The sequence below is a fragment of the Sminthopsis crassicaudata genome, chromosome 2 (genome assembly GCF_048593235.1).
Source record: "Sminthopsis crassicaudata isolate SCR6 chromosome 2, ASM4859323v1, whole genome shotgun sequence".
In the NCBI taxonomy this organism is placed as follows: domain Eukaryota; kingdom Metazoa; phylum Chordata; class Mammalia; order Dasyuromorphia; family Dasyuridae; genus Sminthopsis; species Sminthopsis crassicaudata.
This window is the reverse complement of record NC_133618.1, coordinates 57,143,855-57,277,832: the sequence shown is the minus strand read 5'-3', so window position 1 is coordinate 57,277,832 and position 133,978 is coordinate 57,143,855. Positions and strand designations below refer to the sequence as shown.

The 133,978-nt window shown below is 41.4% G+C and overlaps 3 protein-coding genes across 3 annotated transcripts in view; 1 reads left to right on the top strand and 2 right to left on the bottom strand.

The window, feature by feature from the left end:
- NECAB2 (N-terminal EF-hand calcium binding protein 2) overlaps positions 1-17,668 on the top strand; it is a 43,419-nt gene extending 25,751 nt beyond the window's left edge. The window contains exons 8-13 of the mRNA XM_074286356.1: positions 1-39; positions 8,403-8,459; positions 9,047-9,159; positions 10,397-10,474; positions 15,984-16,075; positions 16,774-17,668. The exon at positions 1-39 is cut by the window's left edge and continues 41 nt beyond it. Of these exons, the coding sequence (XP_074142457.1) occupies positions 1-39; positions 8,403-8,459; positions 9,047-9,159; positions 10,397-10,474; positions 15,984-16,075; positions 16,774-16,802 (408 nt within the window). The 3' untranslated portion in view covers positions 16,803-17,668. The remainder of the gene's footprint in view (positions 40-8,402; positions 8,460-9,046; positions 9,160-10,396; positions 10,475-15,983; positions 16,076-16,773) is intronic.
- A 6,140-nt stretch (positions 17,669-23,808) lies between these two features.
- Positions 23,809-52,530, bottom strand: SLC38A8 (solute carrier family 38 member 8). Its single transcript, XM_074286355.1, has 10 exons — positions 52,131-52,530; positions 45,833-46,031; positions 43,176-43,335; positions 42,388-42,489; positions 39,165-39,222; positions 31,771-31,885; positions 30,639-30,786; positions 29,081-29,286; positions 27,228-27,279; positions 23,809-24,572 (listed from the first exon to the last, which is right to left on the bottom strand). The coding sequence occupies exons 1-10, from the start codon at positions 52,317-52,319 to the stop codon at positions 24,479-24,481; spliced, it is 1,323 nt and encodes a 440-aa protein (XP_074142456.1). The 5' UTR covers positions 52,320-52,530; the 3' UTR covers positions 23,809-24,478.
- Positions 52,531-67,051: 14,521 nt separating this feature from the next.
- On the bottom strand, positions 67,052-129,382 carry MBTPS1 (membrane bound transcription factor peptidase, site 1). The gene is made up of 22 exons (XM_074286354.1): positions 129,263-129,382; positions 113,718-114,152; positions 112,141-112,398; positions 108,117-108,320; positions 104,905-105,015; positions 104,414-104,523; positions 103,626-103,770; positions 99,229-99,371; positions 96,560-96,711; positions 96,017-96,178; positions 94,774-94,918; positions 91,749-91,937; positions 91,095-91,267; positions 88,162-88,277; positions 86,227-86,383; positions 85,341-85,465; positions 81,302-81,379; positions 77,866-78,006; positions 75,777-75,908; positions 75,160-75,286; positions 68,707-68,837; positions 67,052-67,950 (listed from the first exon to the last, which is right to left on the bottom strand). The coding sequence occupies exons 2-22, from the start codon at positions 113,878-113,880 to the stop codon at positions 67,754-67,756; spliced, it is 3,159 nt and encodes a 1,052-aa protein (XP_074142455.1). The 5' UTR covers positions 113,881-114,152; positions 129,263-129,382; the 3' UTR covers positions 67,052-67,753.
- Positions 129,383-133,978: the final 4,596 nt, after the last annotated feature.

The following is a 133,978-nucleotide window of genomic DNA, read 5'->3' as shown; positions in this document are numbered from 1 at the left end:
AGCCGCTTAGCGGAGCTCATAGAGAGACTGGAGAACAAGGTAAAGAACGGCTGGGCGGGGCCCTGCCTTGGTTTGTAACCCTGCCTCAGGGCCCCGGGGTGAGGCTCCTCAGCCCCACAGAGGCCCCGAGCCCCCCCCACACACACTTACGTCACGGCATCTAGAGATTTGGGGACCAGCTTTCTGGGGTTTATTTTGCCATCGCCCCCCCCCACCAGGAACTAGGGCTCAGCTAGGGTGCACTTTAACCTCGGGCGGTTGGAGACTTGATGTTTCCCAGTTTCAAACTAGGAGAACCGTTAACTGATGGATGTGGGAGACCCTTTTCTACTAAAAAACCAAAGACAAAAACAAAAAAACACAAAGTTTGGTAACGAAATCCTCCCCTGACTTGAGCTGCCCTTATCCCAGAGCTTACCCTGGGTTACCTCCTCCCCCCTCTCTCTGAACATTTGTTCCAGGATGAGGGAGGGGGGGTTGGGCCAGATGCTCTCCGGGACCGCTCCACCGCCCAGTCCCTACATCCCAGCTGGGCGCGAGGAGGGAGATGCGGCTCCTCCGTCAGGGAATGTCGGTCTTCGGAGGAGGGGAAATCCATGTATAAGCAAGACTAGGAAGAGGCAGAATGGATGTCCCCTCTGCAGGTCCCAGACTTACTCGGAGCATCCCTGCTCCAAAAATCTTCCGCTTCCTCATCCTGTCTGGGAGGGTCGGGCACACCACGGTCTCGCTGGCTGTAGCTGCAGGGAGCCGGGCTGTTCCCGTGTCTGGCTCCTATTTCAACAGGAGAGAGGGAGAGAGAAAGTTGGGAGAAGGGAATGAAGGGAGAAGAGAGTGATGGGGAGAGGGAGGGGGAGGGAGAGGGAGAAGGAGGGAGGAAGGGGGAGGGAGAGGAAGAAGGAGGGAGGAAAGGGGAGAGATGGAGAGGAAGAGGGAAAGAGAGAGGAACAGAGAAAGAATGAGAAAGAGAGAATGAGAGGGAAGAAAGAAAAGAGAGAGACAGAATGAGAAAGAGAGAGAGAGAAGGAAGGAGGAAAGGAGAAAGAAAGAGACAGAGACTGATACAGAGACAGAGAGAAAGAATGAGAAAAAGAGAATGAGATAGAAAGAGGGAAGCAAGAAAGAAGAGAGAGAATGAAAGAATGAGAGACAGAGAGAAGGAAGGAGGAAAGGAGAGAGAGAGGAGAGTGTTTCAGCTGCCTTGTAAATGTCATCAATGCCGTCCTCCTGTGGGGCCCTAGCCAGACCAGAGGGATTGGGGAGAAGCCATCTGGAGCGGGAGGGAGGCTGAGGTGACACAGAAGGTGTTCAGTCCCGCACACTGAGTCCCGAGGGACCCCTCAGTATCTGTAGACACGAGGCTCCCACCCCCTGGCCCAGGGTCACGGGGCCCCTTGGGTGGCACTTCTAGGGAATCACCAACAGGAATGGAAGTCCTAGAGACCCCTGTTGTTTCAAAGCCACTGAATACCATTGATGTGATCTCAGGGAGTGCTGGGGTAGCGGGGGTGAGTTATTGATCTTCCCTTTGATGGAGGGGGAGCTCAGAGGCTAAAGGACCCTTATAGTGTGTCAGGGACAAGGCCTAGAGCAGGTTTCTAGTTCTGAAACCCATGTGAGGAGAAACCCGAGTTCAAATTCTGCCTCATACACTGACTAGCTACGTGACCCTAGGCATTTTACCTGTTTGCCTCAGTTTCCCCATCTGTAAAGCACTTTCCTTGCAGAGTTGTTGTGAGGCTAATATTTGAAGATCATATTTGTGATGTGTTTTGTGAACTCTAGAACCCAATCCAAATTTCTGTGGCACATTAAAATTTGCAAAACACTGTCCTTGCAAAGACCATGTGTTGGAGGTGGTACAGGTGCTATTATTTCCATTTTGCTGAAGAAGACCGTTGAGCTTCAGGGAAAACGACTGAGAATCATAGATTTAAAATTGGAAGGGCTATCAAATCCACTTACTTCATTTTACAGAAGAGGAGGTACTGGGATCAAGGTCAGATGCATAATTAGCGGTAGGTCTCCTAAATCCCAGTCCCGAACTTTGCCATGTCAGCCACGAGCCAGGGCAAGAATCCCAGCCTCTATTTCTAGGTGCAGCTGCAGGTGATGCTGAGTTATTGGCATTCTATCATGATTAATGATTAATTAAGAGTCCCAGCCTGAACCAATCAGCAAGCAGCTTCCGTGATTGCTATTTGTGGGGCTAGGGGAGAGCTGGGCTTTGAGCCTGAAAAGCATCTCTTGGAAACGAGGAGCAGAATGAGAGGCCTGGGAAATCACTGATTTAGAGCCAGAGGTGACCTTTCAGAAGTGTCCAGCTCTGTGACCTCATTAGGTATTTTCTCAGCAAAGAGACTGTGATTTACCATTTTCCCTCTCCAGCTCATTTCCCCAGAAACAGAGGCTCAAATGACTCGCCTTCAGAGGCCAGAAAATCAAGCATACCTACTGAGGCAAAAGGACATTAAGTTACTTTTCCAAGATCTCTCCGCTCTCTGCCCTCTGGTTTCCCCCCTGCCCTTGGACCACAGCTAGGGCTGTCTAAAAATGGCTTTTTGGCCTTGGCAGTTGGGGAGGGGGCTGGGGCATGGTGGTCTGGGGCTGAGGGAGGGGTTTAGCAGAGGTCAGATCCAGAGTCTGCCCGCATCCCTGGCCTCTGCAGGAGGTACTCAGCAGGACCAGAGAGCCCAGGTTGTCATAACAACTTGGGGCAGCTCAGGAGGGAGGCTCTTGGAGTCTATTATTAGAAAGCTGGTCGCCCTAACAACCAAGGCTCTTCAGAGATGACAGGCTCACGGGCTGAGCTTCCTCATTATCTTTGATTTGTTTTCCTTCTCTGGTCCCCCTACCCCACCGCACTCTGGGGAAGGGCAGCTCCAGCTGTCAGGCCGGCCTGTTCCTTAGCCCACTGGCAAGGGCTCCCCCGAGGTCCAACCTCTGGCCTAGCATCACCATCCCTAGCATCCGTAACATGTCACTTTTGTGGTTTTTTGCACTTAATCATATTTGCTTTTTCCCCTGTTACATGTAAAGATATTTTTCAACATTCATTTTTGTAAGATTTTGACTTCCAAATGTGTCTTCCTCCCCCTCTTCAAGACGGCAAACAACCTAATATACATGTGCAATCATACCACTTTATAAAGTTTGCAAAGCACATCGTATGGGATCTCATTTAATCCTCACAACCCTAGGATATAGTTAGTATCTTCATTTTACAGATTGGGAACCTGAGGCAGACAGAGGTTAAGTACTTTGTTAAGTATGGAACTCAGATTTTCTTCTGACCGCTGCCTTCCCCAATCTGCCCTTCCTCCTATTAGCCCCTTCCTCCTATATCCCTTTTTACTTTCTTGTAGTATAATCGATTTCTGTGTCCAACTGAATCTGTATGTTGTTCCCTCTTTGAGCCAGTTCCTAGGAGAGTAAAGTTTAAGCTTTGCCCACCCCACCCCCTCTTTCTACTGTAATATATGTGTGTATATAATATAATATATATAATATATACATATATATTTCCCCCATCCTTCTTCCAGCACAATTTTCTATCTCACCCCTTTATTCTGAAGGATAGCATTTCATCCAAGCTCTCTTATATCATCATCCTCTGCCCACATATACTCCTTCTAATTGCCCTTTCAGTAATAAAATTCTTAAGAGTTACAAGTATTATTTTGCCATATAGAAATATAAACAGTTTAACTTTATTGAATCCATTATGTTTTCTCTTTCTTGTTTCTTATTTTAACTTCTTATGTTTCCCTTGAGTCTTGTATTTGAAGATCAATCTTTTTATTCCTCTCTGGTCTTTTAATTAGGAATGGTTGAAAGTTCCCTATTTCATTAAATATCCATTTTCTCCCTAAAGTATTTATATTCAGTTTAAACTCAGATTTTCTTGAGAAGACCTTGGGTTCTAATCACTCCTAAATGTCTAGATGCTTCCAAATTTCTACAAATCAGAACTCCCAGAAAGTAGAGTTTCAGAGCTGCTTCTGAGCCAGGGGAGCATCTCCCCGGTGCCCCCTGAGAAGAGCACACCATTGAGCCCTAACCTGGCACAGCCCCCCGTAGCCATGGATTCTTGACCTGTTCCTTCCTTCCTTCCCCTGGGGGGCTAGAATCCAACTAGTCTCTTTGGAAAGGAATCAAAGATATAATGGAAAGACTGCTGGACATAGAGAGCTTGAGTTTGTAGCTGAGCTATTCACCGTGATCTTTGCCAAGCCATCTTGGACTTCAGGCCCACCATTTTTTGATCTCTTACAATTCAACATTTCTCTAAAGAAAGGCACGCTAATCTCCGAGGGAAGAAGAATTAGCTTATAGCAGCAATGGAGAGAGCAAGAAGATAGGAAGGGGGAGACTAGGAACAAAGTCAGGGGTGGGGGGTTTATATCCAGGAGGGAAAGTGGAAAAGGGAGCACAGAAGATAAGGTCAAGGTCCGGGCACTAGGTTCAACCTTTGCACATCCTCTCAGATTATATTAGTGTCATAAAGATTAAATTGCATTAGGTCACTGAAAGATCTAATTTGGTTTTTTATAGCCTGAATTTTGGCCACTCCAAAGCACTTTCTCCTTATTTATGGCAGTACTCTTACAGAGTTAAGTGCCCCAATAATATCATTTTGCTTCACATTATATTTTCAGAGAACCGGTTAACAGGGTTAGGTAGAGTTTGCCTGTCCACATAAAAAGGTCATTAATAATCCCAGGCAGTGTGTGGTCATTATTGGAGAAGTTAGAGATTCTGGACTCCAATCCCTCCATTTTTCAGGTGAAGAAACTGGCAGAGAGGGGATAAGTAACAACCCCACCTGTTACTCTGCTGACTCATTGTTTGGGGGGTCTTAGAGATTGAAAACAGAGCAGAAGGGTACAGGTGCTTTGGGATCTGAAATAATGGAGTCAGGACTTGAACAAGTTCCTCTGGATCCAAAATCAATATTCTCCTGAGATAATATAGTTCCTCATTCAAAGTACACATCTTTTTTTTCTCTTTCTTTACATCCATTCATCATTTCAAAAAAATATTCTTTTTAAATTTTGAGTTTCACATTCTCTTCCTCTCTTCCACCCCCTTTTCCACCCACTGAGAAAACAAGCAATTGGACATCAATTCATACATGTGAAATCATTCCTATATTAGTCATATTCCCCCCCAAAAAAAGCAATAAAAATAAAGTGAAAATATCATGCTTCAGTCTGCACTCAGAGTTCATCAGCTCTCTCTCGGGAGGTAGATGGGATTTTTTAATCTCAAGTCCTTCGGTATTGTTTTGGATCATTATATCAATCAGAGTAGCCAAGTCTTTCAGAACTGGTCATCGTATGATATTGCTGTTACTTTGCACAATGGTTTTCCTGTACTCACTTCACTTTGTATTGTTGATAAAGGTTTTGCCATGTTTTCCTGAAACCTTGTCATTTCCCACGGCACAACAGTATTCCATCAAAGGCATATACAAAGCACACATTTTGATGGGGGAGAGGGAGAGGTTAAGACAGGCAAATTAAGCAGTGGCCGTGGAAAATGCCAGTTTGGTGAACTTGACATCAGTCAGTTTTGCTAACCTATCACCATCAGACAAAAGGGTTAGTACTGAGAGAATGGAGGGAGAGAAAGGAAGGATGGGAAAGAAGGTAGATATAGGCATAAAGAGACCAGTGGATGGAGAGAAAGAGACAAAGGAGAGGGGAAAAGAAAGAAAGAGACACAGAGGGAAGGAGAGACAGACAGAGAGAGAGAGAGAGAGAGAGAGAGAGAGAGAGAGAGAGAGAGAGAGAGAGAGAGAGAGAGAGAGAGAGAGAGAGAGAGGGAGAGAGAGAGACAGAGAGACAGAGAGAGAGAGAGACAGAGAGAGAGAGAGACAGAGAGAGAGAGAAGAGAGAGAGAGACACAGACAGACAGAGACAGAGACAGAGAGAGAGAGAGAGAAGAGAGAAGAGAGAGACACACACACAGAGAGAGAGAGAAAGAGAGAGAGAGGGAGAGAGAGAGAGAGAGACAGACAGACAGACAGAGACAGAGACAGAGAGAGAGACAGAGAGAGAGAGAGAAGAGAGAAGAGAGAGAGAGAGACACACAGAGAGAGAGAGAGAAAGAGAGAGAGAGGGAGAGAGAGAGAGAGAGAGAGAGAGAGAGAGAGAGAGAGAGAAGAGAGAGAGAGAGAGAAACACACAGAGAGAGAGAGAGAGAGAAAGAGAGAGAGAGAGAGAGAGAGAGAGAGAGAGAGAGAGAGAGAGAGAGAGAGAGAGAGAGAGAGGAGATTGACATGCAATCAAAGAAGATCTGATAGGGACCTCAAAAGGAGAAGAAATCATTATGGCTGGCTGTGCTCAGGGAAGTCTTTCTAATTTTGAAAGATGTATGAGATCTGGAAAAATAAAGACCAGATTAACAATTGCTAATAACAATAATATCTAGCATTTACATGACACTTCTTTTACAAGTATGATCTCATCTGATCCTCACAAAAGAGGGAACTATTCTTATCCCCAAATTACAGATAAGGGAACTGAGCCAGAAAAAAAAGGTTAATGACTTGTCTAGTGCCTCTCTGTCTCTGTCTCTGTTTCCTATGTACACTCCTGATTGCTCCCTATATACAGAGTATCCACCACTACCATGCGATGCAGGGGGAACAGCTTGCTATGTGACTCTGGGTAAAGCTATTTTTACCTCTCTGAGCCTCAGTTTCCCCATCTGTAACATAGCAATGATAGCCTTTATTTTACCTGCTTAGGATCACAGATTGAGCCGAAAGGAACCATAGCAGCCATCCAGACCAAGGCCCCTCCTTCTGTTTCACAGATGAGGAAAATGAGACATAGATTGGCCACAAAGAAAGTAATTGTGTGAAGCTTAGAACTCCAGTAACAATAGCAGTGGGTAAACTGATTTCAAAGCCTCCGCTGGTGAATAATGGGGCTGGTGGGAGCTGGGCGGCCCACCTCCGCCTCAATGCCTCCATCTTTGTCTGGACCTTCAGGGGAGTTCCTCTGGGGGGGGCACACGGCAGGGCCACATGGCCAAGGCGAGGTACTTACCTCCCCCTTGGCCCACTTCCATTTGCAGCTGAGGATGGGGGACCATTGTGGAGGTTGGGCGAGATTTAAATGAGAATATACACAGAAGACTCTAGAGAACTACCAATTGTGGTTTCAGGAATTATTATAATTATGACAATTATTTTTATGTTCCTACTTTGCTTTTCTGCCCCTTTCTAACCACCAACTTGAAATTACAAATTAATTGACGACTTCTCTGGACTCCCAGAGTTCAGAGGCCTGGCTTCTCACCCTTGCTTCCTCTGAGGATGAAACAATTTGCCTCTAGTTTTACTCTTCAAAATAATAGGGATGGATCTCCAAGGTCCCTTTCTGCCCAGGGAATTTTTTTTCCTGGTTCTGATGAACAGGGGTGGGTGACGTCATCCACTGGATCCCGGATTTAATCTCAGCATCAGACCGAAGGGGGAACATCTGCTCCTTTGGAGAGCGGGGCCAGCGTCTGGGGGGCAGGATGCGTAGATATTGAGCCTGTGGTTCTTGTATTGGAAATAGCCCAGAGTGAGCCACCCAAGACTCAGAGCCTGCTTGTCCCTAGTTCTGGAAACTGGAGGCAGAATTAATCCCCCTGAGGCCAGAAAGTGTTTCCTCCCTGTGTGTACAGTGCCTTGCATAGAGTAGGCACTGAATAAATACTGGGTGATGAGTTGATTGATCAGGATCCATGTTCCCAGATACTCTGAGAAGAGAAACAATAGCATGTTAATCAGGATATTTCACTTTCCCAGGGATTTTTCTAGCAAAACATCATCTGTGAAATGGGCACGTTGAAAAAAAATTATTGTTACATATATATGAAAGAAATGGGCACTTTGGGTGTGGAGGTTTCGGGAACAGCATCATATCATCAGCATTATCCCCAAAGATCCAAGGCTTCCCAAATCCGTTAAAATTCAGTCCCTATAGCCTTGGTCCCCTGTCTAACCATTGATGGGAGGGCCCCGATGACCCCACAGACCTCCCCAGGTAGAACTGAACTTCTGAAGCTTCTTTAGAGGTATCAAGCCATCCTTGAAAAAAAAAAAAAAAAAAAAAGCAAATTTCAAGTCTGCCTCTTACTAACGGTATGCTCTTGGGCAAGGCCATTCATCTTATTCAAAGGGAGAGGTACCATGAGCCTCAGAGGGTTTGTGGTGAAGACTCAAGCATCCACGAGGTGCTTTGTAAGCCTGAGCTGGACCTCAGCTTGATGTGCGTCATGCTGCAGAGACTGCGCCTTATTTACATTTCGGCTCTCCTGCCGCAGCCTCCGACGCTGTGATTTGCACCCACTGCTCGCTTAATAAATGTTGATTGAATGAACTCCTGTCTTATTGATTCCAGACCCTGTGGTTTGATCTGCATCAGCGTCTCTCGGATGGAAACAGCACAGCTTGCACCGTGAGTACCCGTCTCCCACCAGGCTTTCAGGGACCCCACAGCCCATTGCTGATGGGAATTTTTCAGCTCAGAGCAGAGAAGTTTTAAATAAAATGAATGAAATTTGGGGCTGGCTCCAATGAATACAAAATGACAATCCACTCAGTGACCAAATTGAAAAAGTCAGGAGGGAGTCAGCTCACAGCCACAGCAGGGGACAAGTCCGGTCACAGAGACTGTAAAATGGGGAGGGGTCAACGTCACACTCATCAAATTTAGAGTGAGAAGAAAACAGACCATCTAGAACAGGGATTCTTACACTGGAGTCCATGAACTTATTTTAAAAATTATTTTGATAACTGCATTTCAGTATAATTGGTTTCACGTGTATTTTATATTATTCATTTAAAGCATTATTCTGAGAAAGCCCAACCAAACTGCCAAAGGGTTAGATGTCTCTGGGCCAGTCCAACCCTCTCATGCTCCAGATGAGGAAACTAAGACCCACAAAGACTAAGTAATTGTCCTGAAGTAACAGAGAGAGTCAGGAGCAAAGTCTCGGCTGGAACCCTGCCCTCCGGGTGGTAATCTCCCCTCTCCTCCCTCAGTATCTCCTCTTGGTGAGACAAGAGATGGTGGTGTCTCGGGAGCACCTTGGAGAGTTCCTGAGCTCGCTGAGGCAGTACCTGAGGAGCACGGCCGAGGACAGCCACTGTTTCCAGTAAGTCCCCCTTGATTTGTCGGCAGGGAGGGCCTTCTGGGAAACACTCCCTCCTCAGGAACATGAAGTCTAGGCTCCCCTCACTCCATGGAGCATGATGGGCACCCTGGCTCCTTCCTGTTTTCTCAGCTACTGCCAAAGGATTGATAGGATGACCAAGAAGGAATGAGTGTCCTCTAGTTCTAGAGGGCTCTGAAGGAACCTTAAGCATTTATAGGTGCCTTAAATGGGCCAAGGATTGAGATAATTGCTATAGTTAATAAGCACCTGAGGTTGGATTTGAATTCAGGTCTTCTTGACTCCATTCTATTCACTCTACTATTAAGGCAGGAAACAGCAGTGGGGGCTCAGAGATTGCAAGAAGGGCAATGCTAAAAGGCACCAGTTTATCAAATCCCCTTGAACCTGAACTCCGCAGCGATGACCTTGACGGCAGTTTCCCAGCTCCACCCTCCGTGTCCAGTGCCATTCGCCTTCTCTGGCTCCAAGCCGACTTGTCTACCCCATACCTTCTGACCTATAACACTGGGATCTAAAATTCTCTTCTGCCACCAGTATGATGCAGTGGGGAAAATGCTAAAGTGATTTGGGGCTGATAAATAAGTTGTGGAAAGACTGGAAAGGTGGGAAATGGCTAGGTAATAATGAAGGGCTTTAAAAGCTCGTGGATTCTCTTTTTGATTCTGAAGGTTAGTTTCAAATGCTTTGTGTGAACCTTTGTGCGAATCATAGGTCACTTAATATTATTGAGCCTCAGTTTCCTCCTTTGTAATACTTTTACTCTACCCTCTATGCCCTAAGGAAAGCAGTCATTATCCTAATCATATCAAGGGGACATTGACTATCAGATAAGCTAATCCCTGATGATGTCCCAATGGAAGAGGGCTAGGGAAACCCCTTCTAACAACAGTATGCTCTCACCAGGAATCTCAGGGATTATGTTTCCCTGAGATTTAATTAAAGCAGATTGAATGACCCCAAGCTAGGAAGGGTAACATGCATAGGTAGAAAAAAAGTTTCACAACAAATTCAAATCTTGTATTAAATTTAATAAGATTATATTTAATAGGAACAACTGTAAATCTTATACTCAGATTCAAAGAATCCATTTCCCATTTACAAAATAAAGGAAGTATGGCCAAGAAAGACAGACAGGGTTTGAACCCAACTCTTCTAATCCCAGTTCTGTTCCTCTTTGGCACCCCCCCTCCCTCGCCCTTCCTTCTCTCTCCTTCAGCATCACTGCCGTGAGACTCTCTGATGGCTTCACCTTCGTTGTCTATGAGTTCTGGGAGACTGATGAGGAACAGAAGAGGTAGGACCAAGTCCATTTCCAGCATGTGACTGATTACTCGGGAGCCTCAGCCAGCTCAGTGAGACTCCCTAAAGAAGGGGACAAATTTCCAGCCTCTAGACTTTGTTGCACAGTTGATTCTGCTGTCTTTATGGAGAATCTGGTGTTTTTCTTTCTGTTTTTTTCTTCCTTCCTTTCTCTCTCTCTCTCTTTTCTTCCTTCCTTCCTTTCTTATTTTCTCCCTCTCTCCTTCCTTCATTCTCTGTTCTCTTGAACTCTCTCTGTGTCTCTCTCTGTGTCTATCTCTTTTTCTCTCTTTTTTCTCTCTCTGTCTCTGTATATCTCTGTCTCTTTTCCTTCCTTCCTTCTTTTCTTCCTTCCTTTCCTTCTTTATTTCTCTGGGAGCTACTTAAGGCCCATCTGGCCACCAGTGTAGTGCACCAATGACTCCACAGTGGAAACACTGCTCTAGGGAGGAGGGATATCTCTGTTCCTTACAATGTCTAAGCACTTCTACCTGAAGGGGGAGGGGAAAATCCTGTCCGTTTGGGAAGGGGGGGATGGTTACCTGAGTGCAGCCTTGCCCCATGGGGATGGCACAACCTGACAGGGCTCTTTCTCCATTGGGGACTTCCTAGAAACCAGGAACTGATGGTGTCTGAGGAATGTCTGTGCTTCCCATGGCATCAGTGAAGGCCCTGGGGAGGAATGGGAAGATACTCCCACATCATCCATCCTCCTGGAGGCTGCTAGGTGCGGTAATAGATAAAGTCATGGCCTTGCAATCAGGAGGACCTGAATTCAAAACCTGTCTCGGGCATTTCCTTAGTTGGATGAGCCTGGGCAAGTCCTCATCCTTCCTCCTCTGGAAAATGGGGAAATCATGGCGGCTACTTCAGCCATGAGGATCTAGCGAGATAATATATGTAAAGCACTTGGCCAGACTTGCAGGCCCATAGAAATGCTTGGCGTTATTTATTCTACAATCCACTAAAATATGTGGGAAAAGTGAGAGGGGGGAGAAGGTGAGAGATTTATTTTTTCAATGAGCAGAGCTTCCGGCTCTCTGCTGACAGTAGTCATGATGAGGAGGAGATGCATTCAGATCCAGTGGATAGAAAGCTGGCTCCAGGCCTCGGGAAGACTGGATTCAAGTTCCACCTCTCTCAGTCCGACCTCGCCTGGCTGGGTGATCCCCACCAGGTTACTTAGCCTCTCACTGCCCTAAGCAACTCCTTGACTTGACCATAGGAAAGGGAATTTTCTCACCTGAGAGTCTCTAATATGAATGAAATAACAGGTCTGCTCTTTATTCCTAATAACAATCACATTTCCCTCTCACGTTAAAGCTTACATCACCCCTGCTGGACTTTGGATAGTTAGAAGATTTGGTCAGGAAGACCTGAGTTTGGATACTGCCTCATGTACTGACTAACTGTGTGACCCTGGGCAAGTCAGTTAACGTCTGCCTGCCTCAGTTTCCTCATCTGTAAAATGAAGATAATAATAGCACCTACCTCCCAGAATTGTTGAGAATAAAATGAGATGTGTACTTTGAATATTTAAATTTTCATTTATTATTATAATATATATTTATTATATATAACTATTAATATATTAATATAAATATGAAGATTATATAAATGCTATCTATTATTATTATCATAGAGCAAATGTTATCCCTGTTTTGCAGGCTTTGAATAGTGCTTACTTGCTCTGATCACAGAGCTAGTTGAAGAATTTTAACTCAGGTCTTCTTACCATATTAGTGCTAATAGACCATTAGCACTAATGGACCAAATCCTCAGTACAAAAAAAATCTTCCCAGTCAATCCAGCCTAATTTTAGTTAATCTGAAGGGTTTGTTCTAGCATCTAAACATGTGTACTCAATGTGCATATTTTCCTCCCTAAAGTTCAGGCTCTTCATTTGTAAGGTGAGGCCATTAGACAAGTCCTCTAGGTCCCTTCCCTGCTGGGGCCACGCTCAGAATCTCAGATTCCCATCAATACAATAATCTCCAGATATTTTCCATTCTCTCACAGAACCATGGAGTCTCAGAGTTGCTGAACAAGAATCCCTGTCCCTTCAACATTCCCGACAAGTTGTTCGAAGACTCCTTTGAAGGAGCCCTCCCACCCCAAGGCTGCTTTGGGCCGGCTCTAACATTCGGGAGCTTTCTTCTTGCATTCTTTGTTTCTCTCCAGCTTCCTTCCCTGCTCTTGATTCTGCCTTTCAGGGCCAATTTCTCTTGACCTGCTAGGAGGTAGCCTTCATGTCCCTCCCCTAGGTCTTCATTTCTCCATCCTAACCAGTTTCTTCAGCTGCTTTCCCTCTGGCCAGTTCTTCTTCATTTATGGCCTTCTGTGATTTTCTGCTTTTGAATTCTTCCTCCTCCCCCTTTTACAAAGTATTCTTTATGGCACTCTGCCTCCGTGAAGTCTCTCTACAGACATCCCCGAGGATGGAGGGCTCTCTTGCCCTCGTTTTACAGAAGGGGCTGCAAACAGGTGAGTCCCCCAAGGAGAGAAGCCAGAGCTAGTCCGTGGTAGTTCTGATATTCTCCCAAGCCTCAGAGATCACCTCATCTGCCTTCCTCGAGTCTGAGCAAGATAGCGTTCCCTGGGACAGTCCGGTGGGTTCCTGGGCGTCGGCTGCGGGTATCCAGAAAGTCAGATCCCAAGCCCAGCCGCGGATGCCCTTTGAAATGTGTGTGGCTGAGATAAGATAAGATGGGCTGAAGTTGGGGCTGAGTTAAATATCCCTGTTGATGAAGAATTTTTCTACTTGAAATCCCCATCTTCCATTAACTCAAGTGAGATGATGAAATGAGATAAAGACACTGTATTGCATAAGCTTAAATAGGCTCAGGCTTTTAACTCTCTGGGGTCTCTCCCACACAGGCATTTTCTAAATGGTCCCAACAATTCAGAACATCCAGGGGCTGTAGGCGCTGAGGAAAGACGGGAAGAAATGTCCAGAGGAAGGGCCAAGTGGGGTGTGGGGCCCAAGACTGGTCTTGTGCGCAGGGCGATATCAGATAGAAAAGGAAAGGGAGAAGGGCTTACTCCCCCCCAACTCAGGGTCGTAGAAAGAATATTGGACTCAGGAGTCAAAAGATCTGAGGGCTAACCTTGATTACCTGCTACTTATTCCCCCGCTCTAGACTTCAGTTTCCTTATCTGTAAAATGAAGAGCTTGGTTTAGAAGAGGCCATTTTAACCTTTGTGAATGTACATATCCTGGACCCTTTTGGAGTCTGAGAAGGTCTGGGGACCCCCCCTTTCAGAGTCAGATTTTTAAATGCATAAAGTAAAATAAGTGGGGTTACAAAGGAAACCAACAATATTGAAAAATATAGAATATGCTATAATATATATCTTATATATTATAATATACAATATAAATTATATTATTGTAGCATGTCATATAACAGTAATATATAACATTATAATAATTACATCATTATGACATAACAACATGTTATTTAATATGACATGCTCTAACAAGTCCAGAGACCCCTGGGCTAAGTGGCGTCTCAGGTTATTTGGTGACCGCCGCTGGGGAGATGTGGTGGGTTCCGCCTGAGAGCTGCCTGTTTTGCTCCAAAAGGCTTGGCTGAGCCTTCTCTCTTCTTTAGAGGCTCATAGAGGAAAGGCTGCTTTCCCTTTCAGCCTGTCTTTAATCACAGATGGACTCTGGGGGCACAGCTGCTCCACTTCCTGGGAGAGTAAAAATCCCAGCCAAGTCCTGGTGTATAAGGCAGCGAGCTGGTACGGCGAACAGAGCCCTGGGCCAGTGTTCAAATCCTTCTCCTGACTAGCTGGGTGATCCTGGACGTTTATCCCAGTTTTTAATCTGTTTTCCTCATCTGGAAAATGAGCTGGAGAAGGAATTGGCGAATCATTCTAGTATTTTGGCCAAGAAAACTCCAACTGGAGTTGGACGTGACTGGACAATACAACAGCCCCGGTATACGACCTCCCCAGCCCCTGCACCCGAAGCCGCACCTGAGGCGCAGTGGTCCAGCCCCAAAGAGGGATGTCAGATGTCCAAGTGGGCAAGTGGAGCATTTGAGTGTGTTTGTGTGATGGGGTGGGAAGGGCTGGACGACGTTTCTGCCCAACCTCAAACACAGAGCTCAAAGGAATCTCAAACCCCGTCATTTTACAGATGAGGAACCCTTTAGGTTGCTAACTAGCCATTCTCTGCCTTTGGGACAGTCCTTTGGAGATGATTACTCTTCTTCCCCTAGGAGCCTGTGCATTTAAACTGTAGAACTCTGCAAAATGTCAGGTATTATTTAGCCAATGTACAGAGTTACACAGATCCCCAACTGTTCTGACTTGTCCAAAGTCGCACAGCTACCAAGTACCAGGGACAAGAGTCTAATCCTTCTAGTTTAGAGAGAGGGAAACTGAGGCCCAGAGAGGGAAGCCCTGAGTAAGTAGCAGAGTCAAGATTTCAACTCAGATCTCCTGGCTAAACATGCAGTGTTTTTCTCTACTATCCCTATACCAGACTGCCTCTTAGTGATAGGAAGCTTCTAGAGAGATTTGTAAAAAGTACAACTCTACAATTAAACTAAGCATTAAAACTAAGAATGAATTAAATTTAAATTAGGATTCTAAAGAATTGAGATTCTCCAGTCGACTTTGAGGTGGGCACTCCCTCCACTGATCACACTTCCCAGTACCTTATTCTAGTCCAGTTCTTATGGACAACCCTCCATGGAGGTTCCACCCAGTGTGTTGGGTCAGGGCCTCCTCCTCCCGCTCCCCTGAGGGTTCACAGGCTTCTGGGTTCCCGTCTAGCCCTTTCACCCTCCGGCTGGCCCTCTCTGGTCAGTCACATCCGACCCCATTTCTGCCTTTGGCCAGCCTCTTCCTGTCTACCCCATGTCTTCATAGCCTTGGGGGTCTGGGTCTTCCAAGTTCCTGGTGTTTCACCACACACAGCTTCCCAGAAGAAAATAGATTGAAATGGACCAGGAACAGGGGGGATCTTTCGGAGGACCCCGCGAATTTCTTGAATGCAGTCCAGCCCCACTGGCCTTTCTTATCAGTCCCCCTTTTCCATATGCACTATTCCTAAACAATTAACTGAGTGATGTAATTTGGGTAATGTGGGTCAGGGAGGCACTAAGTATTTAGAAACCTGGAAAGAGTAGATCCCTTTAAATGAATGATATTTGCAGAAGCAAGCTAGGTAGTGCAGTGGATAGCTCTCTGGGCTTGGAACTGGGAAGCCCCATCTTCCTGGGTTCAAATCCAGCATCAGACACTAACTAGCTGGATGACTTTGGGCAGGTCACCTCGCCCTGTTTCCTCATCTGTAAAATGAGAAGGAAACGACAAATTACTCCAGCACTTTTGTCAAGAAAACCCCAAACAGTGTCACCAAGAATGGGAAATGACTGAACAACTGGGAATGTTTTCAAGACCCCAGACCCTCAGATCCATGCTAAGGGGGTTAGGTTAAAAAGACCACCTCTCTCTTCCTCTTTCCTCAATCTCTACTTGGGTTGCAGGCACCTGCAAAGCCCGGTCTGCAAAGCTTTCCGGCATGTGAAGGTAGATACTCTGATCCAACCTGAAGCTGTCTCCAGCATCTCAGTGCCAGGTAAGGGCTAAGGCTGCGGGGAGTACCTGGGTCCCCAGAAGGGGTGCTGGGAGGACATTCTGACCTGGGGAGGGGAGAAGATAGCTTGGAGTATTCATTCGAAATATCATTGAAGTAGCTCTGGTCTTTCACATACAGGCTATAGCTCCCAATATAGATGAGGAAATCTTTTTTTTTTTTAAAGAATAATCATTGGAAAACATTCAAACACCAGGAAAAAATTGAGAAATCTGCAGAAAGGGGATTGATTTGAACCTCTGAGCATTCCTGATCCAGATTTCTAAATTTACAAAAACAAAAATAAATTTATAAAGACAAAACAAATCAGAACTCTGGATCAGTGAAATTGTTCAAACACTGCATCTCTGCATCTTGGGATGAGTGATTCTGGCATTGTGGGAGGGGGTGGGAATATCACCGTGACTTTCTGGCCCACAGGCCTCCCTTCTCCACAGACGGATCAGTTCTTTTAAAGCAGTTTTCTGGAGATGATACCTCGACCCAAAGGAGGGCCTCTAATGCTAAGAATCTCAGGCAGGGGCTTATTGATGGAAGGTCCTTTGGGAGTTGGGGGAGGGAAGGTGACCTCAGAAGGACCCTTCCAGTTATAAATCTCATCCATCCTTTCACTTTTCCCCGGGGCAGCGAGTAAGAGATTCAAGTGTCACATTTCCTCACCTTTTTAATTCCCTTTGTAGCTGCTTGGTGCACGCTGAATCAAGACTGATGGGGCTCGCCTAACGGACTCAGAATGTCAGGCCGGGCCTTGGCCCCTCATTATCAAGGACCGTGTGTCTTTTCTAAGAACCTTGTTACAAGTGCTGTCTTTTCAATATCCTTCTAAACAGGAATGTATTTTCTTGTTGTTTGAAGTGAAGGAAAAAAATCCCTCTCCCTCCCACCTGCCCCATACCCAGCCATCATTATATTGCACCTCCCGGCTCCACTTTCTCCATCATTATATTGCACCTCTTTCCCTCTGTTATTGTCAGAGTATTTGAGTCTGTTTACTTTAAGGCCAGATAAAGTTTGGGGCCTTGAAGGAGGCAGAACCAACCAAGATCTTTCCAGATCAAGCAAGAAGCACAATCCTCCCCCTGACAGGTCCCGTCAGGTCCGCCCTCTGAGCATCCACCATTGGCCCAGTGACAAAGCAGCTACATCCCCATCAACCCCACGAGGTCCCCTCACTTTCTAGCTCCCCATGGCCACAGGCCCATCCTTCCCTTCTGCCTTCTCCCCCAATGCCCATGATTCATTTCCTTCACTTTGAAAAACCATGCATGATCACTCAGCCTCCGTGTGCTTTCTCAGGCTGCCCTCCCAGCCTCGGCTCCCTAACAGATTCATTTATTTATTTATCCGTGTGCTACTTTCTCCTTTGGTATCTCAGACTAAGGCAGGGACACGGGCCCTCTAGGCTGCTCTCTAGCTGTTCTCTGCCTGTGGGATAGTCCTGTTGGATATTATTACTCTTCTTCCCTTAGGAGCCACGAGCCTCTAGATTTAAACTGTAGAACTCTGCAAAATGTCAGTACAGTATTTTAGCCAATGTACACAGTTTACTATTAGGTGACGAATAAACTCTGATTGAGGAACACCCGTGGATTCCGTGTGTTTTCCTTTCCGACTCCTGTGACTCCCAACATCTCATCCCTTAGCATTTTATCACCGATACAGGATGTTTAGTGTGGGTAGAAATGCTTGAGCACATGGCAGGAAAACATAAAGGTGACCTGAGCGGGAAAACAGCCCAGTTAGAAGCTAAAGCCCCGAATTTAAATCAGAAATCCTCCCCTGCTTGGGTGATGTGAGACATGTCACAATTAGGTCTGTTTCCTCATCTGCAAAATGAGAGGATCAATCTAGTTCTTGAGACGTCCTCTAATTCCTATGAACTATCAACGCAGGGGCTTTGTTTTCCTTGATTATGCATATTTATTACAAGGATTAGGGGAATGGGAGGGATTAATAGGAAGGAGAAAGAATGAATGTTCACTGAAAAAAATAATTAAAAACTAAATTCTACACATATCCTGAAGAGATGCTTCCCCCTCTACCTGCAGTTCTCTCCTTTTATAAAATGGACCTCTTCCCCAGAAGGAACATAAGCCCGTTGGAAGCTGGGGCTGCTTCTCGTTCCTCCTTGTTTCCTCAGCACCTGGAAGAGTGCCTGGCTCCAGCAGATGTTTAATAAAAGCTATTGATTCAAACACTTGTCCAGGGCCTGGCAAGGAGGAGCTTCTCCTAATTCTGACTATTGAATTACTTCAAACCAGGTGTCCGCAGGGCTCTGGTCTTCTGAAGATGAAAGGCCTCTGGATCCATCCTTGGACCTGGAACAGCCAGCCACTGAGCTTCAGTTGGGAGTCGTAATGTGAAAGAATTGTAGTAACTAAGTGGGAGACCCCTAACGCCGGGGTAAACCCCAAAAGGCCGTCAGAGATTTAGGTTCTGCATTGTTATGTTCAAGTCACTCACATCCCTGAGCCTCAGTTTTTCAAATCTGTAAAATGGGTATTTTACAGTTCCAATTATTCAGTGATGTAGAGAGCCATCTATACCCAGAGAGAGAACTGTGGGAACTGAGTATGGAACACAGCATTGCATTTTCACTCTTTTTGTTGTTGCTTGCTTGAATTTTATTTTGCTTTATTTATTTATTTTTTTTTTACTGGTTTGATTTAATTTTTCTTGTGCAGCACAATAATTGTATGAATATGCATACATCAGATTTAACCATGTTTTAACATGTATTGCACTACTAGCCATCTAGGGGAGGGCGTGGGGAAAGGGGGGAAAATTGGAACACAGGGTTTTGCTAATGTTGAAGATTTGTCCACGCATATGTTTTGAAAAATAAAAGGCTTTAATAAAAAAAAAATTTAAGGGTGTTTTAGATGGGGAAAAAACCAGCCAAGTTCTAATTCCTTTGGTACTCTTGGTATCGAATATTCCTTGTAGCTCTAACATTTTATGGCTCTAAATACTACGTCCTGATGGCTCTCAAGCCCATCTTCCCACAAATAGCATCAACCACAAAAAAGCCTGCCTAGCTTTCACCTACTGAATTATTTCTTCTTCAGGAAACGTATTTTAAAAAACTGGGGCCAAGCCAGGAAAAAAAAAATTATCTACAGCTTTCAGCACCATGCTTTCCAGCAGGGTAACATATGACATTGAAGACAGTGTTACACAATGGAGAATCAGTCAACAAGCATTTAAGTACCTACTATGCGCCAATCACTATGCTAAGTAGAGAATCAATCAACAAACATTTATTAAGTACCTACTATGTGCAATCACTATGCTAAGTAGAGAATCAATCAACAAGCATTTGAGTACCTACTATGCGCCAATCACTATGCTAAGTAGAGAATCAATCAACAAACATTTATTAAGTACCTACTTTGTGCAATCACTATGCTAAGTAGAGAATCAATCAACAACATTTATTAAGCACCTACTATGCGCAGTCACTATGCTAAGTAGAGAATCAATCAACAAGCATTTGAGTACCTACTATGTGCCCATCACTGTGCTAGTTCTGGAAAGGGAAGAAAGCTCAGTTGCTGCTCTCAAGGAGATCACATTCAAATGAAAGAGATGATACATAAACAACTGGTGAATGGTAATCTGAGAGGGAAAGGTACTAGCTGACTTTGGAGTCGGGATGATAGACTCCCATCAGACATTTGCCGGCCATCTGCGCCCCTCTCCCTCCCCATCCCATGCAGACCACTCATCCTCCCAAACCTCTGTTGCCCCATTTGTCACTAAGGCCAGACAGGGCCGTGTGATGGGCAGACTTTAAAGCTGCCATTCTATCTGTGTCAGGCCAAAGTAAAAGGGGACACGGGCGAGCCCCCCATGAGAAGTCCTGCTCCAGCGCTGGGTACCAGGGTCCTGAGCCTGCGGCAGCCCGTAACAGCCCACCATCCCTGTTTTTGCTATCAATACGCCCCAGACGGAAGGCACTTCTTCTGACCCAAGCCCCGAGTTAATGCTCTGGACGGCACCGAGTCTGAGCCAATACTTGGTGAAGAAAGGATAATGAGCAATGTGGGAGGATGAACAAAGCTGGGTTTGAGATCAAATGCATTTTTAATGGGATCTCTGAGTCCCTTTTCAAATCAAGGAGCACTCGGGGGTTTTGCTTCAGTGACTCTGGGGACAGATGGATTTTTCCAATTAAGCAAATTCTCTGTCATTCTTTGTCACATCTCCTTTAGCGAGGAGGGACTCTGGGTCTTAAACGCCCCCAATCCAGAGACAGGAACCCCTCCTCCGCGAAGGGTCACCCAACGCTACTTGGACACATGAACTCCCTTCCCTGTTCAGTGTTAGATACCTCCGTGAGAGTTTCCTTCCTTAGGGCAAGATCCGCCTTCCCGATCCTAGCTCAGCCCCCTGAAATTATAGCCTGTTTGCCTCCGAGAGACAGATTAGCCCGGTGATGTTAGGGTCAGAAACCTGGGTTCTAGCTGCAAATCTGAACACCTGTGACGGTGGACGAGTCATTTTTATATCAGTTTCCTTATCTGTAAAATCCAATGCACTTCCTAGCTCTGCGGAGAGTAAACAGTGCTTTGAAAATCTTAAAGTCATTTAGAAAGTTGTCCTTAGGGAAGGTTTTGTGCCTGTGAGTTCACTGCTCTGGAAACCCCCGGGGGGGGGGGGGGAGGAAGATCCCTCTCTCAGAGCAAGTCACATCCCTTCTCCACAGGTTTTAGAATTGAGAGAGTAGCACGGAGCATCCGGACCTAGTCACCTGCCCCAGGTCCCACAGCCGGGGAACCAAACCCTCCTGGCTCTGGATGCCCCTCACTAACGAGCGGAGCCATTCTTACTCCAAGCCAGGGCTCCCCGTCCTATATGTATGCACTCGCTTGTTTTTCTCAGACTTGTAGGATTTGACATTTCTTTGTTACATCTCGCCCTCCTGATTTAGCTCATTGCTTCCACCACCTTTTGAATCCTGATTCTGTCATCCACCATGTTCATGCGCCAGCTGCAAGTCTGACAAGCACGTGCCTTTGCCTTTCACCCAGATCCACGGTTTGAAAATCCTGGACAAGATAATGTGACACAGGAAGATGGAGAAAGGCGGGAAGACCGCCGGCTTTGGAGTCAAGGGACGTGGGTTCAGATCTCCCCTCTGCTGTGACAAATCTCAGCTTCCCTGGGCTTGTTTTCTCATCTGTTAAAAGGGTGGGTCGGACCTGGGCATCTGAGGCAGCCTCCAATTTAAGATCTTACAGTTCTAAGGAGTGTCCCCTTGCCAGTGGACATCTGTGCCCCCATCTCCTGACTCCTTGTATCAGAGAAAGAAGCGGGCAGCCCTTGTCCTTGCCAGCACCAACACGGGGACCCTTGACCTCACCTCCTCGGGTTGCCCTGGCTCATCGCTCCTGCGATTATTCCATCTCTCTCTCATTTTTAATATCTTCCTATCTATTGACTCATTCCTCTTGCCCCACTTGACCCTAATATCCCTGAGAGACTTTGCTGGATCTTTATTCCCTTTCCTGACTAAACTCTTAGGTCAAATTGCTATCTCTTCTCATTGCTGCAGCTTCTCCGCTCCCTCCCATTACAGCACTTTGCAATCTGGCTTCTGACCTCATCATTCAGCTAAAATTGCTCTCTCCATAGTTACCAATGATTTCTCAATTGCCACTTGTGCTCCATCCTCATTCCTCACGACCTCTCTGTAACATACCCTGGTCTTCTTTTCGCCAACTGCCTGCACGCCAGGAGCAAAGGCCATTCCCCAGGGCTTATTTAGTTTGTTTGTTTCAAGATCTCCAGACTCGGGCTCTCAATATTTGAATTAGTGAGAGTCCACCATTTCAGAAGAGGGCCAGCCGTTGTTTTCTATCCTTCCCCCTTCACTCTTGTTTAATCATTTCATTTGTGTCCAATTCCTCGCGACCCCATTTGGGTTTTCTTGCCAAAGATGTTGGGGTGGTCCGCCATTGTCTTCTGTAGCTCACATAAGGAACGGAAGCAAACAGGGGCAAGTGACATGCCCAAGGTCACACAGAAGGTCTCTGAGGCTGGATTTGAGCTAAAGAAGATGGGTTTTCCTCACTCCAGGTCCAGGTTCTACCCACTGCCCCTCCAAGCTACCTTCCCTTTCCCTTTCTGGAATAATAATCAAATCAACACTGCTAATACTCCTGGAAAAGGGTGTGTCAATTTTCTCACCTGGCTTTATCAGTCTGATCAGTCAGTCAATAAACATCTATTAAGCACCTATTATATACTAATTTTCCAAACAAAATGCCCCTGGGAGATCACCAATCACCAACGATATGTGTGGTCTCCTTCCAGGAAAGGTAAGCTCCTCCGGGACAGGGACTGCCTTTGCTTTTGTCTTTGTATCCCAGTGCTCAAAAACACATTTTCATTTATGGAACACTGTTAACCACCCTCTGAGTGGTTACTGGATATTCGCTCCTGTCGGGGTTTTTGAGGTATTCTCTCCTTGGCTTTCCTCGGAGCTGTTCAATTGCTTCTTAGTCTCTTTGCTGGATCATCTACATCCTGCCCTCTAACTCTGGATGCTCTGTCCGGGGCCTTTTTATCTATCTTTTTACTTGGTGACTTCATCAACTCACAGGGATTCAGTGACTCCCAGCTCTTCTTCTCCTAACCTTCACTTCTTCATCATCGAATACCTCAAACTGGAGGACCCGCAGGCAGCTCAAACTCATCCCATCTGAAACTCATTTTTCTTTCCTCCCAAATCCATTCCTCTTCCATCTTCCTTCTTTCTTTCAAGAACCCCCCCCCCCCATTCTTCTGGTCTCCCAGGTTCACAACCTTGAGTCATCTTTTTATCCCTCTCCATTCTCCTCCATATGCAATAAATTGACAAATCACTTCAGTTCTATCATCACAAGTGTTCACATGCACTTCCTCCCCTTCCATTCACAGTCACTTTCCCCTTTTCTTCTCCTACACACACAAACATACAGAAAGAGAGAAAGAAAGCAAAGAAAAAAAGAGGAAAGGGGAAAAAAAGGGAGAAACGAAGGGAAGGAGGGAGGGAAGGAGGGAGAAAGAGAGAGGAGGGGGAAGGAGAGAGGGGGAAGGTGAGGGAGGGAGAGACAGACAGACATAGACAGAGAAACAGAGAGGAGGAGGGAGGGAGGGAAGAAAGGAGGGAGGAAAGGAAGAAGGGAGGGAGAGAAAGAAAGAAGGAGGAAGGGGGAGGGAGTGGGGAGGGAAAGACAGAGAGATAAGAGAGAGATTTGAGAGGGAGAGAGAGAAAGAGAGAGAGAGAGAGAGAGAGAGAGAGAGAGAGAGAGAGAGAGAGAGAGAGAGAGAGAGAGAGAGAGAGAGAGAGAGAGAGAGAGAGAGAGAAGGAAGGAGGGAAGGAAGGAGGGACGCAAGAAGAAGAGGGAGAGGGAGAGAGACTGTTCTGATCTCAACCGTTTCAATAGCTTTCTAATTAGGCTCTCTGCCTCCAATCTCTTTCCCTCTCCAATACATCCTTCACACAGTTGTCCAAGTCACATTCCTAAAGCATAAGTCTCCTACTCAATAAATTCTTGTGGTTTCTAGTTACCTTTAGAATCAAATGCAAACACTTCTGCTCCGCTTTTAAAGCCCTTTACAACCTAGATCCAACCTCAAGTGCCATCTTCTACTGAAGATCTTGTCTTGTCCCCCAAACTACCGGTGTCTCTCCTGAAATTACCTTTTATTTATTTTGTTTGTAAACATTTACATAAACATTGTCTTTCTCTTTATTCTGCAATAAAATGTAAGTTCCTTAAGGCCTGGGTAGCTTCCTTCTTGTCTCTGCATTCTCTGTACCTAACTCATAGTGGACACTTACTAAATGCAAGTTAACTGGCCACAAGTAAAAGAAGGAAGGCTCATTGCCCTGCTTTTACTCCCTGGTTTGTATGTGTGTATATACATATAGACATATGGTTAGGCTGGTTTTGTGTGTCTCTATATATATATATATATAGTTTTTATACATGTATATGTGTATATATAATATCTTTTTCCATAAAAGGGTGATAAAAAAACAAATACTACTTCCCTATGTAATAAATATCACTAAGGTTACAAATTGAGAGGTTCTGTAAAGGTAAAAAGTGGGGGCTGCCTAGGAGCTTCATTCTGCTTAAGGAGAAAACCAGGAAATAGCCAATGAACAGCAGATGTCTGAGGCAAGGTGGAGAGAGAGGGGGATCTAGAAACCCAGGTGTATTTATGTATGTGTAATGCTGTGTATATATACATGTGCACTCACACACATACTTTTAAGTATAGGGAACCCAAGAAAAAGTCCCCAGAGCTAAGTCTGTCTCAGCAAGTGTCCAAGAGGGATCCATTCTGCTCAGCTTTTTCTTGCCTCCACATTCACATCCAGTCAAAGACTCAGAACAGATCCAAGATGGCTGAGCTGGTACTCTGCCCAAAGATAAAGGCACCGGCTAAGATGGAGACCACTCCCCAGAAGGTCAAGCAGGATCTAGGGATTGAAGAAGAAAAACAAAGAAAGAATCATCCAATTTTCCTGAAATTTTCATAGAACAAGACTGAAAAAGTCATTTTAATAAATGGGGAATGAATGCAGATATTTCTCAAGTACTCAGCGTGATGAGAAAGCATCAAGTCCATGAAAAATTAAATTGCAGGCAATAAGAACCCGGGCCTTCAGCCTATTTTATTTTCTTTACAAATCACCAAAGCAACTGTCAGGGTTAAGGGAGGAGGGGAATTGGTTTGAAGCTCAGCTCCTTTTCATTTTCTCTGCTCAAGACTCGAAAGAGAGAATAGGAGGATGTGGAAAGAGTCTGGATTTGGGGGTCACGCTCTGCATTGGAATTCCTTGCTCTTGCTACCTGTGGTCACTTTTTTTCCTGTGCCTCATTTTTCTCAGAATGAGGTGAGACTGGATGATCTGTTACATGCAACATCCTTTCAGAGGAAGAAGTAGCAATAAGAAGCAATAATAACTTGCTTATCAGATTTCCTTGGAAAGGTGAAGTGGGCAATAGGAAAAATACTGGTCTAGTAGTCAGAAGATCTGAGTTCAAATCCCAGTTCTGATTTTCACTATCTGTGCAATTTGGGGCAATTTGTACTTAGCCTTCCCTGGGCTGAGCTTCTTCACAATGCAAAGAAGGGAATGACCTCTCAGGTCTCCTCCATCCCTAAGTCTATGGTGCTACAATATTTATGTGCTGCAAGATTATGTGCAACTCTGATAGAATTAAGCAAGATTATGTGCAACTCTGATAGAATTAGGTCTTCTCAGCAATTTAGTGACCTGAAAATCCCAAGAGCCTCAGAATGGAAAATCCCATTTGTGTCCAGAGAAAAAAACTATGGAGACTGAATGTGGATCAAAGCATACTATTTTTACTTTTTCTTTTGTTTGTTTGTTTTCCTTTCTTTCTCTCGGTTTTTTCCTTTTGTTCTGACTTTTCTTTTACATCATGACAAATATCAAAATATGTCCTTGTATAACCTATATCACATTGCTTGCTGTCTTGGGGAGAGAAAAAATAAGGGAAGAAGGGAGAAAAAAAATTTGGAATTCAAAAACTTGCAATGTTGAAAAATATCTTTACATATAATTGGAAAAATGACATACTATTGAGGAAAAATATTTATGTGCTGGGTATACAAAATTTGATTTAAAAACATTCATGAAAACCTGGTAGAAAAAGACCTCATAGTCTTATAGGATGTTAATGCTAGAAGGTTCCTAATGCTAGATGGAGAAGGAGGAAGAGGAGACAAAGGAGGAGGAAGAAGAGGAAAAAAGGGAAAAGGAGGAGGAGGAGGAGCATTTTTATTTTTTTCCCTGTAGACAGTGCTCTGTTCAAAGGGTTAAGGAGCTAAGGGAGGAGATTGATCTCACACGCACACCCAGACCAATCCCCAAAAAGATCAGTGGGCATTTTCTACAATCTATTAGGATCACTGCTCAAGAAAGAAAAGTTCAGACCCTTATACTTATACTGACAACAGATTCCAAGGGTCCATAGAATTTCAGAAATGGAGAGACCTCAGAGGCATCGAGTGCAAGCCCTAAGAACGAGCTGTCACTCTTGTGTGACTCTTCGTGATCCAATTTGGGGTTTTCTTGGCAAAGATACTGGAGTGATTGCAGATCATTTTACAGATGAGGAAACTGAGGCAAAAGGGGTTAAGTGATTTATGCAAGGGTATGATGCTGGATTTGAATTCAGCATACCTTTGTGTAAAGGCCCCCGTTGAGGAGGAAACCACCATCCCTTAAAGAAGCCCCTAGGACTTGGGGCAGCTCTGATGATTAGGAGGGTCCTCCTCCTCCTTGCACCTGGCTCTCTGCAGGCCCCTTTGCAGACTGGCTAGGCCAGATTTCATGTAGTTTAAGAAGGTGGGACCTCGGGTCTCCTGTGATTCAAGGTTGAAGCTTGTGTGATCTCTCACATACATGTCACACAGACCAATTCAAACCTTTATTGAATGTTTACTGTCTATGCTTGGAACCGTGGGAAATTTGAAGCAATCCCTTTCCTTGAGTCCCTTCTCCTCTATTAGGGGAGACACTCCTAGAGGTTGGTGGATGGCACAAAGGATAATGAGCTGAATTCAAATCCTACCTCAGACACTTACTAGCTGAATCACCCTGAGCAAGTGCCTTCATCCAGCCTTATCATTAAAGGGAAGGGCTTGGATGCTATAAAATTCTAAAGTCTTTTCTAGTTCTAAAACTATGAACAAATACCATATGTAGACAGATACGTAGAATACAAAATAGGGTATAATGGGGACAAAAGGAAAAAAACCCAGAAAAATGCTCTAGAAATATCTGAAGGAAGAAACTTAGTTGGGAAATAGGAAGAAAGTGAGGGGACTTGTGGAAAACTTTGTGGAGGAGATGATGGTTAAATTAAGCTCTGAAAGCAGAGAAATATTGTTCACATAAAGAGAAAATGCCTTCCAGGCAGGGACCATGCCATGTGTGAATGCTCAGTGGCAACAATAAGATGAGCAAGTGATTTCCCTCAGTGTCCTAATCTGTTAAAAGAGAAGGTTTAAAGTGATAGCTTCTCTAAGATCTAAAATTCCATCTATTATTGAAGTCATTACAGTGTGGGAGGACAAACTTAGCCCACTGAGGGAAGCTCACCTGATTTTTGGCCCCAGGTTCTCCACATCCACTGCACAAATGAGACACAGGCCTGCCAACAAAACCCAAACATGCGGCTCAGATGTCAGATCCTTCAACGCTCCATGAGACTTCTCAAAGGGGCTTTTTCACTTTATTGTCTGCTCGACCACCTACCACCCTCCAGAGTGACCTTTATCAACCTCTCCAGACTTCAACCTCCCTCCTCTTTCAAATGAGAAAATTGAACTAGTTTCTAAATTTCCTTCTAGCTTTATAATTCTATGATTCTGAGGCCTTAATACTGAAGCTAATTAATCTTGTTTCAAGAGCCTAAATTAGTGCGTCTAAATTTAGGAGTCATGGAAATACAAAATGCTTATAAGAATAAGGTTACTTTAAACAACTAGTTAAAATCCAAAAGCAATCTCCTGCTACCACCCGCAGATGGTGGATGTGTAATAAAAGGCCAAATTTCATTCCCAGACATTTCCGACTTCCTGATTCCCTCTCCCACTCCGACTCTTTTTCTCCTACGATCTTTTCTGGCAATTCACTGAGAAGCCATCTGACTGTTTGTCATAAGCCCCTGGGAAAAGCGTCTGTGCATAAGTATGGAGGGCACAGATAGGGTACCAGCAAGTGGACAGGTTTGCCTGAAATGTATATGTACAATGGGAAGTAATGGTAAATCAGTCTGGGAGATAGTTTGGAAGCAGATTGTGAAGGCTTTAAATGACAAGTACTTTTACCAAGTATTAGATCAAGCAATAAATCTATTCTCTCTCTCTCTCTCTCTCTCTCTCTCTCTCTCTCTCTCTCTCTCTCTCTCTCTCTCTCTCCTCTGTCTCTGTCTCTCTCTCTCTCTCTGTCTCTCTCTGTCTCTCTCTCTCTCTCTCTCTGTCTCTCTCTCTGTTTCTCTCTCTCTCTCTCTCTGTCTCTCTCTCTCTGTCTCTCTCTCTCTGTCTCTCTCTGTCTCTCTCTCTCTCTCTCTCTCTCTCTCTCTGTCTCTCTCTCTTTCCTCTGTCTCTCTCTCTCTCTCTCTCTCTCTCTCTGTCTCTCTCTCTCTCTCTCTGTCTCTCTCTCTTTCCTCTCTCTCTCTCTCTCTCTCTCTCTCTGTCTCTCTCTCTGTCTCTCTCTCTCTCTCTCTCTCTCTCTCTCTCTCTCTCTCTCTCTCTCTCTCTCTCTCTCTATATATATATATATATATATATATATATATATATATATATATATATATATATATATATGTCTTTCCCTAAATTTGTCTATCTATTCACTAGATTTAACTTACACAACCCTCTTTCCTCTTCTGGAGCTGATAGGAAAACATGATCTTGGGTTGGGAGAGAGCCATGGGTCCTTTCCAGTTCTGAGACTACACTATTTCTTTAGGACATTTCTCTAATTTCAGGCTCCATATAGTTTGCTAGCCAAGCCCAACACCTGTCATAATCTCTGTGTCTATCTCTAATGATGATATACAGTAGCAGACTTCTCCAATTCAATGTCTTAACTTATATTTCATATTTACTGAAAGCTTTTGGCCTCTATTGATTTATCATCAATATACATTAAAAAGCTGGTCAACTCTTTATTCTCTGGGTTGATGGATGGTGGTGGTGATCAGCCACGGCCCCAGGAGCTTTTATCACAATCTTGTTTCATGATTTATAAAAATGGAGTTCCAGTTCCTTTGCTGGAAGTCTCAACATGGCTTGGAGAAGTAGTAGGCGGGAGCTGGACGTGGTTTAGCTTTGAGGAAGATTTCTCAGAGTCAGCCTCTGGATTCCTCCCCTCTCCCCCCAGAGACCTGAGTCTTCAGAAGCAAAATCAGAATAGAGATAAAGCCTTTGGAAAGGGAGGGAGCTCACCTGGGAAGATGAAGATGAAGAAGGCACTGATACCCCCAGTGATCATGATGACTTCCCCAATGTCTGGGACAAACAGAGCCAACAGAAGTGTGGTGGCTACCCACAGGCCCGTCAGCAGCATCCGGACCCAGGTTCCTGAAGGGTCTGCAGACCCGCCCCAGCCCCAGCCCCTGGAGCAGCTCAGCCAGAAGTCCTGGATCACTGACCTGGGAGAAATCAGTCAGTAAATATTTATTAAGTGCCTTCTAAAGGATAGAGATGTAAATTAAGGAAGAAGACAGGTCCTGCCCTTGAGGAGGTCACAATCTAGTAACTGAACCTAAAGCTTCTTCCCCGTTCTTACATGTTCCAACCTCTGGCACTGGTGGTCCCCGAAGGCTTTCCCTTCCTTTATGAAATTTGTCTCTTTTCATGGTCTCCTGAGGGACTTCTACTTCAGTAGCCTGAGCATTTGCTAGTGCCCTCCTTCCATAATTACCTCAGATCGAGGCACTGGGACGTAGGGATAAGGCACTGGAATTGGTTTCAGGAAGTCCTGGGTTCAAATTCAGCAGCTTTGTGTCCTGAGGATGTTAGACTAGAAGGAGACATCTCTAAGGTCCTCCAGCTCTAAATCAATGATCCTATGTTTTAGTTTATATTTCCTCTGTCTCCATATGGATTTCATATACATTGAGAGCAGGAATTGTTTGGGTTTTTTTGCCTGAGCCTGGCACATAAATCACTTAATAAATTCCTAATTGGTTTTAAGATTCCCAAAAAGTACTCTGACTTGAACCAAAGTCAAATATTTATAAGGAAGCTACAGTGGACAGCAGCTTTCCATGCTAAGTGCTTTAGAGGAAAGAAAAAATAGAAACAATAGTTCATGACCCTAAGCTCATGGGGGAAATGAGAGGAGGGAAATACTAATAGTCCACAACGATTTACTACTTTCAAGTCACAAAGCACTTGCCCTACAGCAAACCCAAGATGTAGACTGGCAAGAATTATTAGCCCCATTTTACAGATGGGAAAGAGGCTTTCCTGTTATTCTTTTCTCCATATATTCTACATTTAAGCCAATCTCAATCGCCTCTTTGCATATGGCTTGCAATGTTTCAGCTTTTACTGATCCTGCCCCAATGCCTGGAATGCCCTCCTTCCTTCTTCTTTGCCCTTTAAATTCCTAACTCACCCTTCAAGACCCAGCTCAAAGGCCACTTTTTGCAAGAAGCCTCTTCTAATTCCCCAGCAAACCATCACCTTTCCCCCCTCAGACACAATTACATAATGTGGTTTGTGAAGAGTTTTTAAAAATGCACAATAAGTGTCTTAGCTAAGGTAGAATAACTGGTCTAAGACAGAGCCAAGATTCAGCTGTTCTTTCCACTGCATGCATTAGGATTCTAATGCACCATTAAGCTCTGTGAAACAAGCACATAGTAGGTGTTCTGGGATTCTGCCTGGCTGAAATCCTTTAAACTAATCATCCAAAGCAGGGTGCCCCGAGGAGCTGGATCCCAGCGGGTAAAGATGGCTCCTTTGCCCAACCCGAGTAACGAACAAATTCTGTCACCTGCCCAGGAGGAGAGCAATGGGGTAGACCGTCACGATAGAGACTCCGAACAGGAAGCGGGCAACGATGACCATGGTGTCATTGCCTGGGTAGGACATCAGCACATCAGCGGAAACATTATCTCCGAAAGTCAGAAAGCCATAGAGCCCTGCAAAGTTTCAGGAGATTTCACATCAGGAGAGATTAGAGAAATCCTCCCTTACTTGGGCTTAGAGTTTATAGATAGGACCTGCCTGCTCCAGTCTCAGATAAATCCCTTAGCATCCTGGAAGATATTTTTCTAAGTCACAAGGTCTCGTGGGAGCTCAGAAGCATTTCCACTGAAATTAAAGTTCCCGAGCCTCAGATCCGTCCGTAGTGGCTAACTTAATAGAGAGCTAGGAAGCGGTTAAGGGAGGAAAGAGAGTCAGAGACTTTCCCCAGAGTTGGGAGAGAAGGCTGGTACCTGTGGCCGCTGAGCCACACAGAGGACTTCTCATCAAGGAGAAGGGAGCCTGAGTCGCTGGACATCTGGGCGACGGCTGCCAAGTCTGTGCAGCCACCACCTTATGGACAGCAGGCAGCAGAGGGTCTGAGGAGGGTCTTCAGGTCCTGAGTCCGGGCCGACATCTTCGGCAGCAGAACTCCAGCCTTGTAAGGCTCTCTCCCCCACCCCCACTTCTTGCAGCCCTGATTTTCCTCCGTCCACGAAGCCGGAAGGTTGAATTGTTGTCTCAAAGGTCCGTTTCAGGGGTCAGTCTCAGAGTCCTAAAAGTCAGATTTCCTGGAGACTTGTTCCGAGCAGCCCGCTGTCCTGCTGTGCTCAGTGACAGCATTGTCGAGCAGCTCCAGACTGCCTCGGACAGTTACCACTGAAGGAGAGGAGTTCTCTCCCTGATCAGGTCACAGGCCCAGACTAAAAGGCCAAGACCTGACCCACAAAAGCCTAACAAAGATGGGGCCAGTGCTTGTACTCTGTCATTTCCAATTTATTATACCCATTTTACAGATGAGGAAACAGACTGAGAGGAGTGCCCCGAGGTCTCAGCCAATAACAGCCATGCTGTGGCGGGCAGTGGTCTCAGGACCCCCTCCCCAATATCAAAGGTGGATGAGGAAAGGGCTGTTTCTCCAACACCAGGTGGGTCTTTACCTGTCAGAGAATAAATGAGGCAGCAGGCCAGCATGGCGGCCACAGACACCACGGTCCAATGGGAGAGGTTTTGGTTGTACATGCTACTGTAGATAGATATGCTGGCTTCATGGCACTGAAAAACAGAGGAAGTCGCTGAGCACCCCCATGCCCACCCATCCACAGGGGCTCTGGCTCACTGAGCATCCCCATGACTCCCAGGCACCCTCAGGGGCTCCGGCCCTTTCCAAGTATGAGAGCAGGCCATGGTATTCACAGCCCTCACTGGGACCCAGACCCCTGAATCAAGCACAGCATCAAGCCTGCGGTCTCTGCCCTGAGACAAGAACCCAGGAACTGGGCATTCGTAGCTTCCCCCAAAGACTTTTGCAGCCTCGCTTTCCCTGGCGATGCCCATGGCCCGTGTGGGGGCTGCCCGTGCTCAGCCTGTGGTCGGATGAAACTATTCTTGGGTCAGTCAGTCCACAAGGACTTATGAAGTATTTATGAGCCTGTGTCTCTGCCTCCTGGCCTTGGGTCTCTCAATTCCTTCTCCCCCTCCCCCAGCAGTCATAGACCTAGCTGGAGCTGGAAGGAACCTCAGACGTCATTGAATCCAAACCCCTCACCTTATTGGCAGAAAACTGAGTCAAGGCTCCTTGTCAGAGATTAATAAGTACTTGTTCCCTTCCTCGCTCCCTTTCTCCCTCCTTTCCTTCCTCCCTCCATCTTTCCTTTTCTTTCCTCCCTCTCTCTGTCTCTGTCCTCTGTCTGTCTCTCTCTCCCCCTCTTTTCCTTTCTTCCTATCTCTCTCTTCTTCCCTTTCCCTTTTTCCTTACTCCTTTTCCTTTCCTTTTTCTTTTCTTCCTCTATTTCCCTCCTTCCCTTTCTTCTGCCTTCTTCTTTCCTTTTCTTCCTTCATTTCCCTCCTTATCTTCCTTCCTCCTCCTCCCTCTTCCCTTCCTTCCTTTTTCTTCCCCTCACTCCTTTCCCTTCTCCCTCCGTTTGTCCCTTCTTTCCTCCTCTCTCCCTCCCTCTCTCTTTCTTCTTCTTTTCCTTTTCTCTCTTCTTCCTTCTCTCTTTTTCTTCCTTTCCTCTCTCTTTCCTTCCCTCCCTTTTCTCTCTTCCCCAGAACTATAATTCAAATGCACGTCTTCTGGTTCTTCCCCAGCACCCTTCCCATGCTTCTCCATAAAGTCCCTCACCCCTAATTCCACCTTCATCCCTCCAGCCCCAGGGCTTCTGCTTCCCACCCTAGCACCTTCCCTGCTTTCCTCTCCTCAGATCCCTTTGAGGACCTCCATCCTTTTCCTCCTGCATGAGAGCACGGAGGACCCATTTTATACCAGTCATTCCTGGGTGGGGGTGGGGATGGGGAGGCTGGAGTCCATCTCAGCACCTCTCTCCCCACATCCAACGTGCCTGGCAACAGCAGCCCTGGCCACTGTTGCTAAGAGAGACGGGAGGAGAAGCCTAGCAAAAGGGGGGTCAGGGTGCCCCCTTGTGGCAATCTGGGCAACCACCTTGGGTAGACCAACCTCCCGGTACCCTCCCCAGTACTGTGAGTGAGCATTGCAGGGATGGGGAAGGCTTGTTAAACTAAATACAGAAAGCAGTCCACAGCAAAAGCATCCTCTAGATTTGGGGGAAAATAAGGGATAAAAGCAGAGAAGGAGAAAACCTGGTAGCTGACTTTCAGCAACTTACAGATGGTACCTGACTAGGAAGCAATGGTGAAGAGGAAAGGAAAAGGGGGCTGCTTTAGAGGTAAAGCTTTGACCCCCAAGAACCTCATCGAGAAAGAAATAACAGGGAAAAGGAGTCCTTTCAGTCACAGGAAAGAAGGGGAAATTACCCCAAAATGTCTCCTTCCCCACACCCAGCTCCCAACCCCAAAGACTTGCTCTATTTATTTTTTTTTGGTGAGGATGGGGAGATGGGGGGAAGGAAAGGCAATCATGGCTTAGTGACTTGCCCAATCTAGTAAGTTTCTGTGGTCAAATTTGAACTCAGGTCCTCCTGACTCCAGAGCTGGTATTCTATCTACTGCACCACTCAACTGCCCCAAAAACTTGCTTCCCCTCCTTAATAGTATTTTATTTTTCCAAATACATGCAAAGATAGCTTTCAACATTCATTTTATAAGCCTTTATGTTTCCGTTTTTCTCCATTCCTCCCTTATCTCCTCCCTCCCCAAGAGAGCAAACAATCTGATATAGGTCAAACATGCTCTTAAACATATTTCCATATTTGTCATGTTGTGCAAAACAAAAAAAAAAAATCAGAACAAAAGGGAGAAAGAAAAAGCAAGCAAACAAAAGTGAAAATACTATTCTTTTATCCACATTCAGTCTCCCATGACTTGTTTTTAATGTAGCAGGGGAAAATGTTCAGTTGGGAGCTTTTTGGCATTTTTGTGAAATATCCTGTTAAAAAGAGAAAGGGTGAAAAACAAACATCTTCCTTGAAGGAAGAAAATGAAAGGAGTGCTAATCACCATAGAAGATGATCCTAGAGGAAATGCCAACCAAGGAGGAGACAGATAAACAATCTTTGTCTCTATTTCTCTTTCTCTCATACACATATTATCATCGATCAAAACTGGAAGAAAACACAAGGGCCATCTAGCTCAATCACCTCATTTTACAGATGAGAAATGAGTCCAAAGATTAAGTAATTATCTTAAGGTCATATGGAAGCATCGGGACTGAACACAGATCCTCTAACTTTAGCACTTCTTCCTTTCCACAACATCTCTCTTAACTGCAAATCCACCATTCTTTCACTGTAATCATATTGGCTTCTATAACTGGTGTTAAATAGAGACGAGAAGAGCAGAGATTGGAGCTGCTACTACTAGGTCAGCACTGAGGTTGAGAAGTCACTGAGTCAAGTCAACAGCCATTTATTAAATACTTACTATGTGCTAAGTAATGGGAATACAAAAATGGCAAGCTGCCCTTTAGGCCCTGTTCTAAAGAAGCTTGCTTTCTAGTGGAGAAGATGAAAATAAACAACTAGGTACATACAATATAGAGAGAAAGTGGAGAGAAGGGAATCTGAATAGGGAGGGCTTTTCACAGCTGAGGAGGGTGAGATACAGGGTTCCAGAAGAAGTGAGATTTGAATTGGGTCCTAAAGGAAACCATGAGAACCAAAAGCTGTTGAGGGAGACAGAGTTCTAGGTAGGGAGGGATAGCTATTAGGAAGGCACAGAAAGGTGGACATTATTTTCAAGGAATTGCAAATAGGTCAATATTGCTGAAATATATCCAGAGGATAGTAAGCCATAAAAAGACTGGCAAGGTAGAAAGGTGTCAGATCATGAACCACTTTAGATGCCAAATAGAGGGATTTATATTTGATCCTGAGGTAATTGAGTGGTGACACTGTTAGACTGCTGCTGCAGAAAAATCACCTTGACAGCTGAATGGATGATGGATTGGAACAGGGAGAGACCGAAGGGAGAAAGACCAGATAGAAAGTTATTGCAAGAGTTCAGGTGAAAGGTAATTTAGGTTGTGGCTGTGTGAATGGAAAGGAAGGGAGACCTATCCCAAATATGTTGCAAAAAGTAGACATAGCAACAGATTAAATAAAATAAGAAGAAGAAATAAGCGAGAAGAGTTGAAAATGATTGAAGATATGAGCTTGGATGACTAGGAATTTGTAATAGTAATGGGGAAGGTAGGAAGAGGGGAGGATTTGAGGGTGGGGATGGAAAAAAATAACAAGATCTGTTTTGCTCATGTTGTATTTGTGGATGCCCAAATGTTATGGGTGAGGCGTGGACAAAGAACTGTTAGGGGAAACTGAGAAGGAGGGGTGCCAGGAGAAAGCAGTGTTATGAAAACAGAGAGAAGAGAAAGTATTTAGAAAAGGGTGATCAGCCATATCAAATGCTATAGAAAAGTTGAAGGATAAGGATTCAGAAAAGGCCATTAAACTTGGAAATTAAGAAATCACTGGTACTTTTGGAAAGGGCAGTTTCAATTAAATGATGAGGTCCAGAATCCAGATTGCAGAGGATTTTAAAAAGAGAAAGGAGTGGAAGAGGAGACACCTAGTGTTGATGGTTGATAATTTAGTTGTGAAGGGGAGGAGAGATAAAGGATAATTGGCAAGGATGGCTGGATCAAATGGGTTTTCTGTTGTTGTTGTTGTTGGGGTTTTTTAAGGATACAGATGACAGAAGTCATCCCTTTTCCTTTGTAAACAGCAGGGAAAAATAAAGGGGGAAAGGACATAAAGGAGGCAGCCTACTGGAGAAGTCCAGAGGGAATGGGATCAAGGTTACATATAGAGGGTTTGCCTTTGGCAAGGAGTTATTTCTTGTCCAAGATCAGAGCAAAAAAAGGAGCCATGAAGAAAGATGTGTGAATAATTTGAGATGAGGAGAGAAGCAGAGCGAGTTCTCAACAAATGGCCTGAAATTTTCAGTGCCCTATGGGACAAGGGCCTTAACTAGAAGGGTTAAGGGCACAATGAGAGGCTGAAAGAGGAATGAAATGATTTGGAACAACCACCGTGAAAAGTGAGATGGTGAATCAGTTAACATGAATTGCTGTAGTGGGGACCAAGTTAAGATTAGATAATAAAATTGTAGTGAACCTAGTCAACAGTTTCATGATTTTTTTCCAGCTTTCTTTGCAGCATATGAATAGGAGCAAAGAAAATAAGTGATAGGAATAATCCAGTTTGGGTCTTGGCAAGCATGATTGAACAAACAGGAATAAGATTCAAGAAGAGATGGTAATGTGTTCAGCATTTTTGGACTCATTGCCATCTAGGGGAGGGGGTGGGGGAAGAAGGGAGGAAATTGGAACACAAGGTTTTGCAAGGATCAATATTGAAAAATTATCCATGCATGTTTTGAAAATAAAAACTTTAATTAAAAAAAGAATAGATGGTAATATACCATTGGTTTACCATGCAATCCAGATATAGAAGGGAGAAGAATGTAGCCAGTGATATCCTGGTGATGGTAGAGGGATTAGTGGTCTAGTTCAGAAGAAGAAAAGAGTTAGGATCATAAGACATAAGGAAAGATGGAATGATAAAAGATGATGAGCCAGTAAAGGAATTTCAGTGTTCATGAACCTAGAAGTAGAAAATCTGGGGGTGACACTAAGAAATTATTGTATGACCATTTCTGAGCAGTTGACGTGTTGTGGAAGCATAGATTTGGGGTCTTGAGTAGATCGGGGATCTGGGACATTAGGAAATTTGAGGGATAGCTAAATGTATGCCAAAATCCCCAAATGAAAGACTGCAAGTCAGACACTGAATTCATTAAGAAAGGAGAATGTCCTAGCTGTACCATCCTCCAGAATCTAAAGGAGGAGAATGCCTTGAGTGCTAGTGGCAGGGGAAGAATCTGGAAATAGTGGTGGGAATAAGGGGTATTCTGACTCCCCCACCATGTAGTACCAGGTAAAAGTAGCCAGTACTGGAAAGGGAGGTGAGGGAAGCAATCAGCAGGAAGGGTCACTATATCTCAATGAAGGCTTAACTAGCCCTAAGAGCACGTCCCAGATATTTAGAAGTGCAGGAAAAAGTCCCTTGGGTTAGTAGTTAGTATCCCCGGAATATCTAACTTTCTGAGAGACCCACATCCTCCACTCTCTCTCTCTCTCTTGAGTTTCCCAGTGGGGAAGGGAAGGGAGGCCCCCAGAAGAACTAGGGTCACTTGCTTCTAGATCTCCTCCCGAGCCAGATTCAAATTCCTCAGCCTGGAATTCAAAACCCTCTAGCATCTAGAAACTGCAACAAGATAGTAGATAACTGCCCAATATTGGCACAGCAAGCGCCCTGACTCTCTGACCTTGTTTAAAGTGGCTCCCCTCCAAGTTTATTCTCAACCACACTGAACGACTCTCCAGTCCCCAAACTCACCAACGGCCTAAGATTTTCCCTTTGCTCTGACTATATTCGGATTGTCCCTGGAGCTTTTCCCTTCTCCCTCTTCACCTGTTGAATTCCCACCCAAATTATCTGCTGCCTTCTACAGGAAAAGGTTCTTGATCCCTGGGAAGTTGAAAAATGACCTTCCCCATGGATATTGAACAATGAGTTCGATGTGCCTGGTACATAGTAGGTGCTCAATAAATATTTTTTGACTCAATTTGTGTTAATTACTTCTATTTCCTATTCTCTATTAGACTGAGTGATAGGAGGGGACTGTCTTCTCTAAATTTCACATCTCCCTCTATCACCTAGTATATTATTGTGCATTCAGCAGTGCTTAAATATTTCTTCTAAAAATACTGCACAAATTAATTCACACAAACACACACACGTATGTCAGTGGGATCTGAGACCTCATCCAAATAGTTGATCTCTCCACTGACATACATGGCTGCCCAAACATCCCATGCAATTCTTGTCATTGTCTTTCTGTGAATCTCCTAAAGATCACGTGCCCAACAAGTCTGGAGCTATCCCTTCTAGGTCTCTATGCTCTGTGGGCACCAGTCCCACATACTCAGACTGTCCCTAGGTCGTATCATATGACTAGCCCATTTCCCCTTCTGCTTTGCTCCTTCATTTACTGGAGGCTATCTTCTATATCATTCAAGTCCAACTCTAGTATTTCATCACAGTGTCAACATGACCCTGGATTCTCAAAGGCATATTGCAGACTGGATTATGCAATCTACCTGCGGGCATATTGCAGGTCCCTGATAAATCTCCTTCCATTTAATCCATCTTCCACACAGCTGACAAAGTAATTTTCCAAAAGTTTATATCTGACCGTGTCAACTCTCCCTCTGCTTGCTAAGCTCCTCATTATCTTCAGTCTCGAACATAGGAACAAATGTTCCTTTAGAACAAAGGAACAAATGTTCCTTTGGAACAAAGGAACAAATGTTCCTTTGGAACATTTGAAGCTCTTCATAACCTGGGCCCAACCATACCTTTCTAGTCTTACTATATGTCCTGTTCTATGAAGTGGGTTCACTCTTCCTGTGTCTGTCCATGGCTTTGCAATGGCCATCCTGCCATGCCTTCCATAATCTCCAAGCTCCAACCCCCTTAACTGCCTTGATTCCCACTCCCCAGAGTTTTTCTGTAATGGCTTTATGTGTTTTAATTATATTTAATCAATTTCCCCTGATCAAATTGAAGATTCTTGAGGGTAGGAGCAGATTATTTTTGTCAGGCACAGTGCTTGACTCAGAAGAGGTATTTTAAAAATGCTTATTCATTGATTGGGTGATTCTACCAAAAAGGGAAAATCTTAGAATCAATCCTAGACAAAAGATTTTATCTTTCCTCCAGTGCCCAGCCTGCTTGAATCTGAAAAGGCTCATTAGCAAAAGATTGGCCACTGGGTGACAAATTCTTTAACCATGGCAACCCATGAGAGGGAAAAAGTTAAAGCTTTTTTCTTTCTATGCTCAAATTAAAATTACCTGAAATCCAAAGCAGATGGTGGGGAATACATTAAATACAGCAAGCCAGGAGGAAGGCCTGTAAACAGATGAAACCAGGTGTTTAATAAAAAGAAAAACTGGAATCCCAGTTAACATTTGAGGTAGGGAAAGTACAAATGGATATCAGGAAACATTCTGCTTTTAATCACACAAGATAAAAATCAGGCTTTGGAAAAGACAGAGAAGTGCCTTTGATCACTGGCTGCTCTCAGCCCAGAGGGATGAATGGGATACAATCCTGCTGGTTCCTCTCTAGGATGGAGGGGAAGGGAGAGGAGGAATTTGTACCCTTATCCTTCAACAACCTGTTTGCCATGAGCAAAGGAAGGCACAGAACAGGGCAAGGAGCTGAAGCATGTGTACTTGTGGGTGACTCTAGGATTCTGACTGCAGCTTGGGGCATTATCTGCCATTTCCCTAGCTCCTGGCTGCAATGAATACCCAGAGATTGTGGAAATTAACTTTCAGGGCCATTGCTGATGTACGGCTCTTACTGGCATTTCGGCTCTACCCCTGACCATCTGGTGCCACTGAGAGAAACAGATGGACTCCAGTGGTTTCTGAAATGATCCTCTGTGTGACTCCCAAGAAATCATTTAATTGTACCTGCCAACTCCTCCCATGATCTACAAACCCTGAGTCCATTCCCCCTTCCTTCTCCCTCTCCTTTCACTGTTCTATATCCAGGTCATATAAGACTCCATCCTAGACTCTTCTCTTTTCTCTCCAGCTCCCGGGTTTCAACTATCATCTCTTATGCATTTGAGTCTCCAATTTCCTAATTCAGCCTTTACCTTTCTCCTGACTGTAACTCTTACTTCTCTGTCTGTCTATTGGACAACCTAGAACTAGGCATTTTATAAACATCTTAACTCATCATCACACCCCTCCCGTGCCCCCCTCCTTCTAATCTCCTTCTTACCTCCATCCTTCCGGTCAACCCAAGTTTAAAACCTCAGCCCCTCACACTTTACCCTCTCTGTGATTCAATCAGTTGTTTCTATCTTTATCAGGTATCTTATCTACTTCACTCCTCTGACACGGACCACCTTAGAGCAGACCTTCGTCACCTCAACCTTAGACTATTGCAATGGCTTCCTTGGAGAGGGGGTCTCTCTGCCTTAAATACCCACCAGTTCTAATCAATCTTTCATTCAAATATTGAATAGATTTTGGGGCAGAAAAGTATGATATAGATGCTGAGTCTGGAGTGAGGAGGACCTGAGTTCAAATACAGCCTCACTCACTCTGGACAAGTCACTTTACTCTGTTTCTTCATCTATAAAATGAGCCGGGGAAAGAAATGGCAAAAACCACTCCAATATCTTTGTTGAGAAAACTCCAGATGGGATCACAAAGGGTTGGACAAATTAAAATGGGTGAATCCAAAAAACTCAAGTTTGATCACGTCAATTCTGGGGGCTCCCTTTTGTCTCCAGAATCAAATATAAAATCCCCTGACTTTTAAAGCCCCTCATAACCAGGTCCCCTCCCACCCTTTTAGTTTCCTTCCTCCTTATATCCCTTGCATTCTCTTCACTTCACTTCAGTAACGTTCCTCCCACCAAACACTCCTCCTGACTACAGGCATTCTCCCTGACAGTCTCCCATGGCCGGGGCGCTCCTCCTCCTCATCTCTAGCTCCTAGCTTCCTTCGACTCAACTGAAGTTCCACAGAGAAGACTCTTCCTACCCTCCTTTGTCTTAGTGGTTATTTCCAAATGTTTTCTCTCTCTCTCAGTGCTTTGCACGTTTTCTCCACCATTAGACTGGGAACATCTTGAGAGCAGGAACTGTTCTTGCCTTTCCTTATATCCTCTGTGCTTAGCAGAGTGCCTGCCATACAGTAGGCACCTAATAAATGTTTGTTGACTAGCACCCCTATGCTGCCTCCCAACCCAGGACTATTCACTCTGTATTTGCCAAGCTATGCTACAGAACCTAGGGACCTTCCTCTACCATTGCTATGGTCCCCACGGTGGATCTTTCACCTTTTATGCCCCAGGCCCAACCAGGCCCTTTTAATTAGCTCCTAATCCACGAATGGTCCTGCCACTGGTTGTGTTTGGATATGATGCTTTTCTTGGCCGTGTGGACGCCCATTCATTCTCATCCATCCCAGTACAGAGGCCCTGTGGGCTCTGCTGGAGAGGGGCCCCGCCTGGCGATCACAGGACCTAGATTTTAGGCCCAGCTCATCACTCACTGGCCACGAAAGGTCATAAAATTTCACAACAGGGGGGGATGACCTAATCTGACCCTCTCATTTTACAGACCGGGAAGCGGAGGCCCCGATTATATGACTAACTTGTCCAGAGGCAACAAGAGGTGGTAGTCGGCCCTTCTCTGGTCCGTCTGCTGCAATGTTGTCATCTTGGACAAATCATTTAAACCACCCCAATCCTCAGTTTCTTCACCCACAAAATGGGGAGAATATTCCCTGTCTTTTGTCATAGGGTTGCAAAGATCTAATGAGACAATTGTAAATGTGAGGGATTTTCAGCATGATACAGAGAGAAGGAAGTAATGATGTGCTGGGGATTCTCAACCAGAGCACAGCCTGCATTCCAGCCCCAGCCTTAACTATGGGCACTCGGTGGCACAGTGGTTCAAGCCCAGTCTCAGGCACTGACCAGCTATGTGACCCTGGCCAAACTACTTAACTCTGTTTGCCTCAGTTTTCCCATCTGTCAAATGGGCTGGAGAAGGAAATAGCAAATCACTTCAGTATCTTTGCCAGGAAAATCCCAAATGAGGTCACAAGCAGTCAGACTTTGACTTTGGACAAGTCACTCCATCTCAATTTCCTGTGGAGACGCAATGTGGAGCCTCATAATCTCAAAAACACCTTCTAGCTCTACCCTGATGACAGCTACATTTCTCTCAGCTTCCTCATCTGTGAAAGTCTAACCCATTAGACTTAAAGGCTCTAAGACCCCTTCCAGCTACAACTAGACTCTTTTGGCCTACAAGTACAAATGGGATCAGGACGGGTTTTCTAGAACAGGCTGCTGCCATACTTCCCTTTCACCCCAACGGAATACAAACTCCTTGAAGGGAGAAAACTTTATTTTTGTCTTTGCAATCCCCAAATCCTGCAAGGTGCCTGGGACATGAGAGTGCTTGGAAAGTGCCTGCTGGGTTGCCATTGTTCTCCATTTTCTGCCCGAGGACCAGGAGCAGCCAGCTCCCCGACACCCACCTCGGTGACCGCTGGGGCTCAGGACCGAGGCTGTCGGGCTTCAGGTAGTACTTCACCACAATGACGAGGCTCAGATAGGAGGCAGCCAGCGTACCTAGGATGCTAACACACACAGACACAGTGCTTAGCTGGATTCTCCCATTGAGCTGAGTCTGGGCTCACTTGGCCTGTAATCAGGTTAAAATGAATGAATGAGAAACAAGAAGCCCAGCCAAATGGGCGCCGTACCTGGCTGGCTTCCTGGCTGCCGTGTTAGCGGCTGAGCCAGAGATGGGGCCAGAATTTACACACGACTCAAAGGTCCTGCCCTCCCCTCCTCCTGGATAAAAATGACCTGAAAACCATATTTGAGAAGGGAATGGGGAGGCCGGCAAGACACCTGGCTCCTGTCCTCAGGAACGTCCCCTGCCCTTCGGCCCTAAGTCTGAGTTTTTATTTCCATGTGGGAAAAATAGTTTATCATGATAAAAAGAGGTCCAGACTTGCTGCCTCTGATTCATCCAGCCTGTGTGACCATGGACAACTCCCCCAAAACTCTCAGTTTCCCCAGCCAAACTATTTAAGATTCTAAGTTACAGGCTGAGAGTTTCCTATACTACTGAAATCATACTGAACCATCCCCAAAAGGATGTGTGTTTACTGGACAAATGTAATCACTGACACCCTCATCCCTTCCCTAATCTCGAGCCAAAAAAAGGCCAGACAAAATGCATGAGAAAAATCCTCAAACTTCCAAACTTAGCATGTCCTCACTCTTCCCAGGGAGCGACCCCAAAATGTGCATGTACCTTGTATATTTCTGGAAGCTGATTTCCCGAGGAGAAGAGAGAGGGAAAATGATGAGGATGCAGAGGATGGACAGCGTAAAGCGTTGATCTATATACCAGGGCTGAGGGACAGCTGAGACACTCCCACTGAGGGTTTCATTTGGCAAGAAAAAGTCACACACTGGAGAGAACAGAAAGGAAAATCAGATCATGGAGCCAAAAAGCCCCTCAGAGACCACGAAATTCAATTTCTTCATTTTTCAATGGGGAACCAAGACCCAAAAAGGTCCCCCTTGCCTGAAGTCACCCAGGCATTATGTAGCAGAGTTGGGGTTCCAACCCAGTTCCAAGAACTCCAATCCAATCATACTTGGGCCACTGCAGATCCCCAGGAGAACAGGAGGGATGCTGTCAACAGTAAGACGAAGTGAACTAAAGCTAAGTGAAGTGAGCCAGACCAGGAGATCATTGTGCATGGCAACAGGATTTATATGATGATCAAGTCTGACGGATGTGGCTCTTCTCAACAACGAGATGACTCAGGCCAGTTCCAATGGTCTATCATAGAGAGAGCCATCTGTACCCAGAGAGAGGATCGTGGGAACTGATTGTGGATCACAACATAGTATTGTAATCTTTTTCTTGTTTGCTTGCATTTTGTTTTTTTTCTCATTTTTCCCTTTTTGATCTGATTTTTCTTGTGCAGCAAGATGATTGTGGAAATATGTATAGAAGAACTGCACATGTTTAACATATAATGAATCTAGGGGAGGAGGCGGGGGGAAGGGAGGGAAAAATTTAGAACACAAGGTTTGGCAAAGGTGAATGATGCAAATTACCCATTCGTGTGTTTTGAAAATAAAAAACTTTGATAAAAAAAGAAAAAAAGATGAAGAATCTTCAGCAGAAATTCCCAGGAGTCCAGTGAAAGAACTCCCACGACTTCTGCAAGCTGACTTTGGTACAGAGGCTAGTTATCAAAACTGCCAAGTATACACTATGTTTGGTAACCACCAAAGTTTGATGCCCATATAAGTTATTATTGTTACTGTGAAGCTTTTATCAAGTCCATGGTTTCTAGGGGGGCATTTTCCTGCCTCAGAAAAGGCAGGGCACCATGATAAAAAGATGAAACAACTCATTTAGTCAGAAGATCTGGATTCAAGTCCTGGATTTGCCAGTTATTATATAATTTACTGTGCCTCAGTTTCTTCATGTGTAAAGTGGGATACATTTCCCTATCTCATAGGGTTGTTATTGGAGAAAGTATTTTTAAATCTTGAAGTGATGCAAAAATTGGAGCTATTATTGTGTTAGCAGTATCATCATCATCATCATCATGTACTCAGACACCCCTGTCTATTCTTTACACTTGAGGTGGTCCATTCTCAGACTTTTTAAATAAAAACATGTATAAACATCCACCTAGATAAAACCATACAAAGCAAAACACTTAAGAACAATGCAAACTCTCCTTCCTTTCCTTAGGAGGGTGGGAGACTCTCAATGCCTGGAGGAGATAATTGCATCTCTTGGTTTTTCAGTACTGTTTTTCTTTGTTACAAAGGAAAAAATCACTGGTCTGGGGAACAGGTATACATGCAGAAGTGAGTGATGTAAAAATAAAAGGCATCAACAGCTAGCATTGTTATCATGCTTTAAGCTTGCAAAATGCTCTACAAATTATGCCCTAGAACTTTAAGCTTTAATAGTTTAAAACTGCACTAAGGCTTTTGGGACAACTTATCTTGTTTAATCCTTACAACAATCCTAGGTGATTCTTTTTGTTGTTTTTCAGTTGTTTCAATCATGTTCTACTCTTTGCGACCCCAATTGGTAGTTTGCCATTTTCTTTTCCAGCTCATTTGACAGATGAGGAAACTGAGATAAACAGGGTAAAGTGACTTTTCCAGAGTCCCACACTGTCTGAAGCTAGATTCGATCTCAAATCTTCCCAAATCCAGGTCCAGCATTCCATCCCTTCACCATCTAGAGAAAGTAGGTGCTATTATTATCATCCCCATTTTACAGATAAAGACACTGAGACAGCCGGAGGTTAAGGAAAGCCCACAGTCACACAACTACTAAGTGCTCAGGCTTTCCTGACTCCAGGTCTGGTCTATCCACTGCACCACCTAGCTGCATCAATAAAATTATAATTTTAAAAAAAGATCATACAAACAGTATTCCCTGGGGCAGAATGAGAATTGGAATGAAAATTCACTTGAGTTTTTTTTTTTTTTTCATTACCATCAACCAGGAAAATGTGCACTTTTCTAGGACACTGAAGGAAAAGAGATGTCCAGCTGCTGACATGACATTCCCCAGCCCAGTTTTTCAACAGACATGGCATGAAAGCCTTGAAGTTTTCAGGGGACCCATGACAGGACAGAATTAAATTTTAATTTAGTTTAGCTTACTGGTTAATTATGATAGTTTCTGGCAGGTGAGGGAGGGGTTGTCATGAAATTAAACCAATAAGCATTCCAGCTCTCCAGTTCATTGCCTCCACGACCCTAACTCCCTTCTTTCTCTGAGCCTACCTAGCTCACAAGAAAAGTGCTTTTGCAAACCTGGAGCCACAATCCAAAAGAGGGAAGCCCATCAAAGTTGGAGGGGGGGGCCTCGCGATGGGAGGCGATAAATTCTCCAGAAAACACCAAAAGGGAAGTGCTTACATTTGTCCATCTGATCCCCTACAACCTTCAGGAAGGCCACAGAAATCATGAACATATCCACGATGAAGCAGATTTCGCAGAGCTTCCCAATGGCCGATCCGCAGAGCACTCTGACCACACCCTGATAGGTAGACTGGCCACTGACAGAGGCGGCGTAAGCCAGGATGACCAGGCCGCTAATGAGGAAGACTAGAGACACCTGTCAAAAAAAAAGACCTTTCAGTAAAACTGGGCTGGGACTGCCAGCCGTCCTCGTCAAGGACACAGGCAGGGCAAAAGCAGGGATGTTCAGGGGCCATGCCCTTTGTGCCCTCCAATCCAAACTCACACTCCACAGGCCATACTAAATAAGTCTCTTCCACCATCACCTTATCCCTGGAGGAGGACTGCAGGATTTAGAATTCTATTGTGGCTCTTAAACAAGGATCCAAAGATCATTATCTTATCCCTATGGTAGAATTTAGAAATGGATAAAATCCAAACCTTCTAAATCAAAGGTTCTTAACCCGATGGGGCTGATGTAGACACCAGATAATGGAGTTCGGCCAGGTGAAGAATTCACAATGGCCGCTCTCTTTGATAAAAGGCATGTTTACTTAGAGGAAGGGGTTACAGGCAAAATGATGGGATACAATCGACATCAGGATTGTAAAATATGAAGAGGATTTGGGAGAGCACAGAAAGGGTTTTAATAACTAATGATGGAAAGGGCAAGTTCTCTGGTGGAAGGAAGTTTCATGAGGATGGACCGTGCCCATAGCTGGCAGACTGAATCCTGGAAGGAACTGAGCATCCTAACAGAGTTAGTTATAAGGAAGAGAAGTAGGATCAGGAGCATAGTGGGGTTAGGGCAGATACCACAAGAAAAGGGGGAATAGAAAGGGGAAAGATACCATAAGATCTGGTACATTTGTTGGTGAATGGCAACAAATTGTGACGCATGAATATAATGGGATGTTAAAGCACCATAAGCAATTAGGTGCATGAAGAATTCAGGGGATTTTTTGGGAAAGCCATGTGAATTGATACAGAGTGAAATAAATAGGAAAATAATTCAGTGGAGAGAAAATCTGAGTTTAAATATTGCCTCGAGCTGTGTGAACATGGGAGATTATTTAATCTCTCAGGGCTTCAGTTCCCTCACATATTAAATTAGAGAATTGGATTGGAGGAAATCGAAGGTCCCTTCCAGATCTAAAACTGTATTCTATGGTGATTTATATAGTGACCATATTAGCACAAAGGGATTTCATCAATGCAGTGAGCTACTGTGGCTTCAGAGAACTTTATAGGGAAGCCTACCTCTTCCTATGTGTTGGCAAAGAATTGCTCTTCAGTCATTTTAATTGTGACCTCATTTGGGGTCGAAGATTTTGGAGTGGTTTGCCATTTCCTTCTCCAGCTCATTTGACAAATGAGAGAATTGAGGAAGACAGAGTTAGGTGACTTACAAGTCACACAGCTAGTGTGTGAGACCAGAATTGAATTCATAAAGGTGAGACTTCCTGACTCCAACCCCAGCTTATATCCACTGCAGTGTCACCTAGCTACCTTGGGAAAAAGTTTAATAGACCATAAATGTGCTAAGTGAAAAACATTCTCACCCACAGCCAATGTATTGATTTATTTTGATTAAACATATTTGTTAGGAAGGAGAGAAGTCTCAGTGACTTAAAAAAAAAGATTAAAACATTTTTAGAAGAACTTTAGGGCACTATATTGATGTGAGTTATTATTTCTCTCCTTATTGCCAGAGGCTTAAGTACTCTGATTAAGAGAGAGCTGGATTGATAAAACTCAGTTCAGCCACATGGTCTTCCTTGAAACACATCCCAGAATCCATTCACTCCTCAGAAATAGCATCTGTTCCCACTCAGCCATATGTCAGAGAAAGAACACTGAATCTGGGGGTCAGAGGACCTGGATTTGAGCCCTGGGCTTGCAATGTTAGGGCCCAGCTGGTTCCCATCTCTAGATCTGTTTTTTCCTCCATAAAATGAGTGGGTTAGTCTAAATGATCTCTACAGTTCTTTTAATTTGGACAATTATAGAAATTAAAGTAGGCAAAGATAGCCTCAAGGATTCAGGTTTTAAAATAAAAGCAGAAGAGGGTCGTGACTGGGGAGTACAGTGGCTAGAGGGGTTTGAATTCAAGATGTAGATTATCTATGAAGATATCTAAGGAAAGAGACAGAAGGTCAATAATCTGTGTGTGCTTCCTCTTTTCCAATGGAATAGTCTTTTTCCCTCCTGGCTTGACTATAAAGTCCTTGTGAGCACTTCCCCTTTGGTGTTTGGTCCCCTCATCTATAAAATGAGCTGATTCAGACAGAACAGGAATTCTTAACCTTTTTTGTCATCGGCCCCTTTGGTAGGTCTTAACACATAGTAGGTGTTTAATATACCACAACCCTAACAGACACATAATAATTTTTTTTTTAAAAAGTTAGGATTACAGTTTTAGATCTTAAAGATCATTTAATCCAGAGAATCTAACTTGGCAGACTGGTGAAGCTCATGAACCCCTTCTTCGAATCATGTTTTAAAATAATTGAAGGAAAATATAATAAAATTGAAGGAAATGTTCAATTTCGGTTAGAAATTAGTCAAACCAAACCAAGCCAAACTCTAAGATGTAATTTCTTTCCATGTAAATTTGTGGACCACCCCCCAAAAAATTTGCTCATGGATTGACAAGGCCCATAGACCTCAGATTAAAAACCTTTAGTCTATTCTAACTTCCTAATTTTGCAGTTGAAGAAACTGAGATTAAAGTGATTTTTTTCTTCAAGACCATTCAGATAACAGGTAGCTTAGCCAAGATTCTGATTAACTTAGCCAGATCCTCCAACTCAAGCAAAGAGTGGAGGGAATCTTTCTGTCACACCATGGAGCCTCTTGCTTTTTTGACGGGACTTAGAGTAAAGAGTTTTGAAATGAGAAGACCCACATGTAAATCCTGACTGAATGATTTTGGGAAAGTCATAGACTTTCTCTGAACCTCAGTTCCTTTGATCTGTTCAAGAATCAGTTATTATCAAAAGAAGATTGGAATCAATCCCTTCTGTATCTTGCTTCTGCGATCCCCAAATCACACTACTATGACTTGACTTTTTACTTAGCTCTCTTCTCAGTAGCCCGAGTCAATGAAGACTTTCGTTTCCAATCTTCTCTGACATCATCAGCTCATCCAAAAAGTTTAAAGAGAAAAAATTTTTACCCAACAGTTCAGTGAGGAAACAAAGCCTTAAAGACAAATTTAAAAAATCACACTTCCATAAAGCCAATAAACTTTATATTTTCAATCAAATAATAGCAAAGGAAATTTTTATTTTCCTCAAGGAGAAAAATATAAATCTATGAGACCTCCAATACTGTTTATTCGCTATCATGTAAATATCCCTGCATTAGGAGGGAAATTTATGTATTTTATCCAGATAAATATGAATAAATGTGAAATCCTGTCCTAAAGGAGCTTAAAAATCTAATTGAAGAGAAAAGATGAATACATGGGAATGGTCAATTCATTACAAGATAATATTGTTTTTCCCTGGAGAAAGAAAAGTTCTAGAATTTGAGAGTTGGAAAGGATCTCAGTTGCCATCTACACCAGCTCATAATAGAAAGGAATCTCTGCTGTAATTGATACAAGGGGGTGTCTAGCTTCCATGAAGGCCTGGAAGGGCAGAAGCCCATCCTTCTCAAGGCACTTGTTTCCATTTTGCAACAGTTCTCCTTGGTAGAAAGTGTTTCCTCCCTGCTTCTAGATAGCTTCTATCTGCATCTAATTCTGTCCTCTCCAGTTAAAACTACAATCCTTACAATTATGTCACTGTAGTCAGCTCAGTTGGTCCCAGTTTTAGACTGGTTTGTTGGGTACCAATCTGAGCAGCCAGCCTAAAGCACCTACTATGTGCAAAACGCTGGAGAATACAAGATGGCAAAGAGCATGGTCCATCCTCAAGAGGCAAGAAGATACAAGAAGTCATCTAAAGTAGGGAAAGTCACCAAATCTTGGCGATAACGCCAATAGAGAGTTTCATGAACTGTCCATTTCAGTAACAACACACACACAAGACTTGTGGCAACTGTGACGTTGCTTCTTCTCAGGTACCTGCTAAAGACACCTGCTCTAAAATCCAAGGGACAGCCAGGCAGGGAGGAGCCCACTCGTTCTTCCTGCGGCTGGGGAGGCTGAGGTTGGCGGATTGCTTTCAGTCTGGGAATTCTGAGCTATAATAGGGTAAAAGTCAATCAAGAATCAGGACTAAGTCTGCCACCAATATGGTGAACCGTGGAAAGTGGAAGGCCCCCCAACTAAGGAGGAGCAAACCAGAATGGACCAGAAAAACAGAGCAAGCTTTCATACTGGTAAGTATGGGGATCAGGAGCGGCTGGTGCGGGCAAGACAGGGAGACCCAGTCTTAAATATGTGCGTGGTACAGGGAAAGTAGTTCTGAGAGGCAGGATCAGAACTCAGATCCCTCCTAACTACAAGTCTGATATTCTTTCTGCTGCACCCAACTGTCTCAATATTTACTCACTCTTTCCTCTTTCAAAAGATAAACCAGAGAAGTGATCATTTTTGCTTTATCTGTACTTGGCAAAAATAAAAACAAAATGAAAAAATACTACTCTGGGAATTAGATCCAGATTCTAGTCCCAGCCCCATCACTAAATCAGTGAGTAACCTTGCTTTATTCATTATCTGTCTGTCTCTCCTTCCTCTTTTTCTCTTATTCTCTTTCTCTCTCACTCTCTCTTGCTTTCTTTCTTTCGATGACTTTTACTCTCTATATTTGTGCCTCTCTATATTTTCCTCAAATTTCTGTCTCTATCTCTGTTCTCTTTCCCTCTCTCACCCTTTCTTTTCTTTTTCTCCTCCTCCTTCTCTCTCTCCTCTGTCTTTCCAGTTGTATGCCTCTGTCTCTCTCCTTACCTTTCTGTTTCTGTCTCTCTCCCTTTCTGTTTCTCCCTCCTTCTCTCCCCCCTCTGACTCTGTCTCTCTCAGCCTCTCTGTTTCTCTCTCTCTGTGTCTCTGTCTCTGTGTCTCTTTCTCTATCTCTCTCTCACTGTTAATGAGGAAGTTCAAGATTCCTTCCAGCTTGAACAGTTTGTAATGACTCAGCATGTACACAAATGATAATAAGGTAGAATGTGATAGGGACAAAGGGGAGGATAAGCAAAGGGGTTATGAGAAATTCATATAGGGGGAAACAGATTTCCCTTTCCCAGGAAGAGGAGGGGGAGATCTGAGTCAGATTTTGAAGAAGAGAATGGAAGGCTTGACATAAAGGAAAAGAAGAAAAAGGGAAGAACTCATTTTAGGGACTAGGGCTAGCATGAGCAAAGAAATGGGAAGAGGGCAGAACAAGAATAAGTGAAGGTTTTTAGCTGGGATAGCATGTGAAGAGTATTAATATGAAAGAAGGCTAGACCAAAAAGAGAGTAGATGGAGATAGGAGCCAGTTCTTGTGAGGGGAGAGAGACAGAGACAGAGAGATACAGAGAGAGACACAGAGACATACAACTGGAGAGACACAGAGAGACAGAGAAACAGAGAGAGAGAGAGAGAGAGAGAGAGAGAGAGAGAGAGAGAGAGAGAGAGAGAGAGAAAGAGAGAGAGAGAGACAGAGACAGAGACAGAGACAGAGAGAGACAGAGACAGAGACAGAGACAGAGAGAGAGAGAGAGAGAGAGAGAGAGAGAGAGAGAGAGAGAGAGAGAGAGAGAGAGAGAGAGAATGGATTATTTATTTTTAAATCTTTTCCTAAAACAGGATTTTCCGTTTTGTGGTCAGAGGAGGGGTAGCAGGATGTAGTGGGCAGAGAGGACCAGCCTTGTCAAAAAGACCAGCTATTGTGGTTTTGGACTGAGAATTCTGAAGGCTCTTGGAGGGTCTGAGTCCCTCATTTAATAGATGAAATGGCTGAGGACTAGTGAGGTTAAGTAACCTATTTGCATCCAGGTCCTCTGAGTCCAGACCCTAGGCTCCTCTCTACTCTACCTCACTCATGGACCAGTCAGCCTCTCAGTACTCCCGGGCCACTCTCTAAGACCCTGAATAATCAGCATCACCCTGAAGTGATGAAAAAGGGGTGTCCACGCCACTGAAGTCAGAGGGAAAAGGAAAGAAAATATTTCATCAAATAACACCAATTTTATACCCATTTGCTGAGTTTGGCTTGAATTTTATTTGAGCTGCAAACCCCTTCTTCCTCCCCCCAGAGAAATCCCACTCCAGCTGAGTTCTTCCACCTCTTCCATAGGAATTCACAGGAGGTTCCCGGGCACTTACCAGCTCCATGATTAGGGCAGGGGCGATGCCGCCTGCTTGACTGAAAGCCCACGAAAAGTTTAGGAGTCCGGCTCCCAGAGCCGATTTCAGCAGAATAAAAACAGCCCCGACAGAGGATAAGCTCGGTGTCCTGACTTCCAGTGAGGGCTTGTCCAACAGACCAGTCTTTTCTCTGTTCACTTCTTCCATATTTGAAAAAGGAAGGGAGGAAATAGTCCAGTTTTCAAAACTTTCCCTCTTCTTGCTCCAGCGGATCTCCTCCTCCAAGAGTCAATTCAGCTCTGCTCTGTCTCCGGGGAGAACAAGGTTTCTCTGTCCAGCTTCACTTGGAGTCAATTAATGCACTTTGATTTCCCCCAACCACTGAGCCACTTAAGAGAGTCTCACAGAGACTCCACCCTCCTCTCAGCCAGGTACCTTTCTTTCTTCTGCCCCTTTCCTCATCACCCAATTTCAGCTCTACCCTGACCTCCCCCGCCCCATCCTATCACCTTTTTCCTTTTCCTTCTGTCTCATACCCCCAAACACCTCCCCCTCAGCTCCCTAGCTCAGCTGTGATGACCAATCCATCTCCAGTTGCAGTTCCATGTTCTTACAGGTAGCCTTCAGGTGTATCCCTCAAGTTCCAACCCTTCACATAGCCTCTCTTCTCCTCTATTCCAAACATGTTGCTCACCCAACGCCTCCTTTCATCCTCCTAAGTGGAGAAAAAGGGTGTGTGCGTGTGTGTGTGTGTGTGTGTGTGTGTGTGTGTGTTTCCCAATCCCTCCACTTACGGGATTGCTCACAGAAAATAGCTTTTTAGCTTGTTTTGCTCTTGGGAGCGTAAAAGGGGATTACATTCTTGGAGCCAATAGTAAAGTCTGAGGAAAGAGGATTCAACCCCTCGTCCGTGAACCTTGACTGGCTTTGGATGGTAATTGGAAAAGACCTCTTTGAGTAATTTGGCTTTTTTCCCCCATCTAGGAACTCATAGAGTTGCAGAAGCTTAAGATTCCCAGCCCCCAGAATTAAATAATATGAACCATTACTAATCCTCTGTCCCCTCCCTATTGCCAGAAGAACCTGGAGAACCAGAAGTCCAACCCGTGAAGGATGAAAGGGCAGACAGATGGCAGACAGCAGAGGTGCTCTCACTTTCTCTGTCTCCCCCCTTTCTGACCTCCCTCCCTCTCTCTCCATAACTATCTAGAGCAGAGGTTGACAGAGAGAACGTATATAGATACGTATAGCCATATAGATGATATATAGGGATATACATAGACATAGATATATCTGCATGTAAGTACACACAGAGAGCACCTCTGCTCTAGATAGACAGAGAGGGAGGGAGGGAGACAGAGAAACAAAGAAGAGAAAGGGAGAGATGCATAGACAGATATCTATAGAGATATTTAGAGGCACGTAGATATATAAACACATAGATAGAGACATAATCAGGTATAACCATACGGATAATATACAGAGATATACAGCCATACAGACATATTGTATAACCTACCTACAGGTACACACACCCACAGTCACTTACTCTGCTTCCATCACTCTTAGACTCCAAACAGAAGGATGCCAACATCCATTGCTGCCCACCTTCCCTATCTGTAAAATGACCAAGTTGAACTTCAGTAATTCTTGAGGTTAATTAACTTTTTATAATGTATGATTGCATTTCCATATTATTAGTTTTCTTATGTACTTTATCCTATTTTATATATGTGAAAATCTGACTCTAAAAGAGAGTTCAGAAACCTCATTAGATTCCCAAAGGATCTATGGCACCACAGAAAGTGACAAGCTCCTGGATTAGACTGTTTCCAAGGGCCTCCCAGATCTTATTCCCATGATCCTTCCCTTGACCCTGCCCCACCTTTTGCCTTTTACCTGAGATCCATTGTTCTACCCCTCCCCCCAATCCCAGATTCTTTCTAATTCAAACCTGAATCCATATGGCCCTCAAACTGGCTCTTACCCTGCCATCTTTGGTCTTCCAATCCTGCCTCCTGCCCATATCCACATGAATCTGTTGAGCATGAATTCTGTCCTTTGCACTTTTTTCCCTGTCCTTTCTGATTATTTTATTTGTATATTCCTTATTTCTCTTCTGTTCATTTCAGAGCATTTAGAAATGGAAGTTTCTTTAGAACTCACTTAAGGCAATTTACTTACTTTGCAGAGGAAAAAACCGAGGCCCAGAGAAATGAAATTATTTGTCCAATGATATGTGCTCTCTCCCCAATCCTCTGACTCAAGCCTGGCATTTAAGGCCCTCCATAATTTGTTCCCACCTACTGTTCCACATGTGCTTTTTTTTTCCAGTTACAAAGATCTGCTTGCTGTTCCTGGAATTTCCATCTTCAGTTTCCATGGCTCTGCAAAGATGGTCACCTGTAACTGGAAAGTTCTCATTCATCTCTGTCTTTTGGAGTCACTAGTTTCCTTTTCCTCTCAAAATAGCATTTTATTTTTCCAAATACGTGAAAAGATAGTTTTCAACATTTTTGTAAGATATTGTGTTTCAATTTTTTTCTCTCTCCCTTCCTTATCTCCTCCCTCTCCAAGACAACTAGCAATCTGATATAGATTATACTTGCATAATGCTTTTAGACATATTTCCATATTTGTCATATTGTGCAAGAAAAATCAGACCAAAAGGGAAAAAAAGACAAGAAAGAAAAAATAAACAAGCAAAGATGAAAATATTATACTGCAATCCACAGTCAGTCTTCATATTTCTCTCTCTGGATGCAGATGGCATTTTCCAATTTATTGGAATCATCTTGTATCACTGCATTGCTGAGAAGAGTTAAGGTGATCATAATTGATCATCATATATCTTGCTGTTACTGTGAACGTTCTCCTGGTTCTAATCACTTCACTTAGCATCAGTTCATGTAAGTCTTTCCAAGCTTTTCTGAAATCAGCTTGCTCATCATTTCTTATAAAACAATAATTTTTCATTACATTCATATACCATAATTTGTTCAGTCATTCCCAATTGATGGGCATCTAATCAACTTCCAGTTCCTTGCCACTACAAAAAGAACTGCTATAAGCATTTTTACACAGGTAGGCCCTTTCCCTCTTTTATGATTTCTTTGGGATACAGTTCATTAGCTTACTTTACAACAACGCAGGTAACACCACAAGACTTTCCTACCTTCTCCTTCCCGGCTATTATGACCTGGGCTCTTACCACTTTTGAACTCCTTAGGGGAGAGTCATTAAGTTCCTTTTGCAAGGCTCTCTAAGAACCAGTGTTTGATTAATTCACTGAACCACTGACCAACTAACCCACTGCCCTACTGGCTCATCTCCCAGCATCCACTGGTACTGAGAATGCCCAGCCTCTGTCCAGATGTGGGTGTGGAAATCCAGAGAGCAGGAGTTCTGTCTTCTAACTCCTGGGCTTCCTGTTCCTGCTGCACCTCAGGGTGAGAATTACTCTCTGGTCCTTTGCCCACTATCTGTGTCTTGATCAAGTACTTCAATTTTGCCAGGTTTGGTTGAGCTACAAGTCTGTCTCTCTCCCCGCCCCCCCACCTGTAAGCAATGTGCATTAATCTTGTTTTCAGAGCTAAATAAGGGATCCTAACTCATTTTCTGTTTTCCCAGATATCTGACCTCCTGATCACAGAGTGAAAACAGAGACTTGACTTGAGGGGCAGCTAATTGTAGCTGTCATCTTCATTATCTCTCAGCCCCTTGAGTGCTTGGGGCCACTTCCCAGTCCCTGCCTCTTAGCTGGTCATTAGCTGGAATTCAGCTATCACACAGAGGGATTCAGGAGTCAGAGGGATTCAGGAGTCATTAGCTTGCATGACTTAGAAATTGGCCATTGGACTGTGAAATTCCAGTCAATGGGAAAATCTCTTAATTTTTGACAGGAGCTTTGATATCCCCGCTCTCTTTGGCATGTGTGTGTGGGGTTTGTGCCCTTTCCTCAGAGGGCAAACCTACTAAGCCCCAGTCTGAGCAAGGGGATGAATCAGTAGCAGACTTGGGATTCCAGCCTCTCCCTAACCCACCACTCAGACAGATCCAAGTCCCAGCACCTGAGAAGAGAGGAAAGACTCTCAGTCAGGATAGATCGGGTCATGGGGTCTAGAGCTAGATTTGGGAGGGCACTTCAGTGGTCAACTAGTCTAACCCTTTCATTTTACAGATGAGGAAATGGACCCAGGAAGAGGCAACTTGTCCAAAGTCATACAGATAGTGAGCCACAGATTCGGGACTTGAAACTCATGTTTTCTGATTCCAGAATCCTTGTACTTTCCAATGTACTTCTGAAGTCTTCTGATCCCAAGACCCTTCCTCTTTTCAGAATACCACAATTGCCTTTTTGCGGTCCCTTTCCATGACCCAACTCCCAAGAGATAAATCAGAGGCTTTAGGTACAAGTCAGAAGGGTCTCCCTTTTGGCCACCAAACACTTCAGATCTCTCCTTCAAACCCAAATACCAAACCCTTACTGATCACTGACGTCTCCATATGCTCAGGATCAGGGAGAGGATGGATGGATGGATAAGGAAGGAAAAAATAAGTAAGATGAATTGTGGTATAAGATGACAGAGGTAGAGCTGCAAGGGACCTTAGAGGTCATCTGGTTAACTCTACTCATTTTACAGACAAGGAGAAGGACACTCAAAGAAGAGTTCCATTGGGTCACCTAGGTAGCAGGGGCTGAACCCAGATTAAAATCCAGGTTCCCTGGCTACAGATATAGCATCCTTTCCACTGTGCTATTGGGGGCCAGCAACAAAGATGGTGTTAAGATTTATTCAGTCAGTCAATAAGCATTTATTTAAATGTCAACTTTGTGCCAGGTACTATGGACTTAAAAATAAAATAGAGACAAAAAAACTCATTCCCTGTATCCACAGAGCTCACAATCCAATAGAATATAGCTAGCATTTTTATAGTACCTTGAAGTTTGGAAAAGAGTGGCCAAATGGCAAAGACAGTACAAAAGTTAATTGAGAAAAAGAACTATTAAAAGTTAGAATTGGGCAAATGGAAACTAATGACTCCATAAGATATCAAGAATCAATCGAATAAATTCAAAAGAATGAAAAAAATAGAAGAAAAATTAAAATATCTCATGGGAAAAACAACTGACCTGAAAAATAGATCCAGGAGAAACAATATTAGGATCAATGGATTGCCTGAAAGCCATAAGCAAAAAGAGAACTTGGACAGGATCTTTAAAGAAATTATCAAAAAAAACTGCCCCGATATCCTAGAACCAAAAGGCAAAATGGTAATTCAACGAAATAGGAGTTCAAACTTTCACAAGGAAAAGCTCAGAATTAAACCAAAAATTTGATCTCTAATATCAAAATCCAAGAGAAGCATAAACAGGTAAAAAGGAAAAGAAAATATAAGGAATTCAATAAAAATAAACTGGTTTATATCCTTACACGGAAAGATGATAGTTGTAATTCTTAAAAAATTGTATCATTAACAGTACAGTTAGAAGGAATATAGAGGGTTTAGGTATAATTTGAGAAATTTATATTAAAAAAACTAAGAGATGAGAAAGAGGAGTATACTAGGTGCAAAAGGAGGAAGGGAGAAGTAGAATGGGATAAATTACTGCACTGAAGAAGCACAAAAGACATTATAGTGGAGGAGAAGATGGAAAGGTGGATGATGGACATCATTTGAACCTTCTTCTCATCAGTATTGGCTCAAAAAAAGGAATGATATACACCATCACTTGAACATTGAAATTTATCTTACCCAACAGGGAAATAAGAAGGGAGGAGATTAAAAGGAAGGGTGGGTAAATACAGACAGAAGGGAGGGCAGATAAGGAGAGGAGATATAAGCAAAACACTGATAAGGAGGGAAAGGGTGAAAGGAGAGAGAAGACAAACAGGAGGAAGAATAGGATAGAAGGAAATACACAAGAAGTAATAACTGTGAATGTGAATGGGAAGGAATCTAGATCAAAAATTAGAATTCAACAATATATTATTTACCAAAAAAACATAGAGCAGAGAGACAGAGAATAAAGATTAAGGGGCTGCAGCAAAATCTAGTATGTTTCAGCCAAAGTTTAAAAAAAGCAAAAAACAAAAATTCAGGGGTAGCAATACAGATCGAACTCAAAGTAAAAGCAAAAATAAACCTAATTAAAAGAGATAAAGAAACTGTATCTTGCTAAAAGGTAATGCAGACAATAAAAGAATATCAATATTAAACATATATACAATTGATAGAGCATCCAGTTTTTTGGCATTTAAAGTATTTTTTACATGTAAAGATAGTTCTCAACATTCATTTTTATAAGATTTTGAGTTCTAAATTTTTCCCTTCCCTCCACCTTCCCAAGACAAGCAAAACGATCTAGGTTATACATGTACAATCATGTTAAACACATTTTCATATTAGTCATGTTGTGAAAGAAGAATCAGAACAAAAGGAAAAATGAGAAAGAAAACATTTTTAAAATTATAGTGAAAACAGAATACTCCATAATTCTTTCTCTGGATGTGGATGGTATTTCCCATCATATGTCTTCTGGAATAGTCTTGGATCACTGAATTGCTGAGAAGAGCTAAATCCATGATGGTTGATCATCATACAATGTTGCTGTTATTGTGTACAATGTTTTACTGGTTCTGCTCAATTCATGTATATCTTTTTCAGATTTTTCTGAAATTCTTTTCATCAATTTTTATACCATAACTTGTTTAGCCATTCCCTAACTGATAGGCATCTCCTCAATTTCTAATTCTTTGCCACCACACACACACAAAAAAAGCTGCTTTAAATATTAAATAAATAATAAATCTTAAAATTTAAATAAAGTAAATAATTTAAATAAATGCTTAAATACGTATGTCCTTTTTCCCTTTTAATGATCTCTTTGGATAAAGACTTGGTAATGATTTTGCTGAATCAAAAGGTAGAGCATCCAAATTCTTTTTTTTTTTATTAAAGCTTTTTTATTTTCAAAACATATGATGGATAATTTTCAACATTCACCCTTGTAAAATCTTGTGCTAAATTTTTTCCCTTCCTTCCTCCTCTCCCTTACACTGCAAGTTATCCAATATGTTAAACATGTGTAATTCTTCTATCCATATTTCTATAATTATCATGCTGCACAAGAAAAATCACATCAAAAAGGAAAAAAAATGAAAAAGAAAACAAATGCAAGCAAACAACAACAAAAAGAGTGAAAATATTATGTTGTGATCTACACTCAGTTCCCACAGTCCTCTCTCGGGGTGTAGATGGCTCTCTTCATCACAAGACCATTGGAACTGGCCTGAATCATGTCACTGTTGAGAAGAGTCATGTCCATCAGAATTGATCATCATATTATAATCTTCTTGTTGCTATATACAATGATCTCCTGGTTCTGCTCATCTCACTTAGCATCAATTCATGTAAGCCTGTTCAGGCCTCTCCGAAATTTCTACTGATCATTTCTTACAGAACAATAATATTCTATAACATTCATATACCATAACTTATTCAGCCATTCTCCAACTGATGGGCATCTGTTCAGTTTCCAGTTTCTTGCACTACAAAAAGGGCCTGTCACAAACATTTTTGCACAAATTCTGAATGGAGAAGTTAAGTGAGAAACAGAAAGAGATAGCAAAACTATACTAGTGGGAGACCTCAACTGTCCACTCTTAGAACTCAATAAATCCAACCAAAAAGAAACAAGAAAGACACTAAGGAGGTAAATAGAATATTTAAAAAGTTAAGATGTGATAAACCTTTGGAGAAAACTGAATGGAAACAAAAAAGAATATGCATTTCTCAGAAGCATAGGATACCTAACCAAAAATTGACCATGTAGTAAAGCATAAAAACCTCAAAATCAAATGTAGAAAGGCAGAAATGTTAAATTTGTTCATTTCAGATCATAAGGCAATAAAATTTTTCTTTCATAGAATTTTATTTTTCCTGTATTATTATACATGCAAAGATAGTATTCAATATTCACCTTTGTAAAACCTTCTTTTTCAAAATTTTCTCCCTTTCTCCACCTCCACCCCCTTCAGCCCATACCTTAGACCAGGGGTTCTCAAACTACGGCCCTTGGGCCAGATGCAGCCGCTGAGGACATTTATGCAGCCACCAGGTTATGGCAAATGGGCTAAGGAGTGGAGACAGAGTGTGAGTTTTTGTTTTTACTATAGTCTGGCCCTCTAACAGTCTGAGGGACAGTGAACTGGCCCCCTATTTAAAAAGTTTGAGGACCACTTCGTCAGTAAGCAATTATGGGTTAAACATGAAAGCAATAAAAATTATATTCATCAGTGATTAGTGGAAAAATAGATTGAAAATTAATTGGAAACTAAATAATCTAATCTTAAAGAATCACTAGGTCAAAGAACAAATCATAGAAACAATAATTTCATTAAAGAGATGACAACAATGAGACAACACACCAAAATTTATGAAATGTAACCAAAGCAATACTTAAGGGAAACTTTATTTCTCTAAATTCTTACATGAATAGAATGGGTGGAAAATGTTGGGGAGGGGGGGAAGGGGAACAAATAAAAAAGTAGAAAAAGATCAAATTAAAAATTTCCAATTGAGTTACCAAATTGGAAATCCTGAAAATCAAAGGTGAGATTAACAAGATTGAAAGTAAAAATCAGGGGCAGCTAGGTGGCACAGTGGATAAAGCAACAGCCCTGAATTCAGGAGGATCCAAGTTCAAATCTGATCTCAGACACTTAACAATCCCTAGCTGTGTGACCCTGGGCAAGTCACTTAACTCCAGGCTCAGAAAAGAAAAGAAAAGAAAAGAAAAGACCTCACTATTGCACAAATAAATAGGAGCTGGTTTTATGAAAAAAACAAATTAGATAGATAAGCCATTGGTAAATATGATTTAAAAAAAGAGATCCAAATACCCACTATCAAAAATGAAAAGAATGAAATCACCATTAATAACGAAGAAATTAAAGCAATCATTAGGAAATATTTTGCTCAATTATATGCAAATAAATCTGACAATCTGAGAGAAATGTTATGAATGAATATTCATTATGAGTGAATATTTATTAAAATATAAATTATCTAGATTAACAGAATAGGATGCCTAAATAATGTCATCTTAGAAAAAGAAGCTAAATGAATCATTAATGAACTTCCTAGGAAAAAATCCCCAGGGCCAGATGGATTCACAAGTGAATTCTACCAGACATTTAAAAAACAATGAATTTCAATAAAATATAAACTATTTGGAAAAAGCAAAAATAGATGATTAAGGAGACCTATCAAACTTCTCTTATGATATAAATATGGTGCGATACCTAAATCAGGAGGAGCAAAAACAGAGAAAGAAAATTATAGAATAATTTCCCTAATGAATATTGATATAAAATTTTTAAATAAAATACTAGCAAGGTAAATTAATAGCAATCTACATTAGATTATATACTATGACCAGATGGGATTCATTTATTACAGGAATGCAGGTTCAATATTAGGAAAACTAATACATAACTGACTATACTAAAAACAAAGCCAACAGAAATCACATAATTATCTCAATAGATGCTGAAAAAGTAATTTGACAAAATACAGCACTCATTCTTATTAAAAACTCTACAGCACATAGAAATAAAGGGAGTGTTCCTTAAAATGATAAGCAGTATCTATCTAAAACCACTTGTAAGCATTATCTTTAATGGGGATAAGCTAAACGCTTTCCAAATAAGGGGTGAAGCAAGGATGCCCATTATTATCACTACCTTTCAATATACTACTAGAAATGTTAGCTACAGCAGTAAGAAAAAGAAATTAAAGGAATTAAAGTAAGCAATGAGGAAACAAAACTATCACTCTTTGCAGATGATACGATGGTATAGAGAACCCTAGAGAATCAATGAAAAAAAATCACTTGAAATAATTAACTTCAGCAAAGTTGTAAGATATAAATTAGACCTGCAGAAATCAGTATTTCTTCATATGACCAATAAAGCCTAGCAACAAGAAATAGAAAGGGAAATTCTATGTAAAATAATTGTAAACAATAGAAAATAATTGTCAGTCTTCCTGTCAAGACAAACCCAGGAAATATATGAATACAATTACAAAACTTTTTACACAAATAAAGTCAGATCTAAAAAACTGGAAAAATACCAATTGTTCATGTCAATATGATAAAAACGACAATTATGGTTTTTTATTCAGTGTCATACCATCAAAACCATCTAGTAATAGCTAAGAAATAGAGTGGTGGATCAGTGGAATAAATTAGGTACAATACATAATAGCTGATGACCGTAGGAGCCTAGTATTTGATAAACTCAAAAACTCCAGCTTTGAGGATAAGGTCAAAATGGGTGCATAATTTGTATCCCAAATGATTATAAGGTTTGTATCCCAAAGATCATAAAAGAAAAATAGAGAAGGACCTACCTATATATGTAAAAATTCTTACAAAAGTCCTTTTCATGGTGGCAAAATATTGGATATTGAAGCTAAGCTTATCAACTGGGGAATGGCTGAACAAGCTGTGTTATGTGATGAAATGGAATACTATTGTTCAATAAGAAATGATGAACAGGCAGATTTTATGAAAAACTTGGGAAGACTTACACAAACTGATACAAAGTGAAATGAGCAGAATCAGGAAAACATCAAAAATACCGTATGATGATCAACTATGGATCACTCAGCCCTTCTCAGCAATACAATGACCCAAGACAAGTACAAAGGACTCGTGAAGAAAAATGCTATCCACTCCCAAAGAACTGAAGGATTCTTTTTCATGGTTTTTTCCCCCCTTGAGGTTTTAACTGTTCCTTCTTTTACAATTGATTAATATGGAGATAGGTTTTACATGATTGCATACATATAATACCTATCATTTTTAAAAGAGGAGGGGAAGAGGGAGGAAATTTCTGAATTCAAAATCTTGTAAAAATGAATGCTAGAAGTTGTTTTGACATGTAGTTGAGAAAAAAATTAAGTACTATTAAAAATATTATCTTATTATCACGGTAACCCAGAGAAATATTGTTTTCATTTTCACAGATGAGGATACTGAGGAAGGCAGAAGTGACGTGACTTATTTAGAGGTTACAAAGCTTGTTAGTATCAGGATAATATTTGAACTTGGGTCTTTCCAAATGTAAGTCCAAAGCTCTATGCACTACAATATTTACCTATCAGTCTTCACTTGAGTCATGTAATCTTAGGATAAGTTTTTTGAAAATTTCAGTATCTCCTCTGGTAGTTTAGAGCAGTTCTTATGCACCAGAAAACGATTTACCTTTAATTTTGAATTTATTTTTTGATTGAAAAAGTTATTCCATGGGATTCTATACATGGACACATGTGTGGCAAATCAGGTTTTAGAAATGTGTCTAACTTTTGGGTTCTGTCCCCTCCAAGATAACCCTTTGAGGGTATTATGATCAAACACACAAACATCTTCAGCAACCTGCAAACTTGTTTTCAGGAGATCAGAATAAACCCCTATTGGCTGGGTTCCATCTTGAGCTATCAAAGGCACTCCCACCACTTCATATTCTACTCTTTCATTTCTTGGTTCCGTCACCTTCAACCTGCCTCTATTCTCATTCTTTGGATAATCCTTTTTTTTTTTTTTTTTTTTTGCTTCCCCTAACCTCAGCCCACAGTGTGAGAGAACACAGAAACTTCAATTGTGTATATCACAAAGGAAAGGTTGGGAAACTCTGGGAGAATGGAATTAGTCACCATCCTCAGGATTCTAGTAACTGGTTAACAAGAATTCTCTGATTTTTAAAGGCATTTTTTTTCCTCCTGCTTCCAACAAACTGTCTGGAAATCAAAATTCTAGAGCCAAGTTCTAAAGGAAGTATATAAAATTTTAGACAAAAAAAAAAAGATGTGATGTCCACTTTTATTTATTGTACAAGTCTAAGAGTCTGTAGGAAATTGTACCCTTGGAGATAGATGGCTTATAGGCTTAATACCTCTCACAGTCCAGACTCTAGAGAAAAGCAGCCTTCTTCATATAGAACAAAAGTTAGAGTCTGACAGGTTAGATTGGAATACATGATTTCTTCTTTTTTTGTCCAAAATATCAGGCTCGCCCCTGGAAACACGAGTGGCACTAAGCTTCTAATCCAGAGAGGGGAAAAATTTACTAACTGCTTTTCTCAAATCCAGGAAAAAAAAGGTCTTAAAAGGGTCTTAAAATGCTACTTCAGATGCAACTTCCCTCCCATCTATTCCAGGTATAGAGAGGAGACACTGTGAGTGAGTTTCAACAAAGAGATCCACATGTAATTAGAACCCAATCATAACAAGGTCATGGAATAAATAAGTTTCCCATTTGTATAGGTAGAACTTCATTTATTTTAGAATTTATACTGCCATTTGATTTATTTTGAAAACTTTTGTTGCCTGGGAAGAGCTGGGTCAGCTCACCACTGTTTACTTTACCACTAATGGGAAAATCAGTATCCTGGGGCAAAGCTTATTGGGTCTTGAGTTTGGGCCAGCAAGATATCTATGAAATCCTCACTCTAATATAATTTACTACAACTTGTCTGACCTCATAGGTCAAAGGAAGAGATGAGATTAAATAATTTCTGAGGTTCTTTCTAGCTCTAAATCTAGGATTCAGTCATTATAACAGGGAGGGAGTAACTTGATTTGACAAGATAGCGAAGTAGAAACGCTTTGCCCCAGACTACACAGTTAATTAATAAATGAGCCGCACTCCAAGTCAGATCTGGCTCAGTTTAACAGCAAGTCTAACACCTTGGGCTCCCACAGAGTACTCAGATCAAGGCTGACCTGAGACATGGATATCCCAGCAAAATTTCACACATCATTGTGAGATGTCCAAGATGGGGCTAAGATTACCCACAAGCAGACCCTTAAAGATGATCATCAATAACAATTTAAACATTTGCAAATCAAGACATTTAACTGTTTTCTTTAAAACTGTTTTCTATTGAATCATCAGGGAATAAAAGGGAAAGTAAGTTTACCTTTTGTTAGAAAATGAAATCATTTTGACAATTTGCATCTTCCTATAGTATCTTTGGTCAATAGTGTCATTAATCATTCTCCTATTAAAGAAAAAAAACTGGGTAAGAACAGCATATAGAATCTGAGACTTAGAAGGGACTTTAAGAAAAAACAGAGAAAACAAATAGCTGCTTATTGACTGAGGTTCAGCCCAATGTTCTGATTTTACGGAAGAGGATAGGAGATGGGATGGGACTTGTTAGCGAGTGACAATCCTGGACCTCAAACCTAGGTCTCCTGACTACCACATCAACATCTATCACTGTTAGGGCTTTTACTATGGTGTGACTAGGCTTCTACAGAACCACTAACACAGACAATCACGTGTATAAGGAAAGGTGAAACATTTGTTTTATATGATGAGTGTCTCCTGAAGGACTGGGCAGTAGTCACCATTTTTGCTAACCACAAGAAAACACTGTCTGGGTCTCTACAGTCAGAGCTCTTGCCTAAATCTTAGAGAGCATCTTGTGGGGTATGGAACTTTACTCTCTGACCCAAATCAACCTGACCTTCTTCAGACTGTGGGCTTACCAGCTCTCACAGTCCAGACTTAGGGATCACCCAGTCTACATCTCTGCACACTAATAATGAGAATGAGTATCAAGTCAGAGACGAGAAATCTTTTTAAAATCCAACCTGGGCGGGTAGGCTGTTACATGGGCAGTGAATTCTGGAGCCAAGGTTCTCAGTTGGATCTAGGCCCCCTGCGAGCCTGTTTCATCTGTAAAATGGGGATACCAATTCTTGCCCTAATTCTAATTTCACAGGTTTGTTGTGAGCAAAGGAACTGGACCCACTGGCTGGCCAAAGCTTTGCTTATTAACTTGCCCTCATCTTACTAATCGGTCTCCTCATGACTCAGAAGGGCTTTAGTACCTGACCTCCCTGAGTCAGGATTGCCCAAGCCCTCCGTCTGCCCTCTCCTCACTCAGGGGTTAATTGACATCAAGTCATCCCTCCTGTCTGGGCCTTTAAGATAGAACACATTCAACTATTCTAAATCAAAATGGCCAACAAGGGCTTTGATCTTCCCATTTCATAGGCAAAGTGAACAATGTGGTGAAATACTGTCCATGCAACTTGTCATGAAGGAACATGTCCTTGCGGTCAGTCACAGGATCAGAGAATCTAAAACTGGAAGAAACCTTAAGATTATCCAGTGTAGTCCCATCTGATGGGGAACTGAAGCAGACAGAAGGGGAATGGACCCCCCAAGCTCAATCACCCCCCTAACTAGTTAGTGGCAAAGCCAGGACTGGGGCCCCTGGTCTCCTGACACCCTGGCCAGTGAATTTTAGGACTTACACCTTCCCAAGTGTTAAATGTGTGGCTCTCCAGCAGTAGGGTGTCAGATGCACAGAGAGGCCCACCTGCTCTAACCACCTGCTTCCTGATCATCCCTATACCTTCACACATGGAAGTGTCACGCACACATACAGAGAGGTCAGGGTCCCTCTGGTGCCAGCTCTAAACGGAAGAAGGGGCCGGAGAGCTCCAGAGATACGGTCAGGTCCGGTCTGGCTCTATGACTCCTGAAGCCACAGCCATGGCTGAGCAGGGAGAGTCTCTGTGTGACAAGCCACCTGACCATCCCTGTTTGGGGCCCGGCTGCTCTACTCCTCCCATAACCTTCCTGAGCTTTCTAGTCCCAGTGACCTATCCCCATCGAGAATCCTATGTGGCCATTAGTCAGGGTCCCTCCTTTCTCTACACCTTGTCTTCGCAGATAGGAAGGCAGTTAAGTGGTCAGCTGAGGTAGAAGAAAACAAATTAATTATTCATTTGATGAAAAGCTGAGGGGGAAGATTCATTGGGATCAAGAGTTAGAAAGGCTGCTTCAGAATTCTGCTCAGCTAGCTATCTGTAAAGCAGATGATGGGGGTGGAAAAAAGAGGCTCGAGGCAATGTTTTCAGCTTCTTATAGATAATGCATATTTATTGAAAATTTCCTTCACCAACAATGGTGAAATCAAGACCCAAAATTACAAAAAATCATGGCAGTTGGTATTTATAAAAATAAAGTGAAGGTCTATGTCTCACAGATTTGTGCTAGTTTCCTTCCAGTCTCAGTCTGTTCCTTTTGCATCATAAAGATGGATGGAGCTTATTACTCCTCATGATATAATATTTTAAAAATTGCATTCCATTGCCAAAAAATAGTTTTGTTTCCAAATACCGTAAAGTTCCTAAAGTGACTTTTTCCAACAATAAATATAGAAAATAGCCTTTAACAAACATCTCCATTTGGTCAGGTTTTTTTTTTTTTGTCTGTTTCAAAAGTCTCTTTTTCTTCTCAAGTTAAAAACAGCCAACAGCCTTCTGAAAGTCTTCAAGTCTTTGGTGTGGTGCATCCAGCTGCTCTTCCATGGAGCTTCTCTGCATGGCCATCTGGAAGAGTTTGTTCTGCCAGGGGCCAAGGGCAACAAGATGGTGTTTCATGAGAGTTGAGTCTCCCCCACCACACGTGGGCCAGGCCCATTTGGGATGGGCAACAATTAATGAAAAAATGAGATCACTTTTAGACGGCTGCCACCACTAAGAGCCATCTGATGTCCTCTCAGGCCATTCCAGAGGGCCCTCTTTGGCGATAGGGGTCAGCTACCTGGACATCACACTGAAGGGGTCTTTGGTGGATGGACCTGCTGCATAAGCTGGGGGCGCTTCACTCTTGGCTTCCTTCTCTTGGGTCTGCTTTTAGCTTTGTTGATTTGCACCACAAAAAAAGCCAGAACTACCATGGCACCCAGGAAGGCAAACATCGGAATCGTCTGCCCCACGTCCTGATTATAACGGCCGGGCATTATCCCTGAAGGACACAGGTTACATTAATGGGTCAATAAAAAACACACATACCTTGGATACTTTTTTTCTTTGACAGTCTCACACAATTAACTTAGTAAAGGTTCATTTTAATGCCTGGATTACATACTGAACATGTATGACAGCAACAGAGAATGATTCAAAGAAATTCTGGCTTCTCTCCAGCTTCAGTTTCACTCCTGGAGGAGTCACATGTGTCAGGAGGCACCCTTCTGGCTCATCAAAGTTCTTCACATTAGGGGGAGACCCCTGAGCCTTGCCGGAAGCTGGCTCAGGCCCATGTCAAACGTCTGGGACCCCTTCTCCTCAGGTGTCTCCTGCTCCACAGCTCCCTTCCCCCCCCCCCCCCCAGCTATAGTGTAGCACTTGGAATGGTTGGAGAGAACTCTCAAATGGTTCTAAGGAATGGGTCAAGACAGGAAGTGGACCCCTCTCCTTAGAACTGCAAACCTATATTCCAGAGCTGTAGCTCCAGGTTCTTCTGGCGCTCCTAGGCCTTGGGGCTCCAGGCCTCTCCAAAGAGAGCTTACTGTAAAATAGCACTTTCACCACTGATCTGGAACCTTCACTTTAGGAAACCTGAGGCAGGGACAAGGCTCCACTTGCCAACAGCAGAACCTGCCCTACACAATAAAATGAAACTCCACTTTCAAACTGGAACAAGAGCTTCTCGAGGAAGAGAGAAGTTGTTCTTTTTTTGTCATCACTTGCTATAACTATTCTAAACACTTAAAAGACTTACCTCCTGGAATGTCCCAGGCCCCACTTTCTCCAGGAGACAAAGGTCTAACTTGGGGCCGATTGGTTCGAAAGCTGGGTAAAGCCATTTTGTCTAGGTCAATTGACAGTAACTTTTGATGTTTCCAGAGATTACTGAGGAAAACAATTTTAAAAACAAGAAGCATTTAGTTGGCTCAGGAAATTTTAGTCAAAATCTCAAAGTCGATGTGAACATAAATTTGATCCAGCTAGCTCCCATCCTAATAGTAAGCTCCCATATCTACAGACCACTTTTCTCATAATACTCTAAAAGAGGCAGTAGAACTTTCCCAGAGGAGGAAACAGATGTTCCAAGAAGGGGAGAAGTCTGCCTGAGGATACATGGCCAGGCAGGGTCAGAACACAAAGATCTCAGAACTCTAGATGCCTCCTAGCACCTTCTCTGCCCATGCCCCCAGGCTAATGTTAACGTTCCCTGGAGATCTCAAGGGCACTGGGTCACCAGATGGACCGCCTCCATTCCCTCCTTTTCTCCTCCCACTGCCAGGACCCTCTTTTATTGCCTCATCTCTTTGATCTCCAGGCTCTAACTGCCAACCTTCTGGAGCTCTCGCCTACCCCTAAAGTAAGATACAGCACCCCCCCAACACACACACACACACACACACACACACACACACACACACACACACACACACACACAAACTTATTTAGCTTTCTTGAAAGCTTAGTACTATCTCCTGCTGAATATCCCTGTTGCTATTGCCCTCTTCCAAAATTACTATGTGAAAAGTTTGTGCCTAATTATCTGTGTGCATAAAATGCAAGCTTCTTGGGGGGAGGGGCGGGGATAGAGATTCTTTCATGCTTGTCTTTGTACCTCCAAGGTCGACTGCACAGACCCCCAAAGAACTGGGGTCTAAGCAACAGGACTGTGTAACCCCAGCTAATTATATGATCTCTCTTAGCATCTAAAAACAGAGCTCATGTCATTGTAGAACTTGTACTTGAGGAATGATCTCCAGCAAAGCCCTCCTCTTCTAATGAGGAAAGGGAGTGATCGATGTTGAGGCATTCTGACCCAAAGGGGCAAGACAGTAAAAGATGGAGTGTCCAGAGAGTACGGGCAAGGCCCTAAGGCAGAAGGAGAGAAGACAATTGGAAAAGCTGCAGATCACACAATCTAAAGTGGGGAAAGAAAAAGACAAACAGGACAGATAAACCTCTTTTTTTCTTGAGGTTTACTCATTACTGATTTGCATCTGAGATACTTTTGCCTGTCACTTTTACCCTAGCTCTAGATGAAAACGAAAAAGTTTGGCCAATTAAGATAGAGGACAACTTAAAACCAGGCAAATCTGTACGTCCATCTAAGCAGAACACAGGCCAAGACAGAGGAACTCCTTGGGTTGCTAGGGAGGAGAGGGCTCCAACGTGCTCTCAAGCATTACAAACCCTTTCTATTTTAGAGTACTAGGTTGTACTAAGCACAGGGCCTGGCACAGAGCTGGTATTTGATAATAAAAAAAAAAAAAATGATGACTATTTCAGCTGTAATCAACTTGAATTTTAAAGATCCAATTTTGTTAAATTTGGGATTGGTTATGGACTATTTATATAAAAAATCCATGTAATTGGTTACAAATTAAAATGCTTGAAATTCTGATTAGCTTACACTGTGGCATTCATTTATTTAGTAATGCTATTGTAGGCAAAGGAATTCTCCATAGTGGATTCAGTTATTAGTACAGGTTCTCCTAATAACCTGAAGAGCTGACAATGGACCACACACCATGAAGAAAGATGGCAGATGTAGAGCTGAAGCTAACCTATGAGAGTTTTAAAATATGGTCACACAAAATACTAGATTAGGAAATATAAAAATAAAGCATTTGGTTCTTGTGAATAATAATGCAAAACGTAACTGCTTTCACTGAGGACAATTAAAGAAGTACAGCAGTGATGCAATGGAAAGGGAAATGGACCCGCAGTCAGAAGTGCAGCTCTATACCATGTCTTAGCTGTGCTACCAGGGGAATAGCATCTGGAATGTCTGACCAGGGCAGGGTATAATGAGATGATCTAATCTTGGAAACGAGGCTTCTCTTAATGCTGATACATTTACTCTTTTGGCTGACACAAAGCAACACTGCTACTTCCTTCTCAACTTGCAGACGATTAAAATTTCCAAAAATTTTCTATAAGAAAAACCATCAAGTCCTATTTCCTTTCTCCTTCATTTAATCAGTGGGTTTTTATTAGAATCAGTCCAAGCCCTGTCCAGATCTTTTAAGATCCCTTATCTTCCAAGATGCTGGCTATTACCTTTCCATATTGTGTCATGTCTACATTTGATAAGCACACCACCTCTGCTGCTTTCATTCGAATACTGATAAAAGACATTGGGTCAAACACAGATCTCTAAGTTTTTCCACCAAAGACCTTGACACTGAGTCATCATAACTATTCTTTGGGTTTGGCCATTCAACTAGCTCCCAATTTACCTAACCGTATTATTGTCTAGCTCACACCCCAGCCAACTTTTCCACTAGCAAAGCATGAAAGGACTTTGCCAAGTACTCTGCTAAAACTCAATGGCTGCTGAATCTACTAATCTAATAATCCTCTGTCAAGTGGGGATATTGCTCTACCTATCTCAAAAGGCTCTCATAAAGTTCCAATGAGAAATATGGTATATAAAAAAACCCTGCACATTAATCTAAGTTTTTACTTTTGTTGTTAACAAAAGACTAAGTTTTTTGAAAAAGTGGTTTTTTCTTGGTTCTCCTACTTCACTGAGCCCTAAAAGAAATGAAAGGTATTTCTGGGCTGGGCTAGCTGGCCTGAGAATAGATGACCACACTAATTACAATGTAATGTACAACTGAGTGGTAGTCAGAAAGATTACTGGCGATCTGTGTTCAAATATTTGCTCCATACTTATTTTTTATGTGACCTTGACAGTCTGAAGACTTCAAATGAAAATGTAGCAATTATCATCCTTGGCAAGGTTAAGTCAATGGTTGCTAAATTATTATTCTGTGAGTGGCACATGGAATCATCAGAAAGATCCAGGTTTTTAAATCTCAACTCAGATCCTCATTAGTGTGATCCTGAACAAGTCACTTATCTGCTCAGTGCCTCATTTTCTTTATCTGTAAAAAGTCAGGGGGTTGAATCTGTTGGTCCCTAAAGCCTTTTCTCCCTTTTTAGTCATGTGATTGAAATCCATCTGAAAACTAGCAATACTGCATGGATTTTCTGGAACCTGATTGGAGTGGTCTGACTGCAGATGTTGGCCCATTTTTAGCTTGATCATGTTGGACCTTTAGTAGGTTTGAATGCTACTAGAATGGATTACCGTGAAGCCAGAGGTGGTGTGCTTACTATATATGGACCTGACATGATATGAAGGTAAGAGCTAGTGCCTTGAAAGGCAAAGGAGCCAAAAAGATCTCAATAGGAGTTGGACTAATTCTAATAAGAATTCATTTAAAAAACCTAGTGGTGAAATAAAGGAGAAGGGGAAAATAAAATGGCTTTACAATTGTTCTTATAGAAAAGTTCCAGAAATTTTAATGATTTATGAGTTTAGAAGGAAGTAGCAGTATTGCTTCATGTCGACCATGTAGGAAAGCCTCATACTCCAGAATTCAGATCTGGAAAGACCCTCAAATCCCCTTTCACAGGAGAAAGGGCATCCAAGAAGGAAGCAGCAGCACAAAACCTTGAATTCGGATCCCAAGACCAGAGCTGTCTCCACTACACCACGAGGTCTTCTTGGTTCAGGTTATACATGAATGAGACAAGGGGTAGTATGGAGAGGAAAATGAGAATGTGCAACAGGATAGGATATTGAACTGGAAATGAAAACCGCCAAGTTATGAAAACTTTGGCCAAGAGAACAGCTGTTCTGAGGGGTAACATGGTTTTCAAATCTTTATAAATATTTGCTATCAAAAGTACCCTGACTAAACATTTAAATCACTGAGGAACAAAGTGTGGATTCCTGAATGGAGACCACAAGGCTGCTGAGTCCTGTACAGACGACATCTCTAAAAGACAGCAGGAGGATCCTCTGGGGTAAGCTACAGTAAGGCTACAAAACCAAGGTCTGGGTTTAAAGCAACTCCTGGGCCCAGAGAGGGAGGGGCCCGGCAGACCACGCTGCCCCACTCATTGGCCGCCAGCTGGCTTCTCTTTCAAGGCCACCATCAGGGAAGAACAAGCAGCAGGGGGCCTGCACAGAAGCAGGAGAGCCTCGTCTCCTGTGACAGCGCCAAGGTAGGTCTGAGGCATGGTCACGAAGCTGGAGGACCAGCCTCACTCCTTGCCAGCCATGCTTCTTGTGAGCACTCTCCAAGGCCAGCTAAAGGCACAGTTCCTTCCCTGAGTCACTCCTGGGTGATCTGGACCACACAGCCATCATGAGGCCCCACCCAAGGGCCCAGGGATTATCTGTGGGTACTGTGGAGCCCCAGTTACCTGTGTTCATCCTTCTAAGTCATTGGGAGTCCCTATAAGGTACCCAGGTAGGAGGTGGCCCTTTCCAAGGAGGTTGGGCTAAGGATAAAGGAAGAAGAGACAGAAGTTGTGAGGAGGGTAAGCTGGAGAGGAAAAGGGAAAGGCAGAGAAGGGAAGGGGCCTTAGTGAGGAGCCCCAGTGCACCTTCCAAGCAGGGCAGCAGGTGTCTGAAACGCCTTATGTCCAGGGCGAGGAGAAACAGGACCAAAGATGGGTGCATGTGCATGTGTATATGTGTGTGCACATACAGAACAGTCAGCTACACTGGAACAATATGCATCCCAATCACTTCTAAAGTTGTTCCCCCAGCTTTGTAATGACACACTCAAAGGCCCAGGGCAGTGCTCAGTGCCCGGCAGGGGGTGGTTTCCAAGAGGGAGCCGTGGGCTCAGCCCAGGCCCAATAACTCAAAGCACAAAGACAAGCTTTCCTTCACTTGTGGCCAGGCCTTCCCTGACCCCAGGACATCTGTACCTGTGCCCTCCTTCCAGATACTCCCCAAGCTCTGTTCCAACACAGCTCTATTTACTGTATCTGAAAGAACTTATTTTGGATTTTAAACATTAATTCACTACCTTTCAAACTCAACTGTCTTTTCTATCAAATCCACAAGATAAAATTCTTCTTATCTCAATTAATATTTGGCAACCTTTACATGTACCCCACCCCCACCCCCTGCCAGCTGAATATTCAGAATGTGCATCCAACTGTGAGGAAGAGAGCCAGGGCAGAGCTCAGGGTCTGACCCACATAATAGAGCCAAGGTCCAGAGCAGTTTCCACATCTATAAATGATACAAGATGGTCGGTCTCTAGTTGTCCAGCCTTAAAGCCAATGATCTAACATACTATGGACATCACTACTCACATGTGGTTTAACAAAGTGCTTTGTGTTTTCTCAAACTTCAATCTACCAAAGGAAGATGACTTTAAAATGGAAGCAGGCAGCATTGTTAAAGGGATGCTAACCGAATCACAAGTTTTAAAACATGCTATAACTAGATTTTTAAAAAAAAACTCTATGTCAAAAAAAATTTTTAAATGCAAGATAAAATTTATCTTGTGATTTTAATTTTTTTTATTATAAACTAAGTACCAACAAACAAGCTTCAATATAAACACAAAAAATAAAATTTTATATGAAAACCATAACTTTTGCTCAATACCATGTTAGCTTTTTCTGCTGTGCATTAAAGTTAATAACATAGCAACAGAACTGCATTGCCTGCTTGTGCCCCCTCTGAACTTTTTTTTCTAAGAGATCTATTTTCAAGAGTCAATATATCAGGACACTGACTTAAGTGAATTATGACACAAAATAATCAGAAACTAAGACTAAAAGAGAATGATTAAATGAGAATGCCTAAAATCCTCCTCACAGCTGCCAATTCTTAAATTTTACCAAATATCTTTCCTGCTCGAGAGGTTTCAATGACTCTCTATTACCTGAAAAATAAACTGCTCTGGTCCTTTCACAATCTGTCTCCAACCATCTTTCTGGTTCCATATTAGTACCAAATCTCCTCCCCGCTCAGCTCATTTCAGGGCATTTTCTGTCCCCCTTACATAATGTCCTCTCTTATATGCCTGTGCCTCTGCCAGAGCTTTCTGCCAACCCCTTCTGTCCCTGGACTTCACATTCACTCCATTTCACTTCTCACAATTCCTGTTTTCTGTCAGTGATCGCCTTAAATATTCCTTAAACAAGAGGTCCTTCCTTACCTTTTCCTTAAAATGGAAATGATTTTGTATTATTTGGCTCACAGTTTGTCTTTACTACTCAGCATGTTCATGCTGCCATCATGGTCCAAATAGAATGTATGGTCTTTAAGAACTTTTGTCTGCCTAGCAGAATACAGAATAAAAGCCCACTCTATACAAAGAGGAAGAATTTTAAATATCTGAAACAAACTCCAAAAAGTGAAGTGAAGTTCAATGGAAGAAACACGTACCTGGGGGCCGTTTCATTTAGAGGCTGGGGTTTGGCCCAAGACAGGTGAGGACAGGCAGGAAGAGCTCGAGGTTTTGGATCTCCTAAATGGGCCTCAAGTACTTTTGAATAACGATGCAGATGGTTTCCTGTGGGATGTACATACGCGTACACACACACACACACAATTATTGCTATTAAAATGAAAAGGCAAAAATATTTTTTTCCAGTTTTAAAAATCTGTATATTATTTCTACCATGTTTAACATATATTGGACTACTTCCCATCTAGGGGAAGATGTGGGGGAAGGGGACGGACGGGACTGGAATACAAGGTTCTGCAAAGGCTAATATTGAAGATTGTCCACACATATGTTTTAAAAAATAAAAAAAGCTTTAATTAAAAAAAAAATCTGTATATTGATGTAGAAGATACTATCATAACTAGGAAGCCTGTGGAACAAACTATAGAGATACCCATCATGACAGGTAGTTATTTTAAGCCTTGTTGAATACTTTACAATTAAGTGGATCAACTATGAGATCAACTTCATAAACTGGTCAAAATATCCACTGTGGAATCCCCAGCTAAGTCTAATCCAATTATCTTCCTTGGAGAAGCCACATAAATATACTCACCTTCCATCCTTTCTGGAAGAGCAGAACCTGCTCCATTTGGAGGGCGATGCCTATTTTCAGAATGGCTGAGACTTGGAGATATCACTCCGAAAGAAGTAAACTGAAGGAGAGAATCCAGAAGCCAAAAGCAATCTGTGGGTTAACAGTAAGAATTATGAAAATTGTTAAGGGGTTAGAAAAAAAAAAAAAAAAAGATATGAAAATTATTAAAAATATTAGAAATATGGGGATAAGAGAGAAAAATGCTAAGGAATATAGCAAAACATAATCTCTGCTCTCCTGATTGGAAATAATAAACCACAGAAAATAAACCACATTGGTCTAGACAAACAAAAACAATTCAAACACAAATGATGTAAATAGCAAAGCATACAAGACCCAAACATAGACATAAACACAAGTACTGGATGTTCATTTTAAGAAAAGTCACTTGTGCACTGATGCACAGACACAAAGAACCATCTGAAGATTAGCTTTTGGGTGCCATTCCAAAGTGAACTTTGCCTTTACCATCAAGACCCTTTTCAGGTGACAATTACCTTTTTATTTAGAGAATATTTACTATGACTAAAATACACATTTGGAAACAGGGAATATGACAAGTCAAATCCAAGTCAGTTCAAGTGAGAAGAAAACATTCATCAGCTTCTTGGAAGTTTGTCCCAAGCTACTACCACCAGCATGCTTTTGTACCGTGACTACTTTTAACATCCATCCACCTTCCTTCTTCATTCTGTTTGACTTTTTAAAATTACAGGCCATGCAATGGAAAATGTTTGGGAAAAACTACTGATTCTCTCCAGATAGAAGCTCTTCAGAGCTCTTTTCCTATGTACTACCAGCTAGTGTAAAGTTGTATGACAGAAAAGGGTCTTTAAAAACCCTTGTTTTAATCAGAGAAAAGTTTAATTTCTCTAGAAAGTAAAGGAGCTCTACTGTAACTGTGCCTATAATTACTACTTCCATCCATTCTCTTTTTATCTGTTCATTTCCAAGAACTGTGAATAACTGGCTTTGACCTCAAGTATGTCAGAAAAATAGGGAAGACCACCAATGCTTTTCTCTTCTTAAAGAGTATTTGTGATCATGTGCTCACAGGATTCAAGAGGGCCCAAAATGAGCTTGTAAAAATTTCAGCGAAGCACAATCTTCTCAGGCATCTAAATTTTTTTAGAAATTCTTTCAGGGGATCTCAATTTCTGAAGAAATAAGAAATTAATCTTTTAATCCAAGTGTCACTTTCACTCCCACTTCTGCTTTTTAAAACAGTCCAGTCTCTTTAGAGATTCCTATTCATGTCAAACATATTCAATCACATTAAGACTGCTGCTATGCCAGAGGTGAGACAGATTTTATTTATGCTTCATAATACAAGTCAAAAAGGAAGGTGTTTTCTTTTTTTCCTTTGGATGCTTTTTGTTTAATGTTGAGAATGTTTACCTTGATGTTTACCTTCTGTACTTGTAAAAACTATTTTTGGACAGGAACAAAAGTGAGCATGGTGTAAACCTCTTTTCCGGTGACCAAGAGTGAACCAAAAGCCTTGAATTTTAATATTTATATAGTAGTAGAGAGCAATTTTCTCACAATTCTATGCTAGTCAGCAGGGCAAACATGACCATCACTTTCTACAGAGATGTTAATTATCTGCCTCAAAGCCACAAAGTGTCCCAGTCCCAGCTTGAACCCATGCCTCCTGGCTCCCACTTCAAGAGACCTGCCTGCCCAATGCTCTGCCTATCCCACAAGATGCCATGGCACAGGGGCCATCCTATCTCCTCGGGCTATGTGAGAACAGAACATGCCTACAAAATGAGGGGAAAAATGAGTCTGCCCCCAGCCTCCTGAGGGCAGCTTCTCCAGAGCTTTTGGAAGAGCAGGATCAGGGGAGTGGGTGTCTGCAGGCCGTGCCACCAAAGGTCCATTCTTCCCCGAAGGACACCTGAGATAATATGGGGTGTGGAGGTCCGAGGTGACCCATGAGAAGTCAAGGGAAGGTTTGCCAGGCTCCCTCTGGGGGGTAGGTTCCACCGGGACACCAAAGTCACTAAATTCCAATGTCTTTCAGGGACCATAAAGCAGCTCTCACCCTTTTGTCGATGACTATCATCTAAGCAGTTAGAGTCTCCATAAAGAACTATGCGACCTCCACTCTCCGAAGGGATCTGATAAAGTCCCAAAATAGGGACATTTTCAACAACTGCTGTCTCCTGCTTTAAAACCTCCAGACCTGAGGCAATAAGGAAAAAACAGTAATTTAGCAGAGTCAAAAAAAGCAAAAAATAAAGACAATGAGGATGTTAATAAGCATTTTTGTAAGGAAATGAATTCTTTTGTAATTGCTACTTGTCACTTAAGAGCTCATTTATATTGGGAATGTCACAGAAAAATCTGATATGCAAAGAGACCTGAACTGAATTTCAGCAAAAAAAGTTAGTGCCTCTAGTAGCAAGGAATTTTAAATTTATACTGACTTCTTTTCCTTTAAATTGATGGTGGGGATTTGATTCCTAACTAAGACTCACCTACTTTTACTGGCTAAAAAGACCTTGATACTGTCCTTTTGTGTGCTGCCAATGGATTTATTAGTAGCAATTTAGATGATTTAAAATTATAACCCAATCTAAAAAAAATACTGCCACCCACCATAAATCTGGACACCACTGTCACAGGGTACCAAAATCTAATAAAATTCACTTGCTGATTGGCTGAGCCCGGGTTGAGGGAGAGGCAACACTCAGAACGGGACATAGGCCCTGCCACCTCTGACCTGCCAGTCTAGGGTGCACTATCCATCTTGGCAATCCAACAGGAGCAAGTGTTCCTATTCTATCAACCCCTCAAAAAGGAAGTCACTCATCCTCCAATGACACAGCTTATGAGGGCCCCAGGCCCACAAAGGCTAAACTTCAGGAGTGGCTGCGCCACACAATTTGTTCTACATTTTAAGCACCTCTCCTAGTGGCCATTCAGTTGGGGGGTCGGGGTGAGGGAGAACCACACCTGCCTCACCACACTCATTGGTCCCCACTCCCCTCCCCTGCCACATCCATCACATGTGCCCCAGCCTCCCTCAGGCCTTTTCTGGAGTCTACTTGTCTTCAACACAGCTACCAAGCCCCAAATCATCTTCATCAGAACATTACCATAGGACCAAACCCAGTCTCTGGGCATTCAGAGGCTTTGGAATGAGTATTCTCTTTCTCTCTTCCCAACCCCCTTACACATCCCTGCCTGCCACATGCTCTGCTCCATGGGCCTACCATGCTGAATCACATTTGCTATTGCTTACATGGGATACATCATCTCCCATTTCTATAACTTTGTGACTCTTCCTTAAATTTGGAATGTTCTCTTACTTCATCTTCCCTTCTCAAAATCCCTTCTTTCCTTCAAAACTCTACTCAAGGTATATTTTCTTCTACCAAAAATATTTAAATGTGCAGATGTCTCCTATAGACAGTAAACTATTTGAGTGTGGGATTATTTCATTTTTATCTTTGCAACGTCATTTGTGCATAGAACACAGCAGGCACTTAATAAATGTAGACAGAAGCTACTGTTTTTGTATCTTGAAGTGACTATCATTGACAGCAAGGTGACAGGTTTTTAAGTCCAAAGCCTTTCATCAATATTAACAATTTAAGTAAGCACTTGCATGTCGTGAAGAGTAATTCACTTGAATCCCTACTCTGTTCCAATCAGTACTCATCAATTTGACAGTATCATATCAGAGTTGTGAGCTGCAGATTCCAAGTTCATTCGCTTAACTATAACAAGTTAACTAAAAGCCTTCCACCCTTGTTTTGTCTTGTGATAGTGACCAAAAATAGAAACATATTTCCCATTCTCTGTAAGATTTTCTTGATCATATAAGGTTCCTTACTATCTTAAAGAACTCACTACTCCTAACCTGTAAGATGCTTGCAAGAAATATGGAGTCAGGGGCAGCTAGGTGGTGCAATGGATAGAGCACCAGCCCTGAAGTCAGGAGGACCTGAGTTCAAATCTGCCCTCAGAAAGTTAACACTTCCTGGGAGGGAGGTAAGGAAGGAAGGAAGGAAGGAAGGAAGGAAGGAAGGAAGGAAGGAAGGAAGGAAGGAAGGAAGGAAGGAAGGAAGGAAGGAAGGAAGGAAGGAAGGAAGGAAGGAAGGAAGGAAGGAAGGAAGGAAGGAAGGAAGGAAGGAAGGAAGGAAGGAAGGGAGGGAGGGAGGGAGGGAGGGAGGGAGGGAGGGAGGGAGGGAGGGAGGGAGGGAGGGAGAGAAGGAAGGAAGGAAGGAAGGAAGGAAGGAAGGAAGGAAGGAAGGAAGGAAGGAAGGAAGGAAGGAAGGAAGGAAGGGAGGGAGGGAGGGAGGGAGGGAGGGAGGGAGGGAGGGAGGGAGAGAAGGAAGGAAGGAAGGGAGGGAGGGAGGAAGGGAGGGAGGGAGGAAGGAAGGAAGGGAGGGAGGAAGGGAGGAAGGAAGAGAAGAAGAGAGGGAGGAAGGGAGGGAGGGAGGGAGGAAGGGAGGGAGGGAGGGAGGGAGGGAGGGACGGACAGACATTAGGGGAGAATACAGCAAGCACCTAATAAATACTTGCTGGTGTTTTTTTTTTCCTGGAAGAAGTATTAGCTATTGTTTTAGTGTATTGAAAAATGACTAATATTAACAGCAAGATAACAGATTTTCATCATTACTAGCAATTTAAGTAAAACACCTGAAACAGAGAGGTGGAGTCTTATTCAATAGCCAGGAGACAGGTGTCGCTGGGTTGAAGAGAAGGTGTTGGGGAGTAAGATATAAGAAGAACAGAAAGGCAGAAGGGGCAGGTCATAAAGGTCTCTGGATGCCAAGCAATAGGGGGGCCAACAAAGGTGCTCAGTAGAGGGGTGACATCACCCATCTGTGGTCTGGCTGACTGTAGGGTAGAGTGGAGTGGGGAGAGGCTTGAGGCAGGCTGCCCCCGTAACAGGATCTGCAGCAGGGCCAGTCTGGGCTCACAAGGGCTTGCATCCTGGCTCTCTATCCTTAGGTTTTTGGGCCTTTTCCTCTACTCTGCCTCCCAAGAGATCAGCCAGCCTTCCCATCTATGTGGAGCTGAATCCTTGTGTGCTGTCTTTTCACACAGGAGGAAACTGAGGCCCAGAGAAATTGTGAGATTTGTTCCACAGCTAAAGACCGCCAAAGCAGGATTCACACACAGCCCAAATCCCAATCCCAGGCCTTTCTCTACTGAACCAAACTCCTCCCTTTATCCCTCATCTCCTCTAAGTGTTTGACCACTGATTCTGCATCTGAGGTGACCATACAATATTTGGGATGTGCTGGCTTATTCTCCATATATTTTCAGATGCAAGCTCCAGGAAGGGAAGGACAGGGAGGAATTCCTTACAGCATGTAGCCCAGGACACTGCATCTCATTTATACCCATTGTAGGGACTTAAAAATAATTGGTGAATGGATGAAAGAATGAAGAAGTGAATGCATTAAAAAACAAAACAAAACAAAAAAAAACAAAAACAAAAACCAATAAATAGCATCCTCTACCTTGGTCCTTGAAGGTCTGTGTGATCACAATGCCATCTTCTGGGAACTTGGCAATACTGCACCCTGATGCATAATACACTGAAAAACAATTGATAGATTTTTTGAAAGAACATCATAAATGACTTTTTTAAACAAATAATTAATCCAATTAGAGACCAAAAAGGACCAGAAACCAAAATGTCATCATTTCTATAACCAATATGAAACATAAAAAAGTAAAAGAATTTAAAAGTTTTGCATAATTAAAAGTATAAATTATACTGTTATTGTGTTTATTTCTTTTTGGGAAATCTTATATAATAATTTCTGAAATATACTATTAAATTATAATTATTAAAATATTATTAATTTTTAAATAATTAACTATTAAAATGATTTTTAATGCAAATAAAATTATAGTGATTATTTCATTTATCTCAGAATTTATGTGCAACTCCCCCCTGCCCCGAATTATCCATTAATATATCTTATGAATCAGAAATGTGAATTACTTTATAGAGGTACAAAATCTAAAATAGAAAGAATGTCCTCTCAATTTTCATACATGTTTTCCCCAGTAACCACAGAGTCCCCAAAATTCTGTCCTGTTCCCTCTTCTCTCCTCTCTCAGACTTCACTTGGTGATCTCATCAGCTCTCATGGATTCTTTGATCATCTATCTCTATGCAGACTCTCTGTGTCTAAGTTTATTTCTTTCCTGATCTCCAGGCTCACATCTCTAACAGGATGTCTCATAGACTCCTGAAATTCAACATGGCCAAAACAGAATTCATCCTTCTTTTCCCCAAGCCCTCCTCTGTCCCTATTCTTGCTGCAGGAATCATCACGGTGCCAATCACCCAGGTTTAAAAACTGGCCGTTATTCTCCACTCTGACCTCTCTTTCCCCATATTCAGTCAATTCTACCTCAAAACCACCCCTCATTTAGAACCCTTTCTCTCCTCTGATACTGTCACCCACCCTGTTGCAAGACCTCATCGCCTCACAGCTGGAATCCAGCTAAAGCCTAAGGCCTCTGGGCTGAAGCTTCCCCCACTCCAGGCTGTGCTCCCCTCAAGCAACCCAAAAGATCTAAAAGCATAGATCTGACCATGTCCCTCTTTCCCTCTCATCTTCCACTAACATCACATCCAGAATCCAAAATAAAAATTCTGTTTGGCTTAGAAAGTCCTTGATAACTGACTCTCTTATCTTCACAGTATTCTTCCACCTTGTTTCTCTCCAGGTACTCCACAGTGCATGACTGATTCTTCTACCTTGCTTCTCTCCAGGAACTTCACAATGCAGTGACTCTTGATTCTTCCACCTTGTTTCTCTCCAGGCACTCCACAGTGCATGACTGATTCTTCTACCTTGTTTCTCTCCAGGAACTTCACAATGCAGTGACTCTGATTCTTCCACCTTGTTTCTCTCCAGGTACTTCACAGTGCATGACTGATTCTTCTACCTTGTTTCTCTCCAGGAACTCTACAACGCAGTGACTGATTCTTCCACCTTGTTTCTCTCCAGGAACTCCACAATGTGGTGACTGATTCTTCCACCTTGTTTATCTCCAGGTACTCCATAACGCAGTGACTCTGGCCTCTTTGCTGTTCCTTGGATAAGATATTTCCAACTTTGAGAATTTCCTCTGAATTTTTTCCCCCTACTTCCACTTCATGGCCTTCCTGCCTCTGAGGCTTCCAAGCCAGTCATAGCCAACAACACTATACTACATGCTTGGGACACAAAAAGAGGTAAAAACAGCCCCTGTCCTCAAGGAGCTCAAAATCTAATGGAGGAAACGATGAATATGTACAAATAAGAGAGGATAAACAGTAAATAATTAAAAGAGACTAAGAGGAATTGGGAAAGTCCTCTATGGGAGATGATGTTTTAGTTGGGATTTAAAGGAAACCAGTAGGTAGAGATGAGGAGGAGGAGGGACAGCCAGGTAAAATGTCCAAATCACCAAAGAGCTGGGAATATCTTGCTCATGAAAGAATTAGGAGACCAGTGCCACTGGTTCAGCAGGCATGATGATGAGGACCTACCTCAGAGTAAAAACAGTTCAGAGGAAAGAAAGTAATTTATTTGAGAGGGTTTTTTGAGTTTATTTATTAATCTGCAAAGGTGAAATCAGCAAACAGGTCCCGACAATGGACTGGATGAAGGGGAGAGGAAGAGAGGATATGAAGGGCCATAAGGACATACAGGTTATATCTAAAATGTGCAAGCCTGGGAGCCTTGGAAGGATGGTGTTGCCTCAACACTAACGGGAAAGTCAGGAAGGGGGAAGATTTCAGGGGAAAGATGAATTCAGCCTTAGATATGTTGAGTTTCAGATGTCTACTGGACACCCAATTCTGAATGTAGAAGTCTGAAAAACATCTGGAGGGGTGAGATCTGAGGCTAGCAGAAAGGTGGGGAGGAAAGGCAGAGGGGAGAATCACTCATTCAGCAATTAGGACAACAGTTAAATCTAAGGAGAGCATGACGTCCCTGGGTGAAGAAGCAGAGAGGGAGAAGGAAAGCCTGCCTCCCCCAAGGGGTCAGCGCCCTCCTGCTGACAACTTCTAGTCCTGTTTGCAGGCAGTGGCCTTCAGGCTCTCTGGGGGAGTTCAGCCCAGCCCACACCCAGAAGGCTCTGCTGACTGACCAAGTATCATTGCTGCCCCTCCTCAGCTCAGCCACCTGTCCTGGAGGGCCAGGACTCAAGGCAGCTCTTCTCTGAGGAGGCAGGGACGGCTGTGAGTCCCAGCCACTCTCTCCTCTGGCCCTCTTCCTCTCTGGGGCCAAGAAGACCTCCTCCCCTCCCCCCTGCCTCTGTGAGACAGCCTTTCAAACTCTCCCCACATCTCCTAAGCAGCTTTGCTCAATGGGGGGCCTGAAGGTGGAGTCGAACCCCCCCCCCCTTTTGGGACGCCAGAAGCCTGGGATAGCAGGGGCCTTCTTGGACGAGGATCTCACCATGCTCCTGGTATGGCTGTCAAGCTAAAAAGATTTAGGAAGGATTCTGGCAAAGGCCTCTCTACAGAACTGCTCAAGTCAGGAAACATTTCCTTAAAAGGATATTGGCCACCAAGTGATGAACATCTTGGTCACACCAATTTATGAAACTATCATATCTAAATATGAGAGGACTATGATCTCTGAATGTAGATGTGCTCACACTGATGAAATCATGGAGTGCAAGATTCAGAGGAGGAAGGAACCTTCAATTCAAGAGAAATCCATTTGCAGATGAAGAAACTGAGACCCAAAGATAAAGTGCCTTGTGTAGTCATATAACAGTAAGAACTCAGGACCTTGGACTCCAAGTCTTTTCCACAAAAGGCTGAGGGGAAACCAATAAAAAAGATAAAACGAAATGCTCTGGAGTTCTTTTTTAAAATTCTTACTACTAACATTTTTTCATAAATTTTAGACACTTACAATTTGCCGAATGCTTGATGTCTTGGGGAGGGGGAAAAACACAGTTTCACAGAAGTGAATGCTGAAAGCCACCTTTGCATGTATTTGGAAAGATCTGAGATTTATAATTTTGAGAGCAACTACCATGAAAAGAATTTTGTGATTCAGGTATATTCCAAATTGTTTAGGAGATCTCCAAATAGCTGGTCAATTCAAAGCAACAGTTTAAGGGAGGGCAAAAGAGAACTGCTTATTGATACAGACACTAACCAGTAAAACCTACATAGCATTAACTTGGAAACTTTTCAGTGGTCCCCTCAGTAGACTCTATTGTACTTAGACATCATGTTTATATCTGAAAATAATCACATCATGGATATCAGATCATTGATATCACATTTATTCAATTCTTATTCTTTTTTTTTTTTTTTTCTTCTTTTTCTGAGGCTGGAGTTAAGTGACTTGCCCAGGGTCACAAGGCTAGGAAGTGTTAAGTGTCTGAGACCAGATTTGAACTGGGGTCCTCCTGCATTCAGGGCTGGTGCTCTATCCACTGTGCCACCTAGCTGCCCCTCAATTCTTATTCTTTATGAACTAACACTCCCCATTCTAAAGCAAAGCAAAACAAAACAAAACAAAGCCTTACTGTCATGGTTGGCCAAGGTAAAATCCCCTTCATACAGGCCATCACTGAACCCCATGCCCCAGACAGAAAGAAGTTCATTTAAAGCTGGAATATTAGCTCCTCCCGTATCGGGCATCCACCACTGTCTGTAAAGGTAAGAAGGCACAATCCATCATTATATAGAGAACTCAAAATACTCTTGCCTGCATTTGTTCACTTCTTTATAGAAATGATTTTCTCCTGTCCCAAATTCAAAACATACAAAATCAACCAATAAAGAATTCAACCAAAACTAGTTGCAAAAACATAAACCTTTGATGAAAATGTAATTGAATGTTGAGTATATAAAAGTAAAACTTTCATTGGACATTTTTAATTTTCTAAGTATACTTAGCCTAGAAAGAAAAATGGAAATTTGCTAGAAAGATACAGCCGTCATGTGCTTGATATATTTAAAAAAAAAAAAAAAACAGAATGTAAAAATCCAGAATCAGAAAAGAGGTAAATAAGGAAGTTATTCTGTATGTTACATAAGGTATGTAATTACAAATGAATGTACTATAGTAGGGACTCTTTGAAAATTTTACAAGTCATGAACCAATTGAGAGAAACAGGAACAGACAAATTGAGAAATGTTAGAAATCAGCAAATGATCAATTAGAAATGATGACAAAGCATCTCTATGAGTACTGCTTTTAAAAACTTCAGAAAAATTAACCTGAAATGTTACACTAAAGAAGACACAAAAGTCGGCACATTTGTAACTATCTTTGCTAAAGAAGAGTCCCTAAAAGAGTCCATCAACAGCATGAAAAATTGCTTCTCTATAATTATTAATAAACTCTCCCAAGTTAAAACAAATGCCAAGTGTCAAGCCTGCTTTCCAAGTGCCACCTCACAGCAATACCTTGTATTTTCATCATAAAATTTGACTTTTCTCATCACTGATGTGTTGTACCAGTCACTGAACACTATAAGTGAAAGACCATTGTCAACATCCCTCCTCAGTTTGCTGATTTCCTCTGGGAAGTATTCTTCTTCACTGTCCACCATCAGCAGCGTCCCTGAATAAACAACATTTTCACATTTTCAAATCAGAGCAGAATTTAAAAACCCCTTGAGGACAAAGACTATTTTTATTTCTATCTTTGGATACACTAATTCTAGCACAATGCCTTGCACATATTCTGCATTTAGTAAATGTTGGTAGAATGTTGAATTATCCCAGGATGCAACAGTTTCAGAAACATAATACTTAACAGGTCCAAACTCCCAGTTTATTTATAGTTCTCATTTTTTCTGCTCATCTCTCTGCTTAAGCAACTTTAAGAAGGAAAATAAGAGGATCAAAAAAAAAATTTTTTTTTTTAAACATTTTTGAAGAATGGTTCAATGAATACTCTGTTACAAAAGAACAAGTTGTGGTACAGTCTAGTTGAAGTAGTGGACAAGCAGCTGTGTAGGGTCATAAAGGGTTATGAACTTAACAGTAACAATCAGCCTTCCAACAAACATTTATTAAATGCTGTGCCAGGCTAGACACAGTGGGGATAGGGGTGAGGTGGTTCTGGAAATTCCAAGAAGTGGAGCTTGGAAGAGAGATTATCCCAAGTATTGGGAAGAAGCCTATGAAAAAACATTAGAGATAATGGAGCACTGTGGATGAGAATATTAATTCAAGTCAATATGGCTTAGAATTTGTGGTCAAAGTAATGGAAAGGCAGGAAAGAGGCAAGTTGTAAAAATCAAATAAACAATTTTATATTTTATACCAGAGATAATGGGGAGCCACTGGAGGTTACTGAGCATGTTCAGACCTGCACTTCAGCAATGAGTGGAAGAACAATTGTGTTGAAAGAGCCGTGAGGCAGACCACCTTGAAGGCTTCAACAGATCAGGCAAGAAATGATGCAAGTCTGACTGGGATGAGGATTGTGTGTGAGTAGAGAGAAGGGGGTATACATAAGAGATGTGGAGGAAAAAATTGGCAAGACTGAACTGAGTGCATATACAGGGTGAGAATAAAAGGTCAAGGATGGTACTAATGATGCAAATCTGGGTAAGTGAGAATGATGGTGCTCTAAGAACAGAGAAGTTCAGAAAAGGGTTCTGGAGAAAAGAGAATGGGTTTTGTCTTGGATGTAAAAGTTCAAAAGTATTTCACAGGGCATCTAGTTCAAACACTGCATCAAATGCAGTCAATGAGGAAGACTGGCACTAGGACTAGACATAGACTAGGTCTGGAGAGAAAGGTCTGAGAATCATCTATATAGACAGTAACTCTGAACTGAAGAGAGAATGGATGTAGCGAAAAGACAGAAGGCTCATGACAGAGCCCTAGAGGGCCCGTTGGCTGGGAGCTTCCATTCAAAGGAGCAGTCAAGACAGGTAGGAGAACCAAGAGAGAAGCATGCTGCTACAATCCAGAAAGCAGAAAGGATGCAGGAGATCAGAGAGTGTTGAAGTTTACAGTGAGTCAAGGAGGAAGATGGAGAAAAACTCACTGGGTTTGGCAATTAAGAGATCATGGGAATTCTGGAGGACAAACCTGGCCACAGTCCACAGATGGCTACTGATTAATCACATGCAAGAACTTTCATTTTTTTTAACTTGCCATTTCTTCACTGACAGTATGACCTGCATAAGGGGAAATAATGAAACCTGTACCACCTATCTCTCAGAGGTGTGTTGTTAGGGGGCAAGTGAGATAATTCATTTAAGCATCATGTATGAATTATCATATTCTGCTTTTAGTTTACCTATTTTAACTCTTTAAGAAATTTAATAAACTTTAAAATGAGGCAGAATGAAAATGAGAACAAAAAGATTTGTTCATTCTCACCATACTGACTGGCATCAAAACATGTGAAGGGTGAGCCGAGAACTTCTACAAAGTAACCCATACTTCTCAGATGCTGGTACATGTCCCTGAAGTTGGTGTGTATGTGGTCCCCATTCCTACAGAAAATAAAGCAACAGCCTTTGATCAAACCATCCATAGAGAATCAAATAACCATCATCCATCATGGGCTTTACTATAAATATAACTGCCTCTCACAAGGCAATCGATTCTATTTTGACATAGCTTTGATAGTCCAGGAGATCTTTGTAAAATGTGCCTCCTCTAATTCTCCCCCCTCCCACCAAGGAGCCAAATGGAACAAACCTATGACAATACTTCAAATATCTGAAGTCAGAGACCATGTCCCCTCTCTAAGTCTCCTTACAATGCTATTCCTCTGGGCTAGACACAGAAGATTAACAGAAAAGTGTGATTCCAAAAACTGGGCTTCCAGGACCTTCTGAAGCAGACAAAGCCTGGCCACCCGGCATGATGCGGGAAGTGATGAAAAACTCCAACCCGCCCCTACCCATGCCTTGAAAATCAATCTCTGCAGACATACAGAAACACCAACTAATATATATGCCTGTGTCTGCAGATACCCCTAAGGTGACTAGTGGAAGCCATGCAGATTTCTGGGAAGAGCTACAGAGAAGGAAGAAATGGGCTGCAATCTAAATCATGATCTTACAGATCCATGAGAACACTAAGGCATTAAAATACAGGATAACTATGTTATATATTAACATATTATGTATTATTTTATTATAATATTATGATGAAACACAAGGAGAATACAACACCCAGAGATTTCAGTTTCTATCCCTTTCCTTGGAAAACCTGAAGGGAGGCAGGAGAAGTGAGAGGAATGATAGAGACCAAATGGAGAACCAAATGAGAAAACCTACAAAGAGCATTGTAACCAACCTAATAAGTACTATATAAATGCAAGTTACTATTAATTTTTTTTTTCTGAGGCCCAGAGTCATACAGCTAGGAAGTGTTAAGTGTCTGAGGCCAAATTTGAACTCAAGTCCTCCTGACCCAAGTCAGTTTTCAGGGCTGGTGCTCTATCCAATGCACCAGCTAGCTGTTCCTACAAGTTATTATTAGTAATAGTCAATACACATTTACTAAATGCTTGTACTAACTGGGGGGAGAAAGGGGAGAAGATGGGAGGCTTGGGGGAGAAGGAAACACAAACAAGATATTTTAAAGAGCTTAAATCTTACTGAGGGAAGACAACCCAAAAGAATCCTGAAAAGGCAGGAAGCACCAGGTATAGGGTGAAGCAGAGCTGGCCAGCCTGAGCACCCTTTTGAAGGGGAGGGCCCGGGGGGAGCTCTGCTCAGACTCCATTCCCAGGCCCCAGGATAGAACACATTAGAGCTGTCACTATCAAATAACGTCGGATCAAAGGTTTCCAAATGCCCTCAGCAAAGGGAAGAGCAGCAGCTTCCTCAGCCTCTCCAGCCCATAATTTCTCCTCTCCTTAACCATACCCCGATTCAGGGAATGGCTACAAAGCCGCCCTTTGCAGAAAAGACCAATACCTCAGCTAAGGCACAGATTTCCTAAGACTGCAAAGCAAGAAAACCAAATAATCCACAGGAGAGGAACAGCTGTGGTGAAGGAAGCTCCAAATTCCAGAAACCTTCAGTGTGTCTGACTTAGAAACTTACTTATATTAGGAATACTTTTTTTTGGGGGGGGTTGACAATTACGAATACTAGGATTAAAAAAACAAAAACCAAACTAGAAGCATACTATCAAAACTCTCTGAAAATGAGATCTTTATTAATCAGCTCAAGGATAGTAGGTCATAATCTTTCCATCTAGATAGATGGAATTGCATTTAAAGTTAATTTGCCATTAAAATGACGACTACATTTCGGCATTCTTCTTTCTTTGAAAACAGGGAGGTATCATTTATAATCTGTCATCAAGAGAGAAAAATAGAAACCAAAGCAGTTTTCAACCTGTTATATGAAAGTCTAAAGTTCTTCAGTCCCTTTTTGTGTTTATGAGAAAAATCAAGGTTTATTTTTGGACAGCTAAGTCACCAACATCATTAAATCATTATTTAGTAAACATCTAAGAAAAACCTGGCCACCCTGCTCTGATCACCCATGCTCCATTCTTCTCTGCTCTCAAAGAGCAACAAAGGGGTAAGATTGTGCTTGTGGGGATACCACCTGAAGTCTCCATAATCAAACCAAGGTCCTACTTATTGATAACTGGACTTGTGTGTTCTCTCTTGTTTAAAGAACTTTTTTTTTTTTTTTTAAAAAGCAAACGCTTAGTAAGCTAAAAAATTTAAAAAAAAAATCATTAAAACTGATATCAGAATTACCAATGGGACACAAATTTATATTTGCTGATTTCTGGGGACATTAATATGAAATTCACTGTATATACTCAGAGATCTTCTGTCATTCAGAATCTTTTGTTTCTCAAACTGAAATGTTTTCTAACAAAATACACGTATTCTCTCTGCCTTCTCTCTCCCTTGTTTCTTTTCTTCACTCTCCTTTCTATCTCCCTCCCTTCTCTCTCCTTTCCTTTTCCTTCTTTCTCTGTCTGCATGTCTTTTTCCTAATTTTTTGCTTTGAAAGAAGAGTTGCAGGTTGATGATAGATATTCATCTAAATTGCATGAGTACATTTTAAGTGGCAGAAAATAACACCAATTTGCCTCTCCTACTGTCAGCCGAGGATTCCACTTTCACAACAGCACAAGTGCTAACAAAAGAAATTTTATCTATGATCGCGGGTGACGCCTCCTATCCCCCAATATATGTCAGTCCCAGCCACAGGGATAACCCAGAAATGTCACCTCCTAAAATCAGAGTAGCAACTACTGAAAATAACACTTATTACAAGTCTGGAGTCACCAAGACACTCAATCTGTACTTCCACTTGGCAGATGCCTACCAATCCAAGGGGTCATTTTTCATTCTCAAATTATCCCTGGGGAAGTATCCTGGTGGATATCGAAGATTGTGATACTGATCCCAGAGGACTCTCTTGCTTCTAGGAGGAGTAGGAATGATCTTCACCTTAATTGGGAGCTTCACAGTTGATGTCTGTTCTGCACCATTTTTAGACTGAAAAGAGAAAGAAGCCTAAGACAGCCTTTTCCGAGAAGAGAATGAAACTTTACTAGTTATGACAGTTATAACTTAATGGAATCTCACTGTGATTTTCCAATTCAACCCCAAAATTTTGAAGACAGTTTTCAAACCACCTTGGGTCAACTGCTCTAGTCAATTCAATGAAAAACACTTTTGCATTTGGGGCTGCTTGACGTTTATGTTTAATTTAACATATCTGTAGTCCCATCATCATTAGAGATAAGCTGAAATAAGGCAGCTTACCACTTGTCAATTTACTTTTCTAAAGCTATGGAAAATTTTCTAGAGCTCTAGAAACTTCAAATCTGAAATGCTACGGCCTACAAACCTAGTTATGTCTATTCCATTTCAAATCTACCACTTAAACACAAGCCTGTCTTGCCACTTTCAATCAGAAAAATATAAAAAACCCAAGAGGGATAAGTAGTGAAATATTTAAGTGTCCAAAACTTACTTCATTGTCTGCAGGAGAGGATACTGTGATCATGACGTGACCCTGGGCAATGCCTTCCCAGGAGGCTGCTTTCTTTGTTACAGAAATCGAGATGGCCAGATACCCCGACCAGGGCCACAGCACTGAGGAGTAGGCGAAGGCAACTTCAATATTATCCCCATTCTGTGGTAAATAGGGCTGCCAATCGGGCTGGAGACACAAGAAAAAGAAGACTGGTTAAGGAGATATTCCAACATTTATACAGAGATGGATGAAATGAACTCAAATTCCTAATCTAACTAAAAAAATCCATTCTCAGATTTTTCTACTTTTGGGGGGAAGAAGAGAAGACAGAGAGGAAAATGTTACTTTTTAAAAATTAAGAGAAACTGAAAATTGGTGACACAGGATCTATTCCTATAGGAGCTGGTGACAATCTCATACTGTGAAACAGCTCATGGTCCCAGCAGTGTCATATGACACACTCCCAACTAGAAAGGTCTCAAGCTGGCTACCTTCAGATAGCAAAGGGAAAAATTCTTCAAGAGATAAAGAACTACTCTATTTTTTTTTTCTAAAGAGGAGAGGGGAAGCTCCAATTGTTTAAGAATGAAGAAAATAAGGATTTATCAAGAGTTTACTCTGTTATTATGAATCTTCTAGTCTAGTAACCCTCTCAAAAAAATAAAGTCTGGCATGAGCTAATTCTTAGGAAAAAAAAAAGGGAAAGAACGCCATTCAACTATGTGCCAGAAACCTTGTGAAAAACTTTACCAATAGTCTCTCAGTTGCTCCTCACAACAACCCTGGAAGGTAGGAAGCTGAGGCAATCAGCATTTAAGTGATTCATCGAAGGTCACACAACAAGTAAGTGTGTGAGACTTGATCTGCACTTAGATCTCCCTGACTTCAGGACTACTGCTCTACCCAATGCACCATCTAGAGGGTTTTTGTATCAGTTTTAACAAATTGCTCTTTGATTCCCATAAAAATCTAAGGAGAAACAGCAAAGAAAGTACACGAGGGAAATAACTTAGGGAAAGATGGAATAATTTTAACTTGGCAATATATTTTTCCTTCTTAAAAAAAAAAACAAAAAAAAAAACTTTTCTTTCCCAACATATTTGCTCTCTCTTTCTTCCCCTCTCACCTCCCCAGCCCATTCCCCCTTGGAAAGAAAAAAGGAAGGGGGTGGGGGTGGGGAGGAAACCCTTGAAACATCTGAATAGCCAAGAAAAAAAAAAATGCTTATCTTGTTCTACACCCTGAGTCATCCCCTCTATGTCAGGAGGTGAGTAACAAAATTCATTATGAATCCTTTAGAACTGTGGTAGATTTGTAGCACTAGAGCATTTAAATCTTTCAAAGTTGTTTGCCTTTATAAAGAAATTATTATTATTATATAAATTGTTATATAAATTGTTCTCTGGTTCTCCTCACTTCACTCTCCCAATTCATACAAATCTTTTCAGCTTTCTCTGAAATTGTCCTTTTACCATTTCTTATATCACAATAATATTACAAGACACTCATATACCATAGTTTGTGTAGCTTTTCCTAAGTGATGGGCCCTGCTTTTTGTCACTACAAAAAAAGAGCTGCTTCAAATATTTTTGTACACACAAATTCTTTTCCACAGTCTTTGTCTTTAGGGTAATAATCTTAGAAAAAATATTACAAGGTCAAAGGATATGCACAGTTGCAAACTGCTTCCCAGAGTGGCTGAAGCAATGCACAGTTCCACCAACAGGGGCATTAGCAGGCCCATTTTCCCATGGCCTCTCCAATATTTGTCATCTTTGACAATCTGATGGGCATGAGATTAAATCTTATTGCTGCTTTAAGTTTTATTTCTCCAATTATTAGTGTTGTGGAGCAATTTTTTAATGTACTTGTAGATATCTTGAATATCTTCTTTTTAAAACTGCCTGTTCAAAGTATTTAACCATTTATCAATTGATGAATGGCTTTTATTCCTATCATGAACTGATTTTTATCTTGAAAATGAATGAGACTTTTATCAGAAAAATTCATTGTAAAGATTCCCTTAGTCAACTGATTCCCTTCTAACGTAAGCTACATTGGTTTCGTTTGTGGGAAAGCCTTCTGACCAAATTTCCAACCAAAATTGTCCTTTTTAATCCTCTGTAATCCTCCTTGCTATTCCCTGGAATGGTCATCAATTACTTTCCCTTGCTTCTCTGATCTGTTTATGGTGGTGATCTTTTATGTCCAAGTGAAATATCCTGATGGAGCTTATCTTGCTGCATGATATGTGATGCTTGTGAGACTGGATGAATATTTTTCTCCCCATGATTAATTTCGTTTTTCCGACATGCTTTTTACTGTTTTGAGATTAGTTAAGGACTTGTAATTTCATGGTGTGGGATTTCTCACACAATGTCCTTATGAATTAACAGACGATCTTCAAGAGCTAAGTCACTAGAATGGATATAATTATCTAATTTAGCATGGTATTTAACAATTTTCTAGTTCAGTAATGCACTTGCTAGAATTCCATGAGATTCACACCTTTAAGAGAGTGTACTTTTAAGGAGCTCTCACAAGCCCACTCTTGGAGGTGGAGTCTGATTCACTTCCAGGTCTACCTTCGTGCTGGCTGGAGACATTCTGACAAGAGCTCATTGGGGAACCAAGGAGAGAGATAGGCCTCTATTAAAGCTAGCTGGACTCTAGGAAAAGATTCAAGGCTCTGAAGGACACAATAAAGGATTTGGATTTTAACTTCCGGCTGCATTTTGGGATTACTGAACTGAACTGAAAGGAAGGCTGCCTTCAGAAGCTCCCCAAGAAACCTGCTTCAAGAGAATAATTGTAATTTAGAAAAAAAGAACATTACAATATTGGTCAACCTGCCATCTGGGGGAGGGGGTGGAGGGAATGAGGGGGAAAATTGGAACAAAAGGTTTTGTAATTGTCAATGCTGAAAAATTACCCATGCATATATCTAGTAAATAAAAAGCTATTAAAAAAAAAAAAAAAAAAAAAAAAAGAATGCAGTCAAAGCCGACAAAATGGGACTTACCTTGTCTACAATCCTGCCAGTGACACCCATGCCATTAAGGATGGTCACATTGACTATAGTTGGCATCCCTCCATAGTAGATGGGCTGGGAGCAATAAGGCCACATGTATGGGCACTCAGTCAGGTCTATGTAGCTGGGACTGAGACTGAAAACAAATAAATCACCATTTAGATTTGAGACAAATGAGAAGTCCAAGAGACATAGTTTTTAGGTAATTAATAATTTATTAATTATGGGTACAAACAAACAATAATCTAAGGTCAGTGGTTTTTGACTGGAGACTATGGGCATCAGGGAGGATCTAGGTGGTAATTAGAACTCCTGGGGTGGACATTTCCTCCACTGTGGCAGACTAGCAATGCTGGTAACATGGTAACACAATCTGCCAGGATGTGTTAGCAGGGGAACTTGAAGCTGGGTCTTCTGCCTCCATAGTGTACCCTGGAGCCTTGCCTATATTTCCTAGCTTCCTCTCCCTTCAAACTCAGCTCCTGAAAGGCAGGGACTTTCTTTGTATCCCAGGTACTTAGTGCCTGGCACACACCAAGTGCCTAATAAATGCTCAACGACTATTGAGAGATTAAAAAAAAACAAACAAAAAAAAACCACACAGAAAGGAAAGTGAACACATTTGACTGACTTCAGTTCTATCTACTGGGCCATTCAGCTACCCCTTGCACTTCCTTTCTAACACTCAATAAATCACTGACTCATTTTTCATCATTTCTAAATAGCATCAATGAAATTTAACTATGACTAAATATGGCAACTATGAGGTGACCTCAACTTCACTATAATAGAATCACTCACAAATTTTTGGAAATATCTGAAACTTTTGCAAAATGTTACAACTACTCTCCCAAATTTGATTAGAAACATTCTTAAGCTAAACTATTCTAGCAAAAGTAACTGCTCTAAATAAAAAAGGGTTTATAAACAATAAGTGTTTTGTACTTCCCACAAAAGGATCTAATTAAAATAGCAGCATTTAAGTTTTTAAAAAATCACAACTTTTAAACCACTTAAACTTCAAAAATAAAACCAAAACTATTCATTCCTATACAATAAAACTTGCTTGTCATCCACTGCCTTTTAATTATCAGCTCCAAAGTTTCCTAAATATCTAAGATGACACTCATAATAACTGATCATAAATACTGTGTGTGTGTGTGTGTGTGTATACAACACAAGACATAGGATCCATCATCCACATACAGTAAGTTTCAGAAGGAGGGGGACCAACCTTGCCTGTGGTTTGTAACTATTGAGGATCTGATAGGCTCTCAGCAGGTCCAGTTTGCCATGTCCCTGCTCAAACATATTGACCCCAGGAAGTCGTCGTGCCGATGCAATCAAGGCCTGCTTCATACTGGCGGGATTCACCATTTCACGTTTCTGGACAGTACTGAAAAAAACAACACATTCACTCATATTATGTCTCAGTGGAACAACCACAATCAGCCTGGCCCCACCCAATCCAATGACGCAAATCTGTGATCCACAATCAAGATGCCTTAAGAGTCTCAAGAAGTTTTCTTGGGCAGTGAAATTAACATGGGTACAAGTCTAAGGGGAGTGTGCCCAGAGTTTTAGGAATGCCTGGCCACTCCCTGTTCACTGTGAAAGTCTTAATGTCATTCTCAGCCTAATGTACATCCTTCTTGACATACTACATTCACTTTGGTCTGTGAGCACCTAGCTTTTTTATTGTTGTTGTTAATGCTGAATCATTCTCAGAACATTTCTCACTCATTTCTGAAGTTTGATTCTACTACTAAATATTCACCTCACTAGCAGAGTGACAGCACCTGCTACCACTGGGGAGGCAACACTGGTTCCTGAGAGAGATCGGCATCCACCCTTTACACCAGAGCCTCTCACTCCAGAACCATAAGTGACAATGTCTGGTTTCACACGACCATAACCTCCTGGGAGTTCCTGTGAATTAAAAAAAAATAAAAAAAAAAATTATCATTCACCTATAAAATGAGATGATACAGATATATAGGTAGATATAGATGTATCTATATCTATATATGTATATAAAATTATAGCTCATTAAAATCTGAATGTAAATATGGATTGTTTGAAAAATATGCTCAAATGCTGTATAAATAACTTCAGAAACAGGCAAGCCTTAGAATAAAATTTCCCCATTGTATATGTTACAAAACTATATTCATAACTACTTTGTTACTATAGTTCATGAAAAGGAAGCTATTTTTCTGAATTATTCAACATTGCTTTATAAACGTTACTGGTACAAATACTTTCAAGTCAAGATCAGAACACATTTTTTAAAAAGCAAAAATTCCATTATTATAGTCAATTACTATTAAAAATATTCACTCAAAAAACCACAAAGATCCCAAATTACACTTTTTCTTTTTTTTTAGAGCAAATAAAGATGTACTTCCAACAAAGATTTTATAGAAAGACAATGTGAAGACTAGTTATGGAAAGACCATATGATATACCTATGATCCTCCAAACTAAATTGGAAAGAGACACTAAATATATTTTAAACTCTAAACTTAATTACTAGTAGGATGACTGTCTTTAACTATTAGGTAAATTTCTACTTCTGAGGACTATTCCCCCATCAATATTACTAGGACACAGATTTTGGCTTCATTTAAGGATGATCTGTGTAACCCAAATAACTGGTCTAACAATGAGATAGGCACCTTAAATAAATCAAGAAAACTTGTTGGCATCATCAAAAATGCTCAAGCAGAAGCTAAATAACCTCTTTAAAGGAGCCTTAAATATTCTTTGTGTTACAAGTTAAACTAAATGACCTCTGAAGTTCTTTTCAATTTAAATTCTAGGATTCCATTTGCTTCAAAGCAGGTTATTTTAACTCTAGAATCCTGACCACATGAAACTTTTTAAGTCACAGACATGAACTTCTACTAATATTCTGGCTTCCTTAAAGCCAAAAGAAGGGCCCTGTTTATTAAGTGACAATATTTTAAGAACTCCCAACTACATCATTCCCCTGTACAAAACCCTCCAAAGGTTTCCCATGGCCACCAGGAAAAGGTTCAAACTCTAAGTATGACATTCAAAGCCCTCCATAATTTTTTCCAGTGTCATTTCATGCTACTGTCCCTCATATACCTGGGTATTCCAGCCGTGACATTCCACACAGATCCTGGTACCTTCCTGACACCCTCTCATGTACAAGTATTCCTCAAGCTGGACTAGCACAACTTTCTCCCCAGTATATCTCTGCCTGCTGACAAGCCACAGATCACAAGGTTACTTCCAATAAGGAGACTGCTCCAAACTGCCCTCAGCTGGAAACAATGATTACTCACTAATCAGATACCAGAGCATGAATTAAGAACCAGAAAAGGAGCTTCAAATCCCCCTATTCCAGCTCCTTCATTTTACAGGTAAGGAAAACAAAGCCAAGAGCAGTTCTGGACCTTGTCCAAAGTGATGGGCCAGTGTGCAGAGCATCCATAACTCGGGTAATGGTACTTCAAATTTAACCTTTGGCTGCATCCTTGTTGGCAGTTTTCTTTTATAATATGGGTATGTGTATATTGGGAGGAAGGGAAGGGGGTAGTCTGACCCTGTAATTTCATTGGTATAGAGAGTTCCGAAGTTTGGAAATTTCTACTGATGTGGAACAGCAACTCATATGTAACCCTTAAAGAGTTTACTTGGAGGTAATGAGAGATTCAGAGGCCCTTCCAAATTGAGTCAGGGGAAGATCCTGAGTCCAGGGTCCAAGCTCTCTATGCACTATGCCATCACTGTTTTTCCTAACTATGTTCAAATTTTTAATGAGAAGAATCTGTGTAGAGAACTTTATTTACTACCTATGCTAAATTATAAGCTCAAGGAAACAGACCCTATCTCACAACAGACCCTTCTCACTTATCTATTTCCCCTATGCTTAGCATCCTGCTCCACACAGGTCCCTCCATTCCCCCCCCAATCCCACCAGATTCTTGATAAATGTGCACTGAATAAAGCATGGCCTGAATGAACTCCTTTACAGATGGTAAATATTTCTCAAACTACTCTAAGACAATGACAAACTTGTGATTTTTAATATGCTACATGTTACTTTGCTCTGTGAATTACCCCAAGATTCAAATGGCCTTCTGCTTGCATTTAACTATTTTACAAGTTTTTTTTTTAAATCTTTGAATAAGCATTTGCAGAGCAATGTTATACCATTCTGTCCAATGGTAAAGAAACTGCTCCACTTTCAGTCCAAGAGTTCATCAATGAGTCAAGCCAACAAGCTTGCTGTCTTCTCTCTAGCAGACACTAGTAGCCCTTTGTCTTCCAATCAGGAAAAAACGGTCCACCTGTTGCTCTGGAATATGGGACTTGCCTCCTACTTGTCTACTTAAATCTATCAACAAGCTCTGAGGCTCTCAAACAAAATGAATAGTTTTTCAAATGAGACTCAAAATTTAAAAAAAGGCTTACCCAGGTAGTCATTCCCCTAGAAGAAAAGCGAGCTATATTATCTTCAAAGTCAATTCCGCCTACTCCTATCACATCCATCTGATCAGCAGGGTTATTGAGAGTGCTAAATCGAGGCACAAAAACAAGTAAGGAGGAGAGACAAAAATGACAATGAATAATCTCAGTAACAGCAAGTTCCCATCCACAATGTCTAAAGTTTCACCGCATTCGTTCTGTGACAGTGCTGCTGGGGAACAAGTCCTTTTATCTCCTGAGCATTCCCCTTCTGCATTTTGCTCTTAATCTCATCTAGAATATCCTCCCTTTCTGCGCTCACCTTCTGCCTCTCTCTACCAGGCCCCTTTGAGGAAGCTATACCCCATGCGCTCCCACCCTCTGAAGATGATTCAGCACCTAACACTGCCTGCACCATCTGCTAACAGTCTCATGCGCATTCTTCTTCACTTTACAACTAACTTTTACCCCTCTTTCCTTTATGACAAGAACAGATTAGAGTGCTCATATCAGGAGGTTTATTCCACAGTGGAGGTGACAAACTCAAACAGAAAAGGGGCCACAATTCCACACATAAGGATCCCTGCAGGTTATACAATGACTTTGTTTTAAAACTCCTCTGTCTTTTACTGTATTTTTATTTTTGTTAAAAACTTCCCAATTATGTTTTAATATGATTAATGTCACACTTAGGATGCTGTCCCATGTTTTGATAACATGTTTCACAACAAACTATGAAGCTAAAGATCATTGATTATCCATTTTTAAGACATCCTGAGCTACTAAACAGAGCAAACATTTCATGAATCAGTCACATAATCTCTTTCATATTAAATTTACATTATATACTGCACCCAAACAAACTAATACAACAAAACTTTAAACTATGGAACTCAATTAAATAAAAGTACCCAATACTTGGCTCTAACAGTTTAACAACTGTAGAGGGAGAAAATTGTGAACTGAACAATTAATTTTCATTTCTATGCCTTGCTATCAAAAAAGTACTTTCATAACAACAACAAAAATCCAAAATTGAATTTACAAGACATAAAAATTATGCTAGCATTTCTGACATTATTTTAAGAAAGTATTTTAAGTCAATGTGGAATATTTCTCAAAATAAAATCCTACAAAGAATCTTCACATAGAAGAGTCTACTTAACTACTTACTGTTAAACATGCCAACAGGTCTTTACCAGAGCTATCTACCCTTAGTAGTAACCACCATAATAATGATAATTAATAATAATTTCCTATACACATAAAACAGATTTGTATAGTGCTTTGAGGTTTTCAATGCACTTTGCAAATGTTATCTAATTTTACCTTACAACAATCCTTGGTGGCAGGTGCTAGTATTATTTCCATTAACACATGGGAAAACTGAGGCAGACAGAGGTAAAGAAACTTGCCCACACCTAGTAATGTCAGAGGCTAGATGTGAAGGCAGTTCTTCCAGACTTCATGCCCAATGTTCTACCCATTGCACCACTTAACTGGCAGTACCATACTTCCTAAAATACTCAGGGAGTATTTGCCATCTGCCCAAAATATATTAAGAGATGAACTTTGTCATCAAGGAGTTTTTTTGCCACTCTTAACTCAACAGTAAGATGAATGAAAAACAAACGAACCTAATAAAGGATTAAATGACGTAGTCTTCCATTAAAGTTCATCATGGATCATGGAAGGAAGAGCTCCCCATTTGAAGGCTACACCAGTGAAACAACAAGCTCTGGCAGACCCTATGATCAAATGGAAGAGCCTTCAGGTAGAGGTCAAGCAATGGATCTGCTGACCAAGGACCAGCCTAGCTAAGTTTGAAGCAATTTGTCACTAAAAAGCAGACAAGCAGGTGACAATTTTTCCAGATGGATCAATTCACAAAGAAAAGGGTGCAAAGGAATTACAATTTGCATGAGAAGAAAGATACCTACACTGACCAAACTGCATATGCTGGAAGTAAAAACTATGTGGTATCAGCAATATAAATCAGAATTCAGGGAAAGGTATTATCAGCATAATCTGAAACAGCTGAAGAAGAGTTAGTGTGGAGAGAATATGAATAGACAAGAGAGGAGAGAAGATAGGCCAGGAGGAAAGATGAGGTAGATGAATAAAAGATATATTTGGTAAGGACCCTTTTGTAAGTACTTCCTGTTAGGATTCTTACAAGGTGCTAAGTCACTGGAATGGATATAATTATCTAATTTAGCATGGTACTTAACAGTTCTCTAGTTCAGTAATGTATTTACTAGAATTACATGAGATTCACACCTTTAAGACAGCATACTTTCAAGGAGCTCCCACAAGCCTACTCTTGGAGGTGGAGTATTGATTCCCACACTCTAGGAGATTCAGAGTCAAGAGTCATTCGAGATTCCATCATGGTGCTGGCTGGAGACATTCGAATAAGAGCTCTCAGGAATCAGAGAGAAGAAGGCCTCCAGAAAGCTAGCCGAGCCCCAAGTGAAGGAGTTAAGATTTGAAGGAGAAAATAAAGGATCTGGAGATAAGATTTGGAAAGAGACAGTAAAGGACTTTAACTTCTGGCTGCATTTTGGGATTATTGAACTGAATTAAAACTAAGATTGCCTCCAGAAGCTACCCAAGAGATCTCTCACAGAGAACAATTACAATCTAGAGAAACAGAACACAACAACTTCCCATAGCAAGCCCAGCTGTAACTTAATGTGATTAAAGAAAAAAACTAAGGGGAAAAAAGGTCTTAATATTTCTCTCCTTGCCTTTCCCCCACCACTACCATGAAACGAAGGACGCAGACCTAGGTTGTCACTTTACAGCCTATTCAGAAACTACACTTAAGCAAACAAGTTCCAAGGTACTTCCAACAGTAAACTAAGAACAAAAAGAAAGATTTGGGGGCAAAGCAGAGGTTGGGAGATCCACTGAAGTTATGTTTCCAAGGTATTTAGAATATCATAAAAACATAAAGGAAATGCATGACTTTTACTAATAGACAATTTGAATTATTCAAAGAAAGGGTTCTTTAGGTCTTTCTACAAAGAAGAGCTTCCTTAAGACTATCTGCTTCAGCAATGAATATAATGTAACTAAAAACACTTTGTAAGTACCTCGCTTTTTTTTTGTTCTTTAGACTCCACTCGAGCCCAGCCAAATCAAACTGCTCATTTGTTATAATCCAAGTTTCTCCTGCCCTAAAGCTACCATCTGTGGCAGTTCTTCTAGTAAGAATGACCCTCACAGCTTCTATTTCCATCTCTCCTCTCCCCTCATTGCAGCCCAGACTGTTCCTGCCTTCTCAGCTCACACTGATCAACCAGCACACTCTTTTCCCAATCAACCAAGCTTTCTTCTTGACACAGCTAGACAGCTTTAGACTGAGACCTCACTCCATCTTGTTACAGAGGGAAATAATTCATTATGTAGAACATCTCTCTTTGAATGGCATGCAAAATAATCTCCTTAAAAGGTTTTCTCATGATATAAACCCCTAGTAATATGACTGTACATATACCTCATAAGATTTGAACTGGAAGGCACTTAGGAATCAGGTACTCCAACCCATAATTCATGTTACCTCTGAATAAACTGAGACCTCCTAAGATGAAAGAAATAGTGCCAAACCATAGGAATTCATTCAGGGGCAGCTAGGGTTTAAGCCAAATCAACCCACTCTTTTCTACCTCTGGTATGCTTCCAAAACAAGCAATTATTGAATCAAATGGAATATAAGAAAGAGGAGAAATCCTTTCTACCAAGCAGAAACCTCTGAAATAGGATTTTCTCAAACTTTCCCCCCTAAAATATGCAGACTTTTGTGGCTATGGAGAAGTGACTAGAGAGAACAAAAATAAGCCAATTACAGGATCACATTGGTTTGGATGTAGTGGATATACAAAATACAATCAACATAGAAGCCTTTTCCAATGGGAACTGACCAATAAAACAAAAGCTTCTATCCTTAGTGCTTCCTCCATCATTTTCTAAGGCATACAGAATCAAATTATCTATGACTACTCTCTGTTGAAGGATAAACAAGACAAGCCTCGGAGAACAGGGCTGACTTGCCCCTTGTCACCCAGCAAGGAAGAAGAAGAGCACGCACACAAATGGAATTCTTCTGGAAGGTCCCAAGTACAATGGGTGTGCCTTTTCCAAGAGGTCAAGGCCATCTCTCCAGATATAAATTCAGGAAAATGCACTGGAAATGTTTTTCAAGGAAGAAAGAGTATTATAAGATGCTGTGTACTGTTCTTGAATGATTATTTTCCCTACTTCTAAGATATAGAATGTATTAAATTTATGATACTTCCTCACAAAATCTTAAGAACAATCTGTTGAAAACCACACACTGCTCCAGAAATGAACTATTCAAACATAGGGTAGTCCAGCAAGAATCATTGTCCAAATACAATTTATATTGTCTATAGTTTTCCTACAAACCTTATCAACAAAAGGGTGATCCATGAAGTCTGGGCCACCAATGCTGAGATTTAGCACATCAATTTTCTTTAAGATAGCATAGTTGAAAGCATCCAAAAACCAAGATGTATAAGAAACCTAGTCAATTGAAAAATAATCTGTTTTAATATTCCAGCAAGACTTCTCACAAAATTTTATAAAAAGTGCAAAACCTCGGACACCTCGGAAGCATGATACAAAACCATCTACTTAACCTGTTTTAAAATACTTTCCCTTTCTAGAATAAAGCAAATTCCTAAAAGTTGATTTCATAAGCAAGTCATTTTTCCCTTTAATTTATTATGAAAATAAAAGATTTCTTAGGTTATATGATTTTGGCTCCACTCCCTCCTTGAAATAGCAAAAAAACAATTGCAAACTGGAGAAATATGATAAAGATAGTAATCCTAATTGTGAAAATGTTCATGACTTTAGCTATTAAATTTGATGGAAATGATTTCTTTCTCAACCAAAGGAAGCATCTTACTAATATCTATATTAATAACTCAATTTTCAATTGTGGCTACAAAATTACTTAAAGGGAAAAACAGAATTATTGCTTTATAATCTATACTCTTCACTTTATAATGTAAATCTAAGTTGTTAAGAATATGGATGAGAATTTCAGCAAGACAAATTTACCTTTAAAAATAGAAGATATTAGATTTAATTTTTCCTGAATACTGAGGTGTCAGTTTGATTTAAATCAAATTCAATCTATCTTACATCTCAAAATACTCACCTGATTATTGGTGAAGACCCTGAAAATATGTAACTCTGCATCAGGAGCAAATCCCTGGCATTCCCTCATGCTGGCTATCACACCTGCTACAAAGGTGCCATGGCCCAAACCTGTTGCCACAAGGAAAAATGAATCATACCTAAATACAGCTATTCATTTGCTCCCAAAACTACCCCTGAACAACTATTCATTTCTAGGATTCTTGAAAAACTTTCTAAAGAATTCCTGTCTTACACAGAGTTCCTACCTTCTTCCTCAAGACCCCGCTGCCCTCCATTTGGGAAATTTCAGCTGCCACAAAAGACAAACTCAAGTCTGTACTGAAGAATTAATTAGGTAGCAGGATATACAATTTTAACAGGAATATCAGAAGATGGAAATTAATTCTTACCATTTAGCAAAGAATTGGGACTGGGAGTAGGGAAGGGGAAAGGTGAAACACTATCTGAAAACATCCTCTCTGAACTATCTTTAGAAGTCTAGTCACATACCATCATCTAACGTTCTCTCATTAGTCCAGTTGGTTCTCTCCTTGACATTTTTGAAGTGGGGATGTTTTTCACTCAATCCAGTATCAAAAACAGCAACTCTTACACTAGCTCCTAATTCCAGAAATAAAACAAGATCATATTTAGATAAATGTGCATCTTGGCCATCTACATGAGATAATGGTAAATGAGACAAAAAATATAATGGAAATTAAATTTCTAAGGAAAATGGAACACCAGGGCTGTAGTTGCAGGTTATTTGAAGAAGGAAGCAAAGAAAATGGGGCTGGCGATATTCTAAAGAATTTTCTTACACAATTCTGCTGCTCAAAGAGACTGTGGGTAAGGACACAGTGATGAACACTGTTGATAGGTACTAGATGAGTACTTTTAGGTTCTGTGTCTGTGGATGCTCTCCTCATCATCCCTCATCTAGGGATGGCAGATCCTATGGAGCCTATGTTCATCTGTGACAAGGCAGTTTTGAAGACCTAATGCTGGTCACAGTTTATACATGAGGGGTAGGGGGGGGGGGTTGTCTGCAATGAATGATGTGTCCAGAGTAGTAGTCACTGAATCTCTCTGATATAGAATTCTCCCATGAGCTAGAGATAAACATATCAGCAATCACAGATCCTGGACAACATAATCCTTTTGGGTATTCAAAAGTAAGAATCTATTATAGAGGAAAACTCCCATCCTTGGGTATGCAAAAAGTTATAATGTGCCCAGTTCCAGAGCAGCAAAACCATCTTGTCCCACAGGAACCCACAAAGCCAGTGATCAATAGGGTACACACAGAGGATCCCACCTGGTATCACAAAGTCCCCTCAGAATGGATTAGGAAGACCCAAATGGCTGAAAGATAGCAAAGGAGCAAGAAAGGAAAAAGAGAAAGAACCAAAAGATGCTTAAAAAAAAAAAAAAAAAAAAAAAAGCTTGTGTTTCAATTTGCCTAAAAGTCTGTTATTCACACAAAGCACTGGAACCGTTACTTTCTACACAATAAAACTGGCCCTTCTGCTACTACTTCCCTCCTTCCTACCCTAAAGTTTTCAAATCACCTAGATTTCATTCAGATATATAAATGGTGATGGGTACTGCCCCTTGTCTTTGTCAAGCATATCATGCTGTTTCTAACAGAAGGAAAGCACTAAGGAAGCATTAATAGGTTGATAGGAAAAGGAAAAGTAGTTTCTGCCCTCAAAGTAATCCAGAAAAAAGTTATGATGAAGAAGGCTACTTTTCATGGCTGTGACTAACTAGGTCATGATCTGTTGCCTTAGAAATGTCATGTTCTAACAATAAATTGACATTAAAAATACTATCTTCCTGATAAGAAGAGAGGCAATGAAATTTTCTTGAATGGGAAATCTCCTAACATGATACTTTCACAACTGAGAACTCTTTGTCTATTTACTAGTCAACCTATAAATAATTAAAGTATTGTTCCTGATAGTATCTTTATAACTATCACAAGCCCTCATTGTTTGTATGGCACTTTATGACTTTCTCGGGTACTTGCTCTATACTAAGATACATCCTCTCTCATTTGATCCTCACAAGAGTCCGGGAGGTAGGCAGGGAAGGCAAAATTGTTCCTATTGTAGGTATGAGAAGATTATTTTATAGTGAAGCTAAGTGATCTGCCCAAAGTAACTCAGTCACTGGCAGAGGTGGGTCCAGGGCAGTCAATCTTTCTATTATACCATGCTGAATTATTAAGAATGTGACATTTTTACTTTTTTTTTTTTTAATTTGTTTTAGCCTTAGAACAACACAGTCTGAGTCAAAAATTACTGAAGGAGAAAAAAAACCACCATAAGACAGCAACCTTCCCACCCCTGTCTAGAAGTATCCTACTAATTCTCACAGTATCAGTAACATAACAGGACAAGGAAGGGCAGGCATTTCACACCCCTCCACTGGAGATGTTATGAAAACAAAAGGGCATCTCTGGTTCTAAGTAATGCTTCTGAACATCTAGATGTAAATTAAATTGTCAAATGAACTATATTTTAAATCTGCTCGGACACGAAGTTGTTACTATTTAAAAGAACCCTGGAGTATTTAATATTAAAGCAAAGACTACTTTTGCAATGCAAATAACTTTCAACAGGTTTGTTTTCTAAGTTAAAATTACAATATATCAGGTTGTCTTAAAAACAACTGATCCTAAAAATAAATATACCCATTTCTGAAAAATTAGCAGTAGGCAAGAAGCCTTCACAATGATTTAAAAATTATCACCCTCCAAGTTTATTATCTTTCTTGATTACCCCCATTCAAACATTTAACCCAAGAAAAACTGATTTTTAGTTGGCTTTATCCTTCCCATGCCTCTCCTAAAAGCTAAGCAATGGGAAAAAAAATATCCTCTACCCTCTCACCATAAAGAACCATTGTAAGGGCTAAATGAAAGAGTGATTTGGCCCAACTCAGGCACTGTCTTCTCAGTTAATCTGTGTTACTGTCTCTCCACCTCCCTAGGATCTTAAAACTGCACCTCCTCCAAATCTTTCCCAGTACTTTTCCTACATGCTTATCCCATTCTAACTGGAAATGACATTTATTTGTATCCCAGGCCATAACTCCCCTACCAGATTCTTTTTGCCTTGTTAACTGCTTGTTTGCCTTTGTACACCCTGTAACAAGAAGAGCATCCTGCCCTACTGGAACAAGATTCTGGTAAGGGAGAGAGGTTCAAATGTCAGTGAACAGTTCTTGTTTGAATATTTGGAGAAGAGACTGGGCTGTGGAGAAATAATCTGGACTCCAGAACTCCCTTTGTTGGAAACTAGAAGTCACTCAATCTTATCCTGAGATTTCTAAGGAGACAATATAATGGCATGGTTAAGAATGAGAAATCTGGGATAGAGAAGAGTTAGAGGTAAAAATTGGATTTTCTACTTTTACCAAAATGAATTTTAAGTTTTAGCAAATATCAACTGAATATCCTGATGGCCTAGGAGGGACTGCGCTGGTGTTGCAGATTTAGAACTTAGCTATACATAGAGAAGGGGAGGAAGAGGAGAGAGGAGGACCTTGGAAAACAAGTGTTTATGAAGAAGCCTGACCAGAACAAGAGCAGACCTTTTCAGAATGGTCACGTCAAAGAGAAACGTAGCTGAGCTCCAGTACTGCAGAGATCTCAATTGAGAGGCAAGAGTCAGTGACAGAGCCCTCACTGACTGCATGCCATGCACACCACTCACCTGTATATCCCATCTGCCAGAGGACATCGGCCTGGAGGGTCTGGGCCACCTGCCGGGGGATAGCTCTCAACAAGCGCCTGCTGGAGTGCCTCCCTGTGGCGTGCCAGAATCCAGAGCCCAGGGAGAGGCTTGCTCTCCTGAGGGGACGTGATGACTGCCACTTCTGTATCCATCTGGTCTCATTGCAGGGCACTGAGGGGTCAGCTGGGCACCGACAAGAAAATGTCAGAACAAAAGGGGAAAAAACACTTTTAGGAAGACAATGAAAATTTGTTTTTTCTTTCACTGCTTCAGAACAGTAAGTACAAGGAATAATAGTGAGTGACTGACCATCCCAGGACAGATAACTTGCTCAGAAGAGAAGCCAGAAACCGTTTCCAGACCACTATCAGTCCTAAGGTGGGAGAATTTCCCATGCCTGAATCCTGCCAGTTAGATGAGAAGCTGACAATCTCCATGGGATTGTTTTACTGACAACATATCTTGGGAATCACCAGACATTCAATTTTCACAGTCACAGGTGCTTAACATTTAACTGGGTTCAACTGACAGCACTTATGAAACACCTACTACATGCATGTGTTATGCAGGGCACTCTGGGTACAATGAAAAGAATGAGACAATTCTGTCCTTAAAGAACTACTATTTAAGTCTGCACAAAATATTTATTGAACACGCAAAGGGCAGGAGAGGCAGCATGCTCCACAACCAGAAAGAACTATCCCCCTTGGACACATTCTGGCTCCGTGACCCAGGTCCATCACTCACCCCAGAGTTCCAGGTAACCCTCTAAAAGACAGAGGCATCCTCCCAGCCCCCCAGGCACTTGCCCCAAGACTCTATAATTGTGACATCAAACTGAAATCACAACAGAAGCCTTTAGTTTACACATGAAGATCCCTATAGCTTGTGTTGACTTAGTTTTAAAGTATGTTATCTAGACTTCACTGTCTATTTTGTTACATACTTCCCAATTACATTTTAATCTAGATTGGGTCAGTGCCTTGTGCTGACAACTCTGCCCAATGCTAATAACATCAAAGGTCTATTCCTCATCCCTAAATGCAAAGTAACGGGAAGTAAGGGTCAAGGGTGGAGTGGGACAGGAAGAACTGACAGGAAGTAGGGCCTTGGAGTTGGGTTTTATTAGGACAAGATGGGAGAGGATGCATTCTAAGCCTGGATGTAGCCTACACAAAGGCCATTAGAAAGTTGGACTGGTGGGAAAGAGATTAATTTGGCTAGACTATGGAGGGAATGAAGGGGACAATGACTAACAAGCCTAGAAAGACAGGCTGGAGACACTTTGTAAAAAACTTTAAGGGATTGTGCACGTAGAGGAGTTAGGGAGGTAACAGAATCATTTGTTTAAAAAAAAAAAATCCATAAGCATGTATCTTTTCTTATTAAATAAAAGAACACTTTTCCTTTTTAATTAATACCTTAGTAATCAAAGCAGTTAAACCAGAGGAAGGGGGGGGAAAAAACAACACTTATTTTAAAAACATTTTTGAGCATTTTTGAGAACCAGCTTGAGAATAGGTAAGAAAAAGGTTCTCTTCACAATAGACAATTATGCCCACTCCCATAAACTTCCTAAAAAGGGTTAAGAAAAGGAATGATAGATATACAGTAATGATAAAAAAGAAAATTAACCCAGATATTGAAACTGAAGAAAAATGTAAGTCTAAATCTAGCAACTTTTATCCTTACTGAACTTGAGAGAAATTAAAATGTTGGGAGAAAATTACTTAAATATTATTACCATATATAGTTCATTCATTTTACAGAAGTAAAACCTGAAGGTCCATCACATTATATAACTTAAGCCAGCTATATGGCTAGTGGAAAAACAAGCCTTGAACCCACATCTTCTGGCCTCAATCCTGTACTTTCCTCTTCTCACCTTCACTTTCAGGCCTACCTGGCTGATGTTCTTTGTGTAATATCGAGCATGGATTAAGTGCTTAAGAAATGCTTGATGGATCACTACTACTTTGCCAGACTAGAAAAGAACCTTTCTCTGTATTATCTAATTAAAAAAAAAAAAAAAATCCTAGACAACCATTTGTAGAAATTCTTTAAAAATAAAATAATTTTCATCTTCTATATGGCTGTCTTCATGCAATCCCTCACAGTAGTAAATGTTTGGCTAATTAATATCACAGAAGTTTCCAGTTTCTTAAGTTTTAAAAGTTAAAACATGAGCAAATAAAAAATTCAAATCAGCTAAAACCCCAGCAAAATTAAAATAATTATAGATATTCCATTTCTAAAGCTAATTACTATAATTTTATTTCAACTCTTTCCAGTGTCAGCCAATTAAGGTAAGTCAACAATGAAAAAATGATACATCCTTGTGTCCATTAAGTGAATAATTATTTACACACACAAGCTGCAATTTTATAGCACAATATCTCCTATGTTGATTCCTGGTGCTAAAATTAAGACTCCTAACATTCCAGCAGTTAACTAGTTTGGGAGAAGAGAAAACTAATGTAGTTCTAGTTAACTTTTAATTTTTTTTTTAGTTGTTCTTTTAAAAATTAATGAAAATAAAATAAGACAGTGAGACTATGTGGGCCATGAAAAAGCCTAAGTCCTATAAAAATTAATTCAGAAACTCAGCCTGTTCAAGCTGACAGGGTTCTTAAAAAACATTTAGCTCCACTTACTTATTTTACAAATGAGGAAACTGAGGTCCCAAGACATGAAATAACTGGCCTCAAATTATACAAACCCTCTTACCCATGCTAGCCACAAGCTGACTGCTGCCTTGCTCTTTCTTAGTAAGCAAGTTACCAGATTCAGGATTATCTGAACCTTATTCCCTGCATCTGTTTAAAAAATAGCAAAAACTTTCTGAGGCCATCCAATCTAATATTTGATAAGCAAAGTAAAACTAAAGGATTTCATGAGCTCTCCCTCCCCCCCCATTTTTCTTTTAAATTATGAACAACCTGCAAGCAAGGAGAAGGGCCAAAAAAACTACCAGTCCACTTCTCTGGATTACTATGATTAATGTCTCCCAATTGCTCTGGAGAAAACTATTTTTAAAATATGAAAAATATTAAGGCAAAATCTATCCATATGAAATCTACTTTGTTGGTCCAAAAGAAGTAATAAATCAGGTCACATAACTGGAAATAAAACTGGCTAACACTCATCTTAATACAAAACAGGTACAACTCTGCTTAAGGTTTGTAAATGTCTCCTATACAATGATCCCTTTAAGCTGCTACACAACCACCTCTCTCATTTACAGAAAAGGAAATGCTGAGGTAATCGGTTATCTGCCTAACATCCTCCAGCCAGTCCATGTCAGAGAGGCAGGACAGAAGACCAGGTCTCTCTTCTGTTCATCTGCACAAATATAGACAGGTTAGGCACACTTATGCATGGTCCGGCATTCCCGAGGGGAGAGGAAGCACAAAGCAAGAATGTTTTTCATAAAGAAATAAAAATTTTTTTTCATAAAGAATAAAAAATATAACATATGCTAATTGAAGCAAAATTACAAAAGGACATTTCTAAGAATGGTTTATACCCTAGAATCTAAGGCCAAAATCATTCTTCTATGGCATATCAAGGATCCATTTTGGTCTGGAGATTCTTTCCCATCTACCTAAATCACAAAGATCTCCACACCTAAGCATATGGGGTTCACAGCTTGGACTTACTGGAAAAAATGATTCGCTCATTGGTTGGACAAACCCAAGGTCTCTCCAAATTTAGCAAGGCTAGGTATTCAAGGGAGAGATCATGGATCTGGATATTGGGCATAGACCTTGGTCCAATGGACTTGATGGTGTCATATCTATGCTCCAAGTCCTGTGACCTATAAGACTTCTGTGGAGGTAACTATGTTATGTACCTATGAAAACCAAATGATTCCTTTGGCTTTCCTCAGTCAGCCTTATGACAATTGATCTGTATGTCTTTACATACAAATACACTGCCCCCCCCCCCCCTTCAAGTCCTGGTAAAGCTTAAAGAAATAACAGCTCACATCATTCATACTCACGCTCAGTGTACTTGAGAGAACGAAAGACTCTGCGTTGGGGGGTCACTCGTTTGATATTGGGGTGATCTTCTAGAGTCAGCACTCCGGTTTTCTGTTTTTCTTTTATCTGTATCACTTCAAAGTCACTGGGATAGTCGCTGGATGGATTGTTCCGAGGTATAATCCTCCAATTTTCTATTTCGCTGCTTTTGAGTGCACTTGAAATAAACTTATTTCTAGCCTTGGCTGTAAAGTATCCATTGAATGCCACAATATACTCTGAAAGTAACCACCACAAATAAAATACTTTATATCATCAAATGCAGAACATATTTTATAGAACCCAACCATTCATTTTTGTTTCTTACTAACAAAAGATCCCATTCTAAAGCAATCTTTTGCACCCCAAACCCAAGAAAAATATTATAAATCTAACTTTTATGTACTGGGCAAATAATTTGTAAAGCTCCAATTTAAATGTTTTGGTTGAAGCAACAACTTACACACAACTTATAGATTATTTCATTTAAGATAAGGCACGTGTATGGTTTTTGTTTGTTTGTTTTTAATGCAGAAATAAAGATTAAGAGTTTAAATATCCTGAAAAGAAATTTCAAATTTTTTTACATTGAGAAACTGGCAAATTCCTACTCAGGTTATATGGAACAGAAACACAAAATTTCAAAGCTAGAGAACAGAAAGAAGAAATCTCAATCACCTAATTCGATGCCCTTGTATGATAAAAGAAAGCTCAGAGAGAAATGACCTGTGCAAGATCCCACAGTCAGTAACAGAACCCGGATTACAAAATCATTTGTCTTTGAGGGCCAGGACTCTGCCCACTTCTCTAGTCTGCCTTCTGGTTTTCTTAAAATCAACACACAAATATTATTCCAGTCAAAAAGGAACCTTTCATGGGATCAAAGTTCAGAGAAATAATTAAAAATTTGTTTAAGATGAGCAAACTATATTGAAAAAAAAACCCAATATTCATTCATATCAAAGTTCTACATATATAACCCAATTAAAATCTCTTTAAGTAGTAAAATTTAATGCTAAAGTAAATAGTAGTTTGCTGGCAAAAAAAAAAAAAAAAAAAAAAAAAAATCACAGTTCAAATGTTTAGTCTAATTAAAAACATGATTCCCTTGCCCATCAGGGGAACAGATAACGAGTTATGTTACATGAACATAAGAGAATATTAACATGCTATGAGAAACAGTGCCTGAGGAACTATAAGAAGCAGAGCTTTGTGGAAAAGAATGGCACGAGAAGAAGCAGCAGGAAAGCGTCATGTACAATGGCTACGATATATGAGAAAGAACAGTAAGTAAAATGGGATGTGGGAAAGTGACCCTTGACCAAGAGAAGAAATGTGAGAAGGGCCCTCTGTCTGCCCCTGGGAGGAAATGGTACCCAACATTGGAGAAGAAGGAACCTTTGTCCACTGCTTTGTTCTGCTCAACTGTTTTCTCTCTTTTTTAAATTTTATAAAAGAGGGTTCTCTCTGAGGAGAAGTAGAGGAGGAAATCCAGATAATGTTAAAACAAAACCTATCAAAAAATTCTATTCCAAACTCAACAAAGTCACATCATTACCATGTTCCACGACTGTTGAAGAGAACTCCACCTTCAGAGAAAGCTGGGAGCACCCAGAGCACAAAGGGGTCTCATGGGATGAGTTTTCCAGCCCACTAGCCCAGTGCCTCTTCCCACAGAGTAAAACCACAAGGAGAAGCAGCCAGATGTTTACAAACTTCATGGTCAGGAGAGAATGTGGTCTTAAAATGCCGTAAATTCAAATCACGTTTTTTCTTTCTTGTCTATTAGTTCATTTTTGTTTCAGCCAAAAGTTGAAACATTGCTGGTCAGCTGTCTTACAGTCTTGTCCAACATAAATAAAAGTTGAATTCCATGGTCTTTTGGGGTTTAGCCTGAAAAAAGGCATTCATTTCTTTCTTCTCTTCTTCTCCATCTTCAATGTAGGCTTTGCTCACTCTGATTGTGACAACTGAGTCCTGAGTTCCATTTGTACTGAGGAAGCAAAGTCCAAAAAGGAATTATCAACAGGTTCACAAGTCAACCTACAAAATGAAAACAAAGCACACATGCTTTACTAATATCTAACATAAATATAGCTAGAAACTAGAGACAGACCTTAAAGATCATTGGGAGTTGAACTCCATTTTATAAATAAGAAAAGGCAAACCAAGAGAATAAGAATCAAGATTTCTTCCTGCTCCTGCCCTCTGTGGAGTGCTGTCTTCATACCAAACACTTCAGGACAGCTTCATATCTCAAATCATGCTCACAGATATGTCTCTAGTGACAACTCAAGCAAACACTGAAAATTTCAAACTTATAGACTTAGTCAATGAAGAAGTACTCTTGAAATCCTAACTTTTAGCAATCTGTCACTTCACATTGTTCCATCTCCCTCCCAACCTGAGTTTTTCCAATTGGCATTGCTTTTCCTAGAAGTTGCAGTCATCTCCCAGGAATGTCTGGTAAAATTTCCTAAATTGTATGAAGGGGGCAGGGGGGAGAGACCAGGGATTTTAAAAATAGTTAAAGATTCCTTAGAAGCTGTAATATACTTAACACTTTCCTTAGAAATATCTTACTTTTTTTAAAAATTTCTTTGCCTTTATCCAGATTTATTAAACATTTTCTCTAAGTTTACAGAAAATTCCTTTCACTCATTCATTTAAAATACACGCATGTAACATGTATACATATACAACTATATATGTACACACATATAGATAGAAAAGGGCATGAAGGAAATGTGGGGGAGAGGGGGAAAGACACAATCCTTATAACCTTCTTGGAATTTATAATCTAGGAGGTAAATAAAGGTACATACAAGATCTAATATTTTGTAACTACAAAATAAGTAGATAAATAACTATAATAAAAGAGGTAATAGAAAAGTAAAACAAAAGAGGTACAAGATCAAATTCAGAGAAAGGATTAATTCTGGTCAGGGAAATGGGAATGACTGCAATGGCATTTGAGCTAAGTTTTTAAGATAGAAGTGTAAAGACAAGAACTTGGGAGAATTTTCTTTTTAATTACATTAAGCTTCAAACATGAAGAAATTTTAGGCAGCAGTACAAGCCATGTTGGACAATTTAGGTTGATTGGATTTATTGAGGAAGTAAAGGTGTAGGTAAACTCATCTAAATTTGTCAAACACCTACTGTCACCAGGAATTGTGCTAGGTGCTAGAAATATAAGTTCAAAGAATAGCCATCGAACATACATACACATTTAAATTTGCTGCTTATGATGAAATGTACTTTCTTCTTCTTTGGCAGAAGAGGAACATGGGTATGATAAGTCATATGCACTATAAGGACCATTTGGGTTTGATTAAAGAAGTATGGTAAAATCAGGAAAGAAATGATATAAAAAACATATATATCAAAAGCTCAAATGCATCTCTAAGAGAATTGTTATTTTTTTGTAGACTCCTAAAAAAAACTTGGAAAGGAGGGGACATTTTACTTTTTGAAATAAAAAATAAAGAAATACTAGAAATTGGTTGTGGTCTGCATCTGAGATCATGGAAATGAGTTAAAGATATCTACTTCCAACACAAATGTAAAATGACAGGACATGGAAAAGTTGAAAGAGCAATAAGATGATTTCCGAGCACAGTACGGAACGGTACTTTTCAATACAATGTTACTTAACTCCCAATGTTTAAAAAGTAAATAAAATACAATATAACATAGATGATGTTAATTTATGGTCGCTTCTCAATATGAGCCTTGAGTTTTACACCTGCTGGTCTAGTCCAATTTAAGCAGAATCTAAACATAGAAATGATGAAGAAAAATTGCTGAGTCCTGCTCCTGGCACAGAGTAAGGTAAACCTTTCCTTCTCTCTTCCTTCCTCTCTCTTTTCCCCTTTTTCTTCCATTCCTTTTTGCTTCTCTCTTCTTCCTTCTGCAGAGCTGAGAAGAGACAAAGTAAAAAAAAACAAGTCTTCTTGCTCAAAATCCTCTTCCATAATTACCAGTAATCCATTAAAGATGAAAAAGCTCCTCTTTTTAAAGTTCAAGGCCACATAAGTGGCTTAATAAGTAGTTGCAGTAGGTGCTTAATAAGTGTGTGTTGAATTAACAACTGATAGTCTAAAATTCATAGCTATCAAGATTCAAGATCATTTAGGGCAAACTTCTCATTTTTATTTCACTTCAAATTTCAAATTTTTCATTTCATTTTCACTTAACTTCTTAGCTTAAGGCCCTTTCCCTAAATCACAGATTCCAGATCCTCTGAATTTTGGCACTCTTTCAAATTATCTACACTATAGTATAAACTTTTTAAATCAGACTGTACAGATACCTAACAATAGCTATGGAGAGTAGGAGAAGGGCAATTTCAGAGACCAAAGCCCTAATCGAGAGAGGCCAGATTAGGGCACCAAAGTAACTGGTTCTAACAACCACAGTATTTTGTTTCTAAATCTGAAAACCAAGGTCAAGAAATTAAAGAGGAAGGAGCTCAGAAAGTTAATTGAGGACAATAAGGTAAACTTGGTTTACTTCAAAATCTAACCAAGGCCCCATTGGTGGTAACTCCCAATAAATCCAAAAATTCAACCTGCTGAAAGCTGCTATACACAGGAATGAGTTTGGCTTCAGAAAAGATACGGAAAAAAACAGCTTGGAGCCATGACCAAGATCATTTCTCATGGCAGAGATGGCACAGAAATGTAAAAGGACAATTACTCCCCTGGGGAAAGAAAGTAGAATGCTAGTTAGTTCCATGAGGGAAGGTACCATGACTTAATTATATTTGCATCTCCCCAGTGTCTATAGCATTGCAAACAGTAGGTATACTTACTAAATAATTACTGAATAAATGAATGATGGAACAGACAAGTAGGGAAGTAATGCACCATTACATGGAATCTAGAAAAGGCTGGAGTCCTTATGGTGTATCAGCACTCAGATAGCAGCAGTACTAGAGGGTCTGAAGGGCATCATGGTAGTAAAGAAGATAAGATTCAAAGGACTTTAGGTAGGAAGCTGTCCATATAGGAAGACCTGGTAGTCTTCCCCCTCCCCAGAGGAATTAGCTAATATTCCTGTTAAGTTCTGTGAACAGCCATGCTGCTCTTCCAGCCCCTCAGACCCAAGGGGGATTGGAGATAGGGAAATGACAAAAGGAAGATGTGGTTGCTCCTCCAGCACCTTGGAGAAATTAATTTCAACTGAATAATGGGGTGAGGTGGACTGATAAGGAATGGGAAGTGAACTGGAGACAAGCAATGGGATTGATTGTGAAAAGGCGAGAGACAGAGGGACATACAGGGGGAGGAAGAGAGGAATAAGGAGAAGGAAGGAGGGAGAGAGGAGAAAGAGAGAGAATTCCTTGACAACAAAGTAGTATCTCTTACTCAGCATTCCTATACCAAACCAACTCCATGAAACTCAGATTTTGGGGCAAAAATCCTTCCCTCTCTTTACCCAAACTTTCCTGCTCCTAGAAGTAGCACAGTAAACAGCAGCTAATTATCCCACCCAGGTATGAAAGATAAAGAAGGGAAGGAGAGGCTTGGGGGAGAGCAAAAGATCTACCCAACAAGCAAATCAAAGTTAGATGCACAGTTCAAAGTCAAACAGAACATGAAGCATAATGGAAAAAGAACTGGACATCCCTATGGATAATCATCTTCCCTTCCCTTAAGAATTTATTCAAGGCAGCCCAGTGACCCTAAGACTTCTCAGGAATCTAGCCTCAAAGATTTGTGCGAAAGTGGAAAAGAAGATCAAGAAAGTAAGGAAGCCCAAAAGCAAGATAAAAAGAGAAAGCCAAAATAAAAAACATGCTTATGAGCATGTAGGCAACAGAAAGATAAAGACTGAAGATAAAATGAACAAAGCCTCAAAAAGAAACCAAAACTTGAATAAATACTATAGCAAATAATACAACATGAACCAACATTATCAGAAAGGAAAATCCTGTGGATTCTCTCTCATCAAAGATCAGGAGACAACAGTAGGAAATTTCAAAAATGATTAAAAAGAGAAATAAAAAGTTTAAAAGAAAGCATTAAGATGAATTCAGGACAAGACAAAATTGGAAGACCATCACAAGAACCCACACAAGAGTACTGGCTGATGATCTCTTGTAACACAAGTGAAGAGTGTGACAGTCTACTATTCCAAAGAGAAGGAAAAATATCAGAAAGCACCTACACTGTGTGAGCGCCTGGGGGTACAAACCTGGGCAAAGCACAGGCCCTGCTCTCTCTGCAAAGCACAGACTCAGCCTGATGCGGAGGTATAGACAAGGTACTGATGGGATAAAATGACAATCAGCGATCAAGGGAAGACAACTAGACCTGAGAAAAACTGGAACAGGCTTGGTATACAAGGTGGGGTTTGAACAGGCACCTGAAGGAAGCCCAGAGATGATGAAGTGAGGCCTTCCAGGCAGGAAGGACAGCCAGTAACCTGGAGATGGGGAGTCTTGTACAGGGAACAGCAGAGATCACAGCATGTGAAGGGGAATGTTGTGTAAGGAGAATGGAAAATGAGTCTGGGACTAGGTTAGGAAGGTCTGTGAAAAGTAAATAGAAGATTTTACCTTTGATCATGAAGATAATGGGGAGTCACTGATGGAGCAGGCAGGACATGTTCACACCTGTATGTGATCAATCAAATGAGCAAAGACTGCATTTGAGGTGGGAAGAGATAAAAATCAGGAAGGCCAACCAGTAGTAAGGGGGTGGGGATGTAAAATCAAAAAGGTCTGGTCAACAGATTGGCCTGGGAAGCAGGAGAATGAGAGCTAAGCTGAATGCCTGGGTGAGGGGGAGAACAGTGGTACCCTTGGACAGTAAATTGGGATGTTAAGGAGGAAGGGGAAGACAACAAGTGCAGTTTTAGACATGATGTGGTTAAGATATCTGAGGGACATTCAATTCTAGATGTCCAACAGCAATTGTGATGGAAATGTGAAAGCAGAGGTCATGAGAATATTTAGGGATGTTGGAATAGATCTGAGATCATCAACACAAAGAAAAAACTGAACCCACCAGAGCTGATGCGATCCCCAGGTGCAGCAGCCCAGAAGCTGAAGGCCATGAACCATGAGAGAGCTCTGCTGAACTCTGGGATCAGCAGCAGTGACTGGGACGAAGATCCAGCAAAGAGACTGAGGAGGAGAGGCCAGGCAGTCGGGAAGAAGAAAACTGGGACGGATTAGTGACACAGAATCAGGGCAAGAAAAGAGTATCAAGGAGAAGAGGCCAACAGATGCCATTTAGAGATGTTAAAAATTCAGACTGAAATAAGCACTAAACGGTAACTAAGGATCCTTGCAAGGTATACTGACTTAGAAAACTACCTACTAAAGTTATCGATGTTCTATGATATTTAGTTAAATATTTCCCAAGTATATTTTTTTGTTGTGTCAACATACTTTTTTTTAAAATTAAAGCTTTTTTTCAAAACATATGCATGGATAATTTTTCAACAATGACCCTTGTAAAACCTTGTGTTCCAAATTTGCCTCCTTCCCCCCATCGCCTCCCTAGATGGCAAGTAATCCAATATTTGTTAAACATGTTAAAATATGTGTTAAATCCAATATATGTATGCATATTTATACAATTATCTTGCTGCACCTGAAAAATTAGATCAAAAAGGAAAAAAAAAGAGAAAGAAAATAAAATGCAAGCAAACTACAACAGAGTGAGAATGCTATATTGTGGTCCACACCCAGTTCCCACAGTCCTCTCACTAGGTGCAGATGATTCTCTTCGTCACAAGATCATTGGAGCTGATCTAAATCACTTCCATCAGAGTTGATCATTGTATAGTCTTCTTGTTGCTGTGTACAATGATCTATCTCCTGGTTCTACTCATTTCACTCGGCATCAGGTCATGTAGGACTCCTATTCATATACTATAACTTATTCAGCCATTCTCCAACTGATGGGCATCCCCTGAGTTACCAATTTCTTGTCACTACAAAAAATTCCCAATTATTTTTTAATCTGGTTTGGACAGCAATAGGAGCTTGGTGGCCTGTCAATCTGTCCAATGCTTGGTACCTCTGATGGCCATAGTATTAAAGATTACAGAGAGGTCCAGAAGGATGAGGACTAAGAAAAGAAAAGGACAGTGGAAGGAAAAGAAAGGATACAGAAATCAAAAAAAAAAAAAAAAAAGAAAAATTCTTAAATAAACAGTGCCGGGGGCGGCTAGGTGTCACAGTGGAGAGAATACTGGCCCCGAGTAAGGAGCTGAGTTCAAATCCAATCTCAGACACTTGACACGAGCTGTATGACTCTGGCCAAATAACTTAACTCTGACTGCCTTGCCAAATAAATAAATAACCAGTGCTCTCCAAATTAAGGAGGTAGGGAACCTCATCTGTATAAGCAGAAAAGGCCCTTGAGACAGCAACATTCCAAGTCCCAAGATACTACATCTGCTAAATCCCTTGCTAGCCTGTCTCAACTGTCTCTAAAGTAAGAGAAAAGCATATTGTGTGTTTCTGATTCCTATACGGGAAGAGATTAACTAAAAATATAAAGAACCTGTGGTTCCTTTTGGAAATTAAGCACCAGGAAGCGTTTTCCTCTTTTGCTCAGATTGGTTGAATCTGATAATGGTCTAGGAAAGTTCACTGAAGCCTTGTTTTCGTCTGAGGAACCAATCCTTTGAAGTGTGTTACTTGTGCTGGGATATCAATGATGTCAGTACCCATAATTATTGAGAGATGAGAATAGGAACTTATGTTTTTGTGGTTACCCAAGGCCAAAATAAGAACATGAAGAGACAAGAATTGTATACCCTTTCAGGGGGAAAAAATGTACAATGGGGGAGGTCGAGAACTAAGAAACTTACTTTGAGAAAGCCATCAAAAATGGACTGGTCTAATTCTTTGACTCAAATGGGAGTAAAGAACAATTAGAAATCAATCAATAAGCATTTATTAAGTGCCTACTATACAACAGGCAATATGCTAAGCATTGGAAATAATTCCCTAAGGTGGTTAAAAAAATTCTATAGAACAGATCCCTGGAAGGGAAAAATCAATAAAGATATTTAAACAGTACATAGCACAATTAATTGCTCCACAAACTATGAACTAAAAGAGTTGCTACTGATTCACTATTTTATCAGAATACCTAAAAAATGACAAAATAGTTCGGTATACCTATTCTTATCTTTAATTTCACCAATATATGCATGTAGCTCCAAAGCAAAACTATTTCACTTTTTACCACACCTTATGCTAATTCCTCAGAAAGTGATACACAGTGACACACACATTCTAAGGTTTCCTTTGACATGGAGATGATGCCAACATCTAGAAAAGCACAAGCTCTGACAGAACCTGGAAAACTTGAAAGGCTTCAAGCATGGAGCTAAGAACAGATTAAGGAAGAGCCTAGCTATGTTCAAAAACCTGACTAAAATGATGGTCATCCATTTGTTAATGTTTTCAGAAAATGTTTTCAGGGCTTCTTAACCTGGAGTCTGTGAACTTTTAAAAAATGTTTTTGATAATAAAATTTCAACATAATTTTTTCATAACCCTATGTATTTTTTATTATGCATTTTAAAACAATTTTCTGAGAGGAAATCCACGGCTTACCATCTACAAATGGGGTCCGTGACATACAAAAAAGTTAAGAAGCTCAGTTTATTGTCACAGCTAGATAGCATAGAGGGCTGAGAGCTAACTTTGGAAGTCAGGAAGATCTGAATTCAATGGTGCCTCAGATACTTCCCAATTGCGTAATACAGGGCAAATCATGTCTATCTTACTTGACTTTAATTTACTCATTTGTAAAAGGAGACCAATACTTTAAGGTGGTTGTGAAGATCAAATGAGATTATATAATTAAAGTGTTCTGAAAAATCTTAGAGCTATAGATATGGTAATTATTCTTTTTGTAATTAAAAATCAGTAGTTATCAAATTCACATAGAAACAGATCCCTGTAGGCCAGATTCTGTCTTAGGAAAATACAAATTAACATTATGTTACATTGCATTTTCATTCTGTTAAACATTTCCAATTACATTTTAATCCCATTCAGTGTTGAGTTTTGTTGCCCAAGAGACTGATGCCTCTGATTCAGACCATTTACTGAGGTGTAGAAGAGCTGCCAATTTGTTTAGAGGAAAGAAGTATAAATCTGTACAGATGAAATCTCAGATTCATGAAATATTTAATGTAAAGAGAAACAAATGATTAAAGCTACCCTCCATGTGCTCTTCAATAATGTGTTCTTTGATTTAAATTTTTTTTTATTTTTGTATTCCAAACTTAACATTATATCAAACAAAATGTTCCTGTCCATACACACTGTAAAATAAAAAGAGAGGAAAGGAGGAAGGGAGGGCTAGAGAGGGAGAGAAGGGAGAGAAGGAGGAAGAAAGGGAGGGAGGAAAAAAGGAGGGAGGGAAATCCAAGAAAGGGAAGAAGGAAGGGAGGAAGGGAGGAAGGAAAGAAGGAAGGGAGGTAATTAGCTTCAATGACCTTCCTTTCTAGCCTTCCTAACTATTTCTTTTCTCCTCTCTCTTTGGCAAGACTGAAAAAAAAAGTCCTTATAGTAAATATGCATAAACAAGCAAAAGATTTTTACATTTATCATTCTGAAAATGTTAAGTCTTATTCCACTCTTTAAGTCCCTCAGCCCGTTACAAAGTGGGGAATACATTTAAACAACAGTCCTCTAGAATTATAGTCACTGAATTATTAAAAAACTTCAGAATTCTGATTAATTATATAATTATATAATATAGTTATATGGGTAAACATGGATTATTAATATGTCACAATTTAAATAGCACAGTAGTGGCCCCATAGGGCTTAATAAATTCTTTTCCATTCATCCATTCACTCTCGAACAAACATTTGTCTTAGCTTCCACAGATTTAAAAGAGAAACGAAAAAAGGATTTAAAGTTGGCACAACAAAGTTGGTACAGCCAAGAATGCAAACTTCTGGTTATAATTTAATATTAATGAGCTTTAAAATCCCCACTTTAAAAAAAAATTATTCAAGAAGGGAATTCAGTGAAGTAAATGGTACCATACTTCAAAATGCTCATCAATACTACTTCATATTGGATACTACTTCATGATGGATAAAGAAGATTTTACTGAGTTATTTTTTGGAGCTCAGAAGCAGAGGCCAGATAGTTTGGGGGATATATTTTTTAATTTTTATAAAAAATAAAATTGTGTAAACTATAATAATATATAAAAATCATCACATGCTTAAAATATAACATCAGTCATAACTAGGCTAAAATTAAAAAATCATCTGATCCTCACACAACTAATAAATATATAAAGAACAAAGCAGTGCCAACTCTCAAGATGCTTCGACTCTTAAGAAGGGAGATACATATATAAGTGTGGAAAGAAGGAATATAAATACGATACAAATAAATACAAAGTAGTCAACTAGAAAGAAGCTCATGTGAGGAAAGTACTTCAACAGTCAGGAGGATGTTTGAATTGTCTTAAAAAAAAAAAAAGAGGATTTCTATGAAGATGAGGATAAGAGTGGATTCTAGGCATGGGGGAACTACAGCCAGGGTTGAGGGGAGGTCCATCTGAATATAGAAAAGGGGCTAGAAGGACAAATAATTGGGGTCAAATCCCAAAGAGCTTGAAAAGCTAAAACACATCTGGTACTTGACGATCCTACAGGTAATACAGAGCCACTGAGATTTACTGAATAGGGAATGAACATGATCCCACTGAAGGAAAATCATTTTGGCAGCATTCCAGAAGGTGTCCTGGAATAAGAGGAAGGGCAAGGCAAAACAATTAGAAAGCCATCTGCAATAATCTAGGTCTGGGGTTTTTAACATGGGATCCCCAACATCAATGGTCCTCCACTAAGAGAGAAGGTAAAGATGGGTGGAGTCTTGAAAAGAGAAGATTTGGAAGAGATTCTGTGGAGAAAGGAAATCAATTAGGGGAAAATAAAAGGATTTTCTCTCTATCCAGTAAGAGAACAGTACAAGTTGGATAATATGAATTTACAACTTATTAGCACCAAGCATGGAGCAAGTTCCAGAAGCAAGCAGCAACTGTGAGATTAAGACCAGAGCAGATCAGGGTCTCAATCCAGCTCTCCAGTCTGGAGAATAATAACCACCACAGGAATTACAAACCAAAGGAAGCCCACAATACCTATCACACCAAACTCATGGAGCTTTCCAGCTGACTGACAATGGCTGAGTCCAACAGCAATCTAGTGGAACTTCAAAAGGGCATGACCATAAGCATGGTGCTCACACCAAAACCCAAATTTGCAGAGCTCAAAGAAGAGAGGGAGTGATCACTGACTCTCTTGAATTACACCACTGAGAGAACTGAAACATGTGGTCCCTAGCCTGAACTGAGCCTGAGCTGTCCCTGAGATCCTGGAATGATACAATGCTCAATACTTTAAGAAAGAATTACATGATGTTAACAGTGAAATACCAGATACAAACTCAGGAGAACTATTCCAAAATATCTACAAGCAAAGTCTCAAAGAAAAATATAAGCTTAGTTACATTTTAGAACAAAACTCCTGGAAGAAATGATGCAAAAGTCTTTCTTAAAAAGTCTAAAATTTTTCCACAAATTAAATGAGAACATTCAAGGAATAAAGTACAAAGAAAGAATTTAGAAAAGGAATTAATAACTTGACATAAGAGGTAAAAAACTTGATCTAAACATCAAACTCCTAGAAAACTTAGTAAACGAAATAGAAGCCAATGATTCCTTGAAAAAACAAATAATAAAACAAACTCAAAAGGCTGACAGGGGAAAAAAATAGACAAAAATGTAAGGAACTAGAAAAAACCTATTAAGGAAAAATGATTTAAGAGTTGTTGGACTACCTAAAAGTAATGATTAAAAAAATAAAAACCTCCAACTTAATAATACATGTTATCATGTATCTGTGCTAAGTGCTTTATAATGATTATGTCATTTGATCTTCATAACAATCCTGAGATACTATTATTATCTCCTTATTACAGATAAGGAAACTGAGGCAAACAAAGGTAAAGTGAGTAGTCCAGCATCACACAGCTCAGTCTAATGACTGAGACCATATTTGAATTCAGGTTTTCCTGACTATAAGGTGAGTGTTCTTTCACTGTGCCCCTCAACATAGACAATACATTTCAAGAAATCATAAAAGAAAATTGTCTATATATTTTAGAACTATAAGGTAAAGTAGAAACAGAAAATCCTTTTGTCACCTCCTCCTGAAAGAAATGCCAAATTGAAAACTCACAAGTATATATCAAAACCAAAATCCAGAGGGCCCAGATGAAAGAAAAAATACTGCAAGTAGCCAGAATTAAATAATTCAAGTAGCCAAAGTCAGGATTCATACATGATTTAATAGCCACCACTATAATAGATTAGAGAAGTTATAATGCAACATTCCAGAAGCAAAGTATGGAGGCTTAAAACCAAGAATAACTTACTGAAGTGGAAAAAAATAATCCTCAAGATGAAAAAAGGGTAAAATGAAAACTTGCAGAGGAGGAAATAGAAGAGGTAATAATATAAAATAAGCCTTGAAGGCAATCTTTGTTGTCTAACCCACACCCATCCACAGGAATGGGGACGCTTAATAGTAACTTCAAGCCAAAACAAGCAATTACTGTCAATGATAAAACTGATGTAATTTGGAAGTGTCATTTAAAATAAAAAGCAAATGTTTAATTTTTTTAGATTGTGTAAAAAGCAAGGGCAAGAAACTTCAAGGAGTCTAAAAAATTAAGTAACAAGATGCAGATCTAACCCTAATAAATAACATTTTATCAAACCTAATTTTCTTTTATAATCTCTTTTATATTCACATACTATTTTGCATTATAGCTATTTGTGTCTCCCTATTAAACTGCAAACTCTCTGAGGAGAGGGAGATACTATGCCTTCTGTGTCAAGCACAGAAGACCCTGAACCTGGCAAATATGTCATAAATGTTTGTCAAACTTACTGTAGGTCGCTTTAGTCACATGTGACTCTTCATTAACCTATTTGGGCTTTTCTTAGAAGAGATACTGGAGGGGGTTGCCATTTCCTTCACCAGCTCATTTTAAAAATGGCAAAACTGAGGCAAACCAAGTTAAGTGATTTGGATTTCCTTTCAGTTCCAGCTAAAATCCTACCTTCTTTAGGATGCCTTCTCTCTGCTAATTATTTCCTCATTCTCTAGCATATCGTTTGCTTGTTGTCTAGCATATTCATTGCATGCAGTCTCTGTCATAAAACTTAACTCCTTCAGCTTTAGGGCAGTTTTTTGCCGCTTGCTGTGTTCTGAGCTTAGTTTGGTTCTGGACCATAATCAGGGCTTCATATTTATTGACTGATTGTTTTATCAAAACCCATCAGAGAATCAGGCTCAAGAAGTTCTATGGTATTGTGTCCATCATGTTTCTCCAGTCACTTAACCAAGTTAAGGTCATGCAGTCAAAAGCTGAAGCTAAATCTGAACTCAGAAAGATAGAGACTTCCAGATGACTGGCACTCTTTCCATTTTGCCTCCAACCTGCCCTGACTAAAGTAGATATTAGATGTAGGAATAGTTACCTAATGCACCACATTTAGGCACAACTAGATTTTAAAACCCCAAGATCTCATTCTGAATCTAAAACAAACAACAAAGAACTAAAAACCTATTCATTTAGCAAAGACAGTTACTATGTTAAATAACATATAAAATAAATAAAGAACAGAGTACAACTGAAATAACTCTTAAAATCTGATACCACCACCCGACAGGTAACACACCTACAATTATTACTTTTGTTTTTTCTCCTAAGGTCAAGGGCCAGAGTTTGCTGTTCTTCTTGCTCCACATTTATTAGCCTAAAGTCTGTATTAGTAGGTGTCTGATAGACATCTTAAACCAAACATATCTAAGACAGAACTCATTATTTCCCCCCCCCCAAACCTGCCCTACTCTTATAGAAATGACAACATCCTCTGACTGCCACCTTGCAGTGCCAGTCCCACCCGGGACTACTGCTGCTGGGGGCCTACCTGCCTCCTGCCTCCTCCCTCTGCCTCAGCCACTGAAGTCACTGATCCCCAGCAGCTTCCTCTTGACTCCAGGAGCGAGTACAAAATGCTCTGCTTGGCTTTCAAGGTCCCTCAGGATCCAGCCCTCCCCCATATCCTCCTCTGCAATCCAATGGCACTGGCCTGGGTTCCATCTGCTTGCTTTGGATATTCTCTCTGGATGTTCCCCACGCCTGAAACACTCTCCCTCCTCTAACTCCTGACCGTCCAGATTTCCTTTCAGTTCTAACTGAACTCGTACCTCTTTTAGGACACCTTCCCTCTGCTGATTATTTCCTCCTTCTCTAGCGTATCGTTTGCTTGTTGTCTAGCATATACATTGCATGTGGTCTCCCTCAAAGACTGTTAATTCCTTTAGCATAAGGGCAGTTTTTTGCCTCTTGCTTGTACACTGAGCTTAGTTTGGTTCTGGCCCGTAATCAGGGCTTCATATTTACTGATTGTTTCATCAAAACACATGGGAGATTCAGGCTCAAGAAGTTCTATGGTATTGTGTCCGTCATGTTTCTCCAGACCACTTAGGACTTGACTTTGGAATACCAGAGTACCAGCAGCAGACTGGGGCTGGGAAGTGACATGACAATTAACCTCAAAGACTAATTAAAGGGCGGCTAAGTGGCGCAGTGGATAGAGCACCAGTCCTGAATTCAGGAGGACCCGAGTTCAAATCTGCCCTCAAGACACTTAACACTTGACCCTGGGCAAGTCACTTAACCCCATTTGCCTCAGCAAAACAAAAAAACCCAAAAAACCCCACTACTAATTAAAAGACCCTAGTGTGTGCAAGACTCTATACTAGGTGCTACCGGGAAAATAAAAAGAATTCTTATTCACACCTTAAAATTCAACTTAAATCCTGTGTGCTCCGAACTGAGGGCCTGTGGGCCTCGAAGCGCCCGTTGTCTTTCTCCTCTCCGATACCGTGCTTTACCCAAACTTACACAGAACTGCACTAAGAGTTTAACGTGTATGTCATACATATATATGTGTACCTGTAAGAGACTCAGTCCCGACACTCCCAGGCCCCCTCAAACGGCCCAAAGTAAGAACTGCGGGAGGCGAAGCTGCCCCCCAGACACGCGGGTGACAACTCCAGCGGAGAGGCCGCCTCCCAGTCCTGGGGCTCTCTCTCGATGCCTCCAAGGGGAGCTGGCTCAGTCTGGGACGGGGGTACCGGGCGGGAGGGAGGGCACCGGGGCCTGAAGGAAGCGCTGGCAGACGGCCACTGGTCCAAGTCAGGTCCGTATTCAGTGGCCGAGGGCAGCCCCCGGGGGCTTCTTCCACAACTCTGGCTGAGGGAAGCGGGGCAGCCCGGGCAGGGAGGAGGGACAGAGCGCAGTGCGCGCGCGCTCCGGCCGAGACAGACCCCGAAATTCACTCGGAAAGCTGCTTGCGCTGTAAGAGGCATTCAGAATGAAAGCTCCTCAGTCCTCAACACGCCGCTGGGAAGAGGTGCCATTTTACAGGGAGGAAACTGAGGCACGGGGGTTGCCCGACAGGCAAGGGGATGGAGCAGGAGGCTAGCGCCCCGAGCGGGGCCGTGCCCTTCCCCTGGGGATTTCCCCCCCCTCGCGGCTGTGACCAGCCCCTTTTGGGGGGGCTCAGAGGGGGCGAGGGCCTGGCCCCGGTCGCACGGCCGCGGAAGACAAGCGACTGATGATGGCGATAACGATAACCACCACACTGACGAAAAGCAGCATGGAGGGGCCCCGGGGTCCGCGCGCGCCTCCCCGGCGTCTCCTCGGATGCTCCCACAACCCTTTATGATCCCATTTCACGGAGGAGGAAGGCGAGGCCGCCCGAGCGGGATGCCAGTCCGGCTCCCCGGCTGCACCGCGCCGAGGCCGGCCCCTCTCACGCCGCAGCTTCTCCTCGGCCCTCCGCACTCCCGGCTCCACCGCCCGCCCTTACAGAGAGGGAGTCCTCCCGGCCACCCCTCCCCCGAGCCCCCGGTACGGGCCGCTCTAGCCGGGGCCACGCGGGCCTCAGCCGCTGGAGCCCCGAGGAGGAGCCGCCGGGAGGCTTCGGCGTCCGAAGCCCGGGAACTCCGACGTACCTGCTTCTCTGGCCGGCAGCTCAACGGCCCCTTTAAGCCCCGTCCCCCCGACCCGGGGGTAACGGAACGGCTGCAGCGGCGGAGGCGGCGACGGCGCACACACCTCTGCCCTCCATGGGGGGTGGGGGAGTAGGGAGAAAGTGTTTACTACCAAGTCTCGCGAGACGCACAGCACGACCGGGGAAGCTGGGAAACAGCGGCTCGAGAGAGCGGCCGCGGCAGCGGCCCGGCCCCGCCCAGAGCGTACCGTCTTGTGCGTGAGAGTCCCGGAAGTAGGGAAAGGTCTCGCGATGCTTGTCGATTCAGCCCGGGAAGAGAGGATTCAAAAATCAAGCTGTGGGCGGAGCTCGCAGAGGCTGGCTGCGGGTCAGGCCGACTGAGAGGGGATCGTCGTGTGCTTGTAGTTCTCCAAGTCCTCACTGGAGTGTCCCTCGTCTGCTCTGCCTGCGCATGCGTTCTGCGGAGCTCTGCGTACTGTGGAAGCTTAAATAGTTTACTTAAATGAATAGAATTTGAATCCATCAGCTTGCCGGCTTTTCTGGGCTCCTTACTGCAAGTGCGCGGTCAGGTCAGAGCCGCTTTACCTTTCTTTTGTTGTTTTTTTTTTTTGTCTTCATTTTTGACCCTGATTCGGAATGGTGAAGCCCATATCCATTCTCACAGTCGTGTTTTTAAAGGCCTAAAAAATGAGCTCACAAAGGAGGCCAATATACTGAAAGTCATCCAAGCAGTTTTTTTTAAGGGGCAGAACTTTCCCCATATGCTAAACTTTTTTTAAAAAAATACTTAGAATACAGGTGTCCACGGAAGGGTTTTTATTATTTTTAAGCAAGTCATTGTAAAATATGTGGCTTTTCTTCCCTGAGAAGGGGCTCTGGGAGAACTGCAGCTGGCGGGCAGAATCAGGCCGTGGCGCCAACTGCAAAGTGAAAACAGAGGAGAGAGTGAAAGGGACAGAGACACACAGAAACGGAGGGGGGGGGAGGGGGGAGAAACAGAAGGAAGAGAGGAGAAAAAAGAGAAAGAGACAGAGAGGGAGTTTGGGGCTGGAGTAAGGCAAGTTGATTTCATTCACAGGCTGCTTGCATTGGGCAGTCTCACTCTTTTCCTGCAGTTACAGAGGGCTGCAAAGCATTTTACACACATCTCATTTGATCTTACAAGTCTGGGAGGCAAGTACGGTTATTTTCCCTCTATTACAGCTGAGGAAACTGAGGCAAAAACAGAGGTTAAATGACTTGCTTGGGGCCACCCAGCCTCAAGAGGCCGTATTTGAACTCAGGTCTTTGAGACTCCAAGACCAAGACTGCTCTGCTCTCACCTGGCTCGGCTCTGCCAGTGGTTACTTGTTCAGCCACTTTTCTTCACACATTAGGAAAAGATCCTTACATCTTCCTTCTTATCATTTAATAGGCGACAGGTACTAGGCCCGGTCTTTATAGGAAACATGCAAACAGGTCTACACATATAAGAGATGTCCATTATGATTGAAAGGTCAACCCAGAGATTACAACCTCATTGGGAGGACAGGAAAGGCCCCTTGCAGGACGTGTGCTAATATAATTTTTCCCCCTTCCTAATGTTGACTTCCAATTATCTCAGCTCTCTAATTGGCTTGTGCCACAGGTGCCCATACCTTGCCAACCCCCAGCTCTGGATCCATCTCCCATTAGTCTCCCTGCTTCTATTCATGTCGTGCCAAACAGAGCTGGCTGATCTTCCTGGAAATTGTCCTCTCAGCTAGTGCAAGGTAATCCTTACTCCTCCCTAGTTCTCTCACTCTCCCGAGCAGCATTTTTAAAAACTCTTCTCACCTGCCTCCCACCTCTGTTCACTCTTTGCCTTATACTTCATAGCCTTTCTCAACAAGACTGCCTCTTCCACCCCTTGCAGTGTGCCTTTCAGCTGACCCTCTCCCCTAGCTAGCATGGGCCGAGACTGAAACAAGATCTGATCAATTTTAGAATTCAAGCCAGGGACAGACCATGCTTCTCATCTACCTACCCCATCATCCTGCAGTCGAAATCTATCTATCTGTGCATCCCTTCAGAAGTGCTTTTTAAAAACAGACAAGTAATTAAGTCAATACTATAAAAAAAGAGTGCCCTATGATATGATTCCTAGGACTTCTCAGAGCAAAATCCCCTACAGGGCTACCCACATACACTCTTAGATTCTCTATCAATTAACAAGCATTCATTAAATGTTTAAATGTCTCAGGGCACTGTGCTTAGAATGAAAAAAATAAACAATTGCTGCTCTCAAGGAGTTAACATAAGCAAATGTGTATGGTGGTTAGCAAAACGTTCATAGAGGAGAGAACTTGAGGAAATCAGACATAAGGAGAAAGGGCATTCCAGATATGGGAGGGCAAACACAAAGGCACAGAAAAAAGGAACAGCATTGTCAAGTCAGCTCAGGAAACCCTTAAGAAGTGCCCTTAAGGAGTTTGCAACCAACAATGTGCAGAAAACTGTACAGATGAGATATGTACAGGAAAATTGGACAAAGACTTGGAGAGAGGACAGTGTCTTGTATGGACTCTGAGAGAGTTCAAGAAAGAAAGGTTGGGGACAGCTTGTAGAAAGCTTTAAAAGCCAGAATTGATATCTGACTACAAAAGCAATTGAAAACTAATGAATGGCAATTGATTTGCCAGGAGTGAGTGTCACACTTGAACTTTAGGAAAATCATGAGCAGTAGTTTGGAGGATGGATTGACTGCTCTGGGGAGTGGTAAAGAGCCCAATAAGGGAATGGCTAAACAGATTGTGATATATGAAAATAATGGAATATTATTGTTCTATAAGAAACAATGAATAAGCTGATTTTAGAAAGGTCTAGAAAGATTTACATGAACTGATGCTGAGTGAAACAAGCAAAACAGAATTACATTATACACAATAACAGCAAGATTATGTAATGATCAACTATGAAAGACTTGGTTCTTCTCAGTGGTTGGATACAATAGGAAGGCACTGGGCAAGAGGCAGGAGTTTGCTGTTTGAAAACATAAATTTGGGGCAGCTAGGTGGCGCAGTGGATAGAGCACCAGCCTTGAATTCAAGAGGACCAGAGTTCAAATGTGACACTTCCTAGCTGTGTGACCCTGGGCAAGTCACTTAACCCCAGCCTCAAAAAAAAAAAATTAAGGAAAAGATAAATTTGATATATGAGTGGAGAATGCATTTGAATGTAGAGAAGCAGGAAGATCACCCAGAAGACTACCGCAATAGTTCAGAAAGAATAATTAAATCTATGGAAAGATCACCAAATAAAACTGTATAAAAGGTAAAAAAGATATCACTAAGGGTCTCCCAATTATTGGGCACAACTGACAAAGCTCCAGCAAAAGAAACAGCAGTTGGGCAGGTAAGCAGGAAAATCAAGGCAATGTCAAGAAACAAGTATCTAGAACTAATGATCACCAATAGTGTTAAAGGTTGCAAAGAAATCAAGAAGGATGAGAAGTGGATCAAGTCCAATGGATTTGATCATTCAGACATCCCTGGTAAATTTTGGAGCTGGGAGTTTCAGTTCAGTGGTGAAATTGCAAGTCAAGCTTTTTTTGAATTGCTTTGTTTATTTAAAATAAAAAAAAAAGATGGAAGAAAACTAAGGATGGTTTTCTGAGTCTAGCCATGACAGGAAGGAGAGAGATGGGAGGATAGCTGTCAGAGATGGATGAATTAAGGATGAGTGTTTTGATGACAGGGGAGACATGGGTGTGTTTATAGGCAGCAAGGAAAAAGCCAGTCAACATGGAAAAAATATCAGAATGGCAGGGAGAGAAGCAACAACCTGTTAGAGCAGACTGCATAGAATGGAGTCACTTTCACAGAGGGTGAACCTTGGGGAGGGGACATTCTCTAATGTGAGGGAATGGAGACAGTGGCAAAAGGCATCTAAATGATGTCAGATGAGAGAGGGGAAGAAGAGGATACTCTTGGCAAAAAAAAAACCCATTTGCCAAAAACTGAAATATAAAACAAAATCCTCAGCTGACAGAGTAGGAGAAGGGGGAATCCTGGGCTTGAGAAAGGATTAAAAATTTGGTAAAGTCAAGAAAGAAGCAAGGCCAAGGTCAAAATTGTGAGCCCTGGTGATCTCAAAAATAGGTAGAGGTAGAGTTTGAGAGAACTATTTCATTTGTATTTATACCCTAGACAGCTGGTAGTTCATGGCACATGGCAAGCCCATTCATTTCCTGATACTTATCAACATGATCAGGTTTTCAACCACCCTTACAAATGCCCCTCCCCAATCCTTCTTTTATTCCCGCTCCCTTTCTTAACCAGCTTCCTAGAGAAAGCTGTCTACATTCATAGCCACTTCTAATAGCTTAGCCACCATATTAAGGCAGCTGTGTCTCTTCCTGCCTATCTGATTCTCTTTTCACTCTGCTGTACCTTCATCCTGCCTCTTACCTTGTATAACCCAAAGCTCTGTCCTTGGTCCTCTTCTCTACAATATCTTTTGCTGCTGATCTCTTCAGTATCTATGCATTATCATGTCTATTCAGATCACATATGGCCAACCATCATCTCTCCTGATCTGTAGTATTCACTACTAGTAGATATTTCAAAATGACTGTAACTCAAAGCTCAACATAGGCCCAAATATCTGATTATCACCTATTCCCCCCCCCTCCTTCGTTTCTCAATGCTCCTGTTGCTCCAGTCCCAATTTCTCATTCTCTCTGCACCTGCTTCAAATG

Coding starts and splice junctions, on each gene's coding strand:
- SLC38A8 (XM_074286355.1), bottom strand. CDS start 52,319: ATGGAAGAAGTGAACAGAGAAAAGACTGGTCTGTTGGACAAGCCCTCA. Junction 43,336..45,832: donor AGGGGATCAGATGGACAAAT/GTAAGCACTTCC, acceptor TGTTCTCTCCAG/TGTGTGACTTTTTCTTGCCA. Junction 42,490..43,175: donor AGCTTCCAGAAATATACAAG/GTACATGCACAT, acceptor TGTGTGTGTTAG/CATCCTAGGTACGCTGGCTG.
- MBTPS1 (XM_074286354.1), bottom strand. CDS start 113,880: ATGAAGTTTGTAAACATCTGGCTGCTTCTCCTTGTGGTTTTACTCTGT. Junction 108,321..112,140: donor TTCTCTCAAGTACACTGAGC/GTGAGTATGAAT, acceptor GTCGGTGCCCAG/CTGACCCCTCAGTGCCCTGC. Junction 96,179..96,559: donor GCTGTCACTCTGCTAGTGAG/GTGAATATTTAG, acceptor TGTTTTTTTCAG/TACTGTCCAGAAACGTGAAA.